The 121896-nt window shown below is 43.7% G+C and overlaps 1 protein-coding gene across 1 annotated transcript; it reads right to left on the bottom strand.

Annotated features, from left to right (window-relative positions):
• Positions 1-631: 631 nt before the first annotated feature.
• Positions 632-112444, bottom strand: TRPM1 (transient receptor potential cation channel subfamily M member 1). The gene is given in 30 exon segments (XM_068544150.1): positions 632-715; positions 717-1893; positions 16387-16519; positions 17476-17678; positions 18917-19061; positions 19844-19864; positions 21438-21612; positions 22703-22954; positions 25292-25420; positions 27488-27619; positions 28166-28288; positions 38865-39093; positions 41860-42152; positions 46496-46525; positions 47444-47584; positions 49977-50027; positions 50777-50911; positions 52009-52182; positions 59179-59279; positions 59951-60023; positions 61386-61509; positions 61943-62117; positions 66277-66448; positions 67575-67699; positions 68328-68541; positions 71124-71319; positions 74234-74313; positions 109595-109674; positions 110541-110674; positions 112161-112444. Coding segments are annotated over 30 exon segments (5385 nt in total).
• Positions 112445-121896: the final 9452 nt, after the last annotated feature.

The following is a 121896-nucleotide window of genomic DNA, read 5'->3' as shown; positions in this document are numbered from 1 at the left end:
AAAACTCTTGGTCACCCTACCCTATTACAGTGTGACCTCTGATACAATCGTGGCCTTTGTTTTTTCCATCGTGTAATTTTAAAACATAAAGCATTAAACCATAAACTAAAAAGAAACCCAAAAGAACATATCATGTTTACTTCCCCTTTCCAATTCTCACTTCTTGCACCTCATAGTTGTACTGTCCTTTTCCCCCACCCCTCCTTTTTTTGTTTTCATGTTTGCTTTGTCTTTCATTTCCCTTTCTTACGTGGTTGCTTACTCCCTTAAGTAATCTACTGGCGGCACCCAAAGGCATTTCCTCGGCTATTTGGTTGCCCCGAGAAATAAAGAGATCGTGGGATCCTGTATATTGATGAAGCAATTTATCATGACCGGAGCATTATCACTTTCATTGATCCCACGCCAACTAAAAAAACTAAGTTTACTAACATATGCCAACAAAACATTACTTTAAGTTTAGTGCATTACAGTTTAAATTGCAATGCACTAAAATTAAAGTCTGAATTGTAAATAAGTCCAAACTGTCAAATGTTTCTAATGAAAACGATTTCAGAAGTGGATGATGTTTAGATGACCAAGATGGGGCTCATCAGTTGTTCTGATTTAAAGATCAAAGAAACAAAACTCATTAGCATGCAGTTTCGGAGGGATTTTTCTCTCGCTTAACTTTCAGCTCTTCCGCTGTAACTCTGGACACAACTGCTAAGTTACTTAACACTGCCGGCGTGTCCAGATCTGTCTAAGGTGCCCTGAGTGGCTTTAGCAGGCCTAGGATGGCCGTGTAAACTTTGTGACCTTCAAGATGGGAATCCCAAAGTTTGGTGTGTTTTCACAGACAGCAAGTTTTCCTTGTCAGTTCTGTCAGTAACAGCTAGTGACAGACGGGCCATCTGAGGGCCTGTTTCAGAAACACAGTTTTCATCTTTGGTGTCTGTGAAATGCCCCTGATGCTCGGCCTGCACTGCCATTTCAGACCCAAAGGAAGGGATATCCATGCTCCGAGAACGCATAATCTTTTGAACTTGATACCTCCATTCTGTGGTCCATTGCTGAACCGTGGAGAGGCATGTTTGGTCCCCAGCTGCACTCGACTTGTTAACCCCGCCGACCAGCTTTCTTCCCCGGGAATATGCAAAGCTTCTGGACTTCATTGCTTTACAAGCACTGAACGTCTCATCAGGGTAATAACGAGTCACTTTTGTTTCTTCCAGGGGATAAGAAATGGTGCCTTCTATCTCCGTTGTTTCCACTGTTAGCTGAGTGCTTTGAAAATCCGACTTGTTCTGTCTGTGCGTAACATCTGTTTGACTGAAGCTTGGGGAGCTCGTTTCTCCTCTCTTAGAGTCTGCCTGCCTTTCATCATCTTCAGCTGAAATCCCAACATCTGGACCTAATTTCGGCTCTGAGGTGCTCTTCACGTTGTCTGATGCAAGTCGATCGCCGTCTGGGGATGCTGGCGTGCTCGTGCTGGGTGGCAGGCGAAGGCTGCCCCGACGCTCTGGGACCAGGTGCGTTCTTTGGTCCTTCTCTTCCTTCACACGGAAGGAACCGACTTTTTTCCTGAACCCCGTCCCTGGTGGCATGCGGAGGGAAGTATCCTCATACAACAACCCCTCCCCGTTGAAAAGATACCTGTACATGCTGTAGCCATCGGCACTGTTGATGCTGCTTTGCCTTAGAAGGTACGTTGCATCGCATTCAGAAGAAGCCCGGGACCGGGTCTGCATCAGGTCGGACTTGTCCATTCCTGCGAGGTTTTCCAGCGCATTCACCATTCTGCTAGATAGTTCTTCCAGTTGGGAAAGGCGAAGGTCAACAGTCTGTAGGGAAGTTTTCATAAAGTTTTCTCTTTCGTTGATTTCTTCCAACCTCATGGACATATTTTCAACTCTGGCGGATACATACAAAGGGATAGGTTTATTACACTGTGATGAACTAAGGATTAAAACCAAAAATATAATGTTATTGTTGCTGTATGATTTTGCAGGCTTTTGGGAATCATGGGCTGCTTGGGGCATATTTTTAAACTTCACACTCTCCTAATATAACTACTGAAAATTACAGTGAGGAGCATCAGAAAATAATAGAAATATGGTTAACGCATATGGTGCTATTTACCGTTCATTGCTCTAAATGCCTTATGTATTCATCAATACGTACTCACCGAGGTCCTATTCTAGGCTTGTTTAACTCTCACAACAGCCCTATGAAGAAGGCACTATTATCACCATCCCTTGACGAGATAATCAAGTCATGGAGAGGGGTAAGTAATTTGCCTACGGACGCACAGCTGGCAAACAGTATGGCACCAGCATGGATGGGCACCAGCTCTGGTCTCTCACCTGGTACATCACATTGCCTCTGATGATAAAGGGAGACACTAGCACTTAGGTTTTTGAGTTTTGAGTATAGCTGTCAGCAGTGAATGGTTATCATGACAAACTAAATACAATAACATCCTTATTTGAAGTTCAGGGAGTTCGGAAAATGAATTGTTAATAATTAAGTTCAGATTCATTGCTAATTATTAGAGAAATGCAAAAATCAAAACTATAATGAGATAGCATCTCATGCTGGTCAGAATGCCTATCATCAAAACATCTACAAACAATTAATGCTGGAGAGGGTGTGGAGAAAAGGGAACCCTCCTACACTGTTGGTGGGAATGTAAATTGGTGCAGCCACTATGGAGAACAGTATGGAGGGTCCTCAAAAAACGAAAAGTAGAGTTGCCATATGATCTAGCAATCCCACTCCTGGGCATATATCCAGAGAAAACTATAATTTGAAAAGACCCCTATGTTCACAGCAGCACTATTCACAATAGCCAAGACATGGAAGCAACCTAAATGTCCATCAACAGAGGAATGGATAAAGAAGATGTGGTGTATATATACACAATGGAATATTACTCAGCCATAAAAAGAATGAAATAAGGCCATTTACAGCAACATGGAGGGATCTACAGAATATCATACTAAGCTAAGTAAATCAGACTGAAAAAGACAAATACCATATGATATCACTTATATGTGGAATCTAATTATGACACAAATGAATTTATCTATGAAAGAGAAGCAGACCAACAGACATAGAGAACAGACTTGTGGTTGCCAAAAGGGAGGGAGGGTGGGGGAGGGATGGATTGGGAGTTTGGGATTAGCAGATGCAAACTATTATACATAGGATGGATAAACAACAAGGTCCTACTGTATAGCACAGGGAACTACATCCAATATCCTGGATAAACCATAATGGAAAAGAATATATATATACGTATAACTGAATCAATTTGCTGTATGAAGAAATTAACGCAACATTGTAAATCAACTATACTTCAATGAAATAAATTTTAAAAAAGACAAAAAATTAAGTTCAGATTATCAGATGGTTTACTTCAGGGACAAGAGGTCATTTAATCATCTGAAGAATACCAGTAACTTTAAATTGTTTGCTATATTTAATAATTGGTATTCCCTATGGGGTTGTAAGAAAGAAAGATCATGGCAGATTATAAGTATCTGCGGTTAGGTTTTTTTAACTCCTAGAAGATCAGGCAATAGCCTATGAAACCATAATGTTGCCCGAACTAAAACCTGCTGGTGTAGGCTATATTTTATATTTCAGGAATACATACAGTACAAATTCTTTCCATCGGCTTATGAAATTTAACTCTAAAAGGCAGCGAGTTATGCCCAGGACCTGGGACTACCTTCTAAAAGTTGAATTTGTCCTGGGGTAGCCAGGCAGAGGGGATCCTGGCTCCCACTGAGAGCCACTGGACCCTCTACACCCGACAGTGTGGTGGTCTGATCACAAGTTCACCCGTGGGTGAAGGCAAACACTTTGTACTTTTGTTATCCGTTGATTCTTGCCCACCTTTTATCTTTCTGTGGAAATGTATAGGCAGACTTTAGGGTCACCCAGTTTGCTTCGAGTCTGTGTCTAATATGGCTTTGCTACCCTCTCTGCATATCCTTCTAAATTCCCTCACCTGCGCTCGCTTTCCTCTCCTCCACTTCCTGATTACCTGCCGCTCTTCTTGCACTGTTTCTGCCCTCTGCCCGACTGCATCTCCTGTGCTCTCCCCACTCTGCTGCTCTTGCAGCTACCTTGTCCTACATTCTCCCAGAACTGCTTTTGCTCATGTTCTACTTCTGTTGGCCACATTGACAGCTGCGCTCTGTTGTGTGGGAGGGTCCTTGGCTTCCATTCTTAACCCTTTTCATGGGGAGAGGACTATTTTTATGTCCCTTAGGAAACCACATCATCTGAGCAGGAAGGGTCTGGCTTCCTGGAAGTTTGCCACCAGGAGGACCAACTTCACCAAATTCACCATGTATGAGGAGACGTGACTTCCTTCTTTAAAAACTTCCCTACTGGGATTAACAGATACACACTACTGTATTTAAAATAGATAATCAACATGGACCTACTGTATAGCACAGGGAACACTACTCAATATTTTGTAATAAGCTACAAGGGAAAAAAAAAATATATATATATATGTGTGTATGTATAACTGAACCACTTTGCTATACACCTGAAACCAACACAACATTATGTTAGTTTGTAAATTAACTATACTTCAATAAATTAAAAAAAAAAAAAAGCTTCCCTACCATAGGGAACCCGACAACAGGTTCTAAGTGTTCCCTGTCCTCCTGCATTTCAGGGACCATCAGAAGAACTTTACACTATTAATTTTCCAGGACTTCAAGTCCAACTTGGTTTTCTCTGTTAAATGTCATGTCTCCTTGCTCACTTCAAATCTACTGCCCCAAGGATTCATTCCTTTTGTGTTAAAAACTGCATTGCCTCTGGAACAAACTTGAAATCCTTTAACAAACACAACGTTTAGAGATTAAAGCAGCTGTGCAAACTTTTAAAAATAAATAAGCTGGTAAAATATAGATACATATCTTTCCTCTCAAATCTTTTATAATTCTCTGCCTATTTTTTTCCCTGTGTGACCTAATCCAGATAACAGCATTGCTGGCCACTCACACAGAAAAAGGAAACCTCAAACTCACCTGATTCTGTCTCCTTTACACCTCCCTAACCTCCCTCCCCGCTGTGTTGAATAGGTTTTCAAGCTCCGTGTAGGACCCCTCTTTAGGTGTCCCGTAAATGTCCCATCCCTACTGCCACCCCCTTAGTTTGAAGCTGTGGAAGAAACAAAGCTTCACGATGTGGTTTAGGTTAAGAAAAATTGTCAGTTGCTATTTCAGGCTCGTCGTAAACAGCAACGAGGTGGAGACAGCACATTTTAGACGGCTATGCCAAATCAAGGGAAGTCGTATTGAGTTTTTAGAGTATGTGTGAAAGAAGAAAGAAAAAAAAAAAAAACCGAGGTGAAGTTCATGTCGATCTGGAATGATTAACAAAAAGGATGCATGAGGAACTATCTCCCATGTCAGCCTTGTTCTGTGACTTCCCACAATGACTTAAACATGTTTCACAAACCTTGACATGACATCCGTAGATGGAAATCCAAGGAGAGATTTCCATTTCAGATGGGGAAAGAGAGGCTCTGTAGGAAACAATTTGACAAGCGCCCCATATCTGTTGACACACTGAATGGCAGGAAAACATATAAGAGAAATTTATCATTTACGACAGAGCTCATAGTGAGATATGAGCTTTCCTAACTTGTGACACCTTTTTTTTTTTTTATAAATTTATTTTTTATTTTTGGCTGCATTGGGTCATCGTTGCTGCTCACGGGCTTTCTGTAGTTGCGGTGGGCGGGGGCTACTCTTCGTTGTGGTGCGCGGGCTTCTCATTGCAGTGGCTTCTCTTGTTGCAGAGCACAGGCTCTAGGTGTGTGGGCTTCAATGGTTGTGGCTCGCGGGCTTCAGTAGTTGTGGCTCATGGGCTCTAGAGCACAGGCTCAGTAGTTGTGGTGCATGGGCTTAGTTGCTCCACGGCATGTGGGATCTTCCCAGACCAGGGCTCAAACCCGTGTCCCCTGCATTGGCAGGTGGATACTTAACCACTGCGCCACCAGGGAAGTCCCTAACGTGGACATCTTAATTCTGCTTTCCTTTAGGCACAGAATGAAATATTTTTTCAGCACAGAACAAAAAACTGTTCTAGGTCCAAAGCGATTTGTTTGGCTTTCCCATTAAGTAAAGTTGATTTCCTCTAAATGACATATTTCTAATATGTCATATTTCTAACGTCATGTTTTCTTTTTAAAACTGTCATACAGTAAATTGACTATTTTTTCTTTTGGTGTACAGTTCTATGGATACTAACACATATAAATTTCTATGACCAATGTCATGATCAGGATCCAGAGTAATTCTCCCATCCCCCAAAACTCCCTCGTGCTAAATCTTTGTCATCACACCCTCCCCTCCCCTTAATCCTAGCAACCACTGATCAGTTCTTCATCCCTATAGTTTTATCTTTCTGAGAATGTCAAATAAAGAGAATCATACAGTAGGTAACTTTTCGAGACTGGCTTCTTTCTGCATAGTGTCTTTGACATTCATGCAAGTTGTTGCATGTGCTGTTTGTTCCTTTTCATTGCTGAGTAGTATTACATGATATGGACGAACACTTAGGTTGTTTCTATATCTTGGCTCTTGTGAATAATGCTGCAATAAACATGGGGTGCATATGTCTCTTTGGTAACCTGTTTTCATTTCCTTTGGATAAATACCCAGAAGTGGGATTGCTAGATTGTAGAGTAGCTCTATCTTTAATTTTTTGAGGAAACTCCATACTGATTCCCAGAGTGGCTGAACCAATAAGTTTTCATGTCTCTGGGATAAATACCTAGGAGTGGTTCATATGATGAGTGTGTGTTTAACTTTATAAGAAACTGCCAAATAAATGCTGGAGAGGGTGTGGAGAAAAGGAAACCCTCCTGCACTGTTGGTGGGAATATAAACTGGTGCAGCCACTATGGAGAACAGTGTGGAGGTTCCTTAAAAAACTAAAAATAAAGTTGCCATATGATCCAGCATCCCACTCCTAAGCATATATCTGGAGAAAAATATAATTCAAAAGGATACACGCACCCCAGTGTTCATAGCAGCACTATTCACAATAGCCAAGACGTGGAAGCAGCCTAAGTGTCCATCGACAGATGAATGGATAAAGAAGATGTGGTACATATATACAATGGAATATTACTCAGCCATAAAAAGAATGAAATCATGCCATTTGCAGCAACATGGATGGACCTAGAGATTATGATACTAAGCGAAGTACATCTGACAGAGAAAGACAAATATCACATGATATCACTTATATGTGGAATCTAAAATATGACACAAATGAACCTATCTATGAAACAGAAACAGACTCACAGACATAGAAAACAGACTTGTAGTTGCCAAAGCGGAGGGTGTGGGGGAGGGATGGATTGGGAGTTTGGGATTAGCAGATGCAAACTATAATATTACATACAGAATGGATAAGCACCAAGGTCTTACTGTATAGTGCAGGGAACTATATTCAATATCCTGAGATAAACCATAATGGAAAAGAATATAAAAAAAGAATGTGTATATATATATATATATATATATATATATATATATATATATATATATATATATATATATATATATATATATATATATATCTGAGCCTCTTTGCTGTACAGAAATTAACACAACATTGTAAATCAACTAGACTTCAATAAAAAAAAAAAAGAAACTACCAGACCATTTTTCAGAATTTTATATTCCCACGAGCAGTATATGTGTACCAGCAGGTACTCAGCGTCCTTTTTGGCACTTGGTATTACTGATATTTAAAAATTTTAGCTACTGTAATATGTGTGTAGAAGTATCTCATCGTAGTTTTAACTTGCATTTTACTAATAACTAATAATGTTGAACATTGATTCATGTACTTATTTGCCAAACTTATGTTTTCCCCGGTGTGTCTCTTCTAATCTTTGGCCCATTTTTCATTGGGTCATTTCCCCCTTATTATTGTTTTGAGAGTTCTTTAGATATTCTGTACCCAAGTCCTACAGCAAATATATGATTTGCATATGTTTTCTCCCAGTCTGTACCTTGTTTTCCATTGTCATAGCAGTGTCTTTTGTAGAGCGAAAGATTTTTATTTTGATGAAATCCAGTTTATCATTTTTTATCTTTTATGGATGCTTTCTGTGGGCTGTGATTTCAGTTTCAGTTTAGTTTCAAAACCTTTTCAGTGAAAGTACTCCCTGAACTCTAGGTGCTGAACAGGTATAGAATGACGTGACCATATGAGTAGGGGTGGTTACCAATCTTCAAATACTTTTTATCCGTATCTCAGTATATCTAGTACCTAAGGGTTTTGATTTTGAATCTTATACCACTAAACCTGAAAGGGGTTTAACTAAAATGCATTTTTGTTAAGGCACTGTGAATAATGTTTTCCATTCCATTCAAATAATAGGCACAACAATCTATAAATTTGTGGACCTTCTGTAGTGACTTCCAAGAGAATATATGCCTATGTAGGGAATAAATTTATTGGACTTTCATAGACTCTGATCTATTAAATATAATGTCCAAATTCACGTTCTCATGGTGAGAGTCCTGTGTGTCTTTCCTAAGAACAGAACATAGACGTTGGGAGCTCTGTAGTAAGCCAGTTATTAAAACTTGTTTTATGTACAGTCACCTTTTCATGTGCAACGATCACCCTTTACCTGCCAGGCATCTCATAAATTACATGGGAACATTTCCTTAATGATAGAGTTAAAATTTAACACGAAAACATAATGTTAGTGGAGCAACGAGGTCCAGTTCATACTTGACGAAACCCATGTTTCAAGATCCCATGGTCGCCTATATTGAGTTTTAAGACTATTCCTACCCTGTCATTTTATTTCAGGTCTATAGATCATAAAGTTGTCTCATCCTGTCCAAATTCTACATTCAGCTATTTTAATTTCCATCTGCTTCTTCATATGGGGCTGCCTTTTAAGTTTAGTAATTGTAGAGAGAACAGCCAGGGTAGAACCTGGGTGTGCTTACTTTCGGAGTTTTTATATGTGAAAGACTAAACAAAGAACAAGACTCAAGTCTTAAATCTTCTGTCCTCATTCTTTTTAGTAAGCAAAAGTCTGAGTAGTCGCTGAAAGAATATTAAGCTCTCTGGGATTCTACCTCTATGCCGCATCATTAATACACACCAACATGGCCACACCTCAGACCTCCTTGGTTTCTAGAATTCAGATCATCTAAATCATTAGCCTTTTCTGACTATGTTCTCTACTCTGGCCAGACTCGGGTCAGGCACTCAGTGAAGCTCTTATTGATATATCCTGGGTTGTTTCTCCCTTACTTCCAACATAGTAGTGACAATCCCTAAGCCTTCATCTATCACGACTAGGACTCCAGGGCTGGGCAGGGATAAATGGTGGCTGGAGCCGATGTAATATGTTTATGCTGCCGTTTGCAAACCCTGACATCACCGTGGTACCCGCAAGGTCCCATCAAGCTCCCTTTTGCTGTGCCTCATGCATCACTCATTTTCTGCATCCTTGCCATGGAGCCACACTGACTTGGCCCAATACAAAGTCACAGCTGGGTTGCCATTGTTCCCACCAGGCAATCTCTTGGCTAACAACTTTCCTACTGCATTTTCCCTCAAGGTGAACTCAAATCCTCCCTACTGGCTTCAAGTCTGCAATGTTGCTGGGCGGGTTCCTTTCCACCATTCCTATTGCTTCTTCTTACGTGTCGGAATTTTCCATGACTGTAAAACTCCTGGCCTCTCTCCAGCGTTTCATTTAATCTGTGTACTGGCTTACTTAAGTGATTTACTTTCTAATTGTGATTTTCTCTTTCCTATAGATTCTTACTTCTTTTCTATTTAGAGAAGACCTTTCAATATTTCCTGTAGGACAGGTTTGACATTGCTATATTCTTTTAGTTTTTGCTTGTCTGAGAAATTCTTTCTCTCTCCTTCTATTCTAATTGGTAATCTTGCTGGGTAGAGTATCCTAGGTTGCAGATTTTTCCCTTTCAGGACTTTGAATATATCTTGCCACTCCCTTCTGGCCTGCAACAGTTTCAGCAGAGAAATAAGCTGATAGCCTTATGGGGTTTCCCTTGTAATTAACTCTTTGTTTTTCTCTTTCTGCCTTTAGAATCCTCTCTTTATCTTTAACTTTTGCCATTTTTATAATAATATGTCTTGGTGCAGGTCTGTTTGGGTTTATCTTGTTTGGGGCCTTCTGTGCTTGCTTTCTGTATCTGGATATCTGTTTCCTTCTTTAGGTTTTGGAAGTTTTCAGCCATAATTTCTTCAAATACATTTTCAATCCCCTTTTCTCTTTCTCCTCCTTCCAGGATCCCTATTATGTATAGATTGGCATGTTTTATATTATCCCATCGGTCTCATATTGCTTTCATTTTTTTTTCATTTGGGTTTCTGTCAGTTGGGTGATTCAGCCTTTCATTTACTCTTTTTTTAAAAAATAAATTTATTTATTTATTTTTGGCTGGGTTGGGTCTTCGTTGCTGCATGCAGGCTTTCTCTAGTTGTGGTGAGTGGGGGCTACTGTTTGTTGCGGTGCGTGGGCTTCTCATTGCGGTGGCCTCTCTTGCTGGGGAGCACAGGCTCTAGGCGTGCGGGCTTCAGTAGTTGTGGCATGCGGGCTCAGTAGTTGTGGCTCACGGGCTTAGTTGCTCTGCAGCATGTGGGATTTTCCCAGACCAGGGCTCGAACCCGTGTCCCCTGCATTGACAGCGAATTCTTAACCACTGTGCCACCAGGGAAGTCCCTCATTTACTCTTGAGAGAATTAATTCTCTGGCTGGAGTTTGGGGACCAGGACATGAGTATGCTTCTCTCTCTTTGGGAGCCAGCTGCCTGCAGGGAGCGTGGATTCTCACTTTGTCTAGGTCGAACGGTAAGCTTAGCAGGGAAGAAGGGAGGCCTGCAGGCTGCTGGTGCTGCCTGTGACTGGGTGGGGACATCTAATTCTGGGGTGTGCATTTGGCAAGAACTGGACCACACTCTCTAGCACAACATTTATTACTAATAAAGCTGAGATTTTTACCTCTGTCTGATGTCTGCGTCTTTCTCTGAATTGGCTTTCAGAGTCAGGTAAGGAACAAGATTGTCATTTACTAGGCATGTCAAAACTCCACCACTTCATCCCACCCCTCCCCCATCATCCAAGCACCGTTGACTCTTATTAATTTATAAGATTAAGGCATTCAGGTGAGCTCTTCCCCAACCTTCTCCATCCCTACGTGTGTGTCTTTGGATGGCCTTCTCTCCATCAGAGGAATCCCACCTCCTTTCTAAGACTGATCTTTCTTTCAGGTCTTTTTCTAATTACTGTCTTGTTTCTCTCCTTGTCTTTCTTGTCAGGGTCTTTCTTACCATAATCTTCTCTTCCTGGTCACTTGGGAAGAGGACGCCAAAGAAGATCTCAAGATCAACAGCTGATTTCCCATCAAGCCGACAGGAAACCCAAGACCTTAACCCAGATCCACAAATATGACAAGAAACCACTTAACCCAGAGAATTTTGGGGGAATCAGAGCCTGCTATTATAGGTTTGGCTACTCTACGACCTATAGCTCCTTAAGTATAGGACCAACTGCTTTTAAAATGTGTGATTTATGAGTTATATCCTGCATACTTTGAAATATCAGACATAGAAAATAAATTTATGTAAATGGAATAAAAGATATGAAAGAGTAGAGGAGATAAGGAGAGCAATATACACCACATATTCCCAAACCCTACAATAATACATCTGTTATAATTAAATATTAAGTTTGATGCTAAGCTTCCTTGAAGCCATGAAAAAAGGTAAACACACTGGATTACATAATTCTCATTGTTTGAGAAAAGGAAGCTGAATCTCTAACAAAGTTTTGTCAGAAAGGATTCTTTCCAACTCAATTGCTCTGGAACCTGTGGACAAGTGATGGGGATGCCAAAGCACAAAAAGAAAGGTGTGTTCAACAGTGGGCTTGCGAGAGACACAGAGGTGGGCTTCAAGCTCCAATTGATAGGGATACTTGTTACCAGTTATTAAACTGGTGAGACGAGAATAGAATGTTTAGGTTGACCAGTTCTACCTTGCTCGTGCTGGGAAGTTATTTGTAAATGCTGTCCCTGCACCAGCCCTCTTGCTTATCTGATATTATGCCTTTGGGCAAAGAGACAACATGTACCAACACCAACTCTTGTTTTGATCTTGCTGATCTGAAGGATCCTTCCTTTTACAGGGACCAGAATCATTTGCATATTGAGGTTGTTCCTCATTCCTAAGAGTAAAACCAAAGTTTTGAATCCAGAGGGAGCATCGTTGGTTTCCTATTTGATATTCCAGGAGGGAACTCATGGAGGACAGGACAGAAAGTTGCATTCAAATCAAGAGACAAACTTTGGAGTCATTCATTCATTCCAAAAAATCGAGCTCCTGCTACGTGGCCATGTGCAGGCTCTGGGAACAACGTGGTGAGTGGAATTTGTACCTGGTCCTTGCCTTCGTGGGGCTTAGACTCCAAGAGCCCTGACCTAGTCTACTAAGGTGTGAAGCGGTCAGGGAAGTTTGCCAGAAGGAATTGGCATTTGGGCAGAGTTCCAAAAGATGAGCAGGTGGAGGGAAGAGGATGTGCAAAGTCCCTGCGGCAGGAAGAAAGCAGTGGCTTTGAGGGGGTGGAAGAGGGCCAGCAAGACTGGAGGACTGAGCATGAGGGGCGGACAGTCCAGGGTGCGGCTGGACAGACAGCAGGGCCTCACGGGCCCAGGAGTGGTGGGAGCCGCTGAGGGGGCTTTTCAGGCGAGCTGGTGACGGGGGCTGCGGGGGTTGGTTAGAGTCTCTCTGGTGTAAAATGGACTGAAAGAGCAGGACTGAATTCCAAGGACTGATTTCTGAGGGGACAGCTGCAGGAACCCAAGTGAAAAATGATGCTGGCTGGTACTCAGGTGCTGGGGGTAGAGAAGGAAAGATGTGGGTGGACCATGATTTATAGGTGAGGGGAAGTGATCCGACTTGGGGATTGTTAGTGCAGAAGAGGGAGGACTCCGAATGCTTTGCCAGTGACTGTCTTGCTGAATGAGATGGCAGTGGTGCTATTCATGGAGCACAGGGGGGACGTTTTGGGAGGAAAAGCCTGAGGGCGGTGCCCTGAGACAGCTGGGTGGGCTGGTGGCTGGGGCTTTGGGTTAAATGCCCGGTTGCAACCAGCGCTGTGTTAGCTAAAAACTGAGTCACATGGTACATCTCTTCTTGAGGGACTGAATGTTGGAATTTACAAAATGTTGAAATTCTATGATAAAAATAAATGGTTAATTTGGTAGAATTTTATATATACCTTTCCAAGCAATAGGGGAAAGCCATGAATTTGGTTCCTGAACCTAAGCCCTCAAAGCACCCTGCATGGAGGAGCACGACAAGTGTGTAAACTGCTGGTGTGAACACGTTTGCAAATCACTGGCCCAGGTTTTGCAAGGTGCCCGGACCACAGGGAGGTCAGGAAGGGACAGACACCAACGGTGTTGATCACAGACGCTCACCCCTAACCAGACCCTGCCGTCCCCATAGTGCTGGGCCGGTCCCACTGAGAGAAGAGCAGGAAAATCATCAGACGGCAAACGGTGACGCAGAAAATGAAAGCAACCAAATCTATAAGGAAGATTAAAGAAGTGGCAGAAACATCTGAGTACTCAAAAATGTGATTTTAAAAGTAATCACTGATGGGAGGGATAAATTAAATATTTGGGATTAACAGATACACATTATTATGTATAGAATAGATAAATGACAAGCACCTACTGTATAGCACAGGGAACTATATTCGACATCTTGTAATAACCTATGAGGAAAAAGAATCTGAAAAAGAATTTATATATATATATATATATATATATATATATATATATATATATAAAATGGAACCACTATAACAGAACCAATTTGCTGTACACCCGAAACATTGTAGATCAACTATACTTCAATTAAAAAAAAAGCGACTACAGAAAAAGTAGATAAATTAGGAGTTTGGGATTAACATATACACATTACTGTATATAAAACAGATAACCGACAAGGACCTACTTTATAGGACAGGGAACTCTACTCAATATTCTGTGATAACCTATATGGGAAAAGAATCTGAAAAAGAGTGGATATATGTATATGTATAACTGAATCACTTTGCTGTACACCTGAAACTAACACAACACTGTAAATAAACTATACTTCAATAAAAGAAAAGAAAAAAAAAGTAATCACTGGTGCCAACAGTTAGGTAGAAATAACTAATTTTTCCCATTCTCCCACCATCTCTTGCTCCCCAGTGGTCCTGGTTAAGGGTGAAGGAAAGCCCCCTTCTCTGGACCTCCTTTTTCTGTCTCTGGCGTTCACCTATGATTCAGCCAAGAAAGAGTCAACAAAAGGAACCGGAGGGGCAGGAATGTGCTCCCGTCACCCCGGGGAGCTCAGCCAAGGCAAACGGGAAGTAGCCTGTTTTTACTGCCCCGTGCACTTTCATTCCTCTTACGTGTGCTCGGAGCCCCAAGGGGAAAATGCAATTTGGTAGCGACCTGATAACCACATTCCTGGAGCCTTGGTCCAAAAACGGTAAAAATCCAAAACACTGCTCTGGGAAGGGAGGAGGGGAGGAGGCAGGGTGAAAGAGAACACCATTTCCATCCATGGTAAATTACGCCTGTGATTCCATTCAAGTTAATGTCTAACTAGAAAGTGGAAGTTAGGTTATCAAGATGGGGGCACCTTATCTTTCTCGTAATGAAATCATGATTATATCTTGAAAGGTTGGTAATTACCAGTAAAATAACAAAGAAGTGTTCCAAAGTTTTATTGAAAATATACCTTATTAAGGCCGAAGGTTGGTGCAGATAGCCTTCGAGTCTGGCTGGTAGGATTGCAAGTTGACTAGGTCTAGGAGGGCGGGGGGTGGGGGGTAGAGCTCTGCAGCTGCCAGGGGCATAATCCCTCCTGTGGGCTGAGGTGGAGCCACTGGCCTGAACACCCACCACGAAGATTTCACGGTGTACTGTGAATTCTGCTATAATTGCTGTGGCCCCTGATTGGGAAGTATGTGCTGAAATAGTCTCTTGAAGTCCTACCATGTTTTTATGTTTCTCAGTATACACACGTATATCAGACGATATACACGGTATCAGAAAACTTTAATGCTGAAGACTCCAGGATAGAATGAGGCTCTGGAATCCCCTCAGGCATGTCTCCCTCGCCACACTCATCCTTCTACATGCATTGTTTTTTTTTATAATTTATTTTTTATTTTTGGCTGTGTTGGGTCTTCGTTTCTGTGCGAGGGCTTCCTCCAGTTGCGGCAGGCAGGGGCCACTCTTCATCGCGGTGCGCGGGCCTCTCACTATCGCGGCCTCTCTTGTTGCGGAGCACAGGCTCCAGACGCGCAGGCTCAGTAGTTGTGGCTCACGGGCCTAGTTGCTCTGCAGCATGTGGGATCTTCCCAGACCAGGGCTCGAACCCGTGTCCCCTGCATTGGCAGGCGGATTCTCAACCACTGCACCACCAGGGAAGCCCTACATGCATTGTTGATTAAACTCTTTGGAACAACGTTTTATCAACTCTCATGCTCTTTAACAAGCTTCAGTTGCTTTTATGAAGTGATCAAGGTTCTCAAAAATTATGATTCAAAAAATGTCTCTAGTGCGGGTTGATCGTTCCCGTCTACCTTTGCTGGTTGCTCTGCAGTTTGCAGCCGCAGGAAAAGCAATACTATAAAGTATGGAACACATCACCCTTTCAGTTCCTCCCTGACCTGCCCTCCTCTGCTCATTTACTCACTGCCCCATACAGGCAAGCAGTCCATTCCCCACGTAGTAAGCACTGACATCTTCATGATACTGATCTTGCTGGGTACCCAAGACAGACGCCTCTGCCCCTCCTGTACCTCTGCTCCGTGAGGTTGGAAAGGTGTTGGGAAGGAGCAAGGAGAGCACAAGTCAGGATCAGGAGGTCAAGCCGGGGCAGACCACACTTGGCCAAGGCAACAACATATGTCAAGGGCGTGGAGAAACGTCCCCAGCAGTTACACAGCCCTGCACCTGAAGGTTCTCTCCATGTATTGTATTGTAAAAGCGCCCACTTTGGGGGTGGGCAAGAACCATCAGGGTTTTGTTTGTTTTGGTTTGGTTTTGGCCTGGAATATTTATGATAAATGTCATCATTCACTTCTATATACAATATATAACCATCATTTGGAACTTTCACACTACTTTGGGGGGTGGGGAACACGTTAAAAAGCCAAAGTTGAGTCAACAGGAGAACTGGGAGTGAATGTGTAAATGGACTTGGCATTCCCCTTAGACGGGACGGAGGAGCCGCACCCTTTGGCCCTGCGCCCTGCGCGCCGCGCCCCGCGGTGGCCACGCCCCAGGCGCACCTCTCACAGGTGACGCGAATGCGCTCCTCGCTGGACGACTGCTGCTCGTCCTCCTTCTCCTGGAAATGCTCCCGGACACACTGCTCCTCAAACTCGTGCAGCCTCTTCAGCTCCTCGTCGCTGAGAAACAGCTCTGCAAAGGCAGAAGCGGTTGCCACGTGAGAAACCAGCCAGGTAGGTGCGTCCTTGCGAATTTCACAGCCTGCCTTTAACCAAGCTCCCTTCCCCATCCCTTGCAGGCAGCTCCCTGCTCCTGCCGCTGGTTATCACACAAAGACTCCTTGTAATATGCGGCGATCATATTGACATTTCCGCTGGAGCTAAACGGCTCACTCTTTAACACAAAAATCCAAATTACAGCTATTCGGAAAGTGAAACCAAGTATGATTTTCCGGAAAACGTTTTGCATGTATTTTATGGATAGAGTCAAGAGGACAGGAGTATCTTCCCATTCTCTTTAGATGCAACACACTAAAACATTTTGAGGACATCGCGGGTGGTGCAGTGGTTAATAATCCGGCTGCCAACGCAGGGGACACGGGTTCGAGCCCTAGTCCGGGAAGATCCCACATGCCGCAGAGCAACTGAGCCCGTGCACCACAACTACTGAGCCTGTGCTCTAGAGCCCGTGCCCCGCAACAAGAGAAGCCACCGCAATGAGAAGCCCACGCACTGCAATGAGAAGCCCACGCGCCGCAAAGAAGAGTACCACCACCCGCCGCAACTAGAGGAAGCCCGCGCGCAGCAACAAGAACCCAACGCAGCCAAAAATAAATAAATAAGTAAATTTATATGTATAAAAACATTTTGAAAGGAACATTGGATTTATAGAGAAAAGTTATTTTCAAGAACTGTCTCAATTTCTCATCTCTTCATGAGTGGACTTTCAGTGATATTAATTACTAATAAATAAACAAAACTAGAATAAAATCAGCACAAAATGAGAAGCATTCTGCAAAGAATAGCATTTGGATAGAGTGCTGTGTTTTCACACATTTAAGTAGTTTAAGGAGATTTCCATGCAGGTATCCAATTAGAATAGTCTTTCTAGATTAGCCCAAGATAGAAATGAAAGAGTCCTGCACATACTCAATCCACGATCCTGTTCGTCTTGGTCCCCTTCTCTTTTCTTCCTGCATTGGCGGCTGAGACGCATAATGATTATATAGACGTGGCTTAAAATGATCATTGGTGGAGGCAAGACTGGCCGGTCATGAAATGTCATAATCAGCTGATAACGCTGGAATTTCCACACTTGGTTGGATATTGACTTTACTTCAAAGAAGGTATTGCTTTAAAAAGAATATATGTTTAGTTAGTTGTATTACTTTTAATTGTGATTTCCCAGGGCAATCAGAGTTACTCACATTGAATTGAAAATATGCAATGAAATGGCCTTTTGGGGTCATTCCACAAGTTAGTACTGACTCTGAATGATCTGTCTTTTGGTTTGTCTATCAGCGTGGCTTACCAACATTCAAGGACATTTTACTCATATAAATAATTAAGAATTAAGTGTATTGAAATTGCTACCCACTGCTTTCTTGCGAAACCACACCACAGTCTACTGACTGCTCAGGAAATTTTATTTCATATATTTAAATGTATGAGCCATCCCACTAAGCATTTTGAAGTATTTAAACTTTAAATTCAGTCAACTAGCTGACTACATTTTTTTGGAACTGAGTTGGTTAATTACTGAACATTTTGACCAAAGGTGGGTTATTTTGGATGTTGGGTAGGTACAGTCTTTGTCTTCTTTGAGTTTCCAGTGGGAGGCAGTAAGCCTAGAATTGTTGGAATCCTGATCAAGCGTGTTGTCTACACGGGGACCTTAGAAAAGTCAGTTAACCTCTGTCAACCTTCATTTTCTCATCTGTCAAGTCAGGAGTGTAACCAGATTCTCTCCAATGCCCTGGTCAGCTCTGAGAGTCTATATTTCTGTGAAGGATTTTTCCCTCACATTTTTCATCTTAGAAACTAAAATAAATTTTTTCAACATTTATTAAGCATGGTCACATCCTCAACATATCATGCCAAAAGGGGCAAGTTTTACAAGAAATTTGATTGTGGATTTTAAGCCATTTCTTTCTTAGGCCATTTTATCTTCTATTCGGTAAGTGATAAGAAAAATATTTCATATAATAGTACAGTAATTGTCACAGCCTATGAAATTAACTTTGCTTTCTGTGCCTCTGATAATGAATTCAAGGCTCAGTTTGATAAATCTTCTCTGTCTCAGGAGACTTTCATCTAAGAAAATATTTTCATTAGATTAAAATACATGCCAAAAGTGTTAAAATACTAACCAAGATTGAATTTAAATGTATTTAAGTGTCAACTCTTGATTTAGGAATACATGAAGGCTGATTATGGTTGAACAAAAAAACATTGTGAAAAATTCTACGCATTTGAAAGCCCTGGTGGAACTCCATGTAAATCCTGGGCAACCTGGGAGATTTCTGAGATTACACTGAAAATCTGTAAAATAATAAATAACAAATATACGGTCATCAGCGGTGACACACACTTGAAAACGGCGATGAGCAAGTTCACGAGCAGGATGTTGGCCACCAGCAGGTAGCATGCCATGATGGCAGGCGTGAGCCAGGCGCCCGGGATGCAGGGAGGGAGCCGCTTGCCCTCCTCATCGTACTGGTTGTCACCACAAGGAGCTGAAACGAGAGTCTGTCTTTTTGTGCTTGTCTTTTACATAGAATGAAAAGAATAAATAAACTGACCTATGCTATTAAAGGACCTATTTCTTTTTTACTATGTTTTATTTTCTGATTTCATAAGCAATAATTTTGAAATAATAATAATAATTGAAAAATATCAATTCATACAAAGGTGATAAGGAACTCATTTCTGCACTCACAGATAGCCATTCTTAACTTGTTATATTTGTAAACATTTTCTCATTTCTGTGTTGTGTTTGTCATATACAGAAGTTCTTCTTCATTTTTAAGCAGACGCATCTATCTATGCGTCTATGGTTTCTTTACTGTTATCCATTAGAAAGTGATTGGGTCTTCTAATTATTTAACATTAACTTATGTTGTCTTCTTGGTCATTTGTACATTAACTTTGAAAATAATTTTATTATGAGGTAGGAGGTAAGGATCCCCCCTAGCCTCCAATCCATTAATTGACTGTTCTGAGTGATGTTTGAAAAAGAATCTTTTCTCTCTCTGCTCATTTGAAATGCCACTTTGATCATATGGGACTTATTTTCTGAAGAAAAAGAGAGGATGATCTCAACAGTAATTAGTGAAGTAATATCCATGAATTTATAGTCTATTTACTTTTCACTTCCTTATCATTTAAAAAAGTACTGACACCAAAAAACAAGAGAAATATTTGAAACTGGTATAAGACTATCGGTAATTAGCTGAGGAAGAAACTAATTAATACACACATTTCATGGACTAGAGTCATCAATTATGCATAAACTTACGATTAATTTCCATGGCGTACACTATAGAGTGATTGGAAAGCAGCATTTTATTTTTTTTAGTTTTGACAGGAAGGAAGAAAAAAAATAAGACAGTTGAGAGAAAAGTCAAACAAATGATGAACAACACAAGAACTGTTTTGCTGTCAAGAAATGTAAAGTGTTCAAGCTTGGGAATTACAGATTCACGCTTGGAAACAGTGATCTACTTAGGAGAATTTTACACACTATTAATTCTAGGAAATATATGTATATATATTTCATGAATATTTATTTTACCACGTCATAAGCAATAGCAAAACTCACTAGTGAAAAAAACTGTGAAAAAGACATGAGGCTACTGAGAGATGATCATTTTAACATGTAGGTTGACCAATCAAGCATTCCCTGTATCCCAACACAAACACATCATAAGCACAAATAAATACAAAATTATTATGAAATAATCAGACCAAGAACTGAAAACCTACATTTCATGGTGTCACTGAAAATAGCCTCAAGTTTGCCTCTTCATCTTCTCTTGTTACCCAATTTAATTAAAAAAAATAAAAATATTACAACTTACGTCTGGATCCAGGGACTTTTAGCATTTATGTATGTTTACTGAAGCTAATATTCCTTTGAAACCAAATTAGATTTTTATGTTCTGGTTTACCAAGCTACAAACACATTCGCTAATTGACTCTGAGATACTCATGATAAGGATGTGTTCTGAATCACGTGATGAAAGCCAGTAGGTAGAAGGCGTTGTGCGACTGGTTATCAGTCTCACTTAGTGGAGATATACCGAACAACCCTGCATTTTCTACAAGGCAAGGATGTTCAGAACCTTCTATTCTCAAGAAGCTTCTGCTTCTACTGGAAGTAGCAGCCATGCTATTGTACCTGGTGCTTTTTGACAGAGCACAACATGCAAATTAAAATATTGGTGCTAACATGAAAATAGGTCTGAAGATGCTCGTTCATTGGTGATGCCGTAACTGTCTGGGTGAAATAGCATAAGAGCATTTGAACTTCACTTCCCTACAACACAAGAGACACTGTGACCTACCAGCTCAGCCTGGCCAGAGCTGGGGCCTGCATTCCCCAGAAATCCATGCAGGATTGCAGCTCATTTCCTCTGCTAACATCCAGAATACTGTTGATAATACAAAAATATCACTCCAGGAGTGAAGAGGAAATGGATGGCTATGTGGAAAATGGGTTCTGAAGCTTGAAGAAGCGGATGACACATGGCAATAGTCACTATCTCATTTGACTGAAATAACACTACCAGCTCTATCTCGGGGCAGAAAGAGATTCAGGTTGAAGAAAAATTAGGATGTTGGCATTGGGACTACATTCATGTGTCGGACATGCTCAAGGGATGTGAGACTCAGAATTCCAGTTAGTGGTTCTCAGAGTAGAAGACAGGACCGATGTCTCAAAAATCTGTATTTCATAATCTGCACTGATTTCTTCCTAAAATAATTTGATGCCTATGGCAGAATAAAAAATACTTTATTCCCAAATTAACACAGGCTCTTCCATTAATTTGGAACTGATCATCTGCCTTGGGAAGCAGGGAAGAGAATCTTACTATGAATTCTATTCTTACGGTCTATCTGGTCTGCAAACACCTCTCCGTAGATCATCCAGTAGGGCATGTAGAAGATGTTTCGGGCCAGTTTCCAAGAAGGCTCCTCATCTGGATGCAAAATGGCTTGACGGGCTACTCCGAAACTCATCAACACCACCAGCATGATGACCACAAAATACAGCATGTCAATCATCTGAGGAGAGAGGAAATGGGCCTCTTACTGTCTTGACCCATGGGCCAAGTTCACCTGGTTCATTACATTGTGCTCCTCAAAGACTTCATGAGTGCTTAATTAGGATGGAGGAAGCTTCTTTCCCCTCCCTCCATCCCATCCGTGGGCTACTGATTCTTGTACTTCATGCAATGCATACACCTTATTCTAGAACATTGCCATTCTCATCTCATGCTCTCAATCTTTCTTCTCCTCTATTGTTACCCATAAACAAATTCCTTTAGTAACTACAACTGCAAATGGAGAAAGGGAACAATTATGGGAAAATACAGGAATTTGTGAGGGACACTAAGGAGTAAGAGGAGTAGATATCTAAGGAGGTAATGAGATCATGAGTTGAGAGTACATACTGATATTCATTCGTTATACAAACAGTGAGTAGTTACAATGAGCAATGCTCTGGTTACTATGGATACTGACCTTATATAATTCTTAATTTTGAACATCCCTGAAGATGAGGGCCCTGGCTGGGATTAGCTCAACCATATATCCCTTTGCTCAAAACTTGCCTTACAAAGAGTTATTCCTAAGCTTGGAAGACTTCCTTTCTTCTGGGACCAGTCCCAACACTTGGGCTATTTTAAGTGATGTAAGGATGATCTGCTGGTTCATTTTTAGTTTCATATTTTATGGCCTGTTCTGGAGTAAATGTTGCCATGGATTTGTCTTGACCTCATCACACGAATTGCCTGTGTCCACTCCAGGCCAGAGCACATGAGCTGAAGACTGTGTGGAGTAGGGGTAGGGGAGGGTGACCCCGGGCCCCCTTTGTCTCTGGCTTCTACTGCACGTTAGGAGGTTATGCATCGGGTTATTGCCAGAAATACATGTACCTACAGTAGGCCCTCAACCTCATGTTCGTCAATTGGATTTAATTAAATTGTCAGTATGTAGAAGAACTATGTATCTTAAAGCAAAGAACATTTCCTGTAGGAAACCAACTGCAAGAGAAAGATCAAATGAAATGCAACAGAGCCACGCTGGAGGCCTGGCCTCAGGTCCTAACCACAGTCTCGGTGTCTGTAGTTACTCACGGGGCGTCAGGACTAACCATCTTTCCGATCATCATCACATAGGGTCCCAGATACTTGTTGACACCAAAGATGTCCAGGACACGGATGTACCAGAAGATGATATCCACGCAGTAGATCACGCGGCCATAGCCCATGTAGGGCTGCTTCTGTAGGCGGAGGATGGCTCCAATCATGAACATGGAAATGGCCACGAGGTCTGTGATGTTCCAATATTCTTGAAGCCAAACTTTTATTTTCTGGCTGAGTTTACCGGGTTCTGACATGAGGATCTGTAAAGAAATGCCAAAGAACAAAAAACAAGGGAGCATGGTATTGGAAGACTTGTCTTCTTAGAATCTTGGGACATTAGGACTGGAGCAGCATTCCAGGGCATCTGGTCCCCTTTCCTGCTCAAGACTTCTAAGTACTAATCTTCTCAGGCAGAAAAACATATCTAGAAAGGGAAATTCCACAAAATCCTCTGTATTCCTAGAGTCAGGGTTTCACAAACTCTCAGGAAATGCCTTCTAAATTATGTCCCTCTGGCTGTAATTAAAGTAGCTGCCTTTTGATCCCTTTTCTAATCCTCTGGACACTTGCCTGTGAGCCCACGTTCCAGAGTTAGTCCAGGAGGAAAACTCTAGAGCAGAGATAAACCTGTGTGGTCCCACAGAGGGGCAGTCCACCCAGGGGAGATGGCAGAACTGGGATGGGAAATGTTTATCAGCCAAAATTCCTTTGTAACTCAGAGATGGGAAGTCAGGGGAAAGCTGAACTTGATTTTCTCCTGCTTGAGAGCTTACTCTTTCAAAATCACCACTGATTAAAGGGACATTTCCTCAGAGTAAACCTGAAAATATTTAACAAGCAGCAGGCACGGGCACACTTAGAGCAAGCCCCACGTATGCAGCTATGGCGTGCAGCAGGGTGGGGGTCTTAAAAGTGGTACCCCTTTACTTACCGAGACTCTGGGGAGGTTCTGGGGACTCCAGAGGTGGGATGGGGTGGTGGCTATTTATGGGCCAACCCAGAAGGCGTTCACTAGTTTAACAACCTGTGCCCTCTGACTGATGGCCGCCCACCCTCTTTCCTATAACTGGGAGGTAAAGAACAGTGTCAGCACATGGCTGATGCTCAGTGAGCTCACGGTGTCCCTAGAGGTGGCACGGCAGGCCACTTGGGAAATCCCAGTTGTAAAGTGGGCAAAGTTTGAATGAAGCCCAGCTAGAAAAGAAACAGGAGTAGTAGGAGATGTATTATAACATTTTAGATTTGGCACTCTGCGTTTCTCGGGCTGTCATCAGACTGACAGCCTCGAATTAGCTCTCCTGGGAAGAAGTTGCCAGTGATAATTTTTCAGTTCAGTGAAAGGGTCACTGCTGATTGCAAAATAAGAATATTGGTTCTCTGTCAGAAAGAATATGAAATTCTGCTGTGTGCTTTCTCAAGTTCACTTTTTCTTGGCTATAAGCTTTCCCTTTATAAACTGATACAAAGAATTAAAACTTGCAGATGATATTAGAAAGAAAAGGACCTGGCCCATATTTCCTCTGCTGCCTGCAGGGGTTGCCCTCTTGAAGTTACATGTTAGTTTCAAGTCTCCTGTGACACGAGTCTGCATGAGATGGTGTCTGTCCTTTTTCAACACTTCTTTGAAAATCCTGTTCCCTCTGTTTGCAGCAGTTGTGCTGGCGGCCTGCCCAGAGGCACTGGAGGCTTCCACCAGGTGGGTGCACCCAGCCCCCATCTGCTGCAGGTGCCGCTGTTCGGCTCCCACCTGCCCCCTTGGGCAATTGCAGCCGCTTTCCCAGAGATGCTGATGGCTGGCTGATGTGGGTACAAAAGTCTGTTCCCTTTGGTCAAAGTGGGACAGACTCTACAGTATTACTTACACTCAGAGTCCCCTGCAGGATTAGGCCAGGGACAGATTCCACTGAAGCCACACCTTGCTCAGCCCCGTCCCCTCTTCTGGCCTGGCCACCCTGCTGCCTCCCTCTGCTCTCCTGGGAGCTCTCCTTTAATAAACCCCTTGCACAAGAATCCCCATCTGGGTTGGAGGGAGGACAAGGGTGGTTCAAAGTCCTGAGTTACAGGAGAAATGTCATCTCCTACATCTCCCTTTCTACTTCCAGCTCCGAGAAAACGGAGCCCAAATTTGTACCCAATTGGAGTCATTGGTTTATCTCAGGTACCTGGCAGCATTTATGCTGCTTTTCTAGGCACTCAGACTTATTTTTATTACTAAACATCATCTATTCTGCCTTGTGTTTTGATTTCCAAGTTCAAATTCAGTTGGAAGCAGAAGGTGTATAAATCTCAAGCAAGGGAACGGAACCAACTTGGTATTGTGACACCTCGAAAGAGAAGTTCCACGGCACTTGGGATTTGCACGATACGTTTTTAAAATAAGGAGCTACATCTGGGGACTTCCCTGGCGGTCCAGTGACTAAGACTCCGTGCTTCCACTGCAGGGGGCATGGGTCCGATCCCTGGTTGGGGAACTAAGATCCTGCATGCCCCGCGGCCAAAAAAAAAAAAAAAAAATTTTTTTTTTTTTTTTTTAAAGAAGATACATCCGAATTGAAGTCAGTGGTGGGTGGGGCTGGGACAGGCCTTTGGAACATCACCTCCCGAATCTTCTCCAGGGCCAGGCTCACGATGTAGGAGATGACAATCCACTCCTGGAGGCAGGGCCAGCGCTCCATCCGCACCAGGATGACGTAGTTGAACAGCAGTAGGTAACCCAGGTAAGATATCTGAAAGGCAGAAACCGTGAGCGGTGTCTGGGGAGGTCACACGTGCCTGAAAAAAGCTTCGAAACCCTATTTACAAGTGGACACATCTTCTAAAACAAATTTTCATTTTCAGGTGCACCGAATCCTTTAGAGGAAAACTTCCACTCACATCACCGGTGCAGGCAGAGGACTTTGAGGCAGAGGGGGAGGCATTTTGTACTTTAGTGCAATATGGGCACTGACAGTCCATTCTCTAAATGAAGATGTATTTGTTGCTACTATCAGCCTCAAGGGGAAATTATAAAGTTGCACGAAATTATGATGAGTCGGGAAACTTTTAGTAGTTGACTGGTGTGCCCTCTACATTCCTGGAAATTGGAAAATGTTACTGACTCTTCCCTGCCTTGCAAATTTCCTTCTTGAACCTTTCCACTGCTGATGGATGTGGGAGGTTCGAAGGGAGGAGGATGGCATGAGGTGTCTTCCCAGGTACACACACCTGTCTTGAGGCCCCTCGGTCAGCCCTGATACGTCTGTGATGTGCTGTGCCCACAGCAGCGTGCCTATCCTTGCGGCATGTAGAGTTGGGAGGGATATGGGAGTGAGCTATGAGGTGGAGGGAGGTGGTCTGAAGATGACCAAGGTTGATTCACTCTGAAGCGGTACGCACCACGGGTACAGGCCCCTTCTGAAGTCTTGGGGAGGTGGGGGGGAGGGTGTATACTAGCAACTGTATATTTGTGATTTGCAGCCTTTTTTTTTTTTTAAAGATGCCCCCCTCCTGATTGTTTAAGTTTTACCAGGATACAGGTAGCATCCCATGTATCCACTATCTAGTCTTTGCAGGAGGATTGGAGCAAGAGTTCTCAAAGTGGGGCTGTGCTGGGAACCCCTGGCAAGCTATAAAACGTGCTACCCCCTCCCCACATCCAGAGGCAGCATTTAGAGGCCCTGGGGAGAGTTCCTGGGGAGACGCCCAAAGCTCATCAGCCCCCTGGCTCTGCCTTCTTCATACGCATCTGTGGAGGTCAGGTATCTTCCTGGTCCTCAGCTGGTTCTGACCAGAACAGGTGGGCAGCTGTGGCTTTGGTGGAATCGCCAGATGTGGCTGCCAAAAGGTTGGGTGTCCAGGCTATAGTTGGCCTGGGTCCCCATGCAGCCCGCTGGGTGCCATGCCCCAGAGCTCTGCCTCTGCCTTCTGCCCTCCTCATCCATCACCCTGTCCATGGCTTTGGACCTGGCTCCTCACCTCCCATCACCTGCTCGCGCCCAGTCACTAATGGGACCGCAGTGCCAGGACGTGCCAGGCGTGGGCTGCTGCTTGGCATTTGGGACTTCATGAGTATTGTCCCTCCCCCGACCGCAGTGGTTGCAGGAACCACAGCATGCCTGCCACCCCTGCTGGGACGGCCTGCACCTGAGCCAGTTTCCTCCAAAGCCTTCCAAGCTGCTCCAGTCTCCTCCCCCCACTTTTCCAGCCCATCCGCGTGCATAAGGCTGGACCACTCTTGTTCTGGGTGCACCACTCTGCTGGAGCCGTCCAGACAGAGGCCACCGATGGGGCTGGAGGAGAGTGTGTGGTCACGAGGTCAGTGTGGCCTGCACCTGAGAGCGGAGATGCCTTGATTTGCTCCTCTATTCCATGACTTCATGCTCTGCGTTCAACCCTACTCTTTGAGTAACCCCGTCAGTCTCCTGAAAAATGACATCTGTGAGCTTGCTCTCTAAATACTAGTCATCTTTGTTCATTGTTGGAATAAAACTCTACTTCCCTAAGTTTGTATTACTAAAGACATTTGAAAAATCCTTCATCTTGAGCAAATAGAATATGACTATTTTGCTTTATGAAATGGTGTATTTGGGGCTAGGATGGCCACATTCCTATGTATAAATATATGACAAGATATCTATCTAGATCCAATTTTAGTTGAAGATTCTGAGTTAGTCCCACTTCTGTTTTTATAATTAATTATAATCCATTGATTTTTTTTTTTAAAAAAAACATTCTTTTTAAGCCCTTGACAATCTTCTTGATTCTGACATGTCTAAAACATGCTAAATGGTGAAGGCTAAGGGTGGGGAGCTTACCGTGTAAAACCAGAACTTGACAATAGGAGCGTTGTAGAATTCGCAGATCTTGGTCCCGATGGGAACACTTCTTTGCTTTTTTTGTTCGTTCTCCTCGTCCCCCTTTCTCGAGCCAGTGTCTGCATTCGCATCCTGGAAACAGAGCAGAGCACGTGGCAAGCAGGCTGCCAAATGGGAAACGCCTTGGACTCCAGCACCATATTTAACAGACAGGTGCCTCAAAAATCAAGGATTATAAAAGATGCAGACGTAGAGAATGGACTTGAGGACACGGAGAGGGGGAAGGGTAAGTTGAGACGAAGTGAGAGAGTGGCATGGACATATATACACTAGCAAATGTAAAATAGATAGCTAGTGGGAAGCAGCCGCACAGCACAGGGAGATCAGCTCGGTGCTTTGTGACCACCTAGAGGGGTGGAATAGGGAGGGTGGGAGGGAGACACAAGAGGGAGGAGATATGGGGACATATGTATATGTATAGCTGATTTGCTTTGTTATAAAGCAGAAACTAACACACCATTGTAAAGCAATTATACTCCAATAAAGATGTTAAAAAAAAATCAAGGATTATAAAAATGTCCCCAATTCTTGCAGTTTCTAAATTCACGGCGAGAGAAATCACAACTATTTTGAAAATGAGAGTTGATGGATACTTTTAGAATCAAGGGTATCACTGACCATATTCTCCTCCTCTTTTTCTTTGCCGTCTTCGTTTTCCTTGGATGTTTGATATGAGAAGTCATCAGAGGTGCGAAATTCCAAAAACAAGATGGTCGGGGGGAGAAGAATCCCCATGATAACCTAGGTATGATGAAAAAAGTGGATTTTTAAGCTATGGCAATTCTTGAAAATTTTCCCAGTATAGGCAAAAAATTTTTTAATTATGATCTTCAGCATTACTCAGTAATCTAGCAGCCCTGGAACAGGTCTATCTCTGCTCTGACGGTCTGTGGCTTATTCCGTTTGGTATATTGATAGAACTGCAGACACTGAGAAATTTAAGATCATCCACCAAATTGTTCTAGATGAACAGCAAGCAGTATTGTGTGGAATCCTGACTTAAAAAGAGAAGATCTTGCATAGAGTTTCAAAGCAGGCAATTTTTTAAAGTAAAATATAGTAAGTAAAAATAAATAAATAAATAAAATGATACCTCTAGTGAAGTAGACCAAAAATATTTTATATAGGAATAACTTAGATGTCAATGTGAATATATGGACCAAGAGTTGGAAGACAAACGTGACTGATGAATATAGGATTTACTTGGGCTCAGCCTAGACAGCAAAAGGATGGCCTAGCTTATAGATGGAAACCCTTGGGCTTCCCTGGTGGCGCAGTGGTTGAGAATCTGCCTGCCAATGCAGGGGACACGGGTTCGAGCCCTGGTCTGGGAAGATCCCACATGCTGCAGAGCAACTAGGCCCGTGAGCCACAATTGCTGAGCCTGCGCGTCTGGAGCCTGTGCTCTGCAACAAGAGAGGCCGCGATAGTGAGTGGCCCGCTCACCGCGATGAAGAGTGGCCCCCGCTTGCCGCAACTGGAGAAAGCCCTCGTACAGAAACGAAGACCCAACACAGCCAAAAAATAAATAAATAAAAATTTAAAAAAAAAAAAAAAGAAAGAAAGAAACCCTTGTCATTTTTGTCAGTGCCGTGCAGTGTGTCTCCAATACTGAACTCTGTTCCCAATGATCAATGCTAATTTTTTGAAGTTTCCCCTCAGCAATCCATTATTAAGAATAACACAAAAGGGGGACTTCCCTGGCGGTCCAGTGGTTAAGACTTCGCCTTCCAAGGCAGGGGGTGTGGGTTTGATCCCTGGTTGGGGAGCTAAGAACCCACGTGACTCGTAGCCAAGAAAACCAAAACATAAAAGAGAAGCAATATTGTAACAAATTCAATAAAGACTTTAAAAATGGTCCACATCAAAAAAAATCTTAAAAAAAAAGAGAGTAACACAAAAGGGTTATTTCTACCATATACTAAAAATTATATTATAAAGCACCAATAATTAAAACAAAGTGGTACAGGTACATGAAGAGACCAAACAATAGAGCAGAATAGAAGGTCCAGAAAAAGATTCAACTACACATAGGCAATTAGTTTGTGATACAAACACCACCTCCAATGGGAGGAGTGAAGAAGACTATTTAATAAACTGTATTGAGAAACTGGGTGATCATCTAGAAAATAATTAGGGTAGATCCATATCTCACACATACACCAGAATAAATTGCATCTAGCTCCAATATTTCGTGAAAGAAAAAAAAGGGAGGGGGCACAGAGAGAAGATAAAACAACTAACAATCACCACATGAAAATTCTTTCATAAATGGAGAGTAAGAGAAGGCCTTTCTAATTAGGCTCCCAAATCAAGAAGCAATCAAAACAAAGATCAATATATTTGATACTGAAAAAAAATCACAAACTTCTGCACAATGAAAACATGCCTTAACCAAAGTAAAAAATAACTTCTGGGAAAACATATTTGCAGCTCATGTGACAGGCAAAGGGCTAATCTTTCTATTTAGAAAGGATCTTCTAGAAGTCAAGAAGAAAAATTCTAACAACCCAGCAGAACAATGGGCAAAGGCAGTGAACTTAGGGACATTTGTACTGAGAGGAAAATGGGCTTGTCCTCACTCATAATAAGAGACATTCAAAGAAACTACACAGAGATCTCATTTTTTACCATTAGATTGGAGTGTTTGCTCACACACTGTATTGGTGGAATTGTGGGAAAACAAGACATTCCCTACACTATAGGTGGACACCTCCACAGAAGGACAGCTATCAAGATTGCAAGTGCATATCCCCATGGGGCCACCAATTCCCCTTCTGGACATTTATACAGCAGATACGTGAGACACAGTATGTGTCCAAGAGCACTCATGGTGGCAGTGAGTGTAGCACCCCCAGGCAGGAGTGACCTCCATGGCCTCACTGGGGACTGGCCATAAACTGCGGCCATCGGCCATGAAGGAGAACTGGGGAAGCGGGTAAGAATGAAGGAATACTCCGTGTCCCAGAGGAAGTGAAAAAGGAAGGTACAAAACGATAACTATGCCAACCCTTGTGAGAAGGAAAAAAAAAAAAAGAATATTTACTTCATCATGAAAAAAAGGAAAAAAAGAATATTTATTCATAGTAGCTTTATATATGGAAATATACATAAGAAACAAATATCAGTGGTTGCCTATGGGTAGAACAAGCCATATGGGGGACAGGAGTTGGGAAGGAGACTTGTCACTTACACTTTAAAATAGTTTTAATTTTTTAATACGTGCATGTCCTTATGACCTATTCAAAGAATTAAATTAAAAAAAGAACAAACCACCCCTGCTTTAAAATAATTATATATTTATGTTGTGAATTAAAAATGCTTGGAAGGAAATCTGATGCTTACAAATATTTATAACTTTGGGTAGACATTATATCTAAAAGTAGCATTAGGTAAAGAAGGAAATGATAGAAAAATACCCACTGGGTTTCAAAGACTTAGTACAAAAAAAAAGCATATAGACTATCTCATTAGTGATATTTTTCCTTTCAAAAACATGTTGAAATGATAATATTTTGTATATACTGGTTTAAATAAATATATTATTAAAATTAATTTCAACTGCTTCCTTTTTACTTTTTACAATGTACTTAAAAAACTTTTTGTAACTATTAAAAATTTTACTTTCTTAACTAGAAAATTCGAAGTGACATATGTGGCTTGCATTTTATTTCTGTTGGACAGCACTGCTGTAGACTCTATAGTTTCATCTTGCTCTTTAAAATTCTGGCATGTTTAAAAATTGCTTTTTAAAGTATATGTTTCCTGGTTGTTTATGGGTTGAAGAGCTAGAACATTTGGACCTGTAGACTTCATCACAGAGTGGATTTGGGGATGCTCCTCTGCCCTTGTTATCTCCTGCCACTTGGCAGCTGGATGCAGAGGCTGGACCAGACCCAGGTTGTTTTGTAAATTTTATTGAAGTAGAGTTGATTTACAATGTTGTGTTTAATGTCTGCTGCACAGCAAAGTGACTCAGTTATATATATTCTTTTTCATATTCTTTTCCATTATGGTTTATCACAGGATATTGAATATAATTCCCTGTGCTATACAGTAGGGCCTTGTGGTCTATCCATCCTATATATACTAGTTTGCATCTGCTAATCCCAAACTCCCAATCCTTCCCTCCCCCACCCCTCCTCCCCTTTGGCAACCACAAGTCTGTTCTCTATGTCTGTGAGTCTGTTTCTGCTTTGTAGATAAGTTCAGTATGAAGGTTACTAAAAATAGAGCTGCCATATGATGTAGCAATCCCACTCCTGGGCATATATCCAGACAAAACTATAATTCAAAAAGATTCATGCATCCCAATGTTCATAGAAGCACTATTTACAATAGCCAAGACATGAAAACAACTTAAATGTCCATCGACAGATGACTAGATAAAGAAGACGTGGTACATATATACAATGGACTACTACTCAGCCATAAAAAAGAATGAAATACTGCCATTTGCGGCAACCTGGATGGACCTAGAGATTATCATACTAAGCAAAGTAAGTCAGACAGAGAAAGACAAATACAATATGATATCACTTACACGTGGAATCTAAAATACGACACAAATGAACATATCTATGAAACAAAAACAGACCCAGGTTTGAGACCTATGGCAAGACTGTAGATGGCGTGTTCTTTCATTAAAAAGTATACCGTTTCTCTTTTGATGATGTTAGCAGCTGTTGATATCAATTCATTAACTCACTGGGGTTGAATATTGGTGGTGTTCTAAAGCTATCATTTGGTTTCCATTTCTTGGCTGGAATAATTTTACAAAGAGATGTTTCCCTCATCTACTCAGTGGTTACCCAGTGGTTCAGTTCATATAGAAAATGCAGGATAAATGCTTGATTCTTTCCCCTTTATGTACCTGTTTTCAAGATAATGAATTGGTTTCCTATCAGCTACTGAAGATAACTAATTTTTCTTTTTTTTCACTATTTCGTATTCCCACCAGCAGTGTAGAAGAGTTATAGTTGTTCCACATGCTTGCCAACACTTGGTATGGTCAGTCTTTTAATTTTAGCTTTTCTAGTGGGTGTGTAGTGCTATTTCATTGTGGGTTTTTTTTATTATAAAGTATTCAATTTAGTTAAACTAAAAAAATAAAAACCAGTTCACCCATTTCTCCCACCCCACCCTCACCCCTGCTTCTGTCAACAACCAATCTGTTCTCTGTGTCTGTGAACTTGCTTTTTTGTTTTTTTAGTTTTCACATGTAAAAGAGATCATAATGTATTTGTCTTTCTCTGTCTGACTTATTTCACTTAGCACAATGCCCTCGAGGTCCATCCACATCGCAAATGGCAAGATTTCATTCTCTTTTATGGCTGAATAATATTCCATTTTATATATATATATATGTATATATATATATATATACACATATATATATGTATAAAATATACATTGTGTATATGTAATAATATTCCATTGTGTGTATATATATATAATATACATTATGTATATATAATATTCCACTGTGTATATATATATCATTGTATACATATATATGTACACACACATATATATATATATATATATATCACAATTTTTTATCCATTCATCCATCAATGCACACTTAGGTTGTTTCCATGTCTTGGCCATTGTAAATAATGCTGCAATGAACCTAGGGTGCAGATATCTTTTCAAGTTAGTGTTGTTTTCTTTGGATAAATACCCAGTAGTGGAATTGTTGGGTCATATGGTAGTTCTATTTTTAATTTTTTGAGGAACCTTCATGCTGTTTTCCATAGTGGCTGCACACCCACCAACATTCCCACCAACAATGCACCAGGGTCTCCTTTTCTCCACATCCTTGCCAAAACTTCTTATTTCTTGCCTTTTTGATGATGGCCATTCTGACAGGTGTGAGGTGATATCTCATTGTGGTTTTGATTTGTATTTCCCTGGTGATTAGTGATGTTGAGTATATTTTCATGTGCTTGTTGGCCATCTGTATGTCTTCTTTGGAAAAACGTCTATTCAGATCTTCTGCCCATTATTTAATTGGATTGTTTGTTTGTTTTTTTGCTTTTTAATTGTATGAGTTCTTTATATATCTTGGATATTAGCCCCTTATCAGACATACAATTGCAACTATTTTCTCTCATTCAGTACATTGCCTTTTCACTTTGTTGATGGTTTCGTTGGCTGTGCAGAAGCTTTTTAGTCTCATGTAGTCCCACTTGTTTATTTTTGCTTTTGTTGCCTTTGCTTTTGGTGTCAGATTAAAAAAAATCATCACCATGTCAAGGGCTTATGTTTTCTTCAAGGAGTTTTATGGTTTTAGGTCTTATGTTCAAGTCTTTAATCCATTTTGTGTTAATTTTGGGGTATGGTATAAAATAGTGGTTCAGTTTCATTGCATGTGGGTGTCCAATTTTCCCAACACGATTTATTGAAGAGACTATCCTTTCCCTATTGTATATTCTTGGCTTCTTTGTCATAAATTTATTGACAATATATGCATGGGTTTATTTCTGGGCTCTCTATTCTGTTCCATTGATCTATGTGCCTGTTTCCATTGTTTTAATTACAATAGCTTTGTAATGAGGTTTGAAATCAGGGAGCATGAAGCCTCCAGCTTTGTTCTTCTTTCTCAGAACTGTTTTGGCTATTGGGAATCTTTTTGGATCCACATAAAGTTTAGGATTGCTTGTTCTATTTCTGTGAAAAACGCTATTGGAATTTTAATAGGGATTGCATTAAATCTGTATATTGCTTTGGGTAGCATGGACTTTTTAACAATATTAATTCTTCCAATCCTTGAGCATGGAGTATCTTTCCATTTATTTGTGTCTTCTTCAATTTCTTTCATTAATATCTCATAGTTTTCAATATACAGGTTTTCACCTTCTTGGTTAAATTTATTCCTAGGTGTTTTATTCTTTTTGATACAACTGTATATGGGATGACTGTTTTCTTAATTTTTCTTTCTGATAGTTCTTTATTAGTGTATATATTTACTTAAAAATATTGTTATGAACTCATGGATTTAAAGATATTTGCTATTCATTGCTATTAGTAATAGTATTGAAAGTCAAACTGCCCTGTTCATTTGGCCAGTGGAAGCCTCTTCATGTTTGCTTCTGGGTCCCCCTGATCTGACCCTAGGGGTCCTTGATAGCTTCTTTAACATCTGGTGTGTCAACTGTTCTGGGCTCATCTTGTAAATATCCTGCTACAGACCTGGAATCAACCATTTCTCCAAGAAGTTCTGGCTTCAGTGAATGGGAAATGATATTTCAAGGCCACAGTCTGGGCACTAGGAATGTTCATGCTTTTGGGTAGGTCTTTGTTTCTAGGCTTTTCATTGGCCAGAGCTGGAATGAATTCATATTGATGCTTCCAATTAAGTACTATAGGCTTTTCTGCTTATCCTCTTCCAGATTACATCTGTGTTTCCTTTTCTTCCACACCAAGTCCTAGTTCTCAAGGACAGAGGGGTGTGACAGAATTAAAATATCTCACTGTTACTCAGTTGCTTTAACTTAACAGTTTCAGAATAATGATGTTAATACTACCACTATCAATTATGATTACTGAAAAGTTACACTTTTTTTTGCGCAGGTGCTCCCCATTCTTCTCTCATTTTTATTTTTTTAATTTGATTTTACTTTTTAAAAAAGATGTAATTTTATTTATTTTTGGCTGCGTTGGGTCTTCGTTGCTGCGTGCGGGCTTTCTCTAGTTGCAACAAGCAGGGGCTACTCTTCATTGAGATGTGTGGGCTTCTCCTTGCTGTGGCTTATCTTGTTGCAGAGCACAGGCTCTAGGTGCGCAGGCTCAGTAGTTGTGGCTGGAGGGCTCTAGAGCACAGGCTCAGTAGTTGTGGCGCACGGGCTTAGTTGCTCCACGGCATGTGGGATCTTCCCAGACCAGAGATTGAACCCGTGTCCACTGCATTGGCAGGCGGATTCTTATCCACTGCGCCACCAGGGAAGTCCCTCCTCTCATTTTTAAATGGTTCTATTATATCTATATTATCAGAACATATAGCTGTTATATACTATTTTCTCTCCCACTTAACTGTCACTTAGTTTTAACACTACAAGTAAATATGTATCTGATGCTGACTATCTGTCCTGTTGCTGATGCCTTTCTGGTTATTTTGGTTGTTGGAGATTCTTTCTCTAACAGATTCTTCAGAAAGTGCTCATAGCAACAGTATTTCCCTGAGTTCTTGCCTGTTGGCAACATGTCATGTGTACCCTTTATATTTGACCATCACTTTTGCTAGATATAAAATCTTTGCCTCAATTTTCTTTCTGGGAGTATTTTTATATGATACACACCATTTTTTTTCTGACATAAATGGTTGCTATTGAAAGTCTGATGATAATTGAATTTTTTCCCCTTAGAAGTCACTTGATTTTTTTTTTTTTTTTTTTTTTTTTTGCCTAGAAGCTCAAAGAATTTTTTTTTTCATTAAAATCCAATAACTTTATTAAAGTGTGTCTTGATGTTGGTTATTCTGGGTTGATGTACTCAGGTTCCCAGTGTGTTTTTTAAAACATATAGTTTCATATCATTTGTCTTCAAGAGAAATTTTTGAATTCTAGTTTGAGACACTTGCTTCTGTTTCTGGTTTTAGCTGTTATGGATACTTTCATATTTTTAGCAACATAGGCGATATCTTATGTTGCTATTTCTTTGTTAATTTAAGTACTATCTTAGTAATCTAAGTATCTATTGACATCCTATTATTTTAGATGAGACTTTATCTTAATTTATCTCCTTCCCCCTCTGCTCCCGTTTTTAACAACCACATCAGTATTTTCAGTTCCTATGAAGTTACCTTTGTAACTTTACACAATAAACTGGAATCTTCACCTCTTGTTTCAACAACTCTTGACAGTTCTGATTCCCCACTTTACAATATGGGGATATTATGCTGTTTACCACTCTCTCTTCCCCTTCCCACCAGCCAACTTTTCTTATCTGTACCTTTACTTTCATAGTTTCATACTTGATAACCTTTGTATTATATTTAGGATTTATATTTAGGTCTTCAATACTCTGTCTATTGGATTATTCTAAAAAACTGAAGATCAATAAAAAGCATTTACATTTTTATTACCATATAAAATACTGTCTATTGTACAGCCACATGGCGTGCTGCGATTGCAATTTTAATGTAGAATTCTGGTGCTACTAGAGAAACCTGATCATGGTATCAAAGGTCAAATGGTCTTTTTTACCTTCTACCAGTCACTCAAAAATCGTACCAAATTTTGATTTAAATCATAACTGAGCCTTAACTTTTGTGTGCAGTTTTTTTGTTTTCCCTGGTGTTTGATTCTACTTCCACTTTCTCATTAATGACTATGAACTCTTTTTGTTTCCCTAACCCATACCCCTGATACTTTATAGCATCTTAGTCACTGCATCTATTTGTTGGAATCATTTCTATTCTTCTGTGTACTTTCTTCTTGCATATCACTAACTCTTTGCACTTATTTCATCCAACTGCTCTTTCATATGGGGATTTTTAAAAACTGGGGCTTGTTTCTTGCATTCCACATCATCTGTGTTCTTGTAATTTTGAACGCTTCTTTCAGTGGAATACCAGCTGAAGTACTTTTTCTGAAGGAGTAAGTAGAAAGTATATGACTTGAATCTTTGTCTATCTTAAATAGATATCCTATCCTCATGTTTAAAATAGCTGGACTGGGTAAAAAAAAAAAAAAAAAAAAAAAAAAAATCCAGGTTCCAAATCCTCTCAGAACTATGAAGGCCTTGTTTCAGTGCCTTCTAGGTTTCAGTATTGTTAACGGAAAGTCTGATGCCAACCTGATGTTCATCCTTTTGTAGGAAACCTGCTCTTTTTTAAAAAAAAAATCTTCAGGATCTTCTCATTATTCTTGATATTCTGAAAACTATTTATTAATATCCAAACTTATGTATAATATCAGCTTAGTGCATTGTGTATAATTGGGCAATTAGGCATGACATTTATATATTTTTTTAAAGAAAGAAATGGAAATTTTTATTCAAGCCCAATTTGAGGATTATAACCTGGGAAAAGCATCTCAGAAAGCTCTGAGAACTGTTTCCAACATATTTTTAAGAAACGAAGTGCCTTCTGTATGTCAGAACCCTGATGCCCAGGATAACATATATGGTCTTTTCTTTATCCTCATAGCAATCCCATGAGCTCAGTATAATATTGCCATCACAGAGAAGGTTATCTGAAGATTAGAATCTCTCCTTAGGATAACCTAGTCGTTAACAGTAGTAAACAGCAGAGCTGGGATTTGGTCTCAGTACAATTTTCTATCCCCTAAATCCTTTTCAAACACTTTCATAGCTTCATATTCTCTCATAAACCCCACAGAATGAAAGCATTGCCAATTAAAATGATATCAGACAGCAACCTAAGTGTCCATTGACAAACTAATGGATAAAGAAGATGTGGTGTATATACACAGTGGAATATTATTCAGCCATAAAAAAAGAATGAAATAATGCCATTTACAGCAACATGGACGGACCTAGAGATTATCATACTAAGTGAAGTAAGTCAGAAAGAGAGACAAATATCATATGATATCGCTTATATGTGGAATCTAAAAAAAGGATACAAATGAACTTATTTACAAAACAGAAATAGACTCACAGACATAGAAAACAAACTTGTGGCCACCAAAGGGGAAGAGGGGGAGGGATAAATTAAGAGTTTGGGATTAACAGGCACAAACTACTATATATAAAATAGATAACCAACAAGGACCTCCTGTATAGCACAGGGAACTCTACTCAATATCTTGTGATAATGGAAGAGAATGTAAAAAAAGAATATATATATTTATATATATATATATATATGTATAACTGAATCACTTTGCTGTACACCTGAAACTAACACAACCTTGTAAATCAACTATATTTCAGTAAAAATTTTTTAAAAAGTAAAACAAAACGATATCAGACAATTTCAGAGTTATAAGGGCATCTGTAGAAATAGAGCTCAGGTGTCTGCTTTAGCGGCGGGTGGCTGGTCCAGGGATGCATGAGTGATTAGGGTGGACTCCGAGCCTATAAGCCAGTCATGCTGCAGGTCAGGCTCTGGCGTTAGACCACCTGGATTCAGGAGCCAGACCCACGCCCTGCAGCTCAGATCCTATCCCTTAATCTTGAAGCTTCAGGTTCTCCTGTAAGACAAGGATTGCCATGGCGTCTCCTTCCTGGGGTTGTTCAGAGTCATGGATGAAATAAACCACAGCAAGTGCTTAGCTCGGCCAGGCAGGGAGTCAGAGCTCACGGGTGTCACTTGTCACTATACCGTGCTTACCAACCACGTCACACATACCTTCAGGCCAGGGTTTTTCCTCATCCGCAGCCTTCCCATCCACATGTCAGTCAGCAGCATCTGGCTGCAGGTGTGGGCGATGAAGTCCCGATGTTTGGCTGCAACAGCCAGTTTGAGGCAGGTCGAGTTGCTCCAGTTTTTCAGCTCGTAGGTCAGCAGTTTCATGGCGATCTGCTCGTCATGCTTGTAGGACTGGTCCAAGAGCTCCACAGCAAGCTGGCCAAAGTCTCTGCAGAGACAGAGATGGGAGTGGGGTGGCCACATGCTCTTCATTAGAGAGCTGTGTCCACGGGGATGTCATGGAGCCACAGGACACAGAGTCCTTGACTCCCTGTCCTCTGGGAGCTCCAGGGGATGTCCCCAGAGGGGACAGCCAGGGACCAGGGGCTGTGCTTAGCCATGTCAGGGGCTGACTGCTCTTGTTGTAGGTGGAGCTTTAGGTGGATCCCAAGTCTGCCCCTCAGGCCCCAGGAACAGAGCAAAGACAAAGTCCCTTCCCTCAGGCGTTCACGGAACAGGGATGCAGATGGAAAAGATGGCAAATGAGAGTTTGAAAACAGCGCCTGTGGGACTGGAAGTCAGAACGGTGGCCATCCTTGGTGCAGGGGAGAGGTGGACATTGAAAGGGCCTCCAGGAGGGCTCGTGGCACAGGTAGGGTCCTGTTTCTTGAGGGTGCTGGTCAAAGTTGTGTGTTGTGTTTGTGAACAGTCATCAAGCTGCATGTTTTGCACACGTGCCTTCTCCCGTATGAGTGTAATACTTCAGTGACACATGGATTAGAAGAGCGCTCTCAGTACTGTGAAGGAGACAAGGTCTAGTTGCCATGGGGACCCAGAGCAGGGAGGACCAATTGCTGGAGGTGGGGGAGGGGGAGTGATGGGAACCAAGTGGCGGATGGAGAAGGGGACACAGATGATTTGTGAACATAAGATGTATTCCCTTTCCACATGACCCTGATGCGAGGATTTAATGATAGTCATGAACATTTCTTGTTCCTTCAACTTTTTGCGTGGCATTGATGTGGTTAAGGTACAGTCCTATAGGGATCACCTTTCTTTGCTTTTGTTTCTCCATTTTATAGAAGATTTGATGCCAGTTCTGAGTGGAAGGATGAAAAAGGGAGGCATTACTTGTGGGGGATGGAGACGCAGACTCTGCAGTACCTTCTGGCCTCAGGCCCCACAGGCTGCAGGGGGTCACCATGAGGGTCCTCTAGGCAGCAGAGGGACAGGGTTTGCCAACAGATGGAGGCAGGGGAACGCCTCCCTGTTTGTAAGAGGCTTGAACACCTGATGTTTAGAAGTCAGCTAGTGATTTTAGAAATTCAGTCCAAAAGATAAGCAGGGTGCTTCACAAAACAAAGATATTACACGCTGGCAGAGGGGCCTGCGTACAATTCAAGTTCACATGTCTGTAAAGTTGCACGGGGACTTCCGGTTTCTGGTTCCACACGTAAGGGACTTGGAAGTTGCCACTCTGACCTAATAAAAAGTGAAAAAGCTCAACAAACTCAAAATCCACGACTTTGCTAGATTCATCAGAGAATTGAGGTCACAGGGCAAATTGCTGTCCACCAAACTGGAAAGACAGGAGGCAGATACTGAGAATCACAACTTAATGGAGCACAAACCCAGGGAACCAGCGCCAGGTTGGAAAACCTGAACTATAATTGGTGAATTTCTGGAGGCCCCGTGAGGACAAGTCTGTAAGTTAATAGCTCCGGGTGGCCCAGGCTTAGAGAAGTGTCCACATTTTTGTGAGTTTTACCTCCAGGAGCCCCACCAAGTTCTCACAGAGAAGATGGGGGAAGAATCCTCTCATGCTGCCATCTGGGAGAGGGGAAAGGGTCCATTCTGACCTATGCCCATAGCACTCTGTTCTTCTTAACAAGGCCTGCCCTCGGGGGAAACTGGCTAACCAGAGCTTAACCTATTGGTGTTTTATCAGAGCCTTACTGAACTAGAGGGAGGGAAATACCCAACTCCAGCCCCCTGTAGCTGTCCTAAGGGGGGGAAATGCAGAGGTACTTGTGAAGGTCAAGTCCAAGGGCACAGGTTCACTAAGGTTGTTTCCTTATGAAAATTGGTCTCATTGTCTTTGCACTAAAACTGTGTTTCCCAGAAACAGAATCATGGACATAGAGAACAGACCGGTGGTTGCCAAGGGGGAGGGATGTTGGGGTAAGCTTTCATATATAGAATGGATAAACAGCAAGGTGTCCTACTGCATAGCACAAGGAACTATATCCAATATCCTGTGATAAACCATAATGGAAAAGAATATAAAAAAAGAATATGTGTGTGTGTATATATATATATATATATATATATATATGTATAACTGAGTCACTTTGCTGTACAGCAGACATTACCACAACATTGTAAATCAACTATATTTCAACAAGAAACATATATTGATTAAAATTGGGTTTCCCTAGTTTGCACCAGAAGGCAGTCAACAAAAACAATGAGAGTCCAGGGGCTTCTCTGGTGGCGCAGTGGTTGAGAATCTGCCTGCCAATGCAGGGGACACGGGTTCGAGCCCTGGTCTGGGAAGATCCCACACGCCGCAGAGCAACTAGGCCCGTGAGCCACAACTACTGAGCCTGCGCGTCTGGAGCCTGTGCTCCGCGACAAGAGAGGCCATGACAGTGAGAGGCCCGCGCACCGCGATGAAGAGTGGCCCCCACTTGCCGCAACTAGAGAAAGCCCTCGCACAGAAACGAAGACCCAACACAGCCAAAAATAAATGGATAAATAAATAAATAACAAAAATAAGGAATTCCTTTAAAAAAAAAAAAAAAACAGTGAGAGTCCAGAAACGCCTCAGAGAGACAGAAGGAAACATACAGACACAATGGACAAAGCACTTGATGAACAAGCGTTAAAGGTAACTGTACTTAAGTGAGAGATGCATTTGCCACCCTTCCCAGCAAAGGGACGGCGCTCAGGACCAGAGTGTCTCCTGGTCCTTAAATTCCCTCTGGACACTCACTTTGAGTTGTTGTCCAGGTCCTGGGAGATGTCGTCCACCAGCTCGCTCTCGGAGGACTCGTGGGCCATCGACTTGTAGAGCTTGCAGGCCACCAGGGCCTTCGCCATGCTCTCCTCCCCCCGCTGCCAGAGGAAGACGGCCATTTTTTGGCGCTTCATCAGCACGGCCCACACCATCAGCTCGTGGAAGGGGTACTGGAATCGACTCACGGCGGGGTCGTCCACATCGATGTCCAACTCCTCCTCCTTCTTCTTCTTCTTCTTTTTCTTCCCTTTGGCTGGAGGCTCATCATCCTGAGGGGAGAGAAGCACCTTTGCCACAGTTCTGCCATAAACGTGCAACAAAGGGTTTCAGGACAACTGGAAAAAGGGAGACCTCTCCCTCCAAGGGAAGAAAGAGAATTCTAAGTACATCTGTGGTTTCCAACCAGTGTACTAATTCTTTTGAAAAGATGCACATGTTTATTATAAGTAAACCATCGAAAACCAAATGAGCTGAAAAGGCATACTACTGTTTGAAGAGTTTATAACCCTGGGTTGGCAGGATTTTTTTTTTCCTCCAAAAGCCTCTAAAAATTGAAGAGATGCTGCAAAACTAAAACAAAGAAAACACTTCAATCCAAATCACCCCATGGGAGAGATAAAGCCTGTAGCTTATTTCCTCAGGGAAGTCTTCAAGTACCAACACTCGTTTGCCAGATACGGCTGAACCGGAGATTAATAGGAAAAATGTAAAAGGGGATGGAGAAAAATGTCTTGTTTCCCTACAAATGGTTTAAGGAAGCAAGCGTTCCATTTTTTAAAATTATCATTAATTTATTAATTAATTAATTTTTGGCTGTGTTGGGTCTTCGTTGCTGCACGCTTTCTCTAGTTGCGGTGAGCGGGGGCTACTCTTTGCTGCGGTGAGCAGGCTTCTCATTGCGGTGGCTTCTCTTGCTGCGGAGCATGGGCTCTAGTCCTGCAGGCTTCAGTAGGTGCCCGGGCTTAGTTGCTCCACGGTATGTGGGATCTTCCTGGCCCAGGGCTCGAACCCGTGTCCCCTGCATTGGCAGGCGAATTCTTAACCACTGCGCCACCAGGGAGGTCCCACAAGTGCTCCATTTTGAATGAGCTTTGTCTTTTCATGGACGTGCTATAAATGGAGGGTCAACATTTCCCATTTCCTAAAGGGATTATGAGGGATGATTCTGAAAACGGAGAAGGACCCTAAAGGAACGTCTGTCGCGACTGGGAGAATTGGGGTTGAAACACGGGAGTGGCATGGAAATATATGGGGCTCAGACTATTCCAGGCTAGGACTTCAGTACCCAGTAGAATAACAGAAATGGATATTTGCTCGTTTGCAAACAGCTTTCTCGTCAATGATCTACTTTTATTCTTTTTTTTTTTTTTACTTTTATTCTTATACTGACTCTGAGAGGTTGTGAATGTGTTCCATTCCATCATATGAGGAAGCTGTGACCCAAAGTCTGAATAATTTGCCCACATACAGCTGGAGTGGCTGGGCAGGGTGGGGGTGAGGGGGGGAGACTGGCTCTCCAATTCCTATCACATGGTGTTCATGACTAACCCAAGTTTTGTAACCTTATAATGAGTTGTCTGACATTTTTACTGAAACTATTGTATCTTGCCTTGGATTTAAATGTGTTTGTTCAGGGACTTCCCTGGTGGCACAGTGGTTAAGAATCCGCCTGCCAATGCAGGGGACACGGGTTCGAGCCCTGGGCCAGGAAGATCCCACATGCCGCGGAGCAACTAAGCCCATGTGCCACAACTACTGAGCCCGCATGCCACAACTACTGAAGCCCGTGCACCTACAGCCCGTGTTCCACAACAAGAGAAGCCACCGCAATGAGAAGCCTGCACACCGCAACGAAGAGTAGGCCCTGCTCGCCTCAACTAGAGAAAGCCCGCGCCCGGCAACGAACACCCAACACAGCCAAAAATAAATATATTAATTAATTAATTAAAAAAGTGTTTTTGTTCAAATTTTCTAATTTGTCCCAGTAAAACTACAGTTTCGGTCATTTAGGAAGGTTAAAAATTGACATTATGGAAATTAAAAAATAAACATAGCTTTATTTTCAAGAATATATCCAGTCAAATAAAAATCCACTAAGGACTAATGAAATGCTGTAAAACAGAAACCCTTTTAAGCCTATCTTTCAATAATACATTGTATTATTAAAATACTAGTTGTATGCAAATTCTCTTAAAATAATTTTAAGATTGCTAGAGAAAGAATATAACCAACAAGGGATTAATTTCCCTAAAATGCAAGAACTGCCACAAAGCAACAAGAAAAAGAAACAACCCAATAAAATAACAAAATATATGAACTGGAAGTTAAAAAGAAATTGACCCATCCACAATCACAGTAAGAGCCTCTAAACACACCTCACTTAGAAATCAACTTGAAAAAATTAGTACAGATAGAAGCAAATTGAATAATAACATTACCAAGTTTGATCTGACAAAGATGTATATGTATTGTACCCAACAAACCAGGAATACACATTTTTTTCTAACACACATGAATCATTAACAAAATTCCACCTGGCATTATTCCCTAATTCTTTTGAGAGTTTCTATATCAACAAATTCCAGATATCAGAAATCATGTAGTATACACTCAAAGAATCAAATTAAAAATCAACAAGAGTAGGATAACAACAATAACAAAATTCTGTATCTGGAAAATTCTAAATACACTTATAAATAACTTGTGGATTAATGAGGAAAGTATAAACTGTTTAGAAATGAATTACAATGAAAGTTCTACTTACCCAAACCTGTGGGATACCATGAAAACAATGCTCAGAGAAGAAATTTATACTCTTTATGCATTTATTGGAATACAGGAAAGATTGAAAATAGGCAGGGACTTCTCTGGCAGTCCAGTGGTTAAGACTCCAATGCTCCCACTTCAGGGGGCACAGGTTCCGTCCCTGGTTAGGAAACTAAGATCCCACATTCCGCATGGCATGGCCAAAAAAACAAAAAAAATGACGTGAACACTATAAATATGGTATAATTTGGAGTCCCTTGGGAAGGGCCTCTTTCTCATACACTCCCAAATAATCTTCCCCCATCTATCCCAGTGCCTTGACAATCTGTCAGTATAGATTGATTCCTTTGAGCTAATTAATTAAAATAAAAATTTTTAAAAAAAGAAAATGGGCAAACTTCACTTTCAAATTGAGTCAATAAAAATAATGCAGTAACTCCATATAAAGTATATGGAAGGAATGAATACAAATCAAAGATACTAATAAAATAGAAAACAGAAAAAAGAAAGTTGCTTAACAAAGCAAAAATACCAATCAAATCTGAAGGCAAGTATGGTTAAGAAAAAAAGGGAGAAGATATAAATGTAAAAAAATTGGAACAAGAAATGGCACACAACTAAAGATATTGAAAAAATTAGAATACTATGTAAAGGTTTATACCAAAGTGCTTGAAAGTATAGAAGTAAATTGTTTGCTAGGAAAGTATAATTGACCAAAGCTGACTCTAGAAAATAGAAAAGCTCAATGAACTCATGTTATGAAAATTATTATAAAGGCAGTGAAAAATATGCCCCTAAAACACAGAACTGGGACCAGGCTATTTTACAGGAGAGTTCCACCAAACATTCACCCAACAGATAAAGCCAACATGATGCAACCAATCTAAGAGAGCATGGACTTATGGAAAGCTGCATATCATAACCCTTCTAGTTATGCTGAAGGTCGGTGTCAACTGTGAACACAGAATCAAAACCTTCTACCCTGAATCCATACAGAAACTGGGATGCTATTTGACTCATGAATTTGAGAAGAGTCTTTACAATAGACAGCCTTATTATTCTGTGTTATAATATTTCTTTCACTCATTTATATATTTTCATGTCTAGTGCTTTTTAAAAAATTAATTAATTAATTTTTTCGGCTGCATTGGGTCTTCATTGCAGTGCGCAGGCTTCTCATTGTGGTGGCTTCTCTTGTTGCGGAGCACGGGCTCTAGGCGCACGGGCTTCAGTAGTTGTGGCTTGCGGGCTCTAGAGCACAGGCTCAGTAGTTGTGGCTTAGTTGATCCACGGCATGTGGGATCTTCCTGGACCAGGGCTCAAACCCATGTCCCCTGCATTGGCAGGAGGATTCTTAACCACTGCACCACCAGCGAAGTCCTAGTGCTTTGTTCTTAAGTTTCCTTGTTAAGGTGATTTCTGGATACTTTTGTCCTATTATGAGGAAACTGTCAATGCTTCTGGGTTTTCTAGAAACCAAATTTTTTTGCCGATACTAATTTTCCCCCTTTTTAAAGTATCCTTCCTTTATTTATTTTTTCACGTGGTAAAATTTCCAGAACACTTTTAAAAACCAGTGGGGTTGATGATGCCAACAATAATGGATGTGCTTGACTTGTTCTTGATTTCGATAAAAATGAATTGGGTGGCTTTTACCTTTTAAAACATGTCTGTGATCTTTTTTTATATAATTTGACTAAATCATCCAAGTAAATTTTGGTGTGTGGTGTAGTGGATTTATGCATGGAAAACAAACTTGTGCAATTTTATGTTAAATACAAAACGAAGAGGACTCCATATACTAGACCACAATATCATAAAACCACTGGAAACAAGTCCTACTTACTTCCATTCCCAGAAGTTTGAGCGCTTTAGGCTGCATAATGAAAGGGGAGAAAAAAAATGAATGGAACCAGATAACTGATGTTATGATACTGGGGGTTGTACATTAGTAATATTGTTAGTAGCAATAATAATAGATTAAAAAGTACTTGGTATCATTAACAATTAAGGACAAACCCAAGGAAAGGAAATGCTTTAATATGGAACCTCTGCTTCTGTCAGCCCAGGTCAGGTGAGGAGAGAGATGTGCAGACATGGGACCCGCAGCCCAGGTAGAACCAGAGAAGTTCACCCACAGAGCAGACACACAGCTATGGGGCTCTGAGTGCGGGCGAGGCAAGGGCTTCATGGAAGATCTCACACGTGAGTTGGGCTTGCGACACACGTGGGGTTTTGATGGGGGAAGATGCCGCAGACGCAGTAGTAGAGTTTGATTCTGGCAGTGGTACATGGTCGCCCACAGCAGGGTGGGGACGGCTGGGGAGAGCCTTAGACGCTATGATCATGAGCTTGACAGTGATTCGTCAGGCGCTGGGGATCCTCAGGAATTTTTGAGCAGGGAGGGCACTGTTGGGTCCCTCGTCTTGGAGAACTGGGGCGCATCCAGCGGTAGGATGGATGGGAGAGGGCAGAGACAATGGAGCCTGGGAGGAAGGTTATTGCGGACAAAGGATGGGGCCGGGGCAAGTGCTGGGCTGTGCGGCCCAACGAGCTGAGGGAGGAAGGTGCGTGGTGAAGCCTGGGCATCTGGAAGGAAGGTGCGTGGTGAAGCCTGGGCGTCTGGAGGCATGCTGAGACCTCCCACCGAGAGCCACTGTGGGAGGACGGACAGGTGTGCTGGGGGATGGGGTGATGAGCTCGGCTTTGAAGCGGCTGAGTTATTGGAAAGGCTAGCAAGGAACCACATGTGATTCCGGGAACCACAGAACCCCACGTGTTCGCTGAGTTCTACCCTCTTGGGTCCAAACAGGTTGTTGTAAAGGGTCCGGAAGCCCTTCCTTGTGTAGTTGCAGCGGTAGGCGCCCCCCATGAGGTACTCCAGCACGAGCCCAATGTCTATGAGGCTGATGTGGTAATCAGGCGGAAGGTTGCCCTGTAAGAAAAGAAGCTGTGTCTCAGGCCCTGTGAGAAGGGACCCGCAGCGTGGGCTTCGGCAACACCTCGGCATCACGGTCATTCCTGCCTACGATGTGAGAGTTAGTGGTACCAACGGGGCATTAAACAATCTTCAGTCTGTTACTATAGGATTGCGGGAGATAAGGGGGTAAACCATGTTCCAGAAAATGGGTTGGACTTCCCAATGAGAAGAATTAGAAGCCCATGAGGCTGGAGGGGAGAGGCCTGGGCTTGTCCGTGGGCTCGGACAGAATGGCCTGTAATGTGCATTTAAACATAAGGGAAAGAAAAGAATATATATATATAAAGAATGTATATATGTATAATTGAATCACTTTGCTGTACAGCAGAAATTAACACAACATTGTAAATCAACTATGCTTCGATAAAAAAAGTATTGATTAAGGAAAAAATACATAAAGGAAAGATGGTGTAGCTGGTGAAAAGAGCAGATTCATTTTGTTGAGAAGGTGCTTTGCCAGCTGCTTGCAGGGGAGAAGCCAGCTTCGGGGGGCTGGCGTCCAGATTTTCTGCAGAAGGAGGGAGTGAGCAGCGTGGCAGACAGGAGGACTCTGTGGAAGACAGTGGGCAGACCGAGTACCCCTGGGGCCGGGAACTTTCTAGGGAAAGCTCCACATGGTGCCCTGTGACTTTCTGGGGGACCCCTCAGATTTCAGTAAGAACACAAACACTGCAAACTATCTGATGTGCCCAGGAGTCGGTGGAGGGGCAGAGTCCTGCAGCAGAACGGAAGAGGCTGTGTTGAGATAAAGGTAGCGTGTGGGTGGAGGGGAGGAGGGCAGGGGGGCATCCGTGCATCCGTAAGTCGGTCATTCACGCCAGAGGGCAGTTGGCTTATCCAGGAGGCAGAGGTGACCGGTCCATTATAAGGATGTTTTGCTATGTGCTGTTTCCTGCTTGGTTAATTTCCTATGGCTGAAATGATGGTAGAAACCTGGGGTCCGTCCCATGGAGGCTATACCTTCCAAATGTCCTCCCTGTACGTGAGGACTGAATCCTTCACTCAGCCATTGCAAGTTTGTTCAGCCCCTACCGTGATCCTTGACCAAGTCGGGGATTCCATATGAGGGGATAAGGAGATACAGCCCTGCCTTGGGGAGTTTGCTGTTTTGGGGGAAAAGGGCCAAGCCACCCTCAGTCCCGATGCAGCAGTGTGTTCAGGCCCCCACTCTGCTAGGGTGGGCAGGTGGGAGGGTGAGAAAGGGCTTCCTGTGGAGGTAGGAGTGGGCAGAGCAGGGGCTGTAGGGGCCGAGGTGGGAGAGCACTGCAGATGTGAGATGGGCATGGCCCTGGGACAGAACACGTGTGGTGGGTATGTGATAGGCCCAGTGGGTGCAAGTTTCTTAGCAGGAGCTTGAATTTCATGAGACATGAAGGCTTTTAAGTGGGGGCGTCCTGTGTCTGGGGAGGGTGGGAGAAGGATGATCGAAGCCACTTAGGTGAGACGTGGTTGGGTCTACACTTGAGTAGCTGTGGCTTTTGAATGTTAGCGCTCCTGAATCTAAGAAATCTGTGAAAGTGGGAAACAAGGGCACTCACTGGTCTCTCTTGGTTCCCAGATCCACCGATTCTGCTCTAATCCAATGAGTGTGCGTAGTAAAAGCCAAATTCTCACATTAGCAGAATTAGATATTTGTATGAAGTCTGACCAGCCTATCCGGGACTCTGGCTGAAGGCCCTCTTCTCTCCTTTGCGTTACTTCCTCCCGCTCAGAACATGAGTACACATCCTGCACTCTGCATGCCAGGGACTGCATTCTGGCCGAATGAATTGCTCTGCGTTAACCTGGTCTGACCCTCCAGCCTGTGGTGATAGGACCCAAGAAACACCAGGACAGAACAGGGAGTGGACGGGATCCTACACGAAGGCAGACGGTAAGGCATTAGTAGCGCTGGGGATGGGGGAAAGCATCTATCACTTACTAAGGAGGAAACAGAAAGAGCCAAGAGCTGCTGCACAGGACACGCAGAATGACATGAGGCCCATCCTGCTAGGACTTCTGGAAAGAGGCACAGTGAAGGGGTGAGGGGCAGATCTGAAACACGCAGAGCATGGGGGCTCTGGGCAGCAGTGAGGAGCCCACCCCTTGGCTGGTGCTCCTGCCTTGGTGATGGGGCCAACCCACCGTCAAACAGTCATTCAGCGCGAGCCCATTGTGTGTGGGATGAACATTTCATTTAAAGAAGATGACATTTTTTAAAAGTAAACTCTTTTCATGGAGAGAGGAATTCATGACTTCTTATGCCTCCAATAAGATGACGACACATTTGGAAATTTAAAAAATTGCTTTAAAAAATGTCTCATTAAAAGACGTCAACAGGTAAAGGACTATGAAAGAGCAGACTGACCTTTTTTACATCCCTCACCAGCAAATGAAGTGTGTTTGGTGGACCCAGTCTCTGAAAGAGAAACATTCAGCCATATTAAATATGTTTTTCTCTTCAACTTTTGGAGTAAAATCCAGCTCTACTTTATAGAATTAATGAAGTCCTGTGTCTTTTACAAGACACGACTAGGACTTGTCATGGGTAAGAAATATCCCACATGTTCACAAATATGTTAAATACCTTTTATTGAATTATTTTAAAGAGCATCTTAGGATGTAATATATTTTCTTAACAGTTCATCAAGCTTTAGCAAGCAACCACCCAGGACCACTTCTGTTACTTAAAATTTTAGAATGGGGAAGGAAAGGTACACTCTCAAAATTCACATGGTGATAATACAAGCCAAGAGGATTCCATCCAAACACTTTCATTCTAATATCAGGAGCTCCTTGCTGTGCAAACTCAGTTTTCCATTTTTCACCGAAACCTCATAAAAAGTGGGAGTCCCCAGGAACAAATGACCGCTCACCCCGGGATCTTTTCACTCTGCTAATGACTCCGGGGGCTGGATTGTTTCTTTGTATAAACTTGTCCTCGTGCACCACCCCTGAGTTAACGCTACAGACGGGGGTGCTGGCTAGCCTGGTGGAGGTGGGTGAAGACGGGACCATCCGCCGAGCCCGCGTGTCAGGTGAGAGCAGTCATCCTTAAATGATGGGCCTCCTGCTGAAGCCGTGTTCTGATGGCAATGCTCCTCCGAGCGCATTCTTGCACCCCCAGGGCTAGCTCCCCTCCGCCCTCCCTCCTTCTGGACCACTCACTGTGTTATAAAGCTCTTCCAGCCTCGGGATGGTGAGAAAATGCTGCATGTTGACTCCATTTTCAATCAGGAGCTTCACAAAGTCCACTCGGTCTAAGACCAGCGCGTCCAACATGGCCTGCTCCAGCGCGTTCACCTGTGCGAGCCCGGGAGAGGGGCGTGAGTGCCTCAGGAGGGACAGGGACACTGGGCAGGGGACCCTGGAAGCTCTCGGAAAGCCTCTTCCGGCCCCCAGACCCAGAACATCCTGAACAAGGCTCCCTTTACTTTTTGTCCTGAGTAAACACGCCCCATTGCCCCCTCCTTCCTTCTCAGTTTGTCCCTAGGTGTCCTAGCAAAGCATCACAGATGGATACATTTAATACAAAGTGAAAAATGTTCAAAATGACAGCCAAACTGGTGATGCTCTCTAGTTATCAGGCTTTTAAAAAAAATTAAAATAGAGTTGATTAGCTTTTCTTGTAATGTAAACATGAGAAGGAAAATTCAAAATAAAACTGCAATCAGTGCTTGAGTCTCCAAGCTCGGATCTCCATATACAATGTTTTTTTGAGGTGGTAGACTGTAACATTTTATCTACTATTAGTTATCATTTGTGTCTCTACCCTTCAACAATGGTGGAACCTGCAGCGCTCAATGTAACGTGAGGTTTTGCTGGAGAGAATTTGTTTCCTTGACTGAGAACTACCCCCTGTGGGCATGCCGCGGGCCACCAGGGTGAGTGACCGCGATGATGCCAGTCCCAGGGCACCGCAGAGGCCCAGCGCCCTGTCTTGCCGTGTCCTGACAGCAGCCAGGCCAGAACCACAGGTGCTGCGTGTCTCAGCCTCCCAGCCCAGCCGACTGCAGTTACCCCTGATTCCCCATCACAGGCTCCATCTTTTGTCCCCGAGCTGCATTTCTTCACGATTGATTTGTTTCCCGTGTGTCCACGCAACAAACATCCATGTGTCTGCAGGCGGAGAGAGGCACTGGTGGGCAAGGTGGCCCGGGCCTCCCCTGTGAGTGACTTCATTCTCCCCCAAAGCAGGACCATTTGGCGTTTGTGACATCCTGCCAGCCACTTGAAATATTGACACTGTCCCATCAATGCTTCATCACTGCCTCCTGGGCTCGGGGCCCCGGGTGGGGCTGCAGCAGAGGCAGCAAGAACTGCCCCCTTCCCTGGAGGAGGGTGACTGGCTCCAAGGTCCCCAGGAGCCCAGGAAAAGGGAGCAGACACGTCCCACGTACCCAGTTCAGCAGCTCGAGCTTCCGGGGGTCAGTTTCTTCCTCCACCTCCTCTTTCACCTTCCCTTTCTTCTTGCCTTTTCCTTTTCCTCTGCCCCCCTTGGTGGTTGCTGTGGGTGGCTTCTTCTCCTTCTCCATGGCCTTGCTATCCGTTGCGGGGGCCAGGTTTCCCAGGGGCTGCAGTCCACAGCAGGCAGAGTTGGGAAAGGGATTTAAAGCCGACCCATGTCCCAGGACAAGTGCACGGACTGCCCCTCCCCTCTGCATGCACACGCTCGCACACACATGCACACACATAGGTACACATGCACCCACATACAGGTGCACGTGCACACACAGGTACACATGCACACACACTCGTGCAACCATGAGCACCCATGCACAGACATGCACACAGGCACACATACTTGTGACTACACACACACACACACTCGTGACTACACACACACACACACACTCAGCTGTCACAGGCCTGGCTGCCTGATGGAGAAGCTCCTGATTTCGTGACCCTCTGTTACTTATATGCTTGATGAAGTGCACTCATGCGCTTAAAGTGGCTGAAGTTTTGACTGAGTGTGTTTTTGCCCAAAGGAAAGGGTGTTGAGAGGTAAGTTTAAAGGCGCCAAAGAGAAGTGTCTGTGGCAGCTGATGAAGACCAGAGAAGACAACTGTGAAGGGGTCAGGGCTTCCCTGGTGGTGCAGTGGTTAAGAACCCACCTGCCAAAAAAAAAAAAAAAGAACCCACCTGCCAATGCAGGGGACACGGGTTCGAGCCCTGGTCCGGGAAGATCCCACATGCCACAGAGAAACTAAGCCTGTGTGCCACAGCTACTGAGCCTGCACTCTAGAGCCTGTGAGCCACAACTACTGAAGCCCACATGCCTAGAGCCCGTGCTCCCCATCAAAGAGAAGCCACTGCAATGAGAAGCCCGAGCACCACAATGAAGAGTAGCCCCCGCTCGCCACAATGAGAGAAAGCCCGCGCGCATCAATGAAGACCCAACGCAGCCAAAAATAAATAAATTAAATAAATAAATTTAAAAAAAAAAAGAATTCTAGAAAGACCACAGAGTCATAGGCACATAGTTGATGGAGAACTTCAACTATTAAAGGAAGACCTGAGAGACCGTATACTTGATTGTGGGGGAGACAAAGAAGGACTTTTGGTTCCAGGTTGTGGTCTTGATCTCGTGTTTCCTGCTTTCCCTCTCTTCCCGTGGAAATGACAGCAGAGGACTATGGAAAAGAAAAATTCATTTCAGGGAGAAGAGGCAGACCAGAGCCATTAAGACGTTTCTGGAAATGCTGTTGGGTAGTTAAAGCTGTGGGGAGGCAGCTGAAGCCCAGGATGAATAATGTGGGGGTAATAGTGGAGGTGGGACCAGATTTCCAAAGAGGGAGAGTTAATGGTGGGTAGAAAGCATGGTGATTAGTAAAGGACTGTCTACAGAGCAGGAGACCACCCACCCCCTCTCGTATGTCACACCCCCTCCCCAGTGGGTGAGTGCAGAGCAACTCTACTCCTGGGCTTCACCCTGGCAGAACCTGGAAGAATGTCTGCTGAAGAACTGGGAGGGTCCTTGCACTGTTGGTAGGAATGTAAATTGATACAGCCACTTTGGAGAACAGTATGGAGGTTCCTTAAAAAACTAAAAATAGAACTACCATATGACCCAGCAATCCCACTACTGGGCATATACCCTGAGAAAACCATAATTCAAAAAGAGTCGTGTACCACAATGTTCACTGCAGCTCTATTTACTATAACCAGGACATGGAAGCAACTTAAGTGTCCATCGACAGATGAATGGATAAAGAAGATGTGGCACATACATACAATGGAATATTACTCAGCCATAAAAAGAAACAAAACTGAATTATTTGTAGTGAAGTGGATGGACCTAGAGTCTGTCATACAGAGTGAAGTAAGTCAGAAAGAGAAAAACAAATACCATATGCTAACCATATATATGGAATCTAAAAAAAAAAAAAAAAAGGTTATGAAGAACCTAGGGGCAGGACAGGAATAAAGATGCAGATGTAGAGAATGGACTTGAGGACACAGGGAGGGGGAAGGGTAAGCTGGGACAAAGTGAGAGAGTGGCATGGACATATATACACTACCAAATGTAAAATAGATAGCTAGTGGGGAGCAGCTGTATAGCACAGGGAGGTCAGCTCAGTGTTTTGTGACCACCTAGAGGGGTGGGATAGGGAGGGTGGGAGGCAGATGCAAGAGGGAGGCGATATGGGGATATATGTATATGTATAGCTGATTCACTTTGTTATAAAGCAGAAGCTAACACACCATTGTAAAGCAATTATACTCCAATAAAGATGTTAAAAAAAAAATTTGGGAGGGTCTGCATAGGGAGGTCCAGCGCCGCACCAACCTGCTCCAATCTGCAGAGGGCAAAGAAAAGCTGTTCAGTAGACACCCCCCTCCTAAATAGGGAACTCTTGGTCAGTCCTCCCAGGGAGGAGAAAAACCTATTTGTAAAATAGGCTCCTTATACTAATTATTCAGTCCCATCCCTCACTCTGAAATGGGGATAGGCAAGCAAGGATCTGCAACAGAAAAGGACAAAATGAACAATGGGAACAGCTGACCAGGGAGAAAATAGAGATAATTCAGGGAACAGGAGAGGACTTAAAAAAAATATAATTTGTATCCTCAGATATTGCATTCATGAGATGAAAACAGGCTGACATGAGAATGGAACCATCAGGAAACAAGAAAGCTTTCTCAGACATCAAAAATAGGATTGCCTACATTTAAAAAAATAGCACAAGAGAATGCTAAGGAAAAAGTTGCGATTTCCAAAAACCTACAGCAAAATGATAGAGAGACAGAAATGATAAAATGGAGGATCAGCCCAAGGGGACCAACATTTGCTTAACTTATAGGAATTCCAGAGGAAGAGAAAGAGAGAAAATGAAGGCTGAAATACTCAAAGAAGCGGTAGAAGAAAATTTCACAGAGCTCGGGAAAGACTTGGGTCTTTATCATAAAGGGGCCTTTGACAGCCAAGCAGAATGAATGGCCACATGACTGGCCATACGAGTCCTTGAGTTTGCTGTCTCTGTACATTTCATTCTCATTTGTTTGAAATAGAACACATGTCCTTGTGAAATTTCTAAACACTGAAGATAAAGAGCAGACCTCAAACTACATCTGAGAGAAGACAGTGGTTCATCATAATTGGAAGAGGATCACATGGCAACCATGAGCCTGGTGTGTGGCAGAGTGTTTTCAGACATGTAAAGACAGAGAATGGTTATCTTCCCACACATGTTCATGAAAAAAATTACTTGAAGATATACTGCAGCGAAATGAAAAAAAAATCCGAGAGAGAGGAAGACATGGAGTGTGGGAAGAAATGAGCCTCTCTGAGAACACACACTGCAGGGGTGTCTGATGTGGTCAGCTGCACAGCAAACTTTGAGAGCATCCAGAGAAACACGAGGCTTTGAAAGATTCTACAAGAAGAAAGGGAATTGCACTCAGTGGACAGTAATAATTAAAAGAATAGATCGTCTTAATGATGTGAGGCATATGGTACGAAGAAAAAAGAGAATCAATTTGGAAATGCAAGGAAAAGCAAACATCTAGCTATTCAAATAAGTCATGGTCCAAATATGAAGGAAACTCAAAGGTCCCATAATTTTAAACAATGGATGGACTGTAGGAACCTTGATGCTTGTTGTATTTTCCTTTGTGTGGCCCAGGTAATTGACCCAGGGCTACCTTTCTTTCTCTTTGAGTTCAGCCATAATGTTAGGTTCAGCAGTGAACAATCTGTACAGAATCGCAGTAAAGTCTTCTGCTTTCTCCATTTTTAGAATCAACATAAAGACCTGGTATGCGGGGTGGGGGTGGGCAAAGTGTATGAAGATGGTGAAAAGACACAAACATCCAGTTATACAATAAATGTCTTGGGGGTGCAATGTACAGCATGGTGACTACAGCTAATAATACTGTATTGTGTATTTGAAAGGTGCTAAGAGAGTAGATCTTAAAAGTTCTTATTACAAGAGAAGACACTGTAACTGTGTGTGGTGATGGATGTTCACTAGACTTATTGTAGTGATCATTTCATAATTTATACAAATATCGAATCTTTACTGTGTACACCTGAAACTAATACATCATACGTCAATTATATCTCAATTAAAAATAAAAGAATATAAACAATGAGGACCTACTGTATAGCACAGGGAACAAGATTCAATATCTTACAATAAGCTTTAATGGATAAGAATCTGAAAAAGATTATATACATAATTGAATTATATATGTGCTGTACACCTGAAACGAACACAACATTGTAAATCAACTATACTTCACTTTTTTGAAAAAGAAAAAATATGCATGTCTTAAATGAGAATTACATTAGAAATTTGTTTGAAGCTTGCCCCTCCTTTATTGAGGTTAAAAATATATCTGATCATAAATAAATAAATACCATAATGAGATACTACTACACATCCCTAGAATAGTTAAAATTTAAAAAAAATCTGTCAGTACCAAATATTGGCAAGGACATAGAGAAACTCTCCTTACATTGCTGGTGGGAATGTAAAATGCTACAGCTGCCTTGGAAAACAGACAAGCAGTTTCTTAAAAAGGTAAACATACATTTTCCATCTACCTGGCAAATCCACTCCTAGCTATCGACTGAAGAGAAATGGAAACATACGTCCACATAAGACCTGCACATAAATGTACACAGCAACATAATTCATTGTTCTCAGTCAAGAACTGGAAGCAAATACCCAGTTAAAAAATAAAAATAAATATCCAGGTAAAAAAATAAAAATAAAAAGGACCAATATGAAAATGTGATGATTAAAGAGTGAGACGTAAACAGACCTGAGTGAGTATTACAGAACGACGTGTAAGCATCAACCATCTCCATCGTGTAGAAGATGAGGTTGACCCAAGTAGGAACACTGACGGTGTAGGGAAAGGAAGGGGATGTGTAGAGCCACTAATTTCCTCATTTTACAACGTGAGAGTCTAACGCTGATGAAGCAAGTAGATGGTTCAAAGCTATCATGATAACCAATAAGAGAATTAAACATACAGGCATCAAACGCAGGAGGGGCAGAGCAGGCAGGGCAAGCGAGCTACTTCCTTCTCTTTCCAAGTGGAGAATTGAAAGACACATCTACACGTGATTAATCGAGAAAGTGATAAAACGTGTTATGTCAACGAACAGAGGCCGCCGTCAGGAAACCAGAACACGGGGACAGTTGAGTGCCTTTGGGAGGTGGGGTGTGAGGGCTCCGTTTTTCACGGTACGCTCTGCTCTGTTATTTGCTTTTCAGACCATATTTATGCGTCCACTGGATAACAGATAGCACAAAACACTAAGCAACGTGAAAAAGGAGGTTAGAGAATATTTAATGCCAACATAAGAGTGAAAAAATGAAATTATAAAACACATACAGTATTGCTGAGTTTTTCTGTGGGGGGGCAGTCATGAGTGATTGTTTCCTTCATCTTGCCTGTCTGTATTTTCTATGCTTTCTGGAAATTACTTATTGCTTTTCTAACAAGCAGACGGACGAAGGCCGTTGCTTCAGGCCAGGTAGAGCCTGCGTGTGTGGCCCGTTCCCTGGGTCAGGTCCTTTCTGTAATCTTGAAAGCCTGGCCCTCTCTGTGTGGTTAACTCAGGACCGCGTCCTCAGAAAGTTGCCGCTCGAAAAGAAAAAAAGCAAACAAAAGCCGGGATCCCTCTTACTGAGTAGCTGGTCTCGGGAGCTCATGACAGAGCCCCTTTTTGCAATCCTTTCTGGAATCTCTTAGATTCTCTGCCACAGCAAGCTGCCTCATAACCATTCATGGAGCAATTTACCTTGCTCTCAAGTCCTTTACCAAGAGTGTTAAAACCAGGAGATTCAAAAGGAATTAAGATATTTAAGGTGTCGTGCTATTCTTCTTAATTTGCATAGTTCAGTAAACAACATGCACAAACCACACCCCCCCAACCCTGTATCTTATTCCTTTAATACACTCATCTGATCCCTTAAATTCTTTACGCTAATTAAATAAAGGGTGACTGTGAAAAATGAAATGCCTTTTGCAGGGATATACCAGGCCTGTTTCGAGAAATATGGTTTTTAAAGTCTGACATGAACCCTCTAGATATCCCAAACCCCTTTTGAAGCAGCAGAGCCCATTTTGCAAACAAAAATTTACCCTGAGTCCCAATCTACAAAACCCATCAAAGAAGCTGCTTTTTTAAAAAAATTAATTTTTGAAAACTGAAGTATAGTTGACTTACAATGTTAATTTCTGCTATACAGTTATAAACATATATATATACTCTTTTTCACATTCTTTTCCATTATGGTTTATCACAGGATATTGAATATAGTTCCCCTTGCTATACAGTAGGACCTTGTTGTCCATCCATTCTATATATAATAGTTTGCATCTGCTAATCCCAAACTCCCAATTCATCCCTCCCCCACACCCCTCCCCCTTGGCAACCACAAGTCTGTAAAGAAGCTGCTTTGATTGAAGGAGTGGGAGGCTGAGAGCTGCTCATCACCCCACACGCACCACACCACACCCACGTACAACCACACACACACACAGATCCCACGGACGTACACCACATGTACGGTAAACCATAGCACAATCACACACCACACATCCACACACACATTTAACAACCTACACACGTGCTACACAAAGAGACACACACACAATACACCAAACCACACACACACACACCACATCCCAAAGACCATACACAATGATCACACTCACAGAGTCCCCTAGGCCTCCGGGGTTTCATGGAACATAATTTGAAAAATCAATGCTTTCAATGCAATCACTGTATTTCATTTTAATGAGCTATTTTCTTTCTTCTTTTTCTTTAAAAGGGTGAAAAACCATGTTCACCAGCAATGATAAAATATTTAGTGCTCTTTCTTCAAGAGCGCTGGTTTGAATCTGAAGTTAGTGCTAGGAGCTCTTACTTCTTGCTGGTTCTTTGAAATGAAATAGCAACATTTCCTAATAATCCTAAAGATTAGACATCGGGTCATCAGGAAGCCCAGATAACTTCCTGAGATCCACGACACAAGGGAGAACATATTAATGCATCCTCTGTACAAAGTCATGACGAATGGTATGAATTGAAAAACACTTAGTTTCACCGGCCAGCGGGGCCCAAAGACAAAGATCTGGCTGCGAGCTATGTCCACGCGGTTCCAAGCCAGCGCCAAGCTCAGCTGGTCCCGAGCCGATGCGTTTGTGCCTGGAAGGCAAGAGATGGGGCACTACTCACTCCATGCCTGGGTCGCCTGGGGGTGACAGGGGCTGGGTGGGGAACACAGGCTTCCCCAGGCTGGCTCAGCAGCAGCCTGGAAATAAGCACGGCTGCCTTTTCTCTGGCCCCTGAGGAATCACTCAGGCCCCAAATCCAAGGACCAGCTCATTCCTACCAAGCAGCCAGCCTGATGGTGACCCCCCGCCCCTTTCCTCCAGCACCCTCCCCTTTCCAGTGGAGCAGAGAGGTGACCCCATGAGCAGCCAGGTGGCACCTGTCGTTAGGAGTGGGCCGGGGAAATTGGACAGAGCACTGCGGGATGCAGGGATCGCAAATGAAAAATCATTTCACGCTTACCCTCTGTGAGTTCAAACCTGTAATGAGCTAGTTACAGACGGAAACTGGTTCTTGACTTCAGCCCATCATGATCCATTGGCCCGCCAAGAAAAGTCCCCCTCCCAAGAAACCCATTTCGAGCCCCATCGTTTTACCATGGCTTTATCCTGAGATAATTTCTAGGCAGCCTGGCGGGCTCGGGGTTCCATCCCCAGCAGACACAGTTCCCGGCGGGAGGAGGGGGGAGGGGTTTCCCAGCCACAAGCAGAGCTCCGGGGAGGCCAGCACGAAAGGACAGGAGTGGCTGTTTCCTGAGAGCTCACCTTTCAGCAGAGCGGTTAAAATTGCCATTTCGATGTCTTGCTGACCCTCGGAACCCATTCTAAACACAGTGACCTGAAAACAGATTAATCGTGAAAAGACTGAGTAAAGCAAAGTGGAAAACAAGAGGGAGAATTGGGGAGCTGCTTAAAAAGGACCACAAACAAGATCTGGCGCGACAGATGAATGGATAAAGAAGATGCGGCACGTGTATACAATGGAGTATTACTCAGCCATAAAAAGAAATGAAATTGAGTTATTTGTAGTGAGGTGGATGGATCGAGAGTCTGTCATACAGAGTGAGGTAAGTCAGAAAAAGAAAAACAAACACCATATGCTAACACATATATATGGAATCTAAAAAATAATGGTTCTGATGAACCTAGGGGCAGGACAGGAATAAAGACACAGATGTAGAGAATGGACTTGAGGACACGGGGAGGGGCAAGGATAAGCTGGGACGAAGTGAGAGAGGAGCGTTGACATAGATACACTACCAAATGTAAAATAGACAGCTAGTGGGGAGCAGCCGCATAGCACAGGGAGATCAGCTCAGTGCTTTGCGACCACCTAGAGGGGTGGGATAGGGAGGGTGGGAGGGAGATGCAAGAGGGAGGCGATATGGGGATATATGTATACATATAGCTGATTCACTTTGTTATACAGCAGAAACTAACACAACACTGTAAAGCAATTATACGCCAATAAAGATGTTAAAATAAATGAATAAATAAATAAATAAAAAGGACCATAGAGTCTGACGCTAATGCAGCAATCCCGAGAGCGACATGATTTTACACCAGGTGCTTCTGATTCAGAAAGAACAGCATTGCTCGTCCTGATTTTGAATCCTTGCCTGGATCTTATTTTATTCTTTACCCCATCTGGAGCTGAGGGAGCTCATGCAGGATGTACATGTCAATATCTAAATGGCTATTGAAGATGACAAAGTCATCTCCACTCAGATTTGATATATCTGTAGGAAACTTGTAGATTTAGAATTTCAAAGAGGCTGTTTTCTGTGCAACAAGAGTGCCTCTTCCTTATAAGCGTAATTAAGGAGGCGAAGAGTGGGAGAAAATGAGTGTATCTGGTAGAATTTTGTAAGTACACCTGAAAGCATGGCATATGTCACTCCTTGATGCTTTGAATCTGATTGATATCATGAGCCTCAGAATTGGTGGGATGTAGCCTGAAGTGCCCTGACATTTAAAAGATCTGAAGCACCCGTGTCCCTCTTCCGAAGAGAATCTGCCTGTGCTTAGCCTGCTTCCCGCACATGGACAGAACCACCAGTTGGGTCAGGATCTGTAAAATGCCTCTAGGAAAAGGGTGAATGGAAATAGGAACTACTCCATCCTGCACACATGGGCAGAATTAGAGAGGAAACATAATTCTCTCTGTGGAGCGCTTGGGAAGTCAACTCAAGACACTTACAAGTTCTTTCTTTTTCATGCACTCCATGATCATCGCAAAGAGCTGATGCGATTGTGTCTTGTTGTAATTAAATGTTTTCTGAATGGTAACTAGAAGCTGTTCTCTGAGGGAGTCATTGATTACCCTGTTCGAAGGAAATGGGAAAGAGAAGAAAACAACACAGGTGAAATCTGTACGTGAATAAATCAGACATCTCTATGCCCGTCTGGTATCTTTGATTTGAAACTTTATCATTGGAGGATATCCCAGGATAGCAGACCCAAGGGGACTATAGTCGAAAACTGTGTTCACACTTGTCCTAAATTCCAGGCTTGTTGAAAAACTTACAAGGGAAAATGCAGTTGGGAGAGAGCATCTTCCCTCCTGAGAAAGAATCCGTAAGAAACACCACGCTCCTGAGAGCTCCCTCACTTGCTGACCTTGGGAAGTGGGAGAGGAGGGCTAGTAAGTCTTCCTTCTTTTCCATTTTTGGAACAGCTAAATGGATCACGATTTCCTCTGGGCCTAACAAGAAGGTATTCAAAACCCCACCCTTTGTAACATATCAGAAATCTTACCCTCCTTCTTCAGAGTACTTGTGTGCAAAAGACAGGACGTCCGAGGCCCGGCCACTGCCGTCGCAGACCACCACGGGGACCGGAGGCTCTTCTCGGAGATACTCCAGGACCATGGAAATCACGTTTGGGCCCCCTTCCACCACGAGGCCCACGACGGGCACACCCTGCCCCAGTCCTGCAACACACACCACATCCACCTTCAGACCACGGTCACGGCCCTATTCGACTGTTACCGACCAGGGTTCTTGGCCTTCCCCAATCAATAGAAATTGACTAGAAGCCAGACAAGAAATTCAGGCAAGGCTTTATTGGGGCCCCGGCTGCAGCAGCGGGGAGCGAGAGCAAACAACAGGTTCCCTTGCTTGCTCACTAGCTGAGGGGGGGCGAGCTTGTTCCTTATATGGGGTGAGGGTAGGGGTGTGTCCAGGGGTCAGGCCGGAGGGGTGGCTTAGGCGTTTTGCCCACCCCTTAGGTGGTGTTGTGTGCAGGGGGCATGCACAGTACCCTGCTTTTGCTCCGGACACCCTGTTTTTCCTCCAGGCTCTTCAAAAGTGGCCGTTGGGTTTTTTGGCTTCTTTGTATCTTTTAGGTCCAGAATTTGCCCCAACTGCCTGTATGAAAGCAGTTATTTTTAGTCCCATACAGTTTCTTAGTATTTTGTTGTTCGTGGAGAGGTGTGTCCATGTGCAAGCATTGCAGCACTGCAGCAAAGGGTCCCAGGTCTCAGCAAAGAGTCCCAGGTCCCAGCCTGTCTCAAGAGCACTCACTGTAATTCCTGAAACATGGTGAAGAGGAAAACCTTTAGGCCTGGAAGTATGCTTATGTGGAGTTAGTGTTCACCAGGAGACTTGAAGGAACTCAGGATGTGATGACTGTTTACATTCTTTTATTCAAACCCCATATTATAGCCTTACTGGAAAAAGCAGAGCCTTTAAATTACAAACTTTCCAAAACATGTGTGGTTCAACTCCATGTATCACTCAACTGGCTTATGGACTACTTCAAGGTGAGATGTGAGAAACACGGGAGATTCTTCTTGCTAAAAGAATACCTCCCTGCTGCCTTGCCCCAGGTGAAGTTCCCACCCTGGATGGCTGTCCCTTCAAGAATGACACAGCGACGGCTTCCGTGGTGGCGCAGTGGTTGAGAATCTGCCTGCCAATGCAGGGAACACAGGTTTGAGCCCTGGTCCGGGAAGATCCCACATGCCACGGAGCAACTAGGCCCGTGAGCCACAACTACTGAGCCTGCGGGTCTGGAGCCTGTGCTCCCAACAAGAGAGGCCGCGATAGTGAGAGGCCCGTGCACCGCGATGAAGAATGGCCCCCGCTTGCCACAACTAGAGAAAGCCCTTGCACAGAAACGAAGACCCAACACAGCCAAAAATAAATTAATTAATTAATTAATTTTAAAAAATAAAAGAAAAAAAAAAAGAATGACACAGCGAAAGGTGTCTGGACCAGCGATAGGAGAACTCCGGTCAATGCCTGGCCTCACACGTATTAGCCTTACGACAGGGGGCCAATCACCAGGCCACCCTGAAGTGCAGGGAACCATCCGTAAAAGGTGAATCATCACAGGGCCTCCGCTACCTCCTAAAAGAGCAATAGATATAAAGTATAAGAAACTGTTCGGCTATCAAGGTCCTTGTCAACCTCAAGTGGTGTGTAAATATGCAGTGTTGTAGTAGGTGTTGATTCGGCCTCCAGGGGCTGGAATAGGCAGTGAGTTATCCAGGAGGGCAAATCTGTGGACCATCATTAGCCCACCAGTTAATACCTTGTACCCAGAGTCCTCCCTCTGTCTCTATGATAGGACTCTTTGGGAACACGGTAGACAAGCTGACTTTTGGTGGCAGAACCCGAAGGGAGGGCTCTGGGAAGCAGGAGGTGGCAAGAGCATCCCAAGAACCCAGGATTCCAGGGCAGGGGGAGATAGTGGGAGTGAAGGAGCAGCAGAGACTGTTGCAGCAAACGTAGAAATAAGACTTTTCTGATAGAAAAGGAAAACAAGGAAACAATGAACAGGCTGGGGAAACAGCATAAACAGGCCTGAAAGAGTTAAGTGATCTTGATTATTTTTTTAGCTGTTACTACTAACAAGCACTTGTAGCTAGACTTATCCTTCATAAAACTAATTACTCTCTTACTCCATGTGAATTGCACTCTGCACTTGGCATTTCTTCTCCCCCTACACTACCTTGTAGTACTCTTCATTTCAGAAAGAAGGTCATGGGCCAATAACTTCAGGGACACCAGACCTGGTTGCTGAGCTGCCTGACAACAGCTTTGGCTATAAATTTGCAGAAGAAAAGAAATGCAAGACCTTCATTACTTTGAGGCTTATCACCTACCCCAGACCACAAGCCCCGGGCTATAAAACCTCTCCCTATTCCCCAGGAAGGGGGCACAGTTCTTGAGGCACTAGCCTGCTGTGTTTCCTCTTTGCCTGGCAAAGAATAAAGCTACTCTTTCAATTCTCCTCCAAAACTCTCTTTCCATATCTCATTTCGGCATTGGTGTACAGAGAGCCAATATTTTGGCATCAGGACAAATTTGCCTACTTCACAATTTTACCCCAAACTGGCTAAAACAGATTATATTCTGAGCATGTTTTACCAGGTGTCCATTAGTTGTGATGGGAGTTATTTGATCAACATTAATAGATGGTGAATAGGAGATGTGTCCTTGGTCTCACAGTTCTGAAGGCCTTTGGATAAAATCTGCCAGCACAGTTAGGAGAAGGTCTAAGACTTTCAAGTGGGGAAATTCAGAGTTTCTGGTTTGCTTCCACAGTGCATTTCTACAGTCAGGAGCTCTTAAATATTTTGAACAACTTTGCCATCTCCTACCAGAATAATCTCAGTTAGGTTCATTTCAGCAGCTATGCATTGACGATCTGCTTTGTGCCAGGCAGGCGCCTGGCCAAGAGATGCTGGAGAAATAGACCAAGATGACATGGACCCTGCCCTTGAGATTTCCAACCCCAGCAAGGCTTGACATTTGAGATCTTCGGGACTCCAGTGGCCAAATCACCTTCTTTTCTAGAAACAGAGGAGAACTGGTTCTTCGTGGTTTAGGCTGGACCCCTGAAACTCCGTGCCGTGGGAGGTGACAACTGAGCACCCCTTTGCTGTCCCTGCCCCACTCAGAACCCTAGGCAAAGGATGACAAAGGGAAGCCCACAGGTCACACGGCCAGGGGAGGCTGGTCGGTGTGAACGCGCACACGCCCAAGACAGCAAAAATGTGAGAACCATCAGCCAGGGGGCTGATACTCAGAAACCCACCACTTCTCATGGCAGATCGTCATTCTAACCACGTGGCAGTCTCACAGACCCCTTAATTATGCTTTAAAATGACCATTTCCCAGGCCTAGACTGTCTTTCGCAATCTTACCAGTAATGATTACAACAAAATACTCTTTAAGATCATTCAGCAATTGCTTGACAGTAAGAATCACTGAGTTATGAACATGCCCCAAGAGATGACACCAGTTATTTTAATTCTAACCAGTTGTTATGATCGTTTCATCTGACTGAGGTCCATTCCTTTCTCTCTAGCTTGACCTCAGCATCCTCCTGACAGCGGCAGCTCCCCTGCAGGGTGTGCCCCCTGGACCAGCATGGAGGGGGGCGCCCTGTTGGGAGCAGTCAGCTCCTGCAGGCCTCTCCAGAGGCTTCCCCACCTGGCCCATCTCTGGTGAGAGACCCAGAGCTACAGAGATATTTAATTTAATGAACTCAGAGCATGTAGTTGATAGAAGGAATCATACTAAGCCTTTGAGTGACAAATGTGTTTCCTGTCCAGACATTTAAAAAGTTTGGGATTAGCAGAGGCAAACCATTATCAATAAGATGGATAAACAACAAGGTCCTACAGTATAGCACAGGGAACTATATTCGATATCCTGGAATAAAACATAATGGAAAGAATGTGAAAAAGAATATATATATGTATAACTCAGTCACTTTGCTGTACAGAAGAAATTAACACAGCATTCATTATAAATCAGCTATACTCCAATAAAATTTTAAAAACTAACTATAATCATTACAAGGAATGAGAACCACTGGCAAAGTGGCGGGAGATGCCATCACCGTGAAAACGGCTGTGGGGCTGTTTCTCGGGTCCACTCTTCTCGTGAACTTGAGACAAAGCATCACAGCACAGCTCAGTGATTTGGTAGGTGGCTAAAGGAAAGGGTCTTGCTAAGTCATCTCCTGATGGTCTAAGAAGAGTCAAGGTGAAGGCTCTAAATACCCTCGGGTGCTCTCTCTTCCAGCCTGGTTTTCAGGGCAGCAGCGGCAGCCCAGTGGCCGTGGCCAGAACTTACTTGTGTTGATCTTCTGCAGAGAGATGTGCTTCTCCAGCTGCCTTCTCAGCATCACCTCGGCACCGTACTTGCCCAGGGTGCCATTGTCAGCCAGGATGAAGTGCGTGTGCGAGTTGTTGAGCACAGAGAGCTTACTCAGCGGGTTGGACATGGTCTGGTACACCCGTGTCACCTGACGAAATGCACAGCACAAGTCAGAGCTGCAAAACTTGGACAATAAGACAGGGGAAGCAAGAACATATGGATGTGGAGTGACAGCTTCACCTAATTGTGCACTTCAACCTACTCTCGCTTCCCTAGCCTCTCTATTGAAGGATTTTTTTTTGTAAATTTTTATATCAAATTAGAAAATATTATTTTAGATCATGACAACCCAACAGATCATGATGACCCAGCAAGTACACTCCCGGGCACTTATTGCAGAGAGAGGAAAACTTACATTAATACAAAATCCTGTACACAAAAGTTTATGGCAGCTTTATTTGCAGTAGCCAAACTGGAAACAACCCAGATAGCCTTCAACAGATAAATGGTACATCCATACGGTGGGACCCCACTCAACAATAAAAAGGAGTAAACTATTGATACATGCAACCATTTGGATGGATCTCCAGAGAATTAAGTGGCAAGTAAAAAGCCAGCCCTCAAAAGTTACATACTGTACGATCCCATTTGCATAACATTCTTGAAATGATAGAACTGTAGGATGAAGGGCAGATGAGTGGTTCCCGGGGTTAAGGCAGAAGTGGAAGCAGGAGGGAATTGGGTATGGATATTGAAGGGCAACGTGAAACAACAAGGTCTTACGGTATACCACAGGGAAGTATATCCAATGTCCTATGATAAACCATAATGGAAAAGAATATGAAAAAAAAATGTGTGTATATATATATACATATACACACACGTATACAATGTGTATGTGTGTATATATATGCGTATATATACATATATATACGCATATATATATGCAACTGATTCACCTTGCTGTACAGCAGAAATTAACACAACATTGTAAATCAACTATACTTCAATAAAAAAACAAACAAATGAATGAATGAAAAGGGCAACATGAGGGCTCCTAGTAAATGTTCTGCATCTTGACTAGATTGATATCAATTATCCTGGTTTCGATCTTGTATCGTAGTTTTGCAAGTTCTTAACTTTTGGGGACAGGATAAAGGCTATATGGGACCTTGCTTTATTATCTCCTACACCTGCAGGTGAAATCTACAATGACATTAAAACAAAGACTTCGATTTTTGAAAATTGCCCATTTCTGGGGAGAAAATACTTACATCCCTTCCAATCAGATCTTCTTTATTCTCCACGATGCCCCAGGGAGCAATTCCTATAGCACAAACCCGGCCTCTGGACTTGGAGGAGTGTTCTTTCAAGGCATCCCCCACGTGGCTGATGACACCTGTGAGAGGCCATAAGTCATATCTGTAGGCCCCTTACCTCCCATCAAACCACTATTCATGAACTTCAGGGACCCCAGCTCTGAACCACTCCATTTCCTACAGAACAGGGTTAAGACACTGAAAGTCTGAGCTCATAATAGCTAGTCATCCTGCATTCGCTCCTAGAAAAGGGAAAACAAAAACAAAACCCAAAGCAACTGTGCAGGAATTGTCTTTACAAGTTTCCAAGACCTAAGGATGGAAGTACGAGGGGTCTCTTTGGCAGGCCTTGGCTGCATTCAGCTAAAGTCTAGAGTCAGACGCCTGCCATGTTCCTCAACCTCTCTGGGCCTCGTTGTCCTCCCTCTTGTGATCGGGAAAGGATTGTCAGGAGCCTCAGTGAAAATGAGGCTTGTACAGGGCTCACTTCAAGGAATGGCACATAGTAGGTGCCAGAAATGTTGACCATTATCATGATCATACCAAAATAAAAACCGAGCTACCGAATAAAGATTTCATTCTGCCAGAAATATTATCAGAATGCAGTATCTTCTGTTTTTTTTTATCATAATTATCCAAAAGCTCTTTGGGAACCACGATGAGCTCTGGGTTTGTACATTTGCAGCAAGGGATACAGCCTGCACTTACCTGTGCTGATGCCCCCAGTGAAGATCCAGGCCCCAGTGGTCACAGCAGCCTTGATCAGACCTTTCCCAAAGACCTGCTTCAGCTTGGGCTGCATCTCAAAGTTCTGGAGGCCTCCGTGCACGGATATTAAGAGCTTAGGGAGTTCCAGCTGCCAGTCTCTCACCATGAGATGAAGCAGTGAATCTGGCTTCGTGTCATAGGAGACCCGGATATACTGCAAAAGAGGGTGTGACCCTGAATACTCGTTCTTCGATTTGACTCTTGTGTCATGGGGAACAAGTCTACTATTGCTGTCCAAGCAACAGCCACCTGGCTTTCTCTCCCATGGGGTTCTGGGGCCCTCTGTGTGAGTCTGTGGCCAAAGGATGGAGGGGAACTCTGGAGGGTTCCCAGATATAGCAAATAAAAATAGAGAATGCACAGGTAAACTTGAATTTTATATGAACAATGAAAAATGTTTTAGTATAATTATGGCTCCTGCAATATTTGGGACACATTTATACTAAAAAATCATCCGTTGTTTATCTGAAATTCAAATATAACTGGGGGTCTTGTATTTCACCTAGCAAACTTAATCTTTTTTTTTTTTCATTGCCTTAGGATGATTTATTTCTTCAAAGTTCCCAGCTAATTTTCATGGTAGCAGAACTTCTATAATGACAATAGTTAACCCTGAGAGTAAAAGGAATCCTGAAAATTTCCAATAATGAAATATAGTAATATTAGCAAAGATTTATTTTAGTTATTTAATGAGTTCATTAAAAATTATGTGCAATCACACACATGCATATATGCGCAAATGCCTCCAAATTAACAAATTTGTAGGAAATTTGTAGAAACAAATTTGTAGAAAATAAAACTGGAGTTTAAAGGAAACACATTTTATAATTTGAAAGCAAAGACCATTTATAGTTCTAAACAGAATTTGAAATACTTCTTTAATGTGTCTAGCATTCTTGGGAACACAGAAATTACTCCTGTTTGATTTTATCTTTGGATACTTTTTGCTCTTTTGAAACTTCTAGGAACTATACCCGCCAGGTTTACAAAAAATTTAGAGCAACTTATGAATTTATGTACTTTTAGGTAAAGCTTCTTAACAATTAGTCATTGTTGGGCTATATCCCAATCCACAGGTAAATCACAGTTCAGAATTACCTGAAATTATATACACTTTAGATGCAATCAAAAGTCAAACATGTCCCAAAATAAAATAAATATTGTTCACCTTATCCAGTGGCAACCCTAATCTTGAAGGCATCAATTCCAAAGCTGGAAAGATACATGCACCCCAAAGTTCATTGCAGCACTATTTACAGTAGCCAAGACATGGAAACAACCTGTCTGCTGTGAACAGATGAATGGATAAAGAAGATGTGGTACACACACACACACACACACACACACGCATATACATATATGGAATATTACTCAGCCATAAAAAAGAACGAAAAAATGCCATTTGCAGCAGCATGGATGGACCTAGAGATTGTCATACTGCGTGAACTAAGTCAGACAGAGAAAGACAAATATCATATGACATCACTTATATGTGGAATCTAAAAAAAAATGGTACAAATGAACTTATTTACAAAACAGAAATAGAGTCACAGGTGTAGAAAACAAACTTATGGCTACCAGGGGGGAAAGGCAGGGGAGGGATAAATTGGAAGATTGGGATTTACATACACACACTACTATATAAAAAATAGATAACTATTGATAATAAGGACCTACTGTATAGCACAGGGAACTCCACTCAACACTCTGTAATGACTATATGGGAAAAGAATCTAAAAAAGAGTGGATATATGTCTGTGTATAACTGATTCACTTTTCTGTACAGCAGAAACTAACACAACATTGTAAATCAACTATACTCCAATAAAAATTTTTTTAAAAAATTCCATAGCTGGCTCAGCTAGAATGTGGCTCCAGAGGTTGGCCTGGACGATAAGGAGGGAGTGGGTGCTGGGAATGGGGAGCAACGGCCAACCTCGGGGCTGGACCTTCCCCTCAAGGTGAAGAAGAGGTTAATGAGCAGATGCCTTGGCCCCTGTGAACAGCCTCTTTGTGTCCAGGCCAGTAGGCAGGATGCCCTTCCGGAAGACCTTACGTTGTGGTCTTTGGAACACAACTGAATTTTATTTGAACAATGATGTTGGGCTGGTGAAATAGAATGAAATTGCAAAAATGGTCTCACTGGGCACGTGAGAGCATTATTCAGAATGAGCTGAAAGGAATCACAGTGCTGACGCCTCCCCTCTTGGCAGGGCTCATCAGAAAGGCAGAGGGCATTCCCTGTTTACATGCAAATGTGAAAGGCCTCCGTCTTCTTGGGCCAGCTGAATGCAAGCCCAGAGAGGCTGTGTGTGGACTTCAGAGGGAAATATATCCAGAAACTCCTAACCCATGTAAGGGGGGTGGTAAATGTCCGCTGTAAGAAAAAACAAAACAAAGCCCCAAACAACCTTAAAAAACAAATAACATCATTCGTCTCTCATCAATGGTGTGGTATCTTTGTAGAGTGGGTCTGGACTGTGATGTGTGAATTCACAATCTTGGTACGGATTTAAAGGATACTGCGCGTTCTTTATCATAGTGCCCAGTTTCCAAATCTCATGGCTAAAAACTCGAGTGTGTGGATATATTTCCTGTCTTTGCATTGAAAACTACAGGAAGATAGAGCCACACCCCTGAAAGAAGACCCAGGTGTCTGCAGTCTGGGAGGCTGGGAGGCTGGGCCTCTGACGGAGGCTGTGGCTCAGCGGCATCCCTTCCCAAGGCCCCTCTTACCATGGCTTTATTGGAGTATCCGCCACCCTGGAATTCGAGAATCCCGTAGGAATCTGTTGGGTAGCTCTGGGTGTGTTTGCCAACAGACCATTTTTCGGGCTGAGTCTCCACCTGCTTGTTCTCCTCTCCATTTTTGCTGGCTGTTACACTCGGCAGAGGGGGGATATGCTGGTTGGTGAACTGGCCACAGCAACACCTGAAAACAAAGGCAAAGCTCAGTCTTGCTATAACATTTTCCTCCTTAAGATGAGTTAACCTGAACAGAAGCAGCCTAACACCTTCCTTATCCAGCTTTACTGGAGACAGAAATGCCCCTTATGATGTCCTTTTCCAGATAATCGATGCATATCTATTTCCATACCAGAAAAGTATAAATACCAGACTATTCTAAACACATTGGATGGTTGCCCTTCCCTACTGAACACATTTTTAGTCTTTTTGGTGTCTTGACAACATGACTATGGCCATCAATCACTGAATATTCTGTGACAAAGGACAATCACGCTCCCCCATGCAGAGTTGACATGCAATGATTTTTCAATATTATTGAATTATTCCATTGCTAGAGAAATGTAAAACATTTCTCTACACAAGTAACGTTGAAAGTATATTTGTTTTGCTGCTTTTGCTGCTCATACTTTTGGTGTCATTTCGAAGAGTCATTTGCCAAATCCAAGGTCATGAAGATTTACTCCTATGTTTTTGTTTAAGAGTTTTATAGTTTTAGCTCTTACATCTGACATTTGATAGATTTTGAGTTAATTTTTATATATCATGTGACGCAGGGACTTAAATCCATTCCTTTGATGTCCAGGTGTTTCAGCACCATTTGATGAAGAGACTAATCTTTCCCCATTGGTTTAGGCAACCTTGCTGAAATATCAATTGGTTATAGATGAATGGGTTTCTTTCTGGACTCTCAGTTCTATTCCATTGGTCTGTATGTCTACCCTTACTCCAGTACCATACTACTTTGATTAGCATAGGTCTGTAGTAAGTTTTGAAATCAGGTAAAGTGAGCCCTCCTACTTTGTTCTTTTTTTATTAGATTATTTTGGCTATTCTGTGTCCCTTGCAATTCCATATCAATCAGTTTGTCAATTTCTAGAAAGAAGTCAGCTGGAATTCTGATAGAGATTGTTTTGAATCATTTTGGGAATATTGCCATCTTAACTATGTTAAGTCTTCCAATCCATGAACATGGAATGTTTTCCCAATTATTTAGATCATCATTAATTTCTTTCAACAATGTTTTATACTTTTCAGATATAAGTTTTGTTTTGTTTTGTTTTTTGGTCATGCCACGCGGCTTGTGGGATCTTAGTTCCCCAACAAGGGATTGAGCCTGGGCCCATGGCAGTGAGTCCTAACCACTGGACCACCAGAGAAGCCCCTCAGATATAAATTTTGTAATTCTTTTGTTAAGTTTATCCCTAAGTGTCTAATTCTTTTTGATACCATTGTGTATGGAATTGTTCTGTTAGTTTCATTTTCATATTGTTCATTGCAAGCTTATAGAAATATATATGATTTTTGTATATTGATTTTGTATTCTGCAAACTTGCTGAACTTCTTTAGTAGTTATAATAGTTTTTTAGTGATTCCTTAGGATTTTCTATATACAAAATTATGTCACCTGCCGATAAAGATAGTTTTACTTCTTCCTTTCCAATACGGGTGCCTTTTATTTCTTTCTCTTATCTAATTGCCTTGGTTAGAACCTCTAGTAAAATTTTAATAGAAGTGGTAAGAGTGAACATCCTTGCCTTGTCTCTGATGTTAGGGGCAAGCATCCGATCTTTCACCACTAAGTATGATGTTAGCCATGGATTTTTTCATAGAAGCCCTTTATCAGGTTGAGAAAGTTCTCTTCTAGTCCTAGTTTTCTGGGTTTTTTAAAAATCGTAAAAAGGTGTTGGATTTTGTCAGACACTTTCTTGGTGTCAGTTGAGATGAGCATGTGATTTTTGTTTTTTATTCTATGAATGTGATGTATTGCATTAATTGATTTTCTGCTGTGAAAACAACCTTGCATTCCTGGGATAAATCCCAGTTGGTTATGATGTGTAATTCTTTTTATATGTTGCTGGATTTGGTTTGATAGTATTTGTTCAAGATTTCTGCATCCATATTCACAAGAGATATTAATCTGTAGTTGCCCTTTCTTGTGCTGTCTTTGGTTTTAATATCAAGGTAGTACTGGCCTCATAAAATGAACTGGGAAGTGCTCTCTCATCTTCTATTTTTTGAAAGAGCTTGTGAAGAATTGGTATCAATTCTTCTTTAAATATTTGGTAAAATTCAGCCGTGAAGCCCTCTGGATCTAAGCTTTTCTTTGTAGGTAATTTTTGATGACTAATCCTGCCTCTTCACTTCTTATAGGTTTCTTCAGATTGTGTATTTCTTCTTGAATCATTCTGGCAGTTTTTGTCTTTCTAGGAATTTTTCCATTTCATCTAAGTTATCTAATTTATTGTCATTGGTATACAGGTCATAGTGTTCCTTTATACTCATTTCTATTTCTGTAAGATTGGTGGTAATGTCTCTTCATTTCTGATTCTAGTATTTTAAGTCTTCTCTCTTTCTTCATCAATCTAGCTAAAGGTTCATCAATTTTGTGGCTCTTTTCCAAGAACCAGCTTTTGATTTCATTGATTTTTCTCTATCGTTTTAAGATTTTCTATTTCATTAACTCCCATTCTATTTTCTATTATTTCCTCCCTTTTCTTTCTTTCAGGTTTAGTTTGCCCTTCTCCTCCCAGTGTGTTATAACATTAGGAACTCTAACAGAGAGGCCAGAAGATACTCTGGAAATCTCTCTAAAGCCCTCAGCTCCTTGGTCTCACTAAGTCTAAGAGGAAAGTGTGGGCCCATCTGCTTGTGAAAACTCACATGAGTGAGTGGAGGACAGCACCTCTCCCCTGAGGCTGTCTGCATCTTGACAGAGGAACTTATAGCCCAGGTGACTCCCTGGTTAATGACCTACGTGGGGCATAAGTTCTAGCTGTCCTTGACTTCTTCTCTCCCTCCCCCAAACACCAGAATAGTTGCTGGCAACTGACAGAGAAGTGCAAGTTTGAATAATGTCTTAATTATGGCTTCCAATTTACCTGTTAGGATCTTTAGTGCTGGGAATTACAAAGATACATTCTCGTTTGCAAAAGGTTTTTTCTATCCAAGATTTCTGTCCCTGGAAGAGAAAAAAGTGGAAATTAGACCAGGATATTCCCAAGCCATCCTCAGAGTTCATTCTTTTGCTTTTATAAAATGAATAGTAACAGGAAGTCTGTCCAACACATCTGAATAGACACGTCCAAGAATGGTGGACACAAGTCTTTCAGGATCTTAGCTCGGTTTCTTTTAAGAGAAATGGCTCAGAAGTATGTATTCATGGTTTCCATAGGGCTACAACCTGGGCTTTGTATGCTAGTCAGAGTCTGCAAAGGGAGAACGATGATGCCCACGGAGCCTGGTGTGGACGTGAGTTACCGGAGAAGCTGACAGTCAGCCAGTCTTGGTCAGGTCTTTGATTTGCTCTCAAGACCCCATCTTCTCCAGACTCTCAGGCTCCCCACACACCGTAGTCATTTTACAAGTAATTTTTTTTAACTGGTGCTCAGATTCACTGAATGTTATTTTTAGAATGAAAAGTATTGGAGGTGGGATCCGAGAGCTGCGGGCGGGCTCGACGTACCCCACCTCGGGGTGGTGCTCTGACTGCGGCAACTGTTGAAGGGCTGCCTCCGGGGAAACAGCGATGTGCCACTGACCCCTTAAACATCTTCTTCTGAAGTACATTCTACTCTAGGAGGAATGACTGCACTATTTTCCTGAGCTATGGCAGTCAGACCTGGTAGAGGTAACTTCTCTACAGAAACCCCAAACCTGGCAAGGATGGTTCAGATTTTGGCAGATTGTCGCATCATCCCCACCCAACACTGATAATATCAGCAGAGGGACCTTCAAGATGGCAGAGGAGTAAGAGGTGGAGATCACCTTCCTCCCCACAAATACATCAAAAATACATCTACATGTGGAACAACTCCTATAGAACACCTACTGAACACTGGCAGAAGACCTCAGACTTCCCAAAAGATGCCCTCAGGTGACCTACACGCAGAGGCGGGGCCAAAATCCAAAGCTGAACCCCAGGAGCTGTGCAAACAAAGAAGAGAAAGGGAAATTTCTCCCAGCAGCCTCAGGAGCAGTGGATTAAATTTCCACAATCAACTTGATGTACGCTGCATCTCTGGAATACCTGAGTACACAACGAATCATCCCAAAATTGAGGCGGTGAACTTTGGGAGCAACTGTAGACTTGGAATTTGCTTTCTGCATCTAATTTGTTTCTGGTTTTATGTTTATTTTAGTTTAGTATTTAGAGCTTATTACCATTGGTAGATTTGTTTATTGATTTGGCTGCCCTCTTCCTTTTTTTAAAAATATATATATATATTTCCTTTTTCTCTTTTTGTGAGTGTGTATGTGTATGCTTCTTTGTGTGATTTTGTCTGTATAGCTTTGCTTTTACCATTTGTCCTAGGGTTCTGTCTGTCCATTTTTTTTTGTTTTTGTTTTTTTTTTTAGTATAATTTTTAGCATTTGTTACCATTGGTGGATTTGGTTTTTGGTTTGGTTGCTCTCTTCTTTCTTTCTTTTTTTAAAATACTTTTTAACTTTTTTATTCTTAATAATATTTTTTTATTTTATATTTTAATAACTTTATTTTTTCTTTTCTTCCTTTCTTTCTTTCTCTCTCTCTCTCCCTTTCTTTCTTTCTTCCTTTCTTTTCTTTTCTTTTCTTTCTTTTTCTCCCTTTTCTTCTGAACCGAGTGGCTGACAGGGTCTTGGTGCTCTGGCCAGGTGTCAGGCCTGAGGCTCTGAGGTGGGAGAGCTGAGTTCAGGACATTGGTCCACCAGAGACCTCCTAGCCCCACGTGATATCAAACAGTGAAAGCTCTCCCAGAGATCTCCATCTCAACACTAAGACCCAGCTCCACTCAACAACCAGCAAGCTACAGTGATGGGCACCCTATACCAAGCCACTAGCAAGACAGGAACACAACCCCACCCATTAGCAGAGAGGCAGCCTAAAATCATAATAAGTTCACAGACACCCCAAAACACTACACCAGACGCAGTCCTGCCCACCAGACAGACAAGATCCAGCCTCATCCACCAGAACACAGGCACCAGTCCCCTCCACCAAGAAGCCTACACAAACCACTGAACCAAACTTACCCACTGGGGGCAGACACCAAAAATAACGGGAACTACAAACCTGCAGCCTGCAAAAAGGAGACCCCAAACACAGTAAGTTAAGCAAAAAGAGAAGACAGAGAAATACACAGCAGATGAAGGAGCAAGGTAAAAACCCACCAGACCAAACAAACGAAGACAAAATAGGCAACCTACCTGAAAAAGAATTCAGAGTCATGATAGTAAAGATGATCCAAAATCTCGGAAACAATGCAGAAAATACAAGAAACATTTAACAAGGACCTAGGAGAACTAAAGAGCAAACAAACAATGATGAACAACACAATAAATGAAATTAAAAATTCTCTAGAAGGAATCAATAGCAGAATAACTGAGGCAGAAGAACGGATAAGTGACCTGGACGATAAAATAGTGGAAATAACTACTGCAGAGCAGAATAAAGAAAAAAGAATGAAAAGAACTGAGGACAGTCTCAGAGACCTCTGGGACAACATTAAACGCACCAACATTCAAATTATAGGGGTCCCAGAAGAAGAAGAGAAAAAAAAGGGACTGAGAAAATATTTGAAGAGATTATAGTTGAAAATTTCCCTAATATGGGAAAGGAAATAGTCAGTCAAGTCCAGGAAGCGCAGAGAGTCCCTTACAGGATAAATCCAAGGAGAAACATGCCAAGACACATATTAATCAAACTATCAAAAATTAAATACAAAGAAAAAATATTAAAAGCAGCAAGGGAAAAGCAACAAATAGCATACAAGGGAATCCCCATAAGGTTAACAGCTGATCTTTCAGCAGAAACTCTGCAAGCCAGAAGGGAGTGGCAGGACATATTTAAAGTGATGAAAGGGAAAAACCTACCACCAAGATTACTCTACCCAGCAAGGATCTCATTCAGATTTGATGGAGAAATTAAAACCTTTACAGACAAGCAAAAGCTAAGAGAATTCAGCACCACCAAACCAGCTTTACAACAAATGCTAAAGGAACTTCTCTAGGCAGGAAACACAAGAGAAGGAAAAGACCTACAAAAACAAACCCAAAACAATTAAGAAAATGGTAATAGGAACATACATATCAATAACTACCTTAAATGTAAGTGGATTAAATGCTCCAGCCAAAAGACACAGACTGGATGAATGGATACAAAAACAAGACCCGTACATATGCTGTCTACAAGAGACCTACTTCAGACCTAGGGACACATACAGACTGAAAGTGAGGGGATGGAAAAAGATATTCCATGCAAATGGAACTCAAAAGAAAGCAGGTGTAGCAGTTCTCATATCAGACAAAATAGACTTTAAAATAAAAACTATTACAAGAGACAAAGAAGGACACTACATAATGATCAAGGGATCAATCCAAGAAGAAAATATAACAATTGTAAATATTTATGCACCCAACATAGGAGAACCTCAATACATAAGGCAACTGCTAACAGCCATAAAAGGATAAATCGACAGTAACACAATAATAGTAGGGGACTTTAACACCCACTTTCACCAGTGGACAGATCATCCAAAATGAAAATAAATAAGGAAACACAAGCCTTAAATGACACATTAAACAAGATGGACTTAATTGATATTTATAGGACTTTCCATCCAAAACAACAGAATACACTTTCTTCTCAAGTGCTCATGGAACATTCTCCAGGATAGATCATATCTTGGGACACCAATCAAGCCTTGGTATATTTAAGAAAATTGAAATTGTATCAAGTATCTTTTCCAACCACAACGCTATGAGACTAGATATCAGTTACAGGAAAAAAAACCTGTAAAAAATACAAACACATGGAGGCTAAACAATACACTACTAAATAACCAAGAGATCACTGAAGAAATCAAAGGGGAAATCAAAAAATACCTAGAAACAAATGACAATGATAACACAACAACCCAAAACCTATGGGATGCAGCAAAAGCATTTCTAAGAGGGAAGTTTATAGCAATACAGTCCTACCTCAAGAAACAAGGAACATCTCAAATAAACAGCCTAACCTTACACCTAAAGCAATTATAGAAAGAATAACAAAAAAACCCCAAAGTTAGCAGAAAGAAAGAAATCATAAAGATCAGATCAGAAATAAATGAAAAAGAAATGAAGGAAACAATAGCAAAGATCAATAAAACTAAAAGCTGGGTCTTTGAGAAGATAAACAAAATTGATAAACCATTAGCCAGACTCATCAAGAAAAAAAGGGAGAAGACTCAAATCAATAGAATTAGAAATGAAAAAGAAGTAACAACTGACACTGCAGAAATACAAAGGATCATGAGAGATTACTACAAGCAACTATATGCCAATAAAATGGACAACCTGGAAGAAATGCACAAATTCTTAGAAAAGCACAACTTTCCGAGACTGAACCAGGAAGAAATAGAATATATATACAGACCAATCACAAGCACTGAAATTGAAATTGTGTTAAAAATCTTCCAACAAACAAAAGTCCAGGACCAGATGGCTTCACAGGCAAATTCTATCAAACATTTAGAGAAGAGCTAACACCTATCTTTCTCAAACTCTTCCAAAATATAGCAGAGGGAGCAAGATTGTTTTGGTTTTCCTGGGTCCCTTGTATTTCCATATGAATATTAGGCTCTGCTTGTTGATTTCTGGGAGGAAAAAAAAAGCAGCTAGGATTTAGATGGGGATTGTGCTGAATCACTTCATCAGTTTGGGGAACATTGCCATTTTAATTATGTTAAGCCTTTCAATTTGTGAACATAGGTTATCTTTCCATTTGTTTAGATCTTCTTAATTTAATTTCTTTCAACAATGTTTTATAGTTTCAAGTGTACAAGTCTTGCACTTCTTTTGTTAAATTTTTTTCTAGGTAGACATTTTTTTGAGTACTTATTTTCTTTCTGTTACAAGATACTCTATGCCTGTCCTGTTCATTTCTTCACCCAGACTTAAAATGAGCCATTTCTCCAAGGAGCCCTGGTTCTGTATAATGGGTAATGGTATTTAGTAAACATAATCGGAGTGCTCAGTGTGTTCTAAAATACTCATTGTAGAGAGGAAACTAAGGCTCTCTGAGTTTAAATATCTTGTTTGTTGGCCTTCTGCAGATACTATTGTCAACTAAAATGAGCCAGAATTGTTTGGAGAACACTGCATTTATATTTGCAGCCAGAATAAATAAGACTGGTCTAGAATATATTATTGTTGTGAGAAAGCAAGAATACTTTCCAAGATGTTTAGAAGTACTGACAAAGATGCCAACTTCAATGGCCTTTTATTGGCTGAATTTTGATGATTTAAATATGAAAAAGAAGACCAGGATTATAATAACTAGAACTAATTGAATCTGTAAAAAGCCCTAAGTCCATGATGATGCTCAAAAAGAACAGATTGTGTTCCATAAAATCATACCTATATGTGTCTGAGGATTTATGATCCCCAGTTACAAAATATACAAAAATATATACCTCATGGTTACTGGCTAAATAACTCATTAAGGATCAAGGAGTAGACTGTGGAGAAATGGATTTGTAACTGCGGTCCTTAGACCATGTTCAATATAAGAACCTCCCAAATACAAGTGTGGTTGAACATATGTTGAGGGAGCCTTCAAGGAAGTCTGGGGCCTAGTTCTGGACAAATGCTCAGGGAAGCTTGAGATTTGACCTATAACTCACCTACCTCTCAGTAAATTCCTCCATGCTAGGTGTACGTTGTATACATATATCAGGTTAGTTGGCAAACACTTTCCAGAATCTCAAGCAGTGGGAGAAGTCAGGAAGCTAGAACACTCCCTTCCTACCAGGAGTATAAAGTAGGTGCTTCTTATCCCTGGAAAAAACTGTCATTCTGTTTGGTTAGTATCACTGGCAACTGTGTATTTCCACGAGGATTCTAGGGACCCAGGATGCTGTAAAGGATGCAGTGTTCCCTAATTTCTATTTTTCCTATTTTAATGAAAACCATATAGTTCTTTTTGTGTTTATCTTTCCCAATTGAGACATTTATAGGAAAGAAAAAGTAGAGAATTTTGACAGCTGTTGAAGATTCTTTATGTACAATGTGAGTCTTTGGAACTAGCAATTAGAAGGTTACAATTTGTATATTAAACTGGTAGAATAATATAAACTAACTAAATGATAATCCTTAAGTATATTCACAGTTGCTATACTCTTTGATCGTCAGCATTTTTGAAGTGTGTACCATAAATCCCATTGTTTGGTTATGAGCACTCATATTTTTGAGCAAAATAACTATTACTATTTTCTTGCCAACCAGAAAACTATTCTTATATCATATACAAAAGCTTAAAATGTTTATTTATGGAAAATTAAATAGTAATATTCACTATAACATGATAATGATATATTAAAACAAAAAGGCAAAAGGCAAAGGGTTCCTGGGATGAGTGTGATGGGAAGAATTTTCAGGTCACTCTGAGGTCTGACAGCATGATTATATACTTGGACATTTCCTAAGTGAACCATTCTAAGAGGAGTTGAACAATATTACATGTAATTGGGATTTGTTGTTTTATAAAATAATTTATTGATGTGATTACAAACTATATCCATGAGAAGTGGCTGTTAGTGAAGAAAATACATGGTGAAAGGCAATTAGCATAAGCATATCCAGTCTTTGATCTTAGTGATATAAATATATTCTTTACTAAGTATACGTGAATGCTTTGTTTCTATTAGCTTGACCAATATCCTGAGTATCTCTGAGCAGAAAATGTTCATGTTCACCTGTTGAGCAGGCCTCTGATGACTGCAGGAAGACTGGACAATTTTTTCTTTTGTCTAATTGGTGAAATCACCCCATAAGTTCTAACTATCCTATCTGATTTGTCCTCTTCTTTTTAAAATTGTAACTTTTATCTCTGAACTTATTTAAAAGGTATTATATTACCCATTTTAAAAAGGATTTAATGTAGCATCTTCTAGAACGGGTTAGTTTTTGATGTCCTATGTAGATACTAAGTATTTTCTATCTTAGTGTATATCTCTCCTTCATGTATTTTTTTTTTTTTTTTTTTTGGAATGGTCCTTTGGGAGAATTAAAGTATTTTCCAAGAAAAAAAATATTGGAGGTTGTGAGGAAATGTGTATTCATATAACACCACTGCTGGGGCTGGAAATTGGTACATTCTCTATCGAGGGTAATTTGGCAATAATTTGTCACAATTATGAAGCTTATACCTTTTGATGTGCCATTTTTAGGATTTTATTCTACAGATATGCCTGAACAAATGACACATGTCCAGGGTTATTTACTGGATCACTGTTTATGATATCAAAAGGCTGGGAGTCACCTGCTGTTTATCAGTAGAGGATTGTTACCTGAATCATAGAACAGTTGTCAATTTTCTGAAATATAAAAAAAAAGAATAAGACGTTCTCTATCAATAGGGAAAGATCACTGAGCTATAGTAAGGGAAAAAGCAAGTCATGGGTTAATTTCTAGAGTATCATCATTCTGTTAGAGGGGAGAAATGTAGATATGCAAGTAGACTTGCTGGAAAATAGGCACCACATACTGGGAAGGATTCCCTAGGAGCAGCTGACACTGGTTCCCCCAGAGGGAGATCTTGAGGCCTCGGGGACCTGGGTGGGAAGCAGATGCCCATAGCCTGGGTGCCTTTCTCAATTTTTTTTTTTTTTTTAAGATTTATTTATTTATTTATTTTTGGCTGGGTTGGGTCTTCGTTGCAGTGCACAGGCTTCTCTTGTGGTGGCTTCTCTTGCTGCGGAGCACGGGCTCTAGGCGCCCAGGCTTCTGTAGTGTTGGAGCACAGGCTCAGTAGTTGTGCCTCGCGGGCTCTAGAGCGCAGGCTCGGTAGTTGTGGCGCACGGGCTTAGTTGCTCCGCGGCACGTGGGATCTTCCCGGACCAGGGATCGAACCCATGTCCCCTGCATTGGCAGGCAGTTCTTAACCACTGTGCCACCAGGGAAGCCCGCCTTTCTCAATTGTTTAAAAGAATTAATGTTTTTACCATACTAAGTTAAGTAAGCCAGACAGAGAAAGACAAATATCATATGAGATTGCTTATATGTGGAATCTAAAAAAATTATACAAATGAACTTATTTACAGAACAGAAACAGACTCACAGACATAGAAAACAAATTTATGGTTACCTAAGGGGACGGGGGGGAGAGGGATAAATTAGGAGTTTGAGATTAACATAAACACACTACTATATATAAAATAGATAACCAACAAGGACCTACTGTATGGCACAGGGAACTATACTCAATATCTTGTAATAACCTATAAAGGAAAAGAAATTGAAAAAGAATACATGGGAATTCCCTGGTGGTCCAGGGGTTAGGACTCGGCTCTTTCACTGCCTGGGCCAGGGTTCAATCCCCGGTCAGGGAACTAAGATCTTGCAAGCTGCATGGCGCTACCAAAAAAAAAAAAAAAAAAAAGAATATATATAATTATATATATATTATATATAATTATATATATATTATATATATATGTATTATATACAGAATCACTTTGTTGTACACCTGAAACTAATACAACATTGTAAATCAACTATACTCCAATTAAAAAAAAAAGAAAAAAAAAAGACTAAATAAAGACTTCATTTTTTTTAGAGCAGTTCTAGGTTCCCAACAGAATTGAGAGGGAGGTGCAGAGAGTTCCCACATACTCCCTGACCCTCCCTCATTATCAACATTCTCCACCAGGGTGGTGCATTTTTTACCAAGGTCAAACCTACACTGACACATCACCGTCACCCAAAGTCCATAGTATACATTACTTCACTCTTGGCATCGTACATTCTATGGGTTGGACAAATTATAATGACATGTAGCCATCATTATAATATCATACAAAGTATTTTCACTGCCCTAAAAATCCTCTGTGCTCCACCTATTCATCCCTCCCTCCCTCCCTCCTAACCCCTGGCAACCACTGAGCTTTGTATTGTCTCTGGAGTTTCACCTTTTCCAGAATGTCATGTAGTTGGACTCATCCAGTATGAAGCCTTTTCAGATTGGCTTCTTTCACTTAGTTTTAATGCATTTAAGCTTCCTCCACGCCTTTCTATGGGTGATGACACGTTTTTTTTTTTAGTGCTGAATAATATTCCATTGTCTGGATGTGCCACAGTTTATTTACCCATCCACCCTCTGAACTTGGTTGCTTCTAAGTTTTGGCAGTTACGAATAAAGATGCCATAAACATCTGTGTGCAGTTTTCAGTTGTGGATCTACGTTTTTCCCTCTAAAAATTTGAACGATGTAAACGTACTACCTATTTCAAAATGGAAAACTTTTGCCTGAAATGAAAAAGTAAAATAAAACAATTTTTTTAAAGAAAAGAATTCTCCGTAGTCCCGCAACTCTCATCATAAAGTGGTGTCATTTTTCATTTGCTGAACCCCAATTCGTCTGTATCCATTTGTTGAAGATGTCTTTTGTGCAAGGTGCTGAGTGCTGTGGGGACTTCCCAGAGAAACACTTCAGTGCAAGCTCCGTCCACCACCTGGAAACGTCAGGTTGAGGGGTGGACACAGCACATGCTGAAGCGTGCAGGCAGCAGGGATGGCTTCCTGGAGCGGAGGGGGAAATCTCTGCCCACCTCACTGGGGAGCCAGCATCCTTTCCTGCATCTCCTTGAGGCCCGGCTTGATGTGTGATGTGTGTATACCTGTGTGATGCATTCGTGTGTGGTGTGACGTGTGTACACGTGTGATGGGTGTGTGTGTGTGGTGTGTGTTTGTGTGTTACGCACATGGCACGTATGCTGTGTATTATGTGCTGTGCACACAATGCGTGTGTGTCCCGGGCTCGTGGCAGGATGGGTGGGCAGGCACGTGGAGCAGCCGGGCAGAGTCAGATCTTGGAGAAGTCACAGTGCGCTGACCCCCGCATCCTTGGCTCTCTCCTGCAGCCGCCAGGGGGAGCATCGTGGCGCGATCTTTGACCTGTGACCCGAGGTGTCTAGTGGCTGTCCCCACCCGCCTGGCAGCAATGCTGATCTGGGGGGCTCCCTTGTCTCCTGGGAGAGTGGCAGTGACAGCCCAGGGTCACAGAGGCCCTCCCCAACGAGGGCATGTCAAGGACTGGAGGCCACTTTTGTGGCTCCATAGAGAGTCCTGGCCCCAGTCCCAGCCATGCAGGGACGGTCCAACCTGGGTTTCTAACCTTCTGGAAGGAGCTGCGAGTCCCACCCAGACCGAGGAGCCTTTCTAGGGAGAACTCAGAGTCAGCTGGTCACTTGGTTTCTTTTTGAATAACAGGAATGATTGTAATTCAAGGTCTTCCCCAGGGGCCTTGAAAAAAACAACACCATACAGTTTTCCCTCCAAATAATTTAATGACTGCTTGAAAACTACGTTGCTGATGAGGAAAAGTGGCAGCATTGGCGCAGAGGAGAAAGTTCAGCTGAAGTCCCAGCCCCAGCCCTTCTTATGTGGCATGTTCTAACAGTCTGAGGCAAAATAGCCAAGTGGATCATCAGCTGGAAGGAAGAAAACATGCTTCCCTTTTGCATTTCACTCTTTACTTCCCAGAGAAGCTGGGAGGACACAACTCTTTTCTGGAAAAAAAAAAACAAACGTAATTCACAGTATTTGCACAATATGTCTCTGGAGAAAGACAAGAAGAATCTAAACAAATACTGTATTTGTTTAGAGAGTCGGCTACTTTCTCACCGAGACATAGGATGGTGTTTCTAAAACAACTTTCTGTGTCTTCTAGGACTAAACAAATAAATCAATATCTGTGGGTAATGGGAGCTGGGTTTCTCCCTGTTGGAGAAGGGAATTACAAATATAGGAAGTGGGGAAGGTTAGAATGAAGCCCTGTGGCATTGGACTGAAATTGAAATTATCAATATGAACCCGGGATTTTAATAAGTGGAGATAGATAGATACAAGAATGTATGTAGGTGTGTATGTAGTTCCCCCCTGCCCACACACACACACACACCAACTACATATAACAGATTGTATTAGTTGCCTATGCTTAACATAACAAATTGCCCCAAAACTTAGTGGCTTAAAACAACATTTACTTATATAAAATAGATGAACAACAAGGACCTACTGTATAGCACAGGGAACTCTACTCAATATTGTGTCATAACCTATATAGTAAAAGAATCTGAAAAAGAATAGATACATGTATATGTATAACTGAATCACGTTGCTGTACACTTGAAACTAACACAACATTATAAATCAACTATACGCCAATGTAAAATAAAAAATTAAATAATGAAAAAGAATTATTCATTTGGCTTAAGTTCATCAACCATGAAAACCCTAGAGCTGTTAAAAAAAAAACACGCCAACAACAAACATTTATTATGTCACAGGGGACGGGGGATTGGATGGGGCTTAGCTGGATGCTCCTGACTCTTGTCTCTCACAAGGATTCAATCAAGGATGGGCGGGAACTGTGGTCTCATCTGGAGGAGGGCGGCTGGGGCGTATCCATCTCCAAGCCCCCTCACGTGGTTGCTGTTGGCGAGAACCACCTGCTCTCGAGGGCTGTTGGCCCATCTCCTCCCTCAGTTCCTTCCACGTGAGCCTCTCCCAGGGCGATTCACAGCCTGGCAGGTGCCCCGTCAGAGCGAGGAGCCCAAGACACATGCAAGACAGAAGCCAGTGTCTCTTTATAACCTAACACATGAAGCAATACCTCATCACTTTTGCAGTATTTTTTTTCCTTTTTTTTTTTTTTTAAAGATAATGTGTTTACTGATTTGCCTTTCACCTTAACCTTTCCCCCTCAACACCAAATCTTTTTTTTTTTTTGGCCGCACTACGCAGCATGCGGGATCTTAGTTCTCAGACCAGGGATCGAACCCCTGCCCCCTGCAGTGGAAGCGTGGAGTCCTAACCACTGAACCGCCAAGGAATTCCCACTTTTGCTGTATTCTATTCATTAGAAGTGAGTCACTTGGTCCAGCCCACACTCAGGGGGAGAGGGTTACTGTAATGTCAGTGCCTGGAATTAAGCTTCTGATGGCTGACACATTCATTTCGAAAGACACCCATCTCGAATGAACAGACTGTAAGACACAGCTACTAGCAAAACAACCAGATAAGGAGTGGGGCCACCCCTACCCTTGAAAGCCCTGGATGACCCCGCTTCTCCCTTCCTGCCCCCTGATTCCCGATCTCAGGCTTTAAATTAGCCAGTAAAGACTCTAGACACCCTGCCCTCGGACCCTAATAAAGGCAGATTCCAGCCCACCTTCTCTCCCCATGACCTTGCTGTGTGGCCCTTCCTTGGGTGTGACCTGTGAGTAGTAAATCTTGTTCCTCAAAGTTCTCTTGGTTTTTGCTGAAGTGTATCTTGCAATCGTAATAAGAACCACAAGCACGGGCTTACAGGGTGGCGCAGTGGTTAAGAATCTGCCTGCCAATGCAGGTGACACGGGTTCGAGCTCTGGTCTGGGAAGATCCCACATGCTGCGTAGCAACTAAGCCCGTGCACCACAACTACTGAGGCTGTGCTCTAGAGCCTGTGAGCCACAACTACTGAGCTCACATGCCACAACTACTGAAGCCCACGAGGCTAGAGCCTGAGCTCCGCAACAAGAGAAGCCATCGCAATGAGAAGCCCATGCACTGCAACGAAGAGTAGCCTCTGCTCGCCGCAACTAGAGAAAGACACGCGCAGCAACGAAGACCCAGTGCAGCCAAAAATAAATAAATAAATTTATTAAAAAAAAAAAAAAAGAAAAGAACCACAAGGGCTGGTCCAACCACAACACTAGTCCCAGTGGGGGAAATGTCTATGGGGCTCCCTACAAGTGATACAGGCCTGTGTGAGTGCACCGGGCATACCTAGTTGGGAGGCACAGCTCTCAGGAGGCTGGGATCACTGGGGTCATAGGCCTACCACACATGTACACATATGTATATTTACTTCCTGACTCTATCCACTGAAAGTGCCTAAAAACACTCTGATAGCACTGAGTATACTTAGTGCTCAAGTATCTGTTTCTAAAGAGCATTCTCCCCTAAAAGAAGCCAGGGCTCCTTGGACAAATGACTGAATCCAGATCTGGGGCAGAGAAAGTACAAGATGAGCTGGGAACATCTTGTGCCAGAAAGTAAGGAAATGTTTATTTTTGACATGGGAACTTGTCTGAAGAACACAGAAGCCTCTTTGAAGGGGCTCTCACTGGCTTTATCTGGGATGACCTGAGCATGAAACTAAATGATCACAATAAAGAATGATAACCCTTTGGCTGAAATAAGGACCCACGATTCCACACCAGTATAAAGTCATACCTAAATAAACACATAAGGGAGATGGGAAAGCTGTTTCTTCCGTTTACTAGTCATCTAATAAATGCAGAAAGAATGAAGGAATTAGAAAAATCACCATTTGGCAACCGTCAAGAATCTTCGATGAAAGCTACAAGTAGGTGGTAAAAGTCTGAAGAGCAACAGTACCCTTACATAGCCGCAAAGTATCTCCCATAGATAGTCACTAATTACAAAGAGGACATGAGTAACCTGACAGTGGAGAGATCTGGTGAACACCACCTAACGCAAAGTGAGAATCACCAGCAATGAAACCAAGATTCACCTCCAGCCTCCAGATGATATGCACTGAGACGAACAAAAAATGCCAAAAATGCATAACCTGAATCTAATCGGGAGGAAACCTTAGAGAACCCAAATTGAGGGGCACCCTGGAAAATAACTGACCTATATTCTTCAAAAGTCTCAAGGCTGTGAAAGACAAGGAAAGACGGGAATGGTTGCAGAGGCTGTAGAGACATGACCTTGGAACGCCCTTGAGTCTCTCGCCCCGCCCCTTGGCCCCCTTTGGCCCCGCCCCACCCTCTCTGGGTCCCACCCTCTGATCCCTCTCTAGGCCCCGCCCCCTCTGCTGGGCCTAGAGTCCCCCCCACCCCACCCCTGCATAAGAAACCAACAGGTGGGCCCTTCCCAGGAATCTCTTAACAACACGGTGAGGGAAATCAGAAAGCCAGTGTCCAGCCCCTTGAACAACTAGGCTCAGGCCCCCCATCATCAAAAGGGGGAAACGCCATCATCTACCCTGCAGCATTTCATACGCTGAGGTGGGTGAGGAGCTTGGACAGCAGTAACGTGCCTCTGATTTATTCACGTCTGTTCTCTCACAGGCAGCGTTTAAACGCCATCACCACCGAGGGCCCCCATTCTTCCTTCGTGCAGGTCTGGGGTGTCCGTGGCCCCTCCAGGAGCATCAGCCTTGCATCCTGACCCCCAACTCGGGAGGGGGCTTTTCAGAGGGCGCCCAGCACTGGCCCTGCTTGTGGCCCTGGGCAGGGACAGCAGCTGGTGTGCTCGCTGCTCCTGGCTCAACCCACTTCCCTCTGCTTCACCGAAAATCCATTTTTTTTCCTAAGGAAAAAGCTGGCATGTGACTAACATACTTTCCCTGAGGAAAGAAAGGCTTTGCTTTAGTATTAACTCTTAATTGTTTAAAAAGTTTAGTTAAGAAAAATATCCTCAGTTCAAAATTCCAAGTTACTGCTTAGTCTCCAGAAATGTTCTAGAATCTTCCGAGGATGAACGAGCGGTCCAAGAGCCACTCACTCTTTCCTGCAATCATGCCTCACAGTGTCCAGACTCTGCTCAAAAGTTGCCTTCGGGGAGGCTCTCTGACTCCCCAGCCCCCAGCCCCCGCGTCCTGTTTCTATACCCCCTCCCTCTTTCCTCTGCCCCCTCCCTTCCCACAAAAGCCACAGAAGCCCCAGCCCTGCTCAGTCCTCTGCATGAGTGCCCAGCGGAGGGGAGGTGCTCACTACCCCTTGGTTACTAAGGGAGTGATTCAATAGCCCAGGTGGAGCATCGCCAGAGCTGCGGGCAGCGGCCTGTCCCCGGGCCGCCGCGGGCCGGTGGTGCACACAGAGCAGGAGGTCACCCAGATTACCCGGGAGAGCCTCAGTTCACGTGGGGTGAGCGCAGCCTCAGAGGCCGATGCAGGTGAGAGCAATGGGTGGAGGCCCCTCAGTAAACAGTCCTCCCTCCCCTGCTGAGGACACACTCCCAGGGCTGAGTCAGCCAAGGTATTAGCAAAAGGCGTGGACTCGCTGTGAGATGAAAGGAAAGCAGAGCCTCCCGGGGTTCATTCATAAACCCGCCAGGTCCTCCCCGCCCCCTCAGGTTAGGTCCCGCCCCCTCATCTGAAATATTCCTGTCCATCAGAAATGGTTGTTTCAAATGCTTTGGGGGGGCTTCCCTGGTGGCGCAGTGGTTGAGAATCTGCCTGCCAATGCAGGGGACACGGGTTCAAGCCCTGGTTTGGGAAGATCCCACATGCCGCGGAGCAACTAGGCCCGTGAGCCACAATTACTGAGCCTGCGCATCTGGAGCCTGTGCTCCGCAACAAGAGAGGCTGCGATAGCGAGGCCCGCGCACTGCGATGAAGAGTGGCCCCCACTTGCCGCAACTAGAGAAAGCCCTCGCACAGAAACGAAGACCCAACGCAACCAAAAATAAAAAATAAATAAATTAAAAAAAAAAAAAAAAAAAAAAACTATTAAATGCTTTGGGGGCAAGATAACAGCAACATCCGCCCTGGGGATTAGGATCCCACCCGGGACAGTGCACGAGGCTGAGTGAGGGACCGCGGGTGCACTGCCCACCCCACTGAGCTGAGACTTTCCCTGCTCTGAAGGGGGCACTGCCTTGCATACTTCTGAGCTTCAGCTGGGATAACACTTGTACAATATTTGGGAAATACTACGTTTAACTGGAAATCCTCATATGTTCCAAGACCCCCTGTGGATGCCCGAAACCCAGATAGTACCGAATTCTGTATATACTATGCTTTTTCCTATGCATACATACCTATGATAAAGTTTAATTTTTAAATTAGACACAGTAAGAGATTAACAACGATAAGTAATAATAAAATAGAACAATTATAACAATATATTGTAATGAAAGTTATGTGAATGCGCTTTCTCTCCCTCTCAAAATATCTTCCTGTGGTGTACTCACCCTTCTTCTTATGATGATGTGAGATGATAAAATGCCTATGTGATGAGATGCAGTGAGGTGAATGACACAGACATTGCGACATAGCATTAGGCTGCTAAGGACCTTCTGACCACAAGTCCGAAGGAGGATCGCCTGCTCCAGGTGATCCTGGATCATCCAGCCATGACGGTGTCCGTGGCTGGATGTCAGCAGCAGACCACATCCATGGCTGGAGATCCTGGATGGGATGCATCAGGACAGCGTGAGATTTCATCCTGCTACTCAGAACAGCATGGCAACTCAAGACTTAATTGTTTATTTCTAGAGTTTTCCATTTAATATTTTCAGACTGGGTTGACCGCAGGTAACTGAAACTGCAGAAGACAAAATCACGGATAAGGGGGGACGACTGCATTTCTATCACAGGGTAGTAAGATGCACAACAGAAACAGAGGCGGTGTGTCAGCAAGGCTTCAACTGGTGGTTCAGAGACCACCAGGGGCTGGGAGTTCAGGGGGTGGGTAAGTGCAGGGAGTTAAGTCTCAAAGGGTAGGCAGGATTTGGAGAGGTGGGTGGAAGACGCTTGGGGCCGGGCGTGGTGGGCTGGGTGAAGCAGCAGGTGGGAAGCAGTATGGTGAGGACGGGTTTGGAGAGCGGAGGGGGAGGGGTGGTACCAAGGAGCAGAAAGGTGAGGGAACAGGGTTTGGCGGGGGAGGGCAGATGCCTTGTGCCACCCTGCATCTGAGTAGGAGGGGCCTGGGCTGTGGAGGGGCAGGAGAGGACCCAGCACGAGAGGAGCGTCTGAGTGGGGGCTTCTCTTGGTAAGGGAAGAACAGGCACAGCCCAAGCTGCCATATCTTCGTACACCCCGTGTTCTGTGGGAGCCCATTGTGTGGCCAGTGTGAGGCTGCGTGCAGGGCCACCGGCTGGGGTGGAGGTGAGCCAGGCTTCCATTGCCATCAGGTAACAACTCATGGCCAACAAACAAGGCAGCAAATAAGCCAGAGCACTGCAGATTGGGGAAGAGTAGGAAGGGACAAGAGAAGAGGGTATGGAAGAGTACGGGGTGTGCACATGGGGCCGGGGCCTTGTTGGATTGGGAAGTCTTTGCCAAACACGCTCCACATTTCAACTGAGAACGGAAAGACCGGAAGGGAATTCTAGGGGGAGGGAACAGTGTGTACAAAGGGAAGAGTGTGCAGCAGGAAGAGCTGGGGGGTGGTGGCTGAGGGGCTTGGGTGGGAATGTGGAATAACTGGTGACTGGGGAGGCAGGTGGGGCTCATTCTGCAGGGCCTTTAGGCCACAGTGACTGGTGAGCAGGGAGTGACATGAACTGGTGAGACTGGATTATACATGGGCAAAGGGGGGCAGGGCACTCGTGGGAAGACTGGAGTGTGGTCCAGGCCAGAGAGGTTGGAGGCCTGGACGAGGCTGGGAGCGGGTGGGCGGACAGGAGATACTCGGTGTGGCTGGCGGGCGGGGAAGGGACCTGATGCCGATGAGGATGGAGGGAGGGGAGGAGCCCAAACACGACCCTGGGTTCCTGGCTGGTGGAGTGGGTGGCTGGTGGTGTGATTTATGGAGGGGGGCCACGCAGGCCCAGGCTTGAGGAGGAGAGCCAGCTCCCCACAGTGGCCACCTTAGGTTCCAGGCGCCCACTGGACCTGCAGGGAGGGCAGAGGTGTCGTGTAGCAGCTGGTGGCGCGAATGGGGCTCAGCGCACAGGCGATATCTAGATAACGCTAGACAGTGAGAATCACTGGGATTGCTTGCTGATGGAGAGACTGCAGGAAGAAGAGAGGACGGCGGCGGCCCTGAGCCCCCAGGAGCAGCGGGGGTGGGGGGCGGGGGGAGGGTTCTGAGGATGCAAGGCCGGGGAGGCGGAGGACAGACACAGTGTCCCGGGGGCCTCGGAGGGCTGTCTACCAAGGATCGCATGTGCCCACGACGGGCCGGAAGGTGTGGGAGGGAAGTCAGAGGGGAGTGGGCTGACGGGCGTGGGAACGGGCCCTGACAGCTTGTTTGTTTGTTTAAAGAAAGGAAAAAAAGAAGGAAGTATCTGCTACAAACATGACCCAGGTAACCTTTGTACAATCCGGGCGGTGGTCACTGGATGCTGGATCATCCTCTGGGTTTTTACGTGGCTTTAGCGCAAAGGCCTGAGGAAGTGTAGGCAGCCAGCCTCACCCCCTGGGAGAGGTTCCCCGGGAAGGGGGCACACCAGGACGTTCTGGAACAGGTCCACGTGGACGGGGAGGAGCCTCTGGGGAGGGTGCAGGGGGACACCCTGGAGAAGGCAGGGCTGGGATGGGGGGACAGGGGAGGTGGGGAGGGGAGGGTGGGACCGAGGCAACAGGGCAGCCGGGCCTCGGCCTCAGGAAGTGGTTTGGGAACCTAAGAGCTGGTTTGCTGCTGGGCGAGTCTCTGTTTACTCAGCAGTCCTGTTTCATGGGCCAAAATTAACAGCAAATGCCACAGCGAAATGACTGACTTGTGGATCAATTTAGCTGAAAGAAACCGCTGGCTTCATGTGTCTATTTAGAGCAGACGCCTCACGCTCTCATCCCACAGCTGCACTTGGCCCACACGTGGACTTGGTTTGACTTTGTATTAAGAGAAGAATTAGCTGTCGTTATTAACTGAGAGGGAGAGTTCTTTGCGAAAACCTTGACTTCCGGCTGCTCTGGACCGCCCTGGGGATGTGGGGACTCTGGCTGATGTCCTGCAGAGCTGCAGGGGGCAGTGGGTCACCACACACCCCGCCCTGCCCTTGCCTGGCTGCTGGGGGCACCTGCAGGCCCCACCTGGGGCAGCACCTACGCGCCTGGGAACTCTCCAGAGCGCTGGCACAAACCACCCATCTTCACGTGCACAGAGGATTAAACCCCACAATCAATCCTTCCTTCCCGCCCCACACTCTACCCTCTCACCCCACCACTGTAGGAGGCCCTGGCCCTGGGTCCAACAGGTCGCTTCTGGGTGGTTTGGCTGAGACTCCCCACTGTGGCCCTTCAGGGAGACTCTTGGGTCAGACAGACCCCCACCCCATCACTGCCCCAAACTGCAAAGGGAACATGTAGAACCCCAGGCGAAGGGCCCACCTTGAGCGGCTGCCCCTCCCCTGGCAGGGGCTCTGTTCTCACGCCTGTAAAATGAAGATTATAACAGACTCCAATGATGGATTAGCGCTTGGAAGAGCTTTGACACCTAACTTCCTGTGCTTGATCATCACCATCCCCAGGAGGTGACAGGGCTGGCCTGCAGGGAATGTTGGTGGTCGTCACAGCCCACCCCCTCCCCTGGGCCACGTCCCTCTCCCCCAGGGGCCCTCCCTACGACACCATGACACGGTCGGTCCTCCAAACTGGAGTTCCAGAGACAGAGCTGGATCTTTAGGCCAAAGGAAATAACCTTCTTCTTTTTAATTTCTTTTTTTTAAAAAATTGAGATATAATCCACATACCCTAAAATTCACCTTTTAAGGTGTCAGTCAGTGGTTTTCACTATGTCCCCAACATCTTGTAACCACCACCATTATCTAATCCCAAGGCATTTTCATCATCCTTAAAAAAAGTCTCGTATCCAGAGCGGGGTCCCTCCCCATTTCCCACCCCACCCTCATGCAGTTCCCGACAACCACGAATCTGCTTTTTGCCTCTATGGATTTGCCGATTTTGCACATTTTACATAAATGGAATCATGTACTATGTGGTCTTTGATGTCTGGCTTCTTTCACTGAGCATCATGTTTTCAAGGTTTATCCATGTTGTAGCACATGTCAGTACTTTGTCCCTTTTCATGCCTCAGTAATATTCCATTTCATGAATTTATCAACTGATGGACCTCTGGGTTGTTGCCACTCTTTGGCTATTGCAAAGAGTGCTGCTATGAACATCTCTCTCTCTCTCTCTCTCTTTAATTTAATTTAAATTAATTTTTATTCTTTTGGGGGTTTTGTTTTGTTTTTCATTTATTTGGTTTGGCTGTGCTGCACGGCATGCGGGATCTCAGTTCCTGGACCAGGGATTGAACCTGTGCCCCCAGCAGTGGAAGCGTGGAGTCTTAACCACTGGACCACCAGGGAAGTCCCTCCCTCTTTTTTTTTTAAATTAGGAGTTTGGGATTAGCAGATACACACTACTACATATAACTAGGTAAACAACAAGGACCTACTGTATAGCACAGGGAACTGTACTCAATATCTTATAATAACCTATAAAGGAAAAGAACCTGAAAAAAAGAAGACATTTCTCTTTTTAAAGGGAATACTGAATAAGGCTAGGAAAAAAGGAAGGAAGTTCATTAGCTTGTCAACGTTGTGTTTGTTGATAGAGGATGCAGAAATTTTTTTTCATTAAGTTCTTCATTGTCTATATTGTGTTTTTAATTGTCTAAGGAAAAATATAACTGATATTAAAAATAAAACAAGAACGTGGCTGGGGTACCTGGCCAACCAACGTACAGCCTCTCTGAGGCAAGGGTGTCCCGACTGCAGCCGGCTGGGAGTGGGGTGGGGGGCAGCTCCTGGTCGCACCCTTGGGGTTTCTGCAGCATTTTAACCTTCTAGTAGCAAAATTCTGGTTGCTGCTCCATCATCTCGAATTTATACATATTTTAAGCTGCGACTGCAAATATCAAAGTCATCGGCCACATCTTGACTGGGACATATCTTAATTCACAACTACAAAAAGATCATATTCTTCTTCTACACTTGTAGAATGACAGTCGCAATCCACTGAATGCTTGTGTCCCCCTCAAATTCATGTGTTGAAATCCTAACCCCACTGTGAGAGTATTAATTAGGAGGTGGGGCCTTTGGGATGCAATTGGGTCATGAGGGTGGAGCTCCCATGAATGGGATTAGTGCCCTTATAAAAGAGACCCCAGAGAGCTCCCTCGTCCGTTCTGCCGGCTGAGAACCCAGGGAGAAGAAGAATGTCTATGAACCAGGAAACAGGTCCTCACCAGGCACCAAATCTGCTGGTGCCTTGATCTCGGACTTCCAGCCTCCAGAACTGTGAGGAATAACTTTCTGTTGCTTACGAGCCCCCCAGTCTAGGGTATGCTGCCCTTTGGGTAGAATGCAGGGTGGTTGTTAGTTAGCCCCGAGTGAGTGGAACTCGTCAATTGGGAGAAAAATCCAAACCGAAACAAAAGAAGAGGAGGCCCGCCTTAGAGCCGTGCAGCTGGACCAGACACACCAACAGTTGCTGGGCTTAGGCTACTGACACTTTGATAGCTGCTCCTCGTTTTTCACCATTAACAGGAAGGACCTCCAGGTCCCACAGATGCCGGGACAGACCCCAGACCCAGACTGATATTTTGATATCCTGGAACGAAGGCCTCGTGGGGCCAACTCACATCTGCTTATGTGTATGACATCTACTTATGACATCTGCTTATGTCGGAGAGTTGGCGGAGGAGAGGAAATGAAAATGGGCCATGTATTGGGGTTTCTAACCCACCCACCCTGCACACAGCTATGCCAATCATGAGTGAGTTCTGACGCATGAAGAACACGCTTGCTCCACCTGAGGACTTTCCACTTAGCTGGGAAAAAGGGGTGAATTATTGGAACTCAGCTAAGATAATGGGTTGGCAGGGGGAGGAAGTGAGAGAAAAGAAGGAGGCCAAGGTCAGCTTTTAGCCCCAGGTCTGGAATCTGAGCAGAGAGCTCCTGCAGGTCACACCCCTGCCTGGGGGTCAGATGTCTCTGCTCCCCATTTACAGGGTTGCACAAAGCTAAGCCAGGCAGACACTCCTCAACACAAGCTGTGCTTTACAGCTGTGGGTGGTCTTCTTTCCCCATCATAGGATGGACTCAGGGACAACCCCTGCTTTTTGGGATCACACTTTTGAATGAGGTCATGCCCTGGGACATGCCTTGTTCTGTGAATGGGGGAAGTCACCAATTCCTGGGCACCAGAACCTGCGCCACCCTTACAGCCTTCTTCTTCCAGAGCCAGAGACCTGTATCTAAGTAGTGGGTATTCAGGCCAGGGTCCACCCCTCTCCCCGAATGGGTTAGCAGGTGCTGAGTGGAGCCAGCCCCCCTGATGGTCCCTTCCCCTGCCCCTATGTAGAACTTGGCCCAGAAACTTGCTTCTGGAAAGGTGCCCACAGAGTCTGGGCCAGTATTCCTTAAAGTGTATTATGGGGGAGGTTGTTAAAGATGCAGATATTTGGCAATTATGGGATGGGAGGAAATATTTACAAATCATATATCTGATAAGGGATTCATATCCAGAATATATAAAGAACTCCTACAACTCAACAACAACAAAAATAAACAACCTGATTTAAAAAAGGGCAAAAGGGACTTCCATGGTGGTGCAGTGGTTAAGAATCTACCTGCCAATGCAGGAGACACGGGTTCGTGCCCTGGTCTGGGAAGATCCCACATGCCACAGAGAAACTAAGCCTGTGCGCCACAACTACTGAGCCTGCGCTCTAGAGCCTGCGAGCCACAACTACTGAAGCCTGGATGCCTAGAGCCCGTGCTCCGCAACAAGAGAAGCCACCGCAGTGGGAAGCCTGTACACTGCAACAGAGAGTAGCCCCTGCTCACCGCAACTAGAGAAAGCCCGCACACAGCAATGAAGACGCAGTGTAGCCAAAATATAAATAAATAAATAAATAAATAAATAGGGCAAAGGACTTGAATAAACATTTTCCAAAGAAGATATACAAATTGCCAACAGGTACATGAAAAGATGCTCAACATCACTAATCATTAGAGAAATGCACATGAAGACCACAGTGAGATACCAGTTTGCAGCATTTGGATGGCTACTATCAAAAGAAAAAAAAAACAGAAAATAATAAGTGTTGGTGAGGACATGGAGAAATTGGAACACTTGTGCACTATTGGTAGGATTTTAAAATGGTGCGTTTGCTGTGGGAAACAGTATGATGGTTCCTCAAAAATTAAATATAGAATTATCATATGATCCAGTAATTCCACCCCTGAGTATATACCCAAAAGAATTGAAAGCAGGGTCTTGAAGAGATATTTGTACAGCCATGTTCATAGCAGCATGATTCACGATAGCTAAAAGGAGGATGCAACCCAAGTGTCTATCAATGGATGAAAGTGTGGTCTTTCCATACAAGGGAATATTATTTAGCCTTAAAAAAGGAAGGAAATTCTGACACCTGCTACACTATGCATGAACCTTGAGGACTTTATGTGAAGTGAAATAAGCCAGTCACAAAAGGACAAATACTGTCTAATTTCACTTATATGAGGTCCCTAGAGTTGTCTAATTCAGAGAGACAGAAAGTAGAAAGGTGGCTGCCAGGGGCTGGGGGAGGGGAAATGGGAAGTTAGTGTTTAATGGGGGCAGAGTTTCAGTTTGGGAAGATGAAAAAGCTCTGGAAATGGATGGTAGTGGTGGTTCACAGCAATGTGAATGTACCTAATGCCAATGAACTGTACCCTGAAAAACGGTTACAATGCTAAATTTTACATTATGTGTACTTGACCACGGTTGAAAGTAAAAATTTTAAAAACGTCAGAAAATCAAAACTACAATGAGATATCATTTCACACCAGTCAGAATGGCCATATCAAAAAATCTACAAACAATAAATGCTGGAGAGGGTGTGGAGAAAAGGAAACCCTCTTGCACTGTTGGTGGGAATGTAAATTGATACAGCCACTATGGAGAACAGTATGGAGGTCCTTAAAAAACTAAAAATAGAACTACCATACGACCCAGCAATCCCACTACTGGGCATATACCCTGAGAAAACCATAATTCAAAAAGAGTCATGTACCAAAGTGTTCATTGCAGCTCTATTTACAATAGCCAGGACATGGAAGCAACCTAAGTGTCCATCAACAGATGAATGGATAAAGAAGATGTGGCAGGGCTTCCCTGGTGGCGCAGTGGTTGAGAATCTGCCTGCCAATGCAGGGGACATGGGTTCGAGCCCTGGTCTGGGAAGATCCCACATGCCGCGGAGCAACAAGGCCCGTGAGCCACAACTACTGAGCCTGCGCGTCTGGAGCCTGTGCTCCGCAACTAGAGAGGCCGCGATAGTGACAGGCCCGCACACTGCAATGAAGAGTGGCCCCCGCTCGCCGCAACTGGAGAAAGCCCTCGCACAGAAACGAAGACCCAACACAGCCAAAAATAAATAAAGTAAAATAAATTAATTTAAAAAAAATACCTAGCTCCATCATTAAAAAAAAAAAAAAAAAAAAAAAGAAGATGTGGCACATATATACAATGGAATATTACTCAGCCATAAAAAGAAACAAAACTGAGTTATTTGTAGTGAGGTGGATGGACCTAGAGTTTGTCATACAGAGTGAAGTAAGTCAGAAAGAGAAAAACAAATACTGTATGCTAACACATACATATGGAATCTAAAAAAAAAAAAAAAATGGTCATGAAGAACCTAGGGGCAAGACGGGAATAAAGACGCAGACCTACTAGAGAATGGACTTGAGGATACGGGGAGGGGGAAGGGTAAGCTGGGACGAAGTGAGAGAGTGGCATGGACATATATACACTACCAAACGTAAAATAGATAGCTAGTGGGAAGCAGCCGCATAGCACAGGGAGATCAGCTCGGTGCTTTGTGACCACCTAGAGGGGTGGGATAGGGAGGGTGGGAGGGAGGGAGACGCAAGACAGAAGAGATATGGGGACATATGTATATGTATAACTGATTCACTTTGTTATAAAGCAGAAACTAACACACCATTGTAAAGCAATTATACTCTAATAAAGATGTTAAAAAAAAAAAAACAAACGCAGATATCTGGGCTCCACTCCAGGTCCTGGAATCAGAATTGGGGCCTAAGACTGTATTTTAACAAGCTTTTGAGCCCCAGTGCCTGTGCTGCGCTCGGCTTCCTGCCCCTCCGTTTGGGTCTTTCCTCTCAAGGAACTGCATGTTCCAGTGTAGGGGAGACAGGTCGGAGGAGATGCCTCTGAGGGCAGGCCTGCCCCTGGACCCCGGGGAAGAAATCCCGGCTCACTCAGAAGCTGCTGAGTGGGTGAAATGCTCTTGGACCTTTCTCGGGTGATGGGCGGGGGCCGGGGTTAGGGTGAGGCCAGTCAGGCACTCATGTTGGGGCACCGCAAATTCAGTGACTAAGGTAAATAGCATTTCACACAATATTAAAAAAATAAAATCAACGCAAAAAAATCCGTGGTGAACACAATATCAGTATTTTAAAGGCAGGCTGTGTTGTTGCTTGCTTTGTGACCTTGCAATATTGTGCAAAGGTCATTTCCGATCAGCTCAGAGCCCTGGGGCTGGGAGTCCCCTGGGTGGTTGTGTGAGGGTTGACAATGACATGCCAGCGTGTAGGGCAGTGCCAGGCCTTATGTATAGTCATGCTTTTTGATCGTAGAGTTCTTATTAACTTTCCCCCATGCAGTTCAAATCAGGGGAGCATATTCTGAGGAGTGCCTATAGAGGGCGCATTGGTCCTTCTCCCTCAGACTCCAACATGGCTGGCACCTGGCCCACAACAGTGGCTAGTGACCCTGGCAGGCTGACCCTCCTACTGGCCACACGGCTGCTGGATGGCAGTGGTGAGGCCCATGTGGCGTGGACCTGGGATCACCACCCAGAAGGCACGCTCCTGGGGGCATGGGGATGGGGGCGGGGACGGGCCTGAGAGCCACCCTGAGTTCCTGTGACACAAAGAGGCTAGGGACTGCTGGCCCGGAGGATGGTCACTGCAAGGCCAGCAAAGCTTCAGCTCCAGAGCCCCACACTTAAAGGGCCTCTCCAAGACCTGAAACTTGATTTGAAACTTGAATTTTCTATTCTTTTCCTTAAAGCATATACGCTTTGGGGCCCTCAAACGCCCCAGGTGCACCCCTGTTTGCCCTTCTGAGTGAGCAGGGCATCTGCAGGGTGAGGACCAAAGAGGGGGGCTGGCCTGGAGCCAAGGGGTGGGGAGGGGGCAGGGGTGGGACATTTCCATGCTGTGGTTTGGTGATGGTGGTGGTGGGGAGGGTGTGGTTTTTTTCTTTGCTTCAAATTAAGAATAAACAAATAAAAACTCCTAAACAAATATGTGCTTGATGGAACAAACTGAAAAGATTTAGAAATCTCTAAAATAAAGTGATTCTGTCTTTCCCTCTCCCACCCTAGCATCTAGCAGTGACCCCATTAACTGTTGGCGTGTGCCCTTCCGACACTTCCTCCCACTTATTCACACACACATATACGCTTGCAAAGAATCTTCTAGAAATGAAACGTTAGCGATATTTACAGGCCTCTTTTTGAGCAATGGTATTCCATTGCTTCCTGAGTGTTCTCTGCAGGGAACTGTCCTGGAAAGAATGTTCCCGATGGGCCTGGACTTGTGCCTGGACATTTCACTATTAAAGCCCTTTCTTTGGGTTGAGGCTTTGAAGGTGGCCCTTACAGCCAGAATACAATAAATGGCAGGGTGGAAAGAAAAGGACCTTGGACTTGGACATTCCTGAGTCACAGTGTCTTATCTTTATGACCTTGGTGAAGTTATTTAAATTTCCTGAGGATTGATTACCTTGTCTGCAAGGTGGGGTGGCTGGGAGGGGTAGAGGTTGGTATTCAATGAACATTTTTCCAGTTTTTTAAATCAGCAGTAACTGAGAGAAGGAAACAAGGGTAAGATCTTAGTGAACCTGTGAAGGCCTAGCATCTGTCAATGGGGGGCGTGGGCATGAGAACACACTGTTCTTAATTCCCTGGTCTATGGCAGAGGAAGCGGGAGGCCGGGATGGCAGGGCTGAGGGCCCACCCGGGGCCTGGCCAGCTGCCCCAGGATTGGGGACACCGCCATGAGACAGAACCTTCCCTCCAGAACCCAGGGCCCAATCATCAGCCCTAATGATGTTGGACATACGTTTGGTTTGTGTTTCTCCCAGGCTTTCCTTCTCCAGTGTTCTCCCACTCTGTCCCCAGTGTGGTGACAGCATCATCCCTGCTGAGGGGGTTTCCTGGGGCTCTGGGGAAGGGCGTGCACGCATCAGCCCATGATGGTCTCTCGTGCAGCAGACTGGCCGGTTTGCAAGAGTCAGCTCCTCGGGACTGGGAGCCAGGCTGGGGCAGGTGGGAGGAAGGACCCAGGGAGTGGGCAGTGGTGGGCGCTCCTGAAGTGGGGCTGGGCAGGAGGCTGGGCATGGAGGAGGGGGGGTGTGGTCTAGGACCTAAATTAGGTTCACACGTTTGCTGTGTCCTCCCAGGCTATCCTGACCTGTGTGGCCAGTAGTGGCTCACGGCCAGTGTCTGGGCTGCTTGGGTATTAATAGTGAGTGTGCTGCACCCCACCCAGCATTTAGAACTTGGGAGAGTTATGTCAGAGAAAAGGTTCTTCAAAGGTCTCGGGAAGCTTTGCAGCCCGGGCCCCCTGGGAGTCAGGGGAGAAGGCCAGCACTCAGGGACTTCACTCTAGCAGCTTCTGGAGCCCCTGATGTGGTGGGCTCTGCAGGCTCCAGATGTGCTGCATTGACCCGGCCTCCCACCCCCTGTGGAGGGGGAGCTCCAGGTGGGCATGTTCTCATCATGAAGGTGTGTGCGGTGTGCTGGGATGGGGCATGGGGCAGGGGGCAGGTCCTTCTTTCTGGAAGACAGGGCATGGCCTTGCAGGGTGGGGCAGGCAGAGAGGGGGCATGGGGAGAATTTGGTTGGGCACAGGAGTGATGGGGAAAGAGCTCTTGGAAGAGGGAACAGCAAGGACAGAGCGGAACACTAGACCCCCTTTCTCTGCTGTGACTGTCACAGTGACAGCTGCTCAGAGCTGAGATGCAGTGGGGATGGGGGCCACACAGAGACCATGGGCTCCCTCACTGTGGTTTTACAGATGAGGAAACAGGCAGTAGAGGAGTTATGGCTTTGGTAGGGGCTCTGGGAGGTGAGGGGGCATGGAGAGGGGAGACAGAGTGGCATAGTAGAGCCGCCAGCTCAGCCAGTCTCATGGCAGGTGGCCGGCCTGACCCCCTGCACGGCTCTGTCCCTCATCACACATCTATCTCCTCTGGCCGATTCAAAATATTTTTTCTCCAAAATGGGCAGATGCTTTTGAGGTCCTCCCTTTGAGGAGGATAGAGAACAGTTCAGCATTGTCTGGGGTAGCGGAGCAGGTTCATGGTCCACGGTCCAGCGGTTCTGTACTGAGGTTCACCCCAAACATGCTCATGCTCGTGTGCACCAGGACACACACGTGTTCATAGCAGCACCATATTGAGAGCCCCAAGGGACAGCAATCCAGGTGCCCAGCTGCAGTGGGGTCTACAAGTACATCACCATATATTCACATAAGGGAATATTATATGGCAATGAGAACAGACAAACTACAACTACCATATGACTCCAAAAACAACACAAAGCAAAAGAAACAAGTCACCAAAGACATATACATTCTCTTTATGTAAAGTTCAAAATCAGATGAAGTGAAACAATGTATTGTGTAAGGATATAGATGAAGTCCAAAATGAAACAGTAGCAAAGCTCCCAAAAAATGCACATAAAAACTACTAGAGCTAATAAACAAATTCAGCAAAATTACAGGGTCCAAGACTAACACACAAGAATCAGTTGTGTTATAATAAACAGAAATCAACAATCCTAAAACGAAATTAAGGAAACAATTCCATTTCTAGTAGCATCAAAAAGAATAAAATATCTAGAAATAAATTTAGCCAAGGAGGTGAAAGACTTATGCTGAAAACTACTGAAAGAAAGAAGACATAAATAAATGGAAAGACATCCCATGTCCATGGGATGACTTAATATTGTTAAGATGGCAGTACTACTCAAAGTGACCTACAGATTCAGTGAAATTCCTATCAAAATTTCAATGGCCTTTTTTTTCAGAAATGGTATAGTTGATCCTCAAATTCATAAGGAATTGCAAAGGGCTCCAATAGCCAAAGTAATCTTGAAAAAAAGAATAACAAACTCAGAGGACTCACATTTCCCAGTTTCAAAATTTCAAATCTACACTAATCAAAAAAGTATGATACTGGCATAAGGATAGACCTATAGAACAATAGCATAGGATTGAAAGTCCAGAAATAGACCCATACATATATGGCCAATTGATTTTTGACAAGGGTGGGCACCAAGATCGTTCAATGGGGGAAAGGAAAGTCTTTTCAACAAATGGTGCTGGGAAAATTGGATATCCATATGGAAAAGGATGGATTTGGACTCCTATCTCATACCATACACAAAAATTAACTCAAGACAGACCAGTCCTAAATGTAACAGCTAAAACCATCACACTCTTAGAAAAAAACATAGGGGTAAATCTTCACGACCTTGGTTTTAGCAATAGATTCATAGACTCATGCTTTTGGTATCATACAATAATTGAAGAAATAGATAAACTGGATTTCATCAAAATTTAAATGTTTGTGCTTCAAAGGACACTATCAAGAAAGTGAAAGACAACCTACAGAATGAGAGAAAAATATTTGCAAATCATATATTTGGCAAGGGTTTAGTATCCAGAACATATTAAAAAGTCTCACAACTCAAAAACAAAAAGAGATACAATCCAATTTTAAAAATGGGTGAAGGACTTGAATAGATATTTATCCAAGGCAGATGTACAAATGGCCAAACACATGAAAAGATGCTCAACATCACTAGTCATCAGGGAAGTGCAAATCAAAACCATGAAGTACCATTTCACCCCTACTAGGATGGTCATAATAAAAGAGCCTCCCAAAACAAAAAGAAGTATAGCTGACCCTTCAACAACACTGGTTTGAACTGCACGGGTCCACTTATATGAGGATTTTCTCAATGAAGACAGTATCTGTATTTTCAGTTTACAGAGCTTTAACTGCATGTGGGGAAAAGTTTGTGTTTGATTGTAGATCACAATGTGTGGAATCAAAAGAACTAGGGTTTGAGTCCTGATTCTAGCCGGACTTCTTCATCTTCCTGCCCTTGGGTGAATCATTTATCAATGTCTTTGTTTTTGGGGCAGAGATAGCAGTATGTGGATTTTCGACTGTGCCGGGGGGTCAGCACCCCTAACCCCCCACATTGTTCAAGGGTCAACTGTAATTAGTATTGTCAAGGATGTGGAGAAATTGGAACCCTCATACATTGCTGGTAGAAATGTTAAAATGATATGGCTGCTTTGGAAAAGAGGTTGTCAGTTCCTTAAAAAGTTAAATATAGAATTACCATATGACCCAGTGGTTTCACTGCTAGGTAGATACCCCAAAGAATTGAAAACAGGTACTCAAAGAAGTACATGTACACTACTGTTCAGAGTAGCACTATTCACAATAACCAAAAGGTGGAAATGGCTCAAAAGCCATTCAGGAAATGAATGGATAAGCAAATTGTGGTACATACATACAATGGGATTATTATTCAGCCACAAAAAGGAATGAAGTACTGATGCAGGCTACAATGTGCATGAACCTTGAAAATGTTATGTTGAAGGAGAGAAGCCAGACACAGTAATTCACTGTATGATTCCACTTAGATTAATAATTAACCAGAATAGATAAATCCATAGAGACAGAACACAAACTGGTGGTTTCCAAGAGTGCGGGGGAAATGGGAGTGGGAAGCAGTCACTTAATGGGTTCAGCATTTTACTTTGTAGGATGGAAATGTTCTGATCAGCCAGATAGAGGTGGTGGTGACTGCACAACATTGTGAATGTACTAAATACCACTGAGTTGTTCACTTTAAAGTGGTTAATTTGATGTTATATGAATTTCATCTCAATAAATTATTTTTTTAAATTAAAAACATGTCAACCTCAAAGCAAAACAAGAGAGAAAAGAAAAGTAAAGGGGTGAGCATCACAAAAGTCAGGGTGTTTGTGGAAGAGGAGAGGAGAATCAGGGGGGTCCGAGTGGTAATACACAAGATTTGCTTTGTTATTCTTCTTTAAACTGTATGCAGATATATACACTTCTTATAAATACTGTATTTCACGATAAAATATTTTAAAAGCATAAACAGAAGGAGGAGAGAGAAAAAGAATCATGTAGCAGGGGATGGATGCTTGGCTCAAGCTTCCCTTCCTCCCATTCACCAGCCCCTCCCTGGTTGCCTGGGAGCCTGGGGACGACAACAGGGATCTTGGGGGTCCCTCCCCAGTGCCCCTTCCTGGCTTGGCCAGCATCACCCGGCCAACTTGCTTAGAAGGGCGAGTGAGTTGGGAAGGCGCTGTTTACAGGGACTCCCTGTAGTTGCCTGAGATCCTGGTCTGGTTTTCAGTGGTGGGGATGGTGCAGTCCTGTGCCCACAGGAGAGAGGATCGCAGGACCAGGCCAGTCCCCCTGTGCCCACCTGGCCCCGGTGGGGGATGCCCTCTCCTCTTCAGGGGTGCTCTCAGTCCTTCACAACCCCTCCAGGTTCCTGTCCCCTGGGCTTCCTCTCCCAGGATTCTCGGGACCCGTGAGGATGCCCACAGCATGGGTGGCATGCGTGAACACAGACCCAGGCCGTAGACCTGTGAGGTGTCGGCTCCTGGGTAGCCAGCACTCCTATTCCCTCAGGGACTGTGGTGTGAGCTGGGGCCCCCGGAGTGGGGAAGGGTACGGGATACCATGCCGTCAGGAGGCATGCCCAAGGCTGCCAACTGAGGAGCCAGCCTGCCTGGGCTGTTCCCTTGCCCCGCTGCCTCTTTGCTGTGACAACACTTAATACATGATCCCATATCAATAAGAATTAGTGTAATCGTAATTGTACAAATAACAGAGTTAGGGTCTTCGCTGAGTGTTGTCTTCTGACCTCAGTCAAGGTGGTGTGGGGCTTGTTTTGCTCACCTGCCCTCCAAGCCAGCCCTGCTGAAGGTGACGCGGGCACCTCTCACCCACATACCACTCTATGCACCAAACGGATGGGCTGGAACCACCACCATGACAGCCATGGAGCCGGGCATTCAGGAACTCAGGAGTGTTTAGGCCAACCCTTAGGTTTTACTTTGGTTTTAAGGGGACTGAGGTCCAAACCCCAAGGCCAGCTGGGGGCCAGTCTGGCTGAGAGCCAGCGTCCCTCTGGCAGACCTCTGGCAGCATGTGTTTGGAAGGGAGTGGGACAGCATCTGTCAGAGTTCAGTCACACACCCTTTGACCAGCACACCCACTTCCAGGGGCCTGTTATCTGGAAATACCTTTACGTGTACAAGGCCACAAATGGGTGTTTGTTGCAGTATCTTCTGAACTGAGTGAAAAATTGGAAAGCACCAATTTTTTATTCATCTACATTGGGGACTGGTTGAACCAATTACGATGGACCAAATCATGCACCTATTAAAGAGACTAAAGTAGAACTCTAAGTTCTAAAGTGTAACTGTCTCTATTATGAATCGAAAAAAAGTTGTAGTAAGATCTTTCTGGTACTATTCAGCTGTGCAAGAACCAACCTTGAGATGTAAACGTCTAGAATCCAACATGGTAGCCAATGGCTACATGTGGCTTATTGGGCATCTGAAATCCAGCCCGGTCTGAGTTGAGATGTGCTGTGAGTTTAAGTGTAAAACAGCAAACTACCATTTGCTACATCTAACATTAGACCTCAAAAAGAAAAGCTGTTTGGCTGGATTTTGAAGACTTTGTATTCAAAAAAAGACACAAAGTATCTCACTAATGTGCTTTCTATGTTGACTACATATTGAAATGATAATATTGGGGATATATTGAGTTAAATATGTTTTTATATTAATTTCACTTATTTTGACATTGCTTCACCTTTTTTGGATGCAGCTACTCTACCATGTAAAATGATGTCTGTGCCCCAGGTGATCGGTCAGCCCTAGTCCAGAATGACAGACATCAAACCACCAAGCGTGGTCAGCAGTGGGGGGTGGATTAGGAGAAGTGTTTGAAGCAGGACCTATACTTGGCTCTTCCACATGGTTGTAAAACTTTACATATTCATATATCACCTTTACAACGAGTAACAAACGAAAAAGGATGCTCTTGTCATGCTCTCTGGCCGGCATGCTTTCTACCTCACCATGCCTGATGAATTTGCCCGCTCTGATGCCCTGTCTCCACGGAGGCCATGGCCCATGGAGAGAGGCCATCCGCTAATTCAGCATTACCTTTACCTTGGGGCATATCAAGCATGACCAACCCTTGGGGAACAGAATTGGGACACTCTGTCCTCCCCATGTTCATGGAGAAAGCAGACCAGCGGGGTGACAGCCAGAAGCAGTGGGGGGAGGCACCCAGCAACAAGAAGCCCCCAGCAGCTGCGGATGGGAGTTCTGTGGGCTGACATTAGCTAGTTTTCTTTAAGCATCTCTAGCATAATAAATGCATTCTTCCCCCCTCCTTGGATAGCAATTGAAGACACAGTTTCTGGAAAACGGAAAGATAAATTATAGTAGTGCTTTCTATGGGAGCCTAGGAAACTTGTTGCTGTGTGTGATGTATGTCTGGGGCAATGCACCAGCCGTTTCCTGGACCCTGGTTGCTCCCAATGGATGCCGTCATTCATTCACTGACTGCTGAGTCTAATATTGAAGCTAGAAAAAGAGGGGCAGGTAAGATCCTTCTGTGTATCAACGTATCCCTGGTGACTCTCTTTTTTTTTTTTTTTGAACATCTTTACTGGAGTATAACTGCTTTACAATGTTGTGTTAGTTTCTGCTGTATAACAAAGTGAATCAGCGACTGTCTTTTTAATGGAGGTGTTAAGATGTTGAACCCCATTAATCTCTAGGTCAGAGACTGGGTCCAATTAGTCCCCTGGTTGAGGGCTTCTATGTTCCCAGGTCCAGAACTTACACACACACACACACGCACGCGCGCACGCACACGCATACAGAATTATAGGACGTCTTGAAAACATTTTCAAACAAAGCAAAAGAGAATTTTCTAAAAATACCTAACGCTCCAAGTTGAGAGGATTGTAAGTTAATAGAAAGTCTGTTTTGTTTTCACTTAGTTCAGAATGACGACTAACCACTTAAGATGCCTGAGCTTCATTCTGTGTCCTGTACTTATCAACTTTGCAAAGCAAATAAATGAGGTTGCAAAGAGCCAAACCAAACAAAATCCCAGACTTTTCCTGGAAAATAACCAATAAAACATAAACAATGACAGCAACACCCTCAACATTCATTGATGTTTCCAGTTACATTTTCTGGGGCCTAAAATACACGGCAGAGAGCAACCACTTTATGCTACAAATATCACTGCAAATGCCATGAATTAAAACTGCTGCGTGATGGTTTGCAAAATGTAATTTGGCGAACATTCCCAAAGACAACCCTTCCCCAAAATCAAACCCATATTATTCAAGTCCACTCCCAGAGAGGCCTATCTCCCTTCTTAATTCCTCCCTAAATACTTAATTCAGACAGAGTAAATTTGTCTTGTCTTTTTTCTCCCGACCTCTCTCCCCTGTTTTATTCTCATCTCCTATCCCTGGTCAACCAGGAACAATTCCGGTGAATATTTTCATCTTTCCCCACATCCCCACTATTTCTGCTTATATTTGCTAAGGTTAAAAAAAAAAAAAAAGATACAACTTCTGGTAACAAAAGGAAAATGTATTTGTTATAGAATATTGTTAAAGTAAAAGAAAAAGAAATGTACAAAGGAATAAATAAACATCATGCATACAGCCTTCATCTAAAATAATGGCTAACATTTCAATGTATTCCTCGGCTTTTTCCTATAAATAGATTAGACGTGTCTGTGTGTGTGTATGTGTGTAATGAAAAATATGATCATCCTACATTGTCATTATGCATTCCTCTCTGTCATTTAAAAAGTGACTACATTACATTTCATCCTGTGGATAGACCATGATTTATGTGCCCAACCCTCTATTTGGGGCATTTGGATTGTTTCCTATGTCTGACTGTAGTGAACAATGCTCTAGAATGTTGGCTTATATTTACATTACTCCTTTAGGATTATTTCCTTAGGATGGATCCCTAGACATGAAATTGTTGGACTTGGGCACCTACTGCTCAACTGCCTTCCACAAACCAGCTCCCACTGCCCCTGGCGCTGAGAAGGAATCTCCACCTCTCTTCACAGCCGAATCAGTCTTTCCCCTGAGGTTTTAACTAACAGTTGAAATATCGGCTGATAAATGCCAGGAACTTCAGTGCTCTCGGAGGCTCTCGGGAAGACTCACATTCTCCGGGAAGCAAGAGTGGAGGTGCTAGGGACTGAGAGGCCAGGAGGCTGAGCCCTGGAGCTGGGGGCTTCTCAGCAGACCCCCGGCACCTGCATTTAGATGCTGAAGCCTGGTGATGGCCAGCTACAAGGGGCCTGTCCCCTCAGGGAGCATGGATTCATTGGCCATTCCCACATGACCTTGTCCAGCCAGCCTGAGCTTACCCACACCGGAGCTTACCTGCCGCAGCAGCGGGGTGGAGAGGGTGCAGCCGGCCTCCTCCTCTGGCCAGGCAGGAGGATGGCTGAGGAGGGCCCACCCTTTAAGTGGGGACATCCGCAGGAAGAGCATGTGAGCCCCTATGCTGAGCCCTCATGATCCCCATGAGGCTACAGTCTCGTGACCTTGCTCCCAGGCCTGGAAAGGAAACCATGACCAAACCCCGCCAGGCTGCTCAATGGGGGATCCCACAAAAGCAGCCTTGGGATCTGGGGGGGAGGGGAGGAGAGCGAGAGCTTTCCCTTTGAAGTGACCCTCCCCCAACCAGCCCTTCAGCTAGAAATGTCAGCACTATTTGCATAATTGAGACAATTGGACAAAACGGTTCTTTCAGAAGCCCTTCGTCAGGCGGGCGGTGCCCAGCCCTGGGGAGCTGGGGGAAGGCAGCACATGGCACTAATCATCCCTAATCCTTTTCGGATCATCTGAAGCTAGACCAGAGGTTGAGGTGAACTCCAGTGCGAGGGCAGCGTGAGTCCCATGTGACTGTCATCCTTGTCTAGGCTCCCCTAAGACCCACGGTCCCCACTCCATCAGCAGCCCGAGTGACCTGTATCCATAGTCACCCCAAAACCGCCCTGAGGAGAGCTTTTGGGGTTTGCTATAATGATACGCATGGTTAGGCCAGTGATCAGTGAGCTTTCTCAGCCTGGCAGGAAAGAAGAAATCCAAACCCTGAAATTCTCCCTTACATGACCCTCCACGCAGGGGAGTCACCCCCCAGCCCCTCACCTCCTAGTCTCCTTGGCCTGGGCTGCCTCCCTCATCAAGGAAGGGACAGAGATGCAGACAGGCTGGACCCACGGGCCGTTAGGGCAGTTTCCATTTTACAGATGAGGAGACTGAGGCTCATGTGAGTCAAGTGGCTGTTTACTCGGAGAGCCTGTGAGGCGGGGAGGAGCCTGACTGGCCCCGGCTGTCGTGTGCACCCCATAGAGCCCGGGGGCTGCAGCCTGAGCCTGGGACCAGTCCCCACTGCAAGCTGCAGGAGGTCGTACCCACACCTGGGGCATGCCCAGGGGCTCGGGGAGCCTCTGAATTCTGCAGGTGGATGCAGGATTGGGCAGGGGGGCTGGGCCATTTTCTGGGGAGGGGGTCCATCCTTTGCTTTCAGCAGCTTCTCTCAGGTCTTTGCCCACCAAAGGTTGACAACCTTGTCCCAGCACAGTGGGTGCATGCGGGTTGCGGGGGATGAAGTGTGACTTCCGCCGTGCTTTGCCGGTGCACAGCCTGGGAGTGAGCCTGGCAGTGTCCGCCTGCCCAGCCGCTGCTCTGGCCCAGCAGCAGGGTTGTTTGCCTTATAAACTGGTGATGGCTCTGCAGGCCTGATAGACTCATGGCTTTTAGCAGGAGTCCCTCGGGGGCAGAGGGGATGCTGTAAGTGGCTGTAGGTCTGACTGCATGGTCAAGGCAGAATTACTGATGCAGGGCGTTCCTGGGACATCAGGAACCAGACTGGGAGCGGCCAGGGAGGCCCCACAGGAGGGGCCCCACCATGGCTACAAAGCGTGAAGCCACGTGGTCAGTGCCAAGGACAGCCCCATCCCAGCTGGCCAGTAAGTGCCTCTCCAGCCAGTGGACACGACTGTTACTTGTCACATAGACCCCTTCTCAGGGTCAGATAACACAGAGAGAATGGGATCCCCAGAACTCTGCAAGACAGCACCCCTCCTTCCTGGGGCCGGCACCCTGGGACTGCCACGTGCAACACGGTGGCCTGAGCCCCGTCTGCCTCGTGACCGAGCGCTTGAAATGCAGCTGGTCCACACTGAGATGTGCTCTGAGCATAAAATCATGGGATGGCCAAGACTGGTGATAATATATTTTACTGATTGCATGTTGAAATGATATTTTGGATGTTTGGGGTTGAAAATAATGTATTATTTAAAAAATATATTATTAGTATTTTAATATATTTTATTTCAATATATTAATTTTTCAATATGATTAATCCTAGGAGGAAAGTAGGAGTCAATTTTATGTACAGTTTGATTCTAACTGTAAAAATATACTTTGAGAAAAAAAGACCAGAAAGGAATATAATATGCTAACAGGTTATGTTAATAGAAATATATGTGATTTTTTCTCTATAAAAAAAAAATTTGCAATCTGGTTTTTTTTCTGAATAAAATGTATTATTAATTTTTTTCACCTGCTTCTATTTACTTTTTAAAAAAGTGACTACTAGAAGATTTGAAAAGACCTCTGTTGCTCACCGCTGTGGCTCATATTATATTCCTGTTGGCAGGCGCTGAGCCAGGGCTGCAGGGGGCAGGGGATCCTGGGCAGCAGCCCCATTCTTGGGGGGGAGGTCTCCTCCTTGTATGGCACCTGCAATGACCCGGTGCTTGGGAACAATGCCCAAGAGCTGTGGACGGGCTCTTAGTGTGTGAGGATTATTACGTGTCCAGGGAGCCTTCTGAGCCAATGACAACGGCACCAAGACCAGCGACAGGGAAGAAGCACCAGGCAGGTAGTTAAGTGGTACCAGGTCTGCAGTCTGTGAATTAATCCACTCAGTCGTCACCCAGCCTCAGAGGTGGGCGTACTTCTTCTCCTGGGTGAGGAATGAGGACACCGCGGCTCTGAGGAAGTGAGCAGCTTGCCTGCGGTCACAGGGTCACAGTTGGTGAGGGGCAGGGGGACAGTGACCTTGCGTCCCTGCAGGGTGGACCCCTGAGAAGGCGGCAGGGGCGCCCCGGGTGGAGGCAGCGCCCACACTCTGTCTGGGGGGTCTTGGTTTGGGTTCCCTCCAAGGAGACTCGGAGACAAGCCCATGATGTTTTTCTCCTGGTCCTCTGTCCCCTGCATTTCCCTACCAACAGTGAGATCTCGAAGCCTGTTCCGATCCAGGGAGGACTTCCTGGCAAGACTCACGGATGGTGTCGGTCCTTCCACCTAATGTCGCTTTTCTCCCTTCGGTGAGGTCAGCGGACCTTGATGGCGATGGCCTACAGCCTGGACATCACTAGACTTGCAAGATGGTGACCTCATTCCACCATCCCTGCCTCGTTTATTAGCCTTGTTTATTCTATTCTTGTAGAATTCATCTACGAGAAGCTTCCCCTGACTACGTCGGTTAGCACCGTTCACACAGGAAAGGCAGGGAAAAGGTTTCCATTTCCAGAGTAATGAGTTGGTTCTCTGGCACCCTCTCAAGGTGACTAACATGTTTCTTCTTCCAGCGTGTCAGTGTGAATTCATAGATTGAAACATACTTGATGCGTTTCAATCCACAACACTAATTTCCTTTACTGTTTCCTTACTGTTGTGAATTGTCCCAATCTCACATGGGCTCCGGAATCCTTCTGGCATGACACCAGGAGCATCTGAGAAGTACCTTGCTATCGGGCTCATCTTGTACATTTCTTCCCCTAGACCTGGACTTGGCTATTCCTCCAAGGAGCCATGGTTCTTTTTAGTGGGAAGTGGTATTTAGAAACCAGTATCCGCTTCTGAATTGAATTGTTTCTAGGTCTTTTCAGTAGTCAGAACTATGAAGTTTATGTATATATAAATATATAATATAAACAGTTTATATAATATAAATATATAATTTATATACATTTATATATGCAATTTATATTAACTTATATAATATATAAAAGAAAATGCATCATGATCATACTGATAACTTCCGATTCAGATTTTAGAAACTGATTTTACTTAAAGTCATTGATTTTATATTTATGTCTCTTTTCATTTAGGCTGTCTTATCCTAATGACATTCACACAATTTCTCTTTTGCTTTATCCTAGGTATAGTTTCAGAGCAACAATACCAATATTACCACGAACAATACAATTACTGGAAGCAGTTTTAAACATTGCTTTGTTGTTCTTTTTGGCCTGAGGTATATCACATGAGGGTTTTTTAATCACTTAAAATGATTCTGCCCTGTGTGGTCACTCTGCACACATTATACACAATTGGGTTCACTTACGGAATTTTCCCTTGGATTTTTAGAAATTGGCTTTTCAATTTAATTTTGTTTTATAATTATATAAAACATTTACATTATTGCAAAGTCAAAACTGCAAACAAGATTTATTTAGAAGTGTCTGGCTACTATTTCTATCTCCCCCCTAGTAAACTTTAGTATCTCCCCACAATTAAACTTTAAAACATTTTTTTTTTGTTTTAATCTGTCTGCTTTAGAGTATTAGTATATAATATTAATTCTGTGTCTATATAGATACATGTATCTTTTTCACATAAATGGTAGAGGACTTTACACACTTATTCCCACCTTGCTTTTTTGCACTTCTCCACTTTTCCTGGGGATTGCTTAGCCGTATCTCATTTCTTTTTGTAGCTGCGTAGCCCAGACCCTTGAGTGAATGGATGAAAATTGATTCAACCAGATAGACACTTAAGTGGGTTTTGGTCTTTAGAAATCACATAGCAACAAAAAGCCTTGTCACGTTCCTTTTGCATTTTGCCAGTCACCTCTAGCTTCCTAACGGTGAGATTACTGGGATTAAGGCTAAATGCACATGTAATTTTGCTAATATTGCAAAATTGCCCTCCATGGAGGTTGTACCATCTTGCATTTCCACCAGCATTTTATGAGAGTTCTGTTTCCCTGCAGCCTTGTCTACAGAATGTGCTGTTAAACTTTTGGGTTTTTTGCCAATCTTATTCAGAAATGGTGTCTCAGTAGAGTTTTGGTCTATAGTTTTCTTTTCTTGTGATGCTCTTGTCTGGTTTTTGTATCAGGGTAATCCTGGCTTCATAGAATGACTTGGGGAATGTCCTCCCTCTTCTATTTTCTGTAAGAGCTGGTGAAAGATTGGTATTAATTCTTCTTTACAAGTTTGGTGGAATTTACAAGCGAAACCATCTGAGCCTGGGGTTTTCTTTGTGGGAAATTTTAAAATTAATAGTTCAATCTCTTTACTTTTTATAGATCTATTCAGATTTTTCTATTTCTTCTTGAGCCAGTTTCAATAACTTGTGTCTTTTCAGGAATTTGTCCATTACATCTGGGTTTTTTATTTGTTGGCATGTAGTTGTTCATGGTATTCCCTTAAAATCCTTTTTATTTCTAGAAAAGCAGTAGTGGTATCCTGTCTTTCATTCTTGATTTTACTAACTTGAGTCTTCTCTCTTTTTTTCTTGGTTAGTCTAGCTGATTTATCAATTTTGTTGATCTTTTCAAAAAACCAACTTTTGGTTTCATTGATTTCTTCTACTGTTTTTTCTATTCTGTATTTTATTTCTTTCTACTCTAGTCTTATTTCCTTTCTTCTACTTGATTTGGGTTTAGTTTGCTCTTCTTTTTCTAGTTTTCCAAAGCTGAAGGTTGGATTATTGATTTGAGGTCTTTCATTATTAATATAGGTGTCCACAGCTATCAGTTTCCCCCTGAGCACTGCTTTAGCTGCATTCCATAGGTTTTAGTATGTGGACGGGCTCTTAGTGTGTGCTTTCACTTTTGTTCATCTTAAAGTAGTTTCTAATTTTTCATGTGACATCTTTAGCCCACTGGTTACTTAGGAGTATATAGTTTAAGGTCCACATGTTTGTGAATTTCTCATATTTCTTTCTGTCATTGATTTCTAATTTAATTCCACTGTGGTTGAGAACATACCTTGTATGATTTCAATCCTTTTAAACTTACATAGGCTTAGCATATAGTCTATCCTGGTGAATGTTCCATGTGAACTTGAGAAGAATGTGTATTCTCTTACTGTTGGGTGGAGTGTTCTACTAGATATCTGTAGGTCAATGTAGTTTTTTAAAAAATATTTTTATTTATTTACTTTTGGCTGCATTGGGTCTTCATTGCTGCGCTCGGGCTTTCTCTTTTTGCAGCAAGCGGGGGCTACTCTTTGTTGCGACGCGTGGGCTTCTCATTGCAGTGGCTTCTCTTGTTGCGGAGCACAGGCTCTAGGCGCAAGGGCTTCAGTAGTTGTGGCACATGGGCTCAGTAGTTGTGGCACACAGGCTTAGTTGCTCCGCGGCATGTGGGATCTTCCCGGACCAGGGCTTGAACCCATGTCCCCCACATTGGCAGGCGGATTCTTAACCACTGTGCCACCAGGGAAGCCCCCAGTGTAGTTTTAATGTGCATTTATATTAGTACGAGTAAGTCTGGGCATCTTTCCATGTTTAAGGGCCACCTGCATTCTGTTTCTGTGAACTTTCCACATCCCCTGATCATTTTTATAGGGTTCTTTCCTCTATGTTTAAATCTTGTTCATATATATTAAAGATGGTAAGGTTGTGACTATGATAAAGTGGCAGATATTTTCCCCCAGTTTGTCACATATGTCTCTTAACTTTACTTACTCGCCTTGGCCTCTTGCTTCCTTGCTATTTTCTGTCCACTTGACTCAATTCACCACTGACATTGCCTCTTCTGTGCTGTGCAGAGATGTGGGAATGGCTCAGACATGACTTCCAAGGTTCACAGGCTAATGGGGGAGATGGCACTGACACCGACACACTGGAATACAAGGCAGGTTATAGGATTCTTTCTAATCACACTTGCCAAGCCACAGGAAAATATGAAAGGAGAGAGAACTTGTTAAAAGAAGGGGGGGGGGGGTTGCTTCATCTGGGCATGTAGTTTGGGTGCAAGTCCAGGTGGCAGATTTGAAAGGAGGCGCTTTAGGCAAAGAACTGGAGGTGGGATACAGGAGGTCTGCAGGCAGGCCAGCAGGCCCTGTGGACTGGAGCATGGGTCCCAGGCTAGGACAGGTGATGGGGAGAGAGGGAAAGGAGAAGACCAGGCTGGGACGTGAGGGCTGGTAGGAGAGCCCTGGGGAGTGCCGAGGGCTCGGGCCAGCACTGGCCAAGCAAAAGGTTTGTGAATCCTGACCTGGAGGCCCTGTTCCAAATACCTTCCTTCTCAAAGTCTCATTTGAGGCAGGACTTATATCTGTGTGGCAAACTATACTCCTCCTGGGATCGGCTGCAGGGGTGAGCATCCACTTTCCATATTTCTGAATTTTTTACATAAATTTTAAAACCAGATGGTGTTGACTTGTAAGTGACCCCATCAGCAGAATCTCTGAAATAAAGAAGCTAAAGTGGTAGATATATTAAACAAATACATTTGCTTTGTAAATTAAACTCACGTTTCATTGAACAATGCCTCTACACAGGAGGAAGGCTAGAGCAGAACTGAAAATCTTTGGTGTTGTGATCAAGGATAATCGTAAAAAGAAATAAATGGATAACTAGATCAGGCCGAGACTCCTAGGCTCATCAGTGCCTTTGATCATCATAAACTTTGCCTCCACTGCTCTGGAAATCCTCCACCGACTGCCAGAAGAACAAGGTAAGTTTTTCCACTTGGGGGAAAGAAGATCCTCAAACATTTGGTTTGCAGGCCTGGGAAGCTCCCCTCTCCCTGTCTGACCGGCAGAGGGTCTTCCTGGTGAACCTCAAGGACCAAGTTGGCCAAAATGTGTCGGTCACTCTCCAAAGGATGCCTGGCTGGTCAGTAGCTGAATATTGGCAGCAGCCTTTTCGCATCACCCTCCTCCTCTCCACGCAGCTCCAGGCTGGTGGAAGCTGGAGTTCTGGCCACTCTGCAGTGCAGGACACAGGCCCAGAGAGCCTCCCATGGAAGGACCAACGGGAGGATCCCAAGTGGACAACCGCTTCCTGTTTGATCATGGGAGCTTTCTTTTCATTTTTTCTTTTTCTCTTCTCTTTTATTTATTTATTTTTGGCTTCTCAGTGGGTTATGTTGTAATGTTGGCAGATGATGTGTCCTGGGATCACAAGCCCATGGGCAGAAAAACCCTGCCAAACATTGACTACGTTTTAGTTTCCAGAATAATCTCTACAGTGAAAAGAAAGCTGGTGCTTTTGCGGTGGAAATGACCAAGTGTCTCAAAGCTTTGTAGGAGTCTCACAATGGTGTGAATGTCAGGATCTGGGGTGGCCAGTCTGGGCAAAGGGGGAATGTGCCTTGTGCTGCTGCGGGCTGGCCTGGTCAAGGCTGGAGCTTCTGCAAGTGCCGAGGAGTGAGCACTTTCCTAGCTGGTTTTCTTTCTTACCAAATTCCTGACATCTGGTTCATCTGCAAGCCCACCACCCACGTGTAAGAAGCCCCACCGCATCACGGTGTTGGAATCGCTACACGTCTGAATGTAATCTTCTGCCCTCTGGTGGGACCGAGGAGGGCACTTATTCCAAATTCCAAACGCCGTGGCTAATACTTCTTTAATCTTCACTCTGGAGTGATGGCGAGTCTCCCAAAATGTGGGTCCAATTATGTGGAAGTCAGTGTGACCTTGTCTTGCTTTGAGATGTCTGTGTTTCTGAGGAGAGGTTTGGGCAGGAACCATACAAGAAGTCATTTTGCCTCTGCCTTACTTTGTTTATAGCAGCGGCCTGCATCAGCACAGAATCTCTGGGAGATAAAAGGAGAAGCTGGAGCTTCAGGAAGCCAGCTGTGCCTTCTCACAGATGGGCCCTGAAAGATGCCTCAGAGCACGGACACGTTCTACACACAGGGCTCTCCTTTGTCACGGGTGTCCGTGTTCTGAGGCATCTTTCAGGGATCATCTGTGAGAAGGCACAGCTGGCTTCCTGAAGCTCCAGGTTCCCCTTTTATCTCCCAGTGATTCTTTTAGCATAAGTTATTTCTGTCTCACGCCTCACATCTCATTGGAAAGGGAGAGCTCATAATGGTGTTCAAGATAATCTCCTACCAGCCTCATCTCTTCTGAGTGACGCTTCACAGCTACTAAAATTTGGATTTTACCCAATTTTGTTGCAATAACCGATGAAGCAAAAAAAAAAAAAAAAAAAAAGCACCAAAACAAAAATTTAGGAACATCCTGTAAATCTCAGTAAAGCTTTAAACAAAATGTTCTGGGAATCGAGTACTCTTGTCGCTTGAATCTTGTTTTAATTAGGAACAAGTCTTTGATTTGTAATCTCTTGAAAAAAAAATCTCCTGAAGTCTCTGAGCAGGCAGGACTGCTCTGGAGGAAGGTGGCCAGTGTGAGAGCACAGAGCTTACAGTGGGTAAGGGCCAGTTCTGGAAACAGCAGGAAAGATTCTAGCATTCTACTTCAAAAAAAATTTTTTTAATAGACTTTATTTTTAAAAACAGTTTTAGATTTACAGAAAAATTGAGAAGACAGTATAGAGAGTTTCCATCTCCCCTGTACTCTTCTAATAATATTAACATACTATTGTGGTCCATTTATACTATGATATAAATGTGTATATGTGGTATACATTACTATGGTAGCATATATACTACGGTATATTGTTAATGAGCCAACACTGACATATTATTACTAACTAAAGATTATGCTTTATTCAGATTTCCTTAGTTTTTAATCTAATGTTCTTTTTCTGTTCCAAGGTCTCATATTACATTTATTTTTTTCCAGCTTTATTGAGATATGATTGACACACAACATTGTGTAAGTTTTAGGTGTACAAGTGTCGATCTGATACATTGATAAACTGCAAAATGATTACCACCATAGTATTAGCTACCATCTCCACCCTGTCACCATTTCTTTTCTTGTGGTGAGAACATTTAAGATCTACTCTCTTCCTAACATGCAGGTGTATGACTCAGTATTTTACTATCATCACCATGCTGTACATTAGATACTCAAATTTGTTTATCTTAAACTGAAACTTTGTACCCTTCGACCAGCTTCTCCCCATTTTCCCCACCACCTAGCCCCTAGTAATCATCACTCTGTTTCTCTGAGCGCCTAAAAAACCTTAACTTTTAAAGATTCCACGTATAAGTATATAATACAGTATTTGTCTTTCTCTGTCTGACTTATTTCACTTACCATAATGCCCTCAAGGTCCATCTGAGTTGTCAAAAAAAAAAGGGGGGGGGGCAGGATTTCCTTCATTCTCAGGGCTGAATCATTCTACCTTTTTCAGGTCATCATTTCTTTCCCAGGTGATTCAGAAAGCAAGCAAATGACAAACATGCTGGCTAAAGAGTTCCAGATTTCCCCTAGTGCTGGGAAACTTCGTTAGCTGAGGTTTCTCCTTCCTGTCACGCCCAGTTCCCTCCTCCCAAGGTACCAATTAAACTTTTTTTTTTAAGTCACTGGGATGAAGAGGAATGTCATCTGCTTTGAGGGGCTCCTAACTCAGAGATGCTGCTCTTAGAGAATTGAGGCTGCCCAGGAATAAAATAAAATAAAATCTCTAAATTTCTAAACTGGGCTCCTCAGAGCTTGGATGTTCTCAAAAAATAATCCCACGTGAACTAACTGGGGCCACTCTGCATACTGTATTTTCCTCTTAGAGATTCACATGTTAGGATGTGAAAGGCTCTGAGAAGTCCTACAATGAAGAAACCTCTTTGCTTTTAGGTAACCCAGCATTTCCCAAACTCGTTTGACCCTGAATCCCCCCTTTTCTTCTGAAGTACCAGCGAATGTCTCTCAGATCCAAAGTGTCACAAGGAAGGGTTTGGGAAGCCTCACCCTCAGGTACCAGGAGCTTAACCGTCTGAGGGGCTGATGACTGTTATGTATTGAAGCAAACTGCCTCCCTGAGGTCCATGGAGATGGGATGCTGACGGTCCCTATTGAAACCTCCCTTGGCTTTGGTGAGGTGGGTTCAACTCCCAATGTGGGTTCTGTCCGAATCACTCCCACTGTGACACACTTTCACCCACCTCCAGTTAGGGAATGGTACCTGACAGAAGTGTCCCAGCTAAATCATGGGGAAGAGGAGGTGGACTCCTGCCCTCTCAGACTCCAGGGTCTGCCCCCTGAGCCCCCCGCCAGACAGGACCTGGAGAGAGCCAGGGACAGAGGGTGCTCTGGTGACTGTCCTGTGGCCACTGGAGGGCACTCTGCAGGAACACTGGTTGTGCTCAGCATTCTGTGCAAACCCACCTCTGTGGTCCTGCTCCCACTCCCATCAAACCAGCTGACTCTGCCCTTTCCCTGCAGGGATCTACAGACCGCCCTTCTTCCCTCCTCTTTCCTGGACTTTGATGTTTTATCCAGCATGTTGTGAAGCGTGGGCCCCACTTTCTGTGCCAGGCTCCACGCGGAGGCAGCATGTCCAGAAGGACGCACTCTTTCCTGGATGGTCCAGCCTGGGGGCTGTGCTGTCCTTGGCTCCCTAGCAGCTTCCATTCCACCTTGGATGGGAACGATTGTGCACAGGCCAGTGCTCCCTGCCAGACGTGAGCTCCCCCACCCCGGGCAGGACATCATCATAGCCCAGGAGTCCCCGTGGGCCTGGTACGTACTCCCCTCAGTGTTAAATGCCCTGCTGGCCAGGGCATTTAACATAAAGATTTTTATGTGTGTGCAAGTAAATGTGAGTATAGGTTTAGAAATGGAAATATTTCTGAGGGTTCTGCTCTGCCACTCTGGAAACCATGGCCCTAGTGTCAGGTCATCGTGGGGCATGGGGAAGTGGGATGTTGCCTGACCTAGTAGTCTGGGAAGCTGCAGGGGATGGGCTAGACTCTAACCTGGAAACAGGAGAAGCAGGTGGCTTCTCCATGACATGTCCAAATAGCCCCGAGGCTCTTTTATGATGAACTGTCATCTGCTCCTCCTCTTTGTCCCCAACTCAGAATAGCTAATAACAGCCAACATTTTTTTACACACCTATAAAACACTCTAAATTAATTAACGTAAAACTTTTTTATTGTGGTAAACTATATACAACATAAAATTTATAATTTTAACTATTTTAGAGTGTACAGTTCCACGGCATTAAGTACATTCACTTGTTGTGTAACCATCACCACTATCCAACTCCAGAACTTTTTCACTCACTCTCCCCTCCCCCATACCCCCTGGCAACTTCTATTCTACCTTCTGTCTCTATGACTTTGAGGGCTCTGGGTACCTCATTTAAGTGGAATCATACAATATTTTTCTTTTTGTATCTGGCTTATTTCACTTAGCATAATATCCTCAAGGCTCATCTGTGTTGTAGCATGTGTCATAATTTCCTTTCTTTTTAAGGTGAAATAATAGTCCATTGTTGGGACCTCCCTGGTGACACAGTGGTTAAGAATCCGCCTGCCAATGCAGTGGGACATGGGTTCGATCCCTGGTCTGGGAAGATCCCACATGCCACGGAGCAGCTAAGCCTGTGCACCACAACTACTGAGCCTGCACTCTAGAGCCCGCGAGCCACAACTACTGAGCCCACGAGCCACAACTACTGAAGTCCATGCGCCTAGAGCCCATGCTCCGCAACAAGAGAAGCCACCACAATGACAAGCCCGCGCACCACAAGGAGAAGCCCACACACCGCAAGGAAGAGTAGCCCCCACTCAC

This window comes from Eschrichtius robustus, chromosome 1, assembly GCF_028021215.1.
Source record: "Eschrichtius robustus isolate mEscRob2 chromosome 1, mEscRob2.pri, whole genome shotgun sequence".
Taxonomy (NCBI): Eukaryota; Metazoa; Chordata; class Mammalia; order Artiodactyla; family Eschrichtiidae; genus Eschrichtius; species Eschrichtius robustus.
Note: the sequence above shows the minus strand (reverse complement) of the source record. Positions and strands in the feature narration are given on the sequence as shown.